Source organism: Macaca mulatta, chromosome 12, assembly GCF_049350105.2.
Source record: "Macaca mulatta isolate MMU2019108-1 chromosome 12, T2T-MMU8v2.0, whole genome shotgun sequence".
Taxonomy (NCBI): Eukaryota; Metazoa; Chordata; class Mammalia; order Primates; family Cercopithecidae; genus Macaca; species Macaca mulatta.
In genome coordinates, this window is record NC_133417.1 from 62382612 (window position 1) to 62526790 (window position 144179).

Consider the following 144179-nt stretch of genomic DNA (forward strand, 5'->3'; position numbering starts at 1 on the left):
AGAAATATAGAAATAAAGCACTTTAATCAGAAGGAGAGCCTTATAGAGTGAATGTTTGTGTCCTTAAAAAAAAAGAAAGAAAGAGAGAATGTATGACATTAAAGAAATATAGAAATAAAGCACTTTAATCAGAAGGAGAGCCTTATAGAGTGAATGTTTGTGTCCTTCCTAGATTCATAGGTTGAAGCTCTAACTCTGAATGTACTAGGAAGTGGGGCTTTTGAAAGGTAATTAAGTTTAGATGAGGTCATAAGGGTAGAGCCTGGTGATAGAATTAGTCCCCTTATAAGAAGAGAAAAAGACACCACAGCTTCCTTTCTCTGCAATGTGAATATACAGCAAGAAGACAGCTGTCTACAAACCAGGAAGAGGGCCCTCACCAAATATTGAATCTTCTAGTACCTTAATCTTGGACTTTCCAGGCTCTAGAGCTGTGAGAAATAAATTGTTGTTTAAGCCTCCTAGTCTATGGTATCTTATTACAGCAGCCCAAACTAACACAGAAGTATTCACCAACTTTTGTTATGGTAGGAAGTCAAATGAGATAAAAACTGAAGAATGTTGAAAGAGTATGCAGAGGCTAAGTTGTAGATGTCTTACATGCCAAACTAGGGATAACTGACTATATTTCTGAGGACTACAGGGATGATATGGATACAATTAACAATTAATGAACTTGAAAACAGTTACTGAACTTGAGAACCACATGTGTAAGGTATTATTTCAGAAAGATTAATCTGGCAAAGGCGTTCTTTGCCAGAGATGGAAGACAAGAGTCTAGTTGGAGACATCAGTTAACGGATAATCACAACAATCCAGGAAATGAAGATTTAGACTTGGATCTAGATGAAGATTAGACCACTGGATCAGTGGTCAAAGGGAACCAGATTGAGGCTAAAGAAAATGAGAAATTACTATGATAAAAATGGGAAGCAAAGAGTGGCAGAGTGAAGATTTAAAGTCAGTTTGCTGTAGTCACCACATAGAATGTAATAAATTGGTGAGGTGGGGAGAGAAAAGGACAATTATGTTGTTTCTTTAACTGTGGCAGAATGACTTTTCTCCAGTTTTTTAATGCTAAAACACAGAGTATGTCTCCGTGCTGTGCAGTGGAAGGTCATGAGGTAGAAATGGCAAAGAATAAAGTACATCACTGGAAGGTCTTCTGAATAGGCATTTGCTTCCCTCTTAAACAAATACACTCTTTAAGATATACTGAGAAGACCAAGATTAAGGTAGTAGAAGATTCAATATTATATTAGTTCATTCTCGCATTGCTACCTGAGACTGGCTAATTTACTAAAAAAAAAAAAAAAAAAAAAAAAAAGGTTTAATTGGCTCACAGTTCCACAGGCTGTATAAGAAGCATGATTGGGGAGGCCTCAGAAAACTCAAAATCATGGTGGAAGATGAAAAGGAAGAAGGCTCATCCTACATGGCTGGAGGAGGAGGAAGAGAGAGCAAAGGGGGAGGTGTCACACACTTCCATACAACCAGATCTCATGAGAATTCTGTCACAGGACAGCACTAGGGAGATGGTACTAAACCGTTAGAAACCACCCCAATGATCCAGTAGCCTCCCACCACGCCCCACCTCCAACGCTGAAGATTACAATTCAACATCAGATTTGGGTGATGACACTGAATCACACCGTATCAAGTATCTAGTGAAGACCCTCTTCCCGTTTGCAGATGGCTGTCTTCTTGCTGTATCTTGCTGTATGGCAGAGACAGGAAGCTCTGGTGTTTTTTTTCTCGGGTCATGGTAATGCGAAAGAAAAGGAAGGAACAGAAATGAAAGCATTATGGTAGGGTAGCTCTGGTTAGGCCTTAGAAGTTTTTTGTTGAGACGCAGTCTCGCTCTGTCGCCCAGGCTGGATGCTAGAGTGCGGTGGCGCGATCTCGGCTCACTGCAAGCTCCGCCTCCCGGGTTCCCGCCATTCTCCTACCTCAGCCTCCCGAGTAGCTGGACTACAGGCGCCCGCCACCTCGCCTGGCTAACTTTTTGTATTTTTAGTAGAGACGGGGTTTTACCGTGTTAGCCAGGATGGTCTCGATCTCCCAACCTTATGGTCCGCCCGCCTCGGCCTCCCAAAGTGCTGGGAAAACAGGTGTGAGCCACTGTGCCCGGCCGGGCTTTAGAAATTTTCAAGCTGCCCAGAAACTTCTGATACATAGTCAGACATGGTGAAAAGTTTGAGACTAGGGAGGTACTGGTACCACACGGTGACATTAATGAAGACATGACTCCTGGATAGAGGGCTCAGTGGTTAAAGGGAACCAGAAACTGGGAGGTTACTATGATAAAATCGTACGTGTTTAATTACTGTAAGATAGAACATTTGAACAAAATGAAAATTCAATGTAGTAAATCCAAAGAGAATGTAATAAATTAGACAACTCTGTATTGACTGGAAACGGAGCCAGAGATTCGGATGGGGGCTGTTAACATGGTTTAATACAAAATATGTTTATATCTTTATCAGGTTATAATGCTTTTCTTTTTTTGTTTTCTTTTTTTGAGACAGAGTCTCACTCTGTCATCCAGGCTAACGTGCAGTAGTGTGATCTTGGCTCACTGCAACCTCTGCTTCCCGGGTTCAGGCAATTCTTGTGCCTCAGCCTCCCGAGTAACTGGAATTACAAGCACACCCCAACACACCCAGCTAATTTTTGTATTTTTAGTTTCACCATGTTGGCTAGGCCGTTCTCGAACTCGTGGCTTCAAATGATCTGCCCACCTCAGCCTCCCAAAGTTCTGGGATTACAGGTGTGGGCCACTGCACCCAGCCCAGGTTATAATGCATTTTAAATTTTACCTCACGTATTTAGGGGACAGTATTAATGTATAAAAAAAAGTGATATAACACAAACTCTATCCACCTCTCTTCTCTTTCTTCGTATCACTCCTTATCCTGAACTGTGAAAATCTCTGTGTATTTCTTAAAGAGTGAAACAAACACCTTTTCAAAAGACCTTCCAGTGACATACTTTGTTCTACGCCATTTCTATCTCATGACCTTCCACTGCACAGCGTACAAAAATGCTTTGTGCTTCTGTGTCAAACAAACTGGATGGAAGTCACTCTGCCATAGTCAAAGGAACATCATAATTATCCTTTTCTCTCCCCTTTCCCTCCAGAAAGTATTCAAATAGTCACCAATAATGAATATATTTTCTAAAAGATCAAATCAGGCTAATCCAAAAAGTAAATACATCGACAATGGCATTAAATGGGAATTGCATAAAGTACTTGTCAAGATAGTCAATAAATGATAGCCTATCTACCAACACCACCATTCACCATTTGAGAAGGACAAAGGGTAGAAAAAAACAATTGTTACACTTTTAAAATAAAGTTCATTTATGTTTGCTGCTCACCTCAGTTCTCCCACAGGCAACAAATTCATTTCCATTAGGTCCTGTCAGAGTACAGTGTGTTTCCCAAAAGGGGTACAGAGAGGTTACAAAGTAACTTTCAGGAGTATTTTTTGCTTATTGTGGGAGGAGAGAGAGAGAGAGAGAGTAGGCAAAGAACTCTGGGAACAAAATTGTCTCTCCCACTAATTCTATCAATTAGAGATTCAACGTAGTTAATGAGCTGTTCTTTTAAAGTGTAAAGGTCTTGTAGGGTTATGCTTCATTTGCACCTGAATGTTATTAAACAAATAATCAAGATTAGCTAAATTTCAAGGCAGAAAAGCCTGTGGCAGGAGCAGGTGATTTGAGGAGCTTTATGGAGGACTAATGGAGGAGGCAGCCAGACTCCTGACAGCTGAAGACCCCTAGGGCAGTGAGTATCTGAAGGTAGGGAAGAAATGGCAAGTGGCAGCAGGATTTCAAAAAGGAAAAGGGCAGTGGCCAAGCTCAGTGTAGACATTTTTGTTCCAAAGTCAGAGAGCAATGGGTGTGTGCCACTCATATTCCAGCATGACTTTTAGATGACTACTTTAAGATATTCAGACATAAGAGTTTCCCTTATTTGCATACAAAATTATAATCCTTACAACTTGCAAGATAGATATTATATCCTCATTTCACAATTGAGGAAACTTGCACACAGAGAAATTATATAGCTTGATCAAAGTCCCGCTAAGTTTTGTAGATATAAGGGCAAAATTTGACCATAAAAATTTTTTACCACAAAACATGCTTTGCTTTAAAGGATAGCCTCTACACTTGCTAGTTACAAATCTCATTTTCATTCTACTGGGCTCAATCATCCTGGGCTAGAGCTGAATGGACTTTCTAGTTCAACTCAACGTCTTTCTAGTCAACCTATACCATCTTACAGGAGTGGGTCAAAAATTAGAAAGAACTCAAACTTTGGATTCCAACACACAGGTTCACAGCTCAGCACTGCCACTTACATGCTATATAGCTGTCAGCATATTTCCTTTTTGTAACACAGATGATTGTACTTAATTTACAGTACTCTTGGTGGATTATCTGCTCCTGCATTAGAAAATCACCTCATATTGTAATCACTTAGAAATGTATAAATGTAAAATTATGAGTATTTCACTCATAATTTTGTAATGTGATCAGGTATGTTAGAGATAGCTTATCTCTGCTCCACTCAGTGTCTGGGGCAGCTTGAAGGCTGAGAACAAGCATCATCTGAAGTCTCAGTTACTCAGAAGTCAGGCAATTGATTCCAGCTGTTGTTTGAGATCTTAGCGGGTACTCACAGCCAGAATATTTACACACGGCCTCTCCCTGTAGCTTGGGCTTCCTCACAACATGGGGCCCAGATTTCAAAGGCAAGCATTCCAAGACAAAGAGCAGTTAGGTGGCAGCTCTATTTCTTTTTATCACTTAGCCTCAGGAGTCACATAGCATCACTTTTGCAGCATATTTTCTTTGAAATAGTCACAAAGACCTACCCAGAATTCAGGGGGTGGGACATGTGTCCGTTAAAGGGGGAGTGGCAAGGTTCTGTAAGAACACTGAGATCAAAAGTATTATGGAGGTCATTACTGGAAACTAAAATCTACCACTATCCACTTTTAGGTGAAAACAATTCACATCTCTTCCACATGCAAATACACTTAACCCTTTCCCCAAGACTCCCTCCCAAGCCCATCAAGCTTGAGGTTCAGGATCCTGTCATCTAAATCAGATGAAGTTCCTTGAATGTGATTCCTTAAGTTTAGCCCTTTGAATGTCATTCCTCTTGAAATGGAGATCTGTGAACTAAAAGATGAGTCATCCACTCCACACACACCTGACATGCAATGTGATAGATTGAAGAAAACCATTAAGTGTATTCACATTCAGTAAGGAGAAAACAGATGAAGTACGGCAGGTACTGAATCATTCTGAAATACAGCCACGTACATATTTCCATTTCCTTAATTAGGAATCAGTCCTGCTACCTAGGAATTCTCCATAGCTCTTTGCTCTGCCTTTTGAGCTGTTTGACCCACTGACTTATCTTTCCCATTTCATAAAATGTAAGTTGTCTTTGTAGTTAAAGTTTTCTTGGTCTGCTTCCTGCACATAGAAATTTAGGAGTTAAAATCCTCTTTTAATTTTGTTCTGTCTCCATCCTTTTCAATACAAGATACTAAAATTCCTTTAAACACTTTGTGGGTTTCTTATGAATCAATTTATAATCCACTCCATTAGAGAAAAGCCACATGCCCAAATCCCACAGAGATAAGACTTTTTCTAACTTTGGCTCTTTTTAAGAATGCCTCCCTTAAAATTTTTAGAAACCCTATTGTTATATGGAAGTAGTCTGTGAAATACCCCTTAAGGTCATTAGTGGGCTTTTGTCTGTTCTAAATAGTCTAAAATACACTATCTCAAAACTTTATGAGGCCTTAACAAAAGGTTTTATCTTTAGACCATGTTTTCCTGACAGCACCCTGGATTTGATCTCTGCTCAGAAGCCACATCTTAATTTTAGCATCATTTGCCATCTGGAGAGGCTGGGAATGAGAAACAGTTTTCTTTTCCAACCCAGCAAGTCCTGGAGACTTTATATATAACAGTGCTTTCTTTAGCTCATCTCTCTTCCTTGCATTTTACTACAGGCAGCTAGGAAGCAGACAGAAGGCAAAGCACTTTCAACCCTCTTTCTGCAAAACTCTTTAGCTAGAATATAGGTATATTTCCTATTTTCCATTTTACTGCAGGAGACATTATTGCTAAGCTTTCTGCCACTACGTGAGTCCCCTTTCCTCCAGCTTCCAAAAACATTTTCCTCTCTTTTCTTCAAGTTCTCACCAACAGCCTTTTCAAGGTCACCAGGCTTCCTCTGATAGTCTCCTTGATCTCTTTTAAGTTTTCGGTAACACTCCCCTAAAGACATTTCCCATTTCCACCTGCCTCTGACCCTAAAGCTATTGCCAAATATATTATGTTTAGTTTTAGCTACACTTCAATTTCTGGAACCAAATGTGTTCCAGCTATCTACTGCTGCCAATAAAATCACCCTAAAACTTAATGAATTGAAAGCATGACACTTCTTTTGCTCAGAAACCTGCAGTTTGAGGAGTATTCTGTGTGGATTGCTCATCTCTGCTCCACTCAGACTTAGCAGGGGCAATTCCAAAGCTGAAGGCTAAATTCACATTTTGTCTCTGCTCCATGATATTTGAGACCTCAGTGGGTAGACTTAATGTCTATGGATAACTTGTAGGCTAGGACCTGAAATCCTCTGAAGGCTTGTGCACACTCATGTCTAATGGTTGATACTGGATGTTGGCTGAGTTTTTTTTTTTTTTTTTTTGAGACGGAATCTCACTCTGTTGCCCAGGCTAGAGTGCAGTGACATGATCTCGGCTCACTGCAACCACCACCTTCCAGGTTCAAGCGATTTTCTCTCTCAGCCTCCCAAGTAGCTGGGATTATAGGCACTTGCCACCACGCCTGGCTAATTTTTGTATTTTTAGCAGAAACGGGGTTTTACCATGTTGGCCAGGCTGGTCTCAAACTCCTGACCTCAGGTGATCTGCCCGCCTCGGCCTCCCAAAGTGCTGGGATTACAGGCGTGAGCCACCGTGCCCGGCCATTGGCTGAGATCTTACTGGGGCTGTTGGCCGGAACACCTACATATAAAGTCTATGTGTCCTGGGCTTCCAAACAACATGGGCGGCAGGTTTCCAAGAATGTGAGAGAAATAGCCAGGAAGAAGTACTGCCTTTTATGAATTAGCCTCAAAAGTCACGTATATGGACATAGAGTGTGGAATAATAGACACTGGAGACTCAGAAGGGTGAGAGGGTAAGGGCAGGGGTTAGGGATATGAAATAACTAAATGGGTACAATGTACATTATTTGGGTGATGGTTACACTAAAAGCCCAGACTTCACCACTACACAATAAACCCATGTAACAAAACTGCACTTGTACCCCTTAGATTTATATATTTTAAAGTCATGTATGGCACTTCTGAAACATTCTTTTTATTGAGACAGTGACATAGGACCCATAAGTTCAGGTGGTAGTATTTTAGAAGAGCATGTGAGACTAAAAATATTGTTTCTGCCATTTTTGGATAACACAATCCATGTCAAAAAGGTTAAATGAAATAATTTACATTAAGAAAGAGATGCTCAACTGGGCACAGTTGCAGATCCCTTGAGCCTAGGAGTTTGAGTCCAGCCTGTGTGACACAGCGAGACTCACCTGAAACTAGCCTGTGTGACACAGCAAGACTCACCTCATTTAAAAAAAAAAAAAAAAAAAGATACTTACCACGTGTCAGTTCCCTGCCTCAAGTAAAATATAGATTCCTCTTCCATCTTAATCCAAAGTATTGCCTTAACATGAAGTATATGGATGGTCTTTAAAGGCGTCTTAGATTGAATGTAAAATCTCTTGAGTATAAATGTGTGTATACTTTTTTTAAAATGTTGATCAAAATCATCAAGTTCTTAAAATATCAGTGACCAGGAAAAAGTAGTTATTTCTATGGTCTGTATCATTAAGAAGAGTATTTTTAAAATGTATTTTAGGAAAGTGACCTATTTTCTGTAATGCTGAAGGTCAACTTTACAGGTATTTCCTTCAGAAAAATTAGCAGGAGAAAAAAAGGCACATCAATACAAAAAAGGTTAAATTAAAAATTGTTTTTTCTAATCCAATAGATACAAATTGCATATACTTAAGCAAACACATATTCTCTCTTTGTTCCATCTTGCCCTTAAATAAGCTCTCTCAGCTGAAACAGAAATCAATTTGCAGTAATTCAGCATTCCTATTTCATTAGAGTGGGCATGAAAGACGGTACATTATGATGAAACTAAAAGCCACTGGTGATTGCGTCAACCTGCCCCTAGAGTGGTTCTTTCTCAAATTTCAATATACAAGCTCTGGTTTCATGAAGCTAGCCTCAAAAGAGCCTAAATGTAGCTTTATGCTAGATTTATATGAGTCATAATTCAGAGGTGACCAAGCCATGTGAAGGAGGAAGTAATGAAGCAAAATTCTTTTCCTTTTCTAAACCAGCCCTAAGCACTACTGTCCTCATTATCTACTGCTTCTTGAGTAACTAAGATTGGAAAATGGAAGAATACACAAACTCTGAAAGAAGAAGAAGAAAAAGTGGGAGTAAGAAAAGGAGGCATAGTGTCACATTAGGGGGCATATCAAGCACCTGCCCCTCCAGCCCCTAACATGCCAGAGGGGGGAAAAATGTATCTATCAGAAAGAAAATAGAAATGTTGAATGTGTATATAACTACCTACATTCACAGTGAATAAAAATCTATAATAATCTGTAAAAATTGCAAATTTCATAGATAACTAACCCTAAACATACAAGGAACATAGGCACTATAAAAAATATTATATTCCAGCCATTCCTACAATAAGATTGATCACTGCAGGGGTAATTGTGTAGATGTGTGAATGGCTTACAAGTAGTCCATCCTTGAAAATTTGTTATCATTCAGCACCTTGAACTATATGTTGAGGAGTTCCCTCAATATGAATAAATGATTGTGAAGCTCTTTTGATCTCTGTGCCTCTCACGCTCTTTCTCTGTCTGTCTCTGTCATATGAACACATTTTAATAAATTGGTCATGTCCAAAAATTGATTTTAGGCATTTATTATTCTGTTGCACTTGACTTGATTCAGTCTCAAAAGACTTAGTCCATAGAATACATAAGCTTTTAAATCAGTAATTGAATAAACAAATATAACGCATTAAAAATCTTACAAATTAAAACAGGGACTTCTGCTTCCATCCATGACAGACTATCTGGTACTAAAATTGCCCTCCTGCCATAAACAGCTAAAAATCAGGAGAAAAAAAGATATATACATATGAATGAAACATATATATATGTATAACATATGTGTGAAATATATGTGTGAAATATGTGTGAAATATATATATAACTATATATATATATATATAAAATAAAACTCAGGCATTTAACAACAGGTGGCAGCATAGGATTATAATCCCTAAAATAAGGGAAACACATGAACTGAGCCCCACTATTGCCCAGGGTCTTTCTTTTCCTGGAGGCACTTCTTGAAAGATTGTGAGGAGAAAGGCCGAACCAAGCTAAGCTATCACACGGCAGTCTTGCTGAGTTAAGGAGACAGATATTGAAGTTTGACAAGTCTAAGATAACTGGTATTTGCAGAACCAGAGGGAGCTTCACAAGGAAGCAACTTTAAAAGTCGGCAGCGAGGTAGCTTTGAGTCTTTTTCTAAATACTACATAGTACCTACTTAGGGGAATCTTCATGAAACAAGGCAAAGAACAATTTTTGAGAAGCAGTAAACAGAACAATCCCCAGAGTTCACAGAGAGCTTGGGAGATGTTTGTGTACTGACCAAGAAGAGTGTAGAGAGTTTACTGAAACCTGGGGCATTCAGTAGAAATCCAGGAGGGTTATACCTTTGTAGTAAGATTAAACTAGTCCTAGCAATAAAGCTACTCTAGACCTTTACAAAACTTAAAAACAAGACTTAAAAGGATCAGACTATTCTTCGATGCTCTTAGACATCTTCCAAATCAAACTTCAACTCTCCTGAAAGGATTACAGGAAGACCTAGACACTCAATAACGTAAGCTTTACAATGTCCAGCATCTAATAATAAATTACTGGATATGCAAAGGGAAAAAATATAATTCATAAATGAAGGAGCAGTTTTAAAAACAGACTCAGAGGAAGACAAAGATTTGAAAATAGCTATTATAAATATGGTCAAGCACTAAAGTAAACACAGAAATAGTAAACGGAAGCTATATAAAAGAGATAAGTGATACTTCTAGGACTCAGAAATACAGTATCTGAGATGAAAATTTCACTGGAAGGGTATATTAGGAGATTTTAAAATGCAAAATAAAGGAGTAATAAACTTTAATAAATAAGCAATAGAAATGAATCAAATTGAAGCACAGAGAAAAAAAGAAGCTACAGAAAAATAAGAACCTCAGTTACCTATGTAACAATATCAAGTTGTCTAATACACATGTATTTAAGCACCCTAGAATAGAGGAAATAGTGCATGGAATCAAAAAAAAAAAAATCTGAAGATATAGTGGAGCACAGAAATTTTGCAGATTTAATGAAAACCATAAACACACAAATCCAAGAAGTTCAGTGAAACAAAAGTAGGATAAAACCAAACAAAAACCACACCTAAGACCATTATAATAACATTGCTGAAAACCCACGAAAAAAGAAAAATCTTAAGATGGCAAAAAATAAAAATTAAAAAAAAGTTACAATGCAAACAGAGAAAGAGAATTACTCCTGACCTTGTCAGAAACAATGCAAATTAGAAGATAAAACAATGTATTTAATGTGCTAACAAAAATAAACCAGAAAACTCCCAAAACTGCTTAGAATTCTATGTCCACTGACAATATCTTTCAAAAATGAAGATATTTTTAAATTAACAAAAGTTGAGAGAATTTCATGCTCTATAAGGAACATTAAAAATAATCTTCTGACTGAAAAAAATAATATCAATCCAAACTCAGATCTATACAAAGAAGTTGTGAGCAATAGCTATAGTAAATATGAGGAAAAAAGTTCATATTAAAAATATTTTCAATGTAATTATTTAAAATGGACTGTTTAAAGCAAAAAGTTACATCACTATATTGTGAAATTTATAATACAGAAATAAAATGTATGACAACAAAAATAAAAAGGACAGGAGGGAGAAAACTAAAGATACTTCGTAAGATTGTTATTATATGTAATGTGGCATAACAGTTGTTGAAGGTAGATTATGATAAGTTAAAAACGTATATTGTAAATCATAGAACAAACCCTAAAACATTAAAGTGAAATCACTAATAAGTCATAGAGAAAATAAATTGGAATATTAAAAATAGTGAACTAATGAAAAACAAGAAAAAAAGTAAAAAAAAAAAAGGAGATGAGAAAAGTGGAAAAAAATAGTAAGGTAATAAAATTAAAATTAATTATGTTGATAATTATGTTAACTATAAATGGTATATACACTCCAATCTTTTTTATTTTACTTTAAGTTTCAGGGATACATGTGCAGAATGTGCAGGTTTGTTACATAGGTATATGTGTGCCATGGTGGTTTGCTGCACCTATCAACCCAGTATCCAGGTTTTAAGTCCCGCATGCATTAGCTATTTGTCCTGATGCTCTCCCTCCACTCGCCCCTCAAGCCATGAGAGACCCCAGTGTGTGTCGTTCCCCTCCCTGTGTCCATGTGTTCTCATTGTTCAACTCCCACTTCTGAATGAGAATATGTGGAGTTTGGTTTTCTATACTTGTAAACTCTAATTTTTAAAGGTAAAAAGTCGTCAGACTAGATAAAAATGTAAGACCCAACTGCACACTATCTGTAAGAAATCTACTCTAAATATAAGACCCATATATATTAAAGTATGCAAAAATATATACCATGCAAATACTAATCATAACAAAGCTTCAGTGGCTATATTAATATCAGATAAAGTAGCTTCATATCAAGGACTATTATCCAACATAAAATGGGATATTTCATAATAACAAGGGAATTCATTCATCACCAAGGTATAATAATCTAGGTGTGCATATGTACACACCTAAAAACAGTTTCAAAATACCAGAAATAAAAACTGATACAGTGCAAGAAGAAATCAGCAAATCTATAATTATAGTTGGGAGTATCAACACCTTTCTTTCAATAATTGGTAGAATAATTAGAAATCAGGATAAAAATATTTGAACAACACTGTCAAACAACTTGACTTTATATTTACAGAATGCTATACACAAAACTACAAATATATATTCTTTTTGAGTGCTCACAGAACACACACCAACACAAGCCATATTCTGGACCACAAAACAACTCAATAAATTGAAAAGGATAGAAACCATTCAGAATCTGAACAACTCAGGACAAAGCTATCAGTAAGTAAGTGAACTAGTTTTCAACTCAGAAGATTGATTCTAGTAGCCAGGTCCACTATAACATGCTATCGGGCAAAGGAAAAACACTGCCAATATCTGAGGTGGTGTCCCTTTTTTCTCCAGGGGCTTATTAGTCAAAATATATATGCAGCAGAATCCACACATGCAGAAATTACTTGTGCCTTTTTGACACGTAGAAAAAAAGGGAATGGAATATTACCTCCACCCACACTCTATTTTTATCCACTGAAGTTTTCCAGGTAGAATAGCCTCTCTTGTTTTCAAATTCATCTTTGGGTTCCTTGGCAATCTACAGCCAACAGCCAGTTGTGAAATTTAAACTGTAGCATGTCTCTTTTCTCTAAAGCATTCAGATTTCTGTGCTTATGACTACCACTACTACCATACATTGCGAGTTATTTAATATCTGTGTCTCAGTTTTCTCACCTGTAAATGAAAAGCTGTTATTGATTTACTTATTCCATAGTTTGTCAAAAAAGTCACCTTAGGATTATTATTATTATTATTTGAGATGGCGTCTCACTCTGTTGCCCAGGCTGGAGTGCAGTAGCATGATCTCGGCTTACTGCAACCTCCACCTCCCAGGTTCAAGCTATTCTTCTGCCTCAGCCTCCCCAGTAGAGTAGCTGGGACTTAAGGTGTGCGCCACCATGCCAGGCTAATTTTTGTATTTTTAGTAGAGACTGGATTTCACCATGTTGGCCAGGCTGGTCTCGAACTCCTGACCTCAAGTGATCCGCCTGCCTCAGCCTCCCAAAGTGCTGGGATTATAGGCGTGAGCCACCACGCCCGGCCACAAGATTTTTAAACTTTACGAAGAATATATGGCATCTCCATTTTTCTGGGGACTAAAACTTTAATGCTTCACTGATTGAACTTAGACTTTGAGCTAAAATAATTCTCAAGCATAAATTCATTACATTAAACATATATTTACCAATTGCTTCGTATGTCTAAGCCACAGTTCTCAGTACTGTGGATAAATGAAAAGTCGTTAAGGTGAAGCCTAAGCCCTGGGGGAACTGATCTAGTAACATCGATTGTGTTTCCAAACATTACCACAGTGGAAAAATTGAAAAAGGAAAATTTTAAAAACACCTTTAACAATATTATCTTAAAAGCAGGCAATACTCAGCGAGAAATTAAGCAAAATAAGTGCAATACAAATAGATGGGCAGCAAATATTCAAAACATTGCTTAAATAAATTAAAGAAGACATAAACACATGGAGAAATATATAATGTTTATGGATTGGAAGGCTCAATATTTTTTAAGGAAATCATTCTCTCCAGATTGATCTATGACATCAATGCAATCCCAATAAAAAAATCTCTCAGGGTTTTTTTTGTTTGTTTTTTGTTTTGTTTTGTTTTGTTTTTGGTCAAAAATGACAATCTGGCTCCAAAATTTATATGGAAATTAACAGAATTAGGATAGCACAAAACAATTTCAAAACAGAACAACAAAGTTGGAGGACTTATAACTGCTTCATTTCAAGACTTACTATAAAGTGACCGGGCGTGGTGGCTCATGCCTGTAATCCCAGCACTTTGGGAGGCCAAGGCGGGTGGATCACGAGGTCAGGAGATCGAGACCATCCTGGCTAACACGGTGAAACCCCATCTCTACTAAAAATATAGAAAATTAGCTGGGCATGGTGGCAGGCGCCTGTGGTCCCAGCTACTCGGGAGGCTGAGGCAGGAGAATGGCATGAACCCAGGAGGCGGAGCTTGCAGTGAGCCGAGGTCGTGCTGCTGCCCTCCAGTCTGGGTGACAGAGCGAGACTCCGTCTCAAAAAAAAAAAAAAAAAAAAAAGACTTACTATAAAGTGAGAATAATCCAGTGTACAACTGACACAGCAAAGACATACAGATAAAAGAAACAGATAGGAAATATAGAAACAGATCCACAAATACATGACCAACCGAACTTTGACAAAAGTGCCAATATATTTAAATATGAATTTTTTTCAACAAAAGATACTGGAACAATGAGACATCCATATGGATGTGACCTCTGTCTCACACCTTATACAAAACTTAAATCAAAATGTATCAGGGATAAAAAGTTAAAGCTAAAACTGTAAAACTTCTAGAAAAAAACATGGGCTAAGATTCTTCACATTTTTGAAGTAGGCAAAGATTTTTGGATAGAGCACAAAACAAAACCACAAAGAAAAAAATTAGTAAACTGGTCTTCATCAAATTTTAAATTTTCTCCTGGGGAGTGAGGGATAAAAGACTACGAATTGGGGTTCACTGTATACTGCTTGGGTGATGGATGCACCAAAATCTCACAAATCACCACTAAAGAACTTACTTATGTAGCCAAATACCATCTGCTCTGCAAAATCCTATGGAAATAAAAAAATAATAAAATAAAAATAAATAAAATAACATTTCTACACTTATTAAATGAAAAGACAAGTTACCAACTGCAAGAAAATATTTGCAATGCATACACTTGAGTACATACTGTATAATTCCATTCGTATTAAATTGATTTTTGCATATCAGTCTTATATCTTGTGGCCTCACTAAATTAAAGTATTAATTCTAGTAGCTTTGTGTTAGATTCATTAGGACTTTTTAATATACACCATCATGTCACCTAGCCCCATTTACTTCTTATTTTTCAACCTCTATTTTTTTTTTTTCTTTTTTAGAAACAGGATCTCACTCTGTTGCCTAGGCTGGAGTGCAGTGATGTGATTATAGCTCACTGTGGCCTTGAACTCGTGGGCTCAAGCGATCCTCTCATCTCAGCCTCCCAAGTAGCTGGGACTACAGGTGCATGCCACCATGCCTGGCTATTTTGTAAAAGCTTTTTGTAGAGACAGGGTCTCACTATGGTGCCCAGGTTGGTCTCTAACTCCTGACCTCAAGTGATCCTCCTGCCTCAACCTCCCAAAGTTCTGGGATTACAGGCGTGAGCCACCACACCCAGCCCCAATCTGTATTTCTTTTCTTCCTTTCTCTTACCTTATTTCACAAACTAGATCTCTAATACAATGTTGCATAGAAGTTGTGAAAATTAATATTAATTTATTTCTGGACTTAGGAGAAAGTATAGTCTTTAACCATAAGGTATAACTGTAGGTTTTTCATAGATTTGCTGTGATTTACAGAAAGCAATGTAAGATTCAAATATACACATGCTTATTTATTTATCCCAATTATTCATCTGAATTTAAGGGAAATGATCAAAGTGAAGGTCCTCATTTTGTCTGCACTAGCTTTGCACCTCCCAAGAAAACCATCAACACCTAGACCCTTCCTCGGACTCTCTTTCTAGAAAACTCTGATTAAGACAGGTGCCTCCATCAAGAATGAATGAGTGAGATAATATTCAAAAGAAGATCATGTTTAAACTGAGCCTGATCAGAAATAAAAGTGAATCATGTGAGTTAGACAGAGACAGGGAAATTCCAGAAAGGTGGAAAAATAATTACATGAAATCCTAGAATCATAGATACACATGCAGTGTTTATACCATTGCCAGTAGTTTTAGTTGACAGGTATATTAGAGAAAGAGGTGAGAGATTAGCTGAGGGAGGAGGAAAGGAAGGAAATTGAGTTGCTATGAAATTCTAATTTTGTCCAGAAATAAACAGTTTCAAATTGAGATTTAAAAATATTTTAAAGAGGAAAATAAGCTGATTATACTTCTAATTTAGAACAATCACTAGTAGTTATCTGAAAGAGAGTAAATTAATAGGAGTGGAAATGGAGACACAATATGAGAAAAGACCATGGCAGACACCAAAGTAACAACTGGTAGGGGCCTGAAGTGAGACAGTGGTATGGTGGTATACAGATGAAGAGGAAGGATAGCTATATTAAGGAAGAAGGGACAATAGGACTGGGTTGTTGGGTTGAACAAGAGGGATCACAGGCAGGGAAACAAGTTTGTCATGAAAAAAAAGACTTGATATTTGTCAAATATTTGTATCCAGAATCCATAAAGTCTACTTACAACTCAATAATAAGAAAACAAACAACCAGTAAAAAAAAAGGGGCAAAATATTTTGATGTACTCCAAATATACAAAGTCAGTATTTATAGGAAAAGAAGCTAAATATTATTAGTGATCACAGAAGTGCAATTTAAAATAACAATGAGATATTACTGCACTTCACCACAAAAGCTACAATGAAAAACTCTGGAGCAACTATTACTCTCATACACTGATAGTGAGTATAAAATGGTACAAACACTTTGCACCCCTCAGTATTTACCTAATTCTACTTGTAAGTATTCACACTCCAGCAATTATAGTGTTAGGTATTTACTCAAGAGAATTGAAAACACATATCCATAAGCACCTTAAACATCAGTGTTCACAGCAGATTTATTCACAACAGCCCCAACCCGGAAACAACCCAAATGTTCAACAAGTGAATGCGTAAACAAATTGTGGTATGTTAATAGAATAGAACCGTACCCAGCAATATAAAAGAACAAGCTGCTGATACATCTAACAACATGACTGAATGTCAAAAACAGTATGCTAAGCAAAAAGTCAGACACAAAAAATTACATTTTGACATTGGAATCAGAAGTGACTATGTTATAACCAAGTGGATACATAAAGAAGAGGCTGGACATTAGGGCCTGGATCTTAGAAGAGAAATCTGGAACAAATATGCAGGTTTGAACATCACCAGCCTTATTAGAGACAAAAGAGTAGATGAGATCACCAAGGAGGAGTGTTTAGGACAGCCAAAGCTAGACATAGGGAAATATTAGCATTGTAGGGACACAAAGAGAAGAAAATACCGTCCAGGCGCGGTGGCTCACACCTGTGATCCCAGGACTTTGGGAGGCCGAGGCAGGCAGGCGGATCGTTTGAGCCCAGGAGTTTGAGACCAGCCTGGGCAACACGGTGAAACCTTGTCTCTACAAATAATAGAAAAATTAGCCAGGTTTACTGGCACACGCCTGGTCCCAGCTACTGGGAAGGCTGAGGTGGGAGGATCACTTGAGCCTGGAAAAGTCGATGCTACAATGTTTGCCAGTTTGGATAACAGAGTGAGACCGTCTAAAAAAAAAAAGAAGAAGAAGTGCAGAATGCAGACAAAAAGAAGAAGTAGGGGGAGGATAATCAAGCAAAGGAAAATAATTGTGGGAGAGGACAGTCTGTTGCAAAGGCCAGAGAGGGACAAAGGAAGAAAAGGGTAAATATCCTTGCACTAGACTGCTACAAAATACTTAGCACAGAGGAGGCCATTTTACAGGAAGAGTCAAAAATTCTATTGTAGTGGGTGGAGGAGTGAATGGGCAGAGAAGATGGGGACAGAGAAAATACCCTACACCTACAAAAGTGTTTTGGAAAGGAAAGAACTACAAAGTCTATGTCTTTGCGAATGTCATATTTCTACCCAATTGTAAATTTTTGGTTATTTCACAAATACCTCACAGTGACTACATTCTCAGTAAGATGTTTACGGTATCACCCATGTATTTCTGATAAAGGAAAAGCTGACATAGAGAAAAGTGCATTTTATGAACTAGTTCATATATTATATAAAAGTAAAGAGCCAGATTGCAGTATAGAATTGAAATGTGTTTTGCAAATTCTTGCTTTTGCTCTATACAGAAATCCTAGGCTGTATTTCCCCTGTTCCGCTTCACTTATATCTTATGTGATTGTCACCTTGTGTTTCTCCATTTAAAAATAAAAGGCAAACTCAGCAGTTCCTTTTTCTTAAACTGCTTCAGTAACCAGCAGTTGCCACATTAAAAGCTTTAGCTGCAGGACTATAAAAATAGTCTAATGCTCCCTAGCAAGTAGCTACATTTCAGCCAGTTCTCTTTTCAGGGATGTAGCAAGGTCAAATCTAATGGCCAGGGAAGGACAGGCTATGAGAGAGAAGGGAAAGCCAGTCGACATTCACAGAGCAAAAGTGCATTGTGCTTGGAATTTTTTGTGTAAGTGTTAAACAGTGCCCACAGTTAACCACCTGCTTGTTGTTTAGAAGGGTTCAAATGAACAATTTCAAGCACAATTGAATAACACTCAAAAGAAAATCAAGTGTAATTTCCTAAGTTGCTGAAGCAAGGATTCTTCTATGAAACACCATTAGTATTTCTAAACCTGATTTGATTATGTTTGAAATTTAATGCACACAGTTTAGTGGCACTTAGAAATTTCTTTGTGCAAAGATGGAATTACAAGGTAGACCTTTATAAATGATTGTTTCTTTCTGTGTATGTATTTTTTTAATTCTTTGTGTCATGATTGTAATAAAACTAAATGATTAAAGATTAAATGTCATTTCTTTTTTGTCTTCCTTATGACAATATTTTGTTTTGCATTTAAGATACATTAAAAAGTAAGGAAAATATACCACATAAAAACACTCACATCACACCGCTTGTATAGCTCGTCTTGAAATTCTTCACCTGCGTACTATCTCTAAATATTTATCGTTAGGAAAGAAAGGGTATGTTGGAATCTTCTGGTTACTTTGATAAATCTCTTAAGAGGGTAATTCTTTTACTGCCTTTATTAAATGCCAACTTCACATATCACTGCTGCTTTAAAACCTTTTTCCCTCAATGACAGGATCAAGTTAATGCTGTAATCTAATCCTTACAGAATCCCTCAATCCCAGCTCTGTAGGTTACTCACTGCCATGAGCATCAGCCCTTGTTTTAGACACGTTTCCAACCAGGGACAACCTCTTCCTTGTATTCTACTTAAACGAATCTTTCCCATCCCACAAGCCTCAACACGTCAATTTTCTTGACTATTTCAACAGAATCAATATCTGATTTCTATGTCTCCATTCACATTTAATATTTGTACCCACACTAGGCCTTAATAATTTTCTTTCTTACAACCTCTCTTATATCACTATCTTCTAACCTTAGATAGCTTTCCATGTGCATCGTCTTCCTAAATAGATTATCTTCTTGAGTGCAAGAACTTAGTGTTTTCTTAACACTTAAATGACTGCTAAGATACTATACACTTAGCAGCAATGTTTGATAAGGATTTGCTAACTAATATTTGAAGGAAAAAAAGAATATTAACCTCTTTAAATATAAAAGTGATTGTAATTACAATTTTGTTACATACATCATTAAAAAGACAAACAAAAAAACGCACTCTGTGGGAAAATATTTCTAATAAATAGATTTTAAAGAAACTATTCAAATCAATGTTTTAATAACTCTCTACCAAAATATGTATATTTCTTCTAAAAGTCACAGAGCATTTCTTGAAAATCACTTCCAGAACACCTCATAAAACAGCCTGGATTCAGTAATCCCCTAATCTCCAGGAATTTATCCTGAGGCAAAAAAGTAACTATCCAATTTTATGTTCACACTGTAGGTTAACTATTGCATCAATGTGAACATTCACCAAAGTTTGCACATATTAATGTTTTAAAATTAAGATGCTGAAATTGCAGAATTACAACTGAGGGAAGAAAACGCTATGGCTAATGCCACTGAAACTAAAGCATTCGTTTTATTTCATGCATAGGTTTTACAATCTACATTGATATAAATATTTTGCCTTTCTCTGCAACTCCAAGCAGCAGCTAATAATGAAGCAGTTGAGAACCTGACTTAATGATTGCTAACCAATAGTATTTGGCTGGTGAAGCTGGTTAGCACTGACTTAATGCAAAATATTCAGGACACTTAACAAAACTGCCCCCAAAATGGAAAAAAAATAGATAAGCAAAAGAAGTTAAGAATCTATACCAAAAGTAAAACCAATTCAGTGTTGTGCCTCTCTTATGCTAAGTCTCAGAAAACATCAACTTTGTAGGGTTCAGAATATAAACCAAACAGCTAATCTTCTCATAATGTCATTCTGAAACAGCCATCATGAATTAGAAATCAAGCTGAACTATTCTTGATTGGGTAAGAAACCCAATCCGAAGGTTTATTGCAGATATTGGGGTGTGAATAATGAGTTTCATAGAGTTTTTTACGTCCCAAACAATACATTACTCTTAATATTTTAAAACTATATCTTCAAACAAAAGTGAAATGACCCCTAATTCCCTAATTCCAGTGCTCAAGGATTTAGTCATTTTGATCATACATACTAGCAGATATATAATTGAATGCCGATTAATGCTAAATGCTGTAAAGAAAAAGTTACACAGGGGAAATGGGTAGTGAATGACAAAGTGTGCTTCTTTTGAAAGGGTAGCAAGAAAGGTTAATTTGGTGTGATGGCATTCTTACAGAGACCTTTAACATTCCAGGAAGACCAAAGAGCAGGAGCAAAGCCCTGAGACAGACATGTGTTTGGCAAGTTCAGGGAACAGCATGAAGCCAGGGTCTGGAGAACAGTTGGGGATGAATGTGGGGATACTGGAAATGAAGGTAGAGCCGTTGTTTGGTTCCGTGTCCTGAAAAGGCTTGTAGACCACATGCTTGTGATTTTAAGTGTAATGGGAGCTATTTTAGGTTTGAGAGCAGGTCAACCCAGTAGTCATTTAGTAAATGTTTAAAAAGTGCAAAAAAACAGTTGCTTGGTAGAAAAAAAGAAACAAAATCTATTGTCCTAAGTGCCATGTAGAGAAATGGCTATTGAAGAAGTATCGCTTCCAGTTCTGAAATTCTGGAATTCTATAACTCCTTGGTTGAAAGGAACGAAGGAAGTAAAATTCCAGTGCCCATTGGAGCCAGCTTTTAAGTCTCCAACACCCTCTGCATACACTGCATACAAATAAAACACAATTTAAAAATAATCGAACATAATTATATAGAAACCAAACTACGACACATCTTCCTTTATTTAAAATAGAGTTCTATATGCTTCACAGAAACAAGTGCAAGTGCTTGATTTATTATCTTTCCCACTTTACAAAACAATACATTTTCAGAAAATGCATACATAAAAATATAACATTTAGGCAGATAATTATTTACATCTGAAGACAGATGAAAGTTACGCGATAATATTAAAAAGCTTTAAAATAAATACTTTTATGACTTGCTGTTGGTAAAGTTAAACATTTTGGTATAAAGGCTATCACTGAGTTTTTAATAAATTCTAAAACACTATTATTTCTAAATAAAATAAGTCTATACATTTACTATAAAATGCATATTTTCACAGACTAGAAATTAATGAAACATCTGAATATCATTCACTTCTCTTTGGAATTTGAAATTCTCTTCACCTTCGACATTTAAATTACAACTACTAAAATCCATCTACATATTTTCGATACAGTTTATTGCCCAATTCTTATTTTAAAACCTAATTTATTTTTTCATATTCCTTCCTTATATACATTCCTTTGGGCCTGTCGGCTGAAAGACAATCTTTTTACATACTTAAGAGTATCAGCTAGCTTACAAAAAGTCTTTACAACGGTGATTCTTTTCACAGTAGTTCAAGAGTTCAAGGCATGTTTTGCAATGTCAAACTGCAATGGTTTTGACATTTGTAATATGTTCTTAGGTATAAGAAGAGTCACGCTACCAAAAGAAAAGTATAATTAGTATTAGTACTTTGAAAGTCAATCCAAAATTCCTTTTTTGAGATCTGAATCTAATTTTCTGTTTTTAGGACATTTAAAAACCTGAAACACAGATCAAGTTTGAATAATCTTCTCCAGTCTAGAATTAGAAGAGTACATGAGCATGACACTAGTCATTGCAGAAATGAACTAGAATTTAATATTTTGGCTCAGATACTCTTATTTTGTATAAAGAGGAAAAAAAGGGCTGGGTCTTCAAAAATAGTTGCTATTATTTAGCCTATGGAAGAAATAGAAATATTAGTAAATTTCATTCTATGCTTGCATTTCCTAGACAAAATTTAGGCACACAATCCTCTCTTTACAGGCAAAGTCAGTAATTAGCTCCATGCATAGAATGAAAACTGTGTGTAAGATGTCAAAATTAGGGTCCATGTGCCTTGCTGCAGATTGTCTGGGTTGAAAAATTAAACCAACACGATAAACATACAATTTCTTTTCTCTCAGGAATGCCAGGATGAAAAGATAAAGTATTACTTCTTCTAAGTTCTATGTTCAATTTGCAGACGTCAAGAATTATTTTGGCTTTTAAATTCTCATTTTCTGAAGATGTATAAGCCAGACCATTCTTTAAACATATATAAGCCAATAAGATGCTTTTCTGTAAAATATAAAATTATGTCTGGGAGCCAATTGCAGTTGGATTTTAGCCCCCATCTGCCCCTCAGCTGGGAAGATTTGTATAGAGCACAACAGGCCCGACTGGATGTGATGGCAGTGGGTATAAGGGTAATCCCCTAAAGCACTCAGATTCTCAGTGGCCCTATTAAAATTCATATTAATGTAACCCACAGTAAACTCTTGCAGTTAAAACTGTTAGGTCTGGAGAGAAAAATTTCTTTTAGGATAACCTGGACCAATGATCAGGAAATACAGTCACATCTGAAAATATTGAAATCTAGGATGAAATAGAGCTCTTCTCTCAAATGTATTCATCTACAACTGAAAGAGAAAAGTATGCTGGCAGTTCTATTATTGTTAGGGGAATTTTAAAATAGAGATTGTTACCTAATTTTGCTGTAGTATTATATTCCAAACTAATAGCATAATGGCTTAGTTTTAAGAGATGTCAAAAGCAAAACAAAGCAATGGTATGGAACAGCAGAAATAAATTTAGCAACCACATTATGGGGCATATATTTCAAATTGTCTTTCCCAGTCACTATTTCTCAAGTGGGATTTAGCATTAAAGCAAAAGTAGACATTCTTTACATGTTAGCTAAAAGTTAGAATACAATTAACAGCTAGTCTTTTTAGGTTTTGGGGAAAAAAAATCATCTCTGCCATTAACAAATACTCTATAGTGCCAAATGAAGGATTACTGGAGAAGTTACGAGGTGAAACCTCTTACACATCAGTGGGGAACTTAAAATCTTGTTAAGAAGTTCATTGTGTAGCAGTTTGGACAGATTAAAAGATAACTAAAGAATTATAGGAATTATAGACTGACTTGGGATTGATGAGATCTGCCAAACATTTTTTAATGCACTAAAAGAAGATGAATGCCAAAGACAAACTAATGAGAAACTGACGGGGGAAAAAAAAAGAGAAAGAGAGAAAAGTCAGATAATATACCACTGGACATAGTCCCAAATTCAGCTATTAAATCACCTTTCACCCCCATTCCAAAGTACAAAGAGAAAGAACAATCCTTACAGAAAGGGTGGGGGATGTCAGGAAGCTTTTCTAATTATTACTGGCACTAAGAAATTCTATACTCTCTCTGTCCCTAAATTTTATCCATTAATTTTATCAGCACCCCAGTGGTTGCCTACTTAGCTTGACAACCATTCTACAACTCTCTCTTTGCCTAGTTTAGTTTTTCTCACTGACCCCACCCTGAGTGAGTAAATTATTTTAGTAGAAACACAAGAAGTGGGATTTTATCATCATCATTGAATGGCACATTACGTTAGTGTGCATTCAAGGTAGGTTTAGATGCATGCAAATTAATTTTTAATCAGTAAAAGTTGGGGATATGGCAAGGAACAGTGCTGGGTGTCACCACCTGGCTTTCATGAGAGTTCTGCTAATAACTAGTAGTCATTTAATCTCTGATCCTTGGTCTCATCATCGAAACAAAACTGGAATCAAGTTATATAATCTCTGAGAGTACTAAGGGATTCTCTTTCATTAGAAGGCTAAATTCCAGATGGTTAAGTTAAATAATAGTTATTTTTTAAATTAGAAACTAATGATAATGTTGAAAGATAGTGAGGGAATATTAAGAAAAAAAGTGAGAAAAATAATGAAATATAAAGCAAGGCTAGATGGAAAAATGAAAGTCAAATATCTATACATTTTCATTAAAATGTTTTGAAAAATGCCCATATTATAAAAATTCTACTTAATATTAATGTTTTTTAAAAACTTATATTCCAATTGACTTGTTATTTAGAAGCAGCTCTCAAGATAAAACAATTACTGTTTTCACTAAAATAGCAGAAAAACTCCATGTAGGTATTAGCACGCAGAGCTAGAACTAAGCATTGTCAAACAGAAATGGTATGTTTCACAAAAGATGCTTAAAATATCTTCGAAAACCACAATGGTGCCATTTTAAGATACTCATACTAAACATTCCTAAGTAGCTTGTAATAATGTGTTTGTGAATTTATTTAAAGGAATGATTATTGAAGACATCAACTGCCAGCTTTTATTCATTTAGTACTGTTATTTTCTTAATTTTCCAGTGGGAAACAAAATTTCTATATTTTAAATACATTTATTTAGCCAAATACACTCTCATACTTATTTCAATCAAAGACTATGCCCTAACAAGCAATTTTAAGTTGTTTACTCAAACTTTGTATAATGGCAAACATCAACTCCCTGTTTTCAGATGATTTGCTAAGCAGGTTCCTTGGTACTTTTGCGCAGACTCAAAGATAACCCTGAGTTTTCTCTGCCCCAATAAGTCACATGGTGGCAAAATTCCAGGAAAATAGAAGTAGTTTTGTTTTATTTTATTAATAATTCTACAATAGTAGCTGTAATAAAATAATAAATTACTGTGGAACTTCTAACCTAATGAATCTATTGTAGATTTTCATTTTTAAATAAAAGCTAATTTTAATTTTTTCAGATACTGCAACCAGGTTACTATTTTCATACAATCATGGAAATTTAAAATGCAAAGTTAATTGAAAGTATAAAGATGAAAAGCAAGTGCTATGCCTAAAATAGTGCACGACAGTCATGTTTCACTTAACTCTCAAGTCAGAACATAAATTAAGAATTCTAGATGTGACATGCCAAATATTTTAGACATAGAAGAAAGCATACAACAGAATCTGTACCAATTACAAACTTAAAGGCAAAATTTACAAGGCAACAAGTTCATGCTGAAATACTGACAACAAATAATGTTTCTCTTATTTTCAGAAAGTGATGCTGCATTTAAATCCCATCACCACTTTATACAGTACTAAAAATTCATAATAGCGTTTTCCCAAGTCTTGTATTATACCCCAAAGCCAAAATATCTGTAAGGAGTAAAGAACACTGATACTCTGAACCTAACCTAAGAAGAATTTTTTTTTTTTTTGCTTATAACAAAATTTAAATGAAATAAATATTACACAAAGGGACTCCATTAAAAACAATATAACATTTGACAGCATAAGTATATACAAGAAGCCTGCCTTATGCTCTATACTTCATCATCCTATTTTTGTAAGTGAGCATATTCTATATATAATCCTGTTAAGAGTAAAGGAAATATTATAACTTTTAACATTTTCCTCATCATTTTTGCTGCTCTATTCCCTTTCTTTAAAAATGTGTTTTGTAATTGAAATATAAGACTATTCAGCTAGGAGTCATAGTTAACCAACACAAGAACAAGAAAAATACCTCAAAATGTACTAACATACGGATTTCTTCAGAGTGAAAGTTGAACCAATAAAATATGAAATTATATTTAGACACCCTCAAATAAGCTACAAAACATAATGACAAGAAGAATGGAGATGTTAAAAAATCCTCTCTTAAAAATTCAATAAGCATATTTACCCAACATAAGTAAATAAAACAGGAAATATCATTCTTGTTTATTTGAGGCACGTACAACTATAGTAAATAAATAATTTCATTCTTATATATGCAGAACAACAATCTATGAGAAATTAGTAACAAGCATAAGCAAGATTACCCCTTTACATAGGCTCTTTTTAAAAAATCACTTCACATAGGCACTTTTAAAAACTGATGATATATTTAGATTGTCTGTAATATCCAAATAAAGCTACTTTCTAAATGCGTTGCAAATGAAAGCGATTTTCAGACCTATCCTAGAAACCCACTGTCATGCAGAACTCAAGACATCCCACTTCATATTTTATCTGTCAATTTATTTTCTTCCCCCACACACTCACATCCCTATTCACATTCCCAAATTAGACTTTAAAATCCCTGAGGGCAGGACCTATCTATCTTTGTATTCCCTCTTGTACCCGATATTGTGGCAAGCAAGATATGGGTACTCTATGATTATTTAATAAGTGGATGAGAGCATTAACAAGTATGGAAGTACACGCAAATTCCATAGCTGTCAGTGTTTTGCCTTCCTTATTTCAGCTCAGTAAAATGAAGATATATTCAGTAACATATTTTCATAGTGAAATGAAGCATAATCACTAAACTGTATTCTATGAGAAAATACAGAAGTATATCCTTCAGAACACTATTACCCAAGCTGTGCTTTGCTTTATAGAACAGTTAAATATGGGATAGTAAAAAGTTTCTCCTCCTCTTAATAAAAGGGTTCCACCACGATCAGGTAATCTGAGCAATCCAGTTTAAAAAAAAAATTCAAGTAGCATTTCTTTACTGGTATTAGTTTTGGTTTTTTTTTTTGTTTTGTTTTTTGTTTTTACTGTTATCAATAGCATTTATTTCATTCTTCAAAATACATTATATGCTAACATGTACTATCACTTTCTAAGCAATATCAAAGAACACTTTGGTCTTGGATCATCTCAGCAGAAGAAAGTTCTATGGAATGGAGTTTGACAAAAGATGTTTTAGGAGAATAAAAGACATCATGTTAAATTTCCTTTACCAAAATAGCATTATAGATTTGAAGGGCATATTTAACGTCCCATTAAATATTCATTACTCTGTGTCCACAGAAAGTAGAATGAAGGCGGAACTATCATGAGCATTCTTCTGTACTCACTCGCTCATTGTGAAAGGGTAGAGGAATATGTATTTGCTGTTTCTCATACCCTCTGTAGGGTTTGGTTGTTACACTTCATTGAAGAGTTTTCTTAATTCTTCTCAATATATTCTCAAAATATTTCCTTCTTTCCTCTTCCTCTTCTGTCTTTTCTTTCTAAGTGTATATGTACAAAGGAAATAGGGACCTCTGAATTGTATCTTAAAGATATTTTCAGACAATGAATATTTATGTTTGATTAATCTTTGGAAGTGTTCAGAAAACATTAATACTCATTAACGAATGGGATAACCATGATATTTCTATGAGAAAAAAATGTCAACAGATATGGTTCTGAGATTTCATGCAGGTCCATCATGATTCTGCAAAATAATATGCCTTCTGCATGACTAAACCACAAATATCATAATAAAAGATTGCATACGGAGAAAAGCACTATTCAAGGAAAAGTAGGAAGCTAGTTGACTCTACAGTGCTCATTATCACAAGATGTGGACCTAGTGCCAGTTCTGCCATTAGCTGTGTGACTTTGGGACATTTCTCAGCGTCTCAGGATATCAGGTATGTCTTTTGCAAAGGAAAGGAACAAGTTTAGTGGTTCAGCGACTGCTGCAGTAGTGGATTATGAAGGAGAACAGCAGAAGGGGAGACCAAGCACGTGGGACACCGATCTCACATCTTCCACTGAGCAGCTCCACTTTCACATGTTTGATATATTAAAATTTAGAGCAATATTTATTTTTAAAAAGTCCTGCTAACTTAAAAATGGGGAAACATAGATTGCATGACCTAAATTTCTATTTAAGATAGCATGGTCTAGTTTGCATGTTTAATTAATATGTTTTCGTCTCAGAAAAAAAAAAAAGTTTTAACATCTTTTCCTGTTCACTCATGTGCTCTTGGTTCAAGTAAAATAAAAACTTAATGACTATATCATTTTTATAGAGCTTATTTTATACTTTTGTAATATATTTCTTTCTTATTAAATAAAAAGATGAGTGGAGGTGTTGCTTTCAAAATAAAATTAAACATAACAGAGAGATTGGATGAAGTCAACTCCTGCCCATGCTTAACTTTAGAGTTATCTTTTCACGCGGCCTTATGGGCACTTAAATACTGTACTGTCTTATCTTTGAGGTAGAACAAAAAAAATGGCAAAAACATTCACATAAAGGGGAAAATGGAAAAGAAAGCTGTGAGAGATTTCTTTTTAACATAATTATCATCATTAGGCTTTGCAGTCTTCTTTGACACAAAGTTGAGATATAGTCTTCTTAATACGAAGAGCAGTTAGGCGGGCCGCTCCGTTGGCATACCAACACTCACGCATTATTCTCCCCATGACTCGGAGTGCCTTTAAGAGAGAAAAAAATATCAAAGACTTTAGCTACTCACGTAAAACAGAGCACAAAAGAAGTAAAGCCATAAACCCAGGAATTGATGCCAAGTTTCTTTATTTTTTTTTAAGAGATGGGGTCTTGCTATGTTCCCCAGGCTGGAGTGCAATGGCTATTCATAGGTGCAAGCATAGCACGCTACAGCCTCAAACTCTTGTGCTCAAGCGATACTCCTGCTTAATCTTCCAAGTAGCTGGGACACAGGCATGCACCACTGTATCTTCCATTGATGCTAACTAAGCTTTGATGAAGAAATAGTAAATGTAAAACAATATGAGAAGAAGATTAGGGTCAAACTCCTTCAAAAATTATATCAAAACTCAAATATTAACCTTGTAGAGACTAACTAAAAAATGTTTCAATCCACTGATTTCTGGGAATATGGGACATGAAAAACATCAAGGGATATGGGAAGGCTTGGAAATTCCCTGTATCTTGATGTTGGTGATGAGTACACAAATGTAGACATATGAAAAAAATTCATCAATCTGTATAAGATTTGTGAGTTTTACCAAATGTAAATTATACTACACAAGTATAAATATCAGAAATTCTGGACTTTAAAAACGAACTAGCAAAGAGATAAGATAAATACTAAGAGGGGAAAACAATGAAAATGCATGAAACCAGAGAAATAAAGGAAACTGCTGAAGCAAGTGGCTGCTGTAGGGGTATCTGCTACTCTCATGGTCTAGAACTTCAGAACTGGTGGATCGCATGTAATAGAGAGTACAGCCCACAGCACACAGAAAGTTTCAGATCAAGATGCCGGCCAGGCAGTGTCTCATGCCTGTAATTCCAGCACTTTGGTAGGCTGAGGTGAGAGAATTGCTTAAGCCCAGGAGTTCAAGACCAACCTGGGTAACACAGGGAGACCCTCTCTCTACAAAAAAATTTAAAAACTTAGCCAGGTGTGGTGGTCCCAGCTATGCAGGAGGCTGAGGTGAGAGGATTGCTTGGGCCCGGAAATTCAAGGCTGCAGTGCGCCATGATCACACCACTGCACTCTAGCCTGGGTGACAGTGCAAGACTCTGTCTCAAAAAAAAAAAAAGATGCTTAGAAAGCCCTCAATTTAAGGATGACTACTTCCCTGAAACCCTCTAAGGGAAGTTGCCTAAGTCTTGGCTCTTGGTGAAGAAAAAAACAATCAAGCCCATGCCTTTAAACATTGCAGTAAACCTCAGCTCATAATGAAAATTCACAAATACATAAGGAAAAAAGGTACCATAAGCAAGAGTCCGTTGTAAATAGTAGTTTTGGCCCATAAAAACATTAGATGCTAGAACTAAATGATATAAGTATATAAAATATGTTTTTAAAAGGAAAGAGAAATACAAAATATGAGTAAAAAATGACAATATTTTAAAATGTGAAAAAGTACCAATAAAACATCTTGATATCAAAAATATAACAATTGGCCAGGTGTGGTGGCTCACGCCTGTAATCCCAACACTTTGAGAGGCTGAGGCGGGTGGATCACCTGAAGTCATGAGTTCGAGACCAGTCTGGCCAATGTGGTGGCACGTGCCTGTAATGCCAGCTACTCCAGAGGCTGAGGGAGGAGAATCATTTGAACTCGGGAGGCGGAGGTAGCAGTAAGCTGAGATCATGCCACTGTACTCCAGCCTGGGCGACAGAGCAAGATTCTGTCTCAAAAAAATAAATAAATAAAGTAGAAAACTCAATGGATGAGTTAAATAGCAAATTAGACATATCTGAAGGCAGAATGAAAGAACTGAAAAATAAATCTTGAGAGATACATACCATAATGACACAAATACAGAAAATATGAGTTAATTTAAAAAGCAAATTATAATGAAGGGTCTAACATGCATCTAATGAGTTCTCCAAAACTGAGTAATAGAAACAATCAGAGAAAAAACTATTTGAAGAAATATGACTCCGAATTTTCCAGAACTGAGGAAAGTCACAAACCACTAGAATAAGATAGTCCAAATATTCCAAGCAAGATTAACCAAGAGATATCTATACTGAAGACATCATAGAGAAACTGCAGAATGCTGAAGACAGAAAAGTTCTTTAAAGTAGTCATAAAGAAAAGCTAAATTAACTAAAAATTTATTGATTGATTTTTGCTGACTTCTCAGTAGCAAACTGGAAAGTAGGTAATAGTGGGATAATAACTTTAAGGTGTTTAGAGAAAATAACTGTCAACCTAAATTTCTATGGTTAGACAAACTATTTGTTCAAGACTGAGGACAAAATAAAGACATTTTGGATATGACCAAACTGAAAAATCTTACAACCACTAGGCCTTCTCTAAAAAAACAAAATAAAATACTTTTAAAGGATTCATGTCAGGAAGTCAGAAAATGATTTGAGAGGTAAGCAGAAATGCTAAGCAAAGAAAATGGTAAACATGTGAATAAGTCTAAATAATGATGGCATAAAAAGAGGCCAATATCTATTATATGAGATTGACATAAAACAAGACAGAAACAAAGTACTGGACAAAAATTGCATATATCAGGAATGTACAAAATTGATCACACTAACATGACTATGTTGGGTCTATTCCAAGAATGTATATTTGGTTTAACACTGGAAAATCCATAAATGTAAGTCATTGCATTAAAAAACTAAAGCAGAATGCTATATCATCACCTCACAGATATAGCATATGCTTCCATTATATGGAATACTACACAGCAATGAAAATGGACAGATTATAGCTACACATATATAATGGAGAGTGAAAACATTTTGAAAATAATATCTACAGTAAGTTTCAATCACATAAGTTTCACAAATATGCAAAAGTAAACAACATATTGTTATTCTGGATATATGTATATATTCTGAAAAAATATACATAGAGTAAAATTCTAAAGCAAAGCAAGAAAATAGTAAAGAAATAATTGATTATAATACTAACCTCTCAGAGGGGTAAGGAATCTTCAAAGGTATTGAAAATGTTCTATTTTTCAAACCTGGTAGTGGATTCACTAGTTTTCATTCTATTATACTTTAAACATATATGTTTATATTGTTTCATGTACATAATTATTAGAAAATTTTAAATTTAATTTCAATTGTATTATAAATGCTTCAAAATTTGCTTCTCAAGTATGTAGGTAAGATATCTACACAAAATATAAAAATAACAAAACACAAATCTTGTGTTTTAAATTAGAAATTAGAAAAAGGGTTGAGAAACATGATTAAATTAGAAAAGGGTTGAGAAACATGAAGGAACAGAAAAATGAGACAAAAAGGCAACTATAGAAAATGTTCCCTAAAACAAAACCAGACTAAAAGACATCACCTAAAAAAGACCTCATTCATTACATTAAAATATGGCAAAAAATAGACAGCAATAACTGAAATGAGAGACATTAAAGTATCAGAATGGTTCTGAAACTAGTTAGATGGTTTAGACTCTTTTTCCCACCTTCTACTCTTTTTCCTTGTAAGAGCTAGAAAAAAATCTCTATCTTCACATAAGGCATAACAAGTATTGCAATAACCATTTACTGTTTGTCTAGTACATTACAGTTAAGTACTGGTTTGCTGGAGATGATGAGATAAATAACAATGGTCTCTGATGTGAGGGAGCTTTTCTAATGAGAGAATAAGTTCAAACTTCAGCAGGTTAGAGATGAGGTATAACTTATTGAATATAAAGATGATTGGATTGTAATATTCTGTGTGGCAGAGACATTAACTGCCCACTGAGTCTACCTGTGTTCCCTGCAGTTCCTAGCACCACTGCAGTTTGGGGGGACCATGTGACAAATTCTGGTAGGAGCCATGAGTGGAAGAGATGTGTGTCACCTGATGCCAAAGCATTAAAGAGCCAGTGTGTGATCCTCTAGCTCCTCTCTTCACCTGACCTAGAGATCTGGAAACTACGTGTCCAAGGATCAAAATCAGAGTGATTACTGAGTCACTGCAGTGAGAACAGGTGCCATGGGGAGTTGTCTAACCTGCAGAGCAGTTTCTGTAAGCAAGAAATAAAGTGAAAAGTCACTGAGATTTCAAGATTTGTTACTATCACATAACCTGGCATTATGCATGCATAGCACTAAAGGGAAAAAAAAACTCTTCTGAAGACTTATAAAAAGACATATGTCTACATATATGGAATGAATTGGATGCTTACATTAAAAAGGAAAAGCTATACGGTCTCTGAAAATTCTCCCTGGTACTCACCTCAAAAATATAATAAGAAAAATATAGATAAAAACATAGCCTTACTTCACAACTTTGCCACTGGTTTGGGATACTTGGTCGAAACTTCTGGTCACAAACAACCTTTCTCATTTCCTCTATCGAGGGATCTGAAGGCACCATGTCATAATAAGGCAATTGGTACTCCTCAACAATTCCTGTAAGAAATTTGCGTAATAAATTTCTATGTGCAAATAACAAACAAAGATGTCTATTTCAAATAATACCAATTAAGTTTTCTAGGCACAAGTGACACCCCAGGGCACTGGAAAGCCAAGTTTATTAAAATAATGTGTCACTATAAAATCAAGGATATAAATTTAAATCACCCAGTTGAATAAAGTTATAAAATGTTATAAATTTTTTCATAACTGTAAAATGTATACAAGATTATATAAAATTATAATATATAAAACATAATTTTATAATTATATAATATGTAAAATTTCTATTTTATAATTATATAAAATAAATTTTATATTTTTCTATTATTAAAATTATGTAAATTTTTATTCAATTAAAATGCCATTATACAATTTAAAAGTAATGCCTTTCTTTTGATTATGAAATTTGTAGCACAGCTTCATTGCTTTGTGAATGAAGTGCATATATTTTCTCATCAGATAACTTTTCCAAAACAAAACAGCTTTCTCTCTTTGAAAACTTTTAGGCAATCTTTTTAACGTTGGGTTTCTTACATTTAGACTTCAGAACTACTGAACCTGAGAACGTTCTGGAGAAGAAGCCAAAGGTAGTTGAAGATAGACCGTTCAACATGAAGGTTAATATTTAAAGAGTCTCAAAGACAAAGACAAAGATGACCTTAATTATTAGAATACTACTTAAATTCCAAGAAATCCCTTATAAAATCTTTTAAATTAACTGCAGTGCTTTTAAGTTAAAATATGTGAGACATGCTATAATACTAGACAACTAACTATAATTCACGTCTGCTAAATTACTATTTTTACAGTTGAAGAAAAGGTAAGGACAAAATCTAAAAGCAACTCTAGACTAATATCAATATGAAATTTTTACAAAAAATTATTAACATGTTTGAAATCTTGCTATTTGCCATGAATTGCCCTAATGCCTTTACAGGTTTTAACTAATCAGTCCTCAAAACTACTGACTAAACAAGGTACAGTATTATTTGTTTTATAGACGAGGAAACTGAGGCACAGAATGTTATGAATTTGTTCAGAGACATAGAGCTACTAAGTGGCAAATCTGTAATTCAAACACTAGTGTCCACTAGGGTTTTATAATGTTTTATAATATCATCTATGAATAAAAGAGAAAAAGTATATATGTTTGCTCATTCAGACATAGTTTTAACCTTAGAAGCTTTTCATAAAATCTGCAAGGTTTTTTTAAAAATGAGATTAATGTAATGCAAAATGACATCAATACAAAGTGCAAAAATATGACAATAGTTTAATAATGACAGCTCTTTAATCGAATGTTTACTGTGAACAGGCTCTGTACTAAAAGCTTCACATGAACTAATTCATTAAATCCTTAAAGCCCAAGGGATCAGTTTTTGTATTATCTTCATTTTACAGATGAGGAAATTACTACTAAGTAACTTGCCTGAAGTCGGACATTCAAGGAATTGCTAAACCATTGCTTAGTCCTAAGTCTGTCTCACTTGAAAGTGGAAACTCTAAACCATTTTCTACCAGCATTTAACTTTTTCTCTACTGATGCAACAATTTCATCAGACGTATTTACAGGGCTTCCCCCTCCCTAATTCTTTCTCTCATTATTAAGCACCTTTTTTTTTTTTTTTTTTTTTGAGATAGAGTTTTGCTCTTGTCGCCCAGGCTGGAGTGCAATGGCGCGATCTCAGCTCATGAGCCCCCACGCCTGGCTAATTTTGTATTTTCAGTAGAGATGGGGTTTCTCCACGTTGATCAGGTTGGTCTCAAACTCCTGACCTCAGTGATCCACCCGCCTTGGCCTCCCAAAGTGTTGGGATTACAGGCATGAGTCACCACGCCCAGGTGCATTATTAAGTTCTAAACTGCTGGGAGCAAGAAAGGTAGGAAGTTTGTCTTTGTCCGCCTCTTCCCACACCTTTATCCAACCCCACAACATTTATCCTATCACAGGGAAGAAAAAAAAAACAAGAAAAGCTTAAGAAACGGAACCCTTCAAGTCCTGTTGCCTCTGCAAATCATTTAACTTCTTTGGGATATAAGTTAGGAATACCAGCTTATGGCTTACAAACTCAAATAATTTTCAAGTACTTCATAAAGTGTCATATGGAAATAAAAATTATCAGGAGAACTGTCACCCCACTAAGCAGTAATCACAATATAAAATCTCCATTACATGCAAGATATCCCACTTTTGCCACTGGAAATATATCACCAAAAGGTATTCTCTTAAATACTAAAAAACTGATTCAATATAGTGCTTGGGGAAAAAAGATAGAATATCACATCTTGTATTCAGAGTATCAAGGAAAGGCAAACACAAAGGATATTTCCAAAATTTTACCTCCGACCGAACACCTCCGGGCTATTTCCCAGTAAACCAGACCAACAGAATAGATGTCCGCTCGTTTGAAGGACTCAAAGATACTCACATTCATTGTATCATCAAGCATTTCAGGAGCCATATACCTTCAAAAACATGCACACTTCAGATTCTGTGTATGACTTTATAGCACTCCAGTAAAACAATCTTAATAAATTAGGATAGCTTATGCCATTTTAAAAGGCAGATTTGAGGCATGAATAAAATTAAAAGAATACATTATTGACTCAACCATCAAGTGTGCTCAGCAGCACTCCACCCATACTTTCTCTCAGTGAACAATTTTATTATACAAAAAATATAGCCATGTTTGAACAAGAGTCAGTGTAAGAAATCTACAGTCCATGGACCTGACCGAGCCTCACTGTACTAGGGAGATTTTGGAGATTTCCCAGAATACTGAAGTGAGGATGCAACACCCTCCCAAGTTCTTGCAAGGGTGTTAGATCCTCTGAAGGAATCCAGCATCCAAGGCTTCCCTGAAGGTTCCTGATGTGGGGATAATCAGACGGGTGAGCTAAGGCTTTTCTTGCACAGGGAAAAGAAGTCCCTTAGGGCTACCTAGTGTGAATAAACTGCCCGGAAGTGCTCCTGGGGTTTCATTAAAGTCTCCCAGTGAATCATGAGAGGCATTCACAGGCACTGTCCTAGGAATCTCAAATATGGCTTGAAGGCCAGCTATAGCAGCTTAGAATTTCTGTACTCTCAAGGGCCTTTAACAACTCCAAAAAAATATTTTGGTTGTTTCTAATTTCAAGGTCAAGAACTCTGGAATTTTGCCAAAGTAATATAGAGCCTGAAATTCAAGTAAAAAGAATTGGAAGTAGGCTGGCCATATGGCCAAAGGCTGGCTATAACAAGAAAAACACCAGAAATCCCATTCCTAATGGGCCTGACCTGACACATGTGTGGTATATGTTGTTACTTCACACTCATTCTTAATCTTCAGATTCTGTTCCTTGAAAATGGGAACTGTATCCAAACTCATATTATCTTAATACATATCAATTTGGGAGACTTAATGATAAGTAAAAGTATAGGTAATACATAAATTGTGATTTAAAGAATAAGGCAATATAGTAGCACATAAGTGTATTCAGCATATAGAGTCCCTACCTATCTATTTCAACATATTGATTCTGTGTCTGTTGTGTAGAACCTGAATAGGTAGAACTAGTCCTGAGTTTCAGTTCATTTATGGGATATAAAGGCTTTGGAGGAGCTACATACTGCTGACGTTTTTTTTCTTATCTGTAGGAAAATGCATTCTCAGAAGATGGCACACTAAAAATAATACATCACTATCTCTTCCGCCGTTTCTCTCCACTGGACTCTGTAGCTAAATGGCTGCAATCCATGTGGCCCAAAATGCCAGCTCTCCTTGCTTTATAACCATTATGCCCACTAACTTCTCAGTGATCCAGAGAAGACTTCCGGATTTCTTGGGCCCAGTGGTTTCCCATTTGGACCTGAGCCTCCTCCACACACATGAGGACATTCATGCTTATTGGGCACTCTCACATCTTACTATGCTACCCAAGTCAGTCATCTTACCTCTTCGTTCCCACTTTAGGATTCTGAGGTATGTCGATAGTGTTCAGTATTGAATCATGCTTCACAGCCAACCCTAAGTCCGCTATGGCACAAGTTTCACATTTTTTCACTAAGATATTCTTTGATTTTATGTCTCGATGAGCAATAGCAGGTTTACCTATGAAGCATAAGAAGAACATATTCATTTTTTCTTTACCGAAGACTGTTCAAGAGAAATCATCCTGAAGACTTAGCTCTAAATGAGCTAATTCAAAAAGAGTGTTCTTCAAAGCTCCTGTCACTATCTAAATTATCTTGTTTATTTATGTACCTGCTGAATCATCTGTCTCTCCCAAGTAAACTGTAAACTGAATAAGGACAGTTACTATTTTGTTCAACAACATTCCTCTATTGCTTAGAGCACTAGATGACTAGATCAATAATAAACATTTTTTAATAGATGAAGAAAGAATTAGTACTGCTATGTTCTCATAAGAGCATAGCAAATATTGTTTTACAAAATAAGTCTGAAAACTTCTATTACCCCACACCAGCAGTTCTCAGTTGTGGCCAAAAGATCCCCAAGGTCCTTGCAACTCTTTTCTAACTATGCATCTGTGTGACACCACCTTTTCTTCACATATTTCAACTAAAACAACATATGAGAACAGACGGAATGAAGAACAGGTATGAAAATCCAGACATTAAAACAGACATTAAAGGGATTTGCAACAATGTAAAACAAAACCAATATTTTCACTTGATCAGTTTTTGTATTAGAAAAAAATGTTGTTATATTTAAAATGTTATTTATGTTAACATTTAATTGGTTATTATTTTAAGCAAATTAATAAGTACTTTTAAATTCCTCAATTTTAATTTCTAATATTGTAAACAGTAACAGATACAAGTTACATACACAAAAACCTTTGTAGTCCTCAATAATTTTAAGAGTGTAAAGAGATCATGAGTTCAAATGTGAGAACCACTGCCCTGTCTAGACTAATTGACTCTCTAGAGTCAACCTCTTAATAAATAGAAATGGCAGTAGGTACTATTTGGCTTCAAGTACATGATCTACAAATTTTTTTTTTCCAAAATCACGTTATACTTTCCAATTACTTTTTTAATTATCAAAAGTAAACATTTACATTATTTGTATTCTGTGAATATAGGACATTTGCCACTAAAGCAAGATCTCTGGGTACATATGCTAAATGGCAAAGATAGAACCACTAGGAATAATTTTTTAAAAATATTATTATGGATAAGATACAAAATAGTGAGTATATTGATGAGAGTTGGCTATATCATGACAACACCTTTAGCTTTAAAAATTACCTTTACTGTTTCTTTACTTTTTTTTTTTTTTTTTTTTTTTTTGAGATAGGGTTTCGCTCTGTCACCCAAACCAGAGTGCAGTGGTGCAATCGTAACTCACTGCAGCCTGGAGGTGATCCTCCCACCTCAGCCTCCCAAGTGGCTGGAACTAAAGGCACACGCCACCACAACCGAACTTTTTTTTTTTTTTTTTTTTTTGGTAAAGATGGAGATCTCACTATGTTGCCCAGGCTGGTCTCAAATTCCTGGCCTCAAGTGATCCTCTCACGTAGACTACCAAAATGCTGGGATTATGGGTGTAAGCCACCGTGCCCAGCCTAAAGAAATAATAATTAATTATTTCTAATAAATTAAAATATAACTAAGTACTTCTATCCTCATATTCAAAGTGGAAAAAAATGAAAAGGAAATACATACCTTGTGTCCCAACAATCTCCATATGAAGGTGTGCCAGACCACTAGCAATTGAGAGCGCCAGCTTGATCATTCCAGCCACCGTCACTATATTTCTATTCAAATAGTCATATAAGGAGCCCTGTTCATGATATTCAGATACCAGCCAAAGTTGAGTCCAGGTTCCATTATCTAACATGAAAATATAATTTTGTTGTTGTAAATACATATTGAGAAAGAAGCCAAAAGCTTTTGACAAATATCAGTGTTTAATCAGTGTTTAATCTGTATTGTTAACAAAGCAAAGTTAATTGCTTCAGTGGTAATGCTTACAGTCCAAGTTAGTAAAGAAAAAATTATCAATGAATTCCTGAAGATACTGATATGTTGGAACCATAAAAATAGAAAGTTGTGAGGTTGTGATTGATTCTAACAACTGAATAACTCCTTTCTCATTTCCTCTCTATCAATACCTGCTAGCAATAGTAACCACATTATAGGAGAAATCACTGAGAGATGCATTTAGGCTCAGTGTTGTGTTATAAATTACTCTGAGCTTTTAAGAAAAATTGTACCAATAAAGATCAGAAATATAACAAATGTATGCAAAGTATTATTTCTATCATAAAAGCTCTAACATTCTAAAAATGTTGATGTTATTCACCTTTCAAAATATAAAGTTGATGATTTTCCCCAAAAGCTTATAGTAAGAGCCAAACACAATTACTAGACATTTTCAAATAATTTACCTCATTTAGCCAACACCTAATCCAGCTTATAAAAGACGTGTAGAAAAGCAATCACCCTAAAACTTTTCTACATATTAGTAGAGTGAGCTTTAGTTTTTGAAATAAAATGTCTACAGTAACCCTGGGTGGTCCTGACCAGTTCTAACACTCAGGGAAAGGATCTATAATGAACATTTGCTAAGGACCTATCTGGCCAAATGCTTTATGTATAACAGCTCTTTGTTATCCAAATATTTAATTTCCAAATCTGGGTAGTGATAAAAATTTCCTACGAATTTAAAAGTCAACATAACATGGTAAAGCTCATTAACATACAACATATAAAAATAATCCTTACTCACACCTCTCTCCCTGATTGACACCAGTGGCTATCTTGTCCTCTAACATCAATGCTTTTGTCAGACAGTTGACTAAAGAGTGAAACTGTAAATGTTGCAAAAGGTAAAGGAATTAAAAAATCAAAGTGAAGTTAGAGATCATTTGGAATCATGCAAAAAGCCACTGACAAGTTAGGAGATGATAGAGGTAGACCAGTTAAACTCAAGAAGAGAAAACCAAGGATAATATCTCTAGTGCATATTATTATTTTATTTTTATGTATTCATTTTTTGAGACAGAATGTCACTCTGTCGCTCAGCTGGAGTGCAGTGGTGCAATCTCGGCTCACTGCAACCTCTGCCTCCTGGGTTCAAGCAATTCTTCTGCCCCGGCCTCCTGAGTAGCTGGGATTACAGGCATCTGCCACCAAGCCCATCTAATTTTTTTTTTTTTTTTTTTTGGTATTTTTAGTAGAAACGAGATTTCACCATGTTGGCCAGGCTAATCTTGGACTCCTGACCTCAGGTGATCCGCCCCCCTTGGCCTCCCAAAGTGATGGGATTACAGGTGTGAGCCACCATGCCTGGCCAATGCATATTATTTTATAATCCAATAAATATCATGATTAAACTAGCCCATAAAGATGATCCATGTACAGCCATAACTGCTTTGACAGCGTTGCTGCTTAATCCAACCAGCAGGCAGTTCAGCTCAAGATTAGGAGGGAAAAGAAAACATTCTTAACAGCTAAATGAGAAATGTTTCCTCAATGATCTGGATACAGTTTCAAAGTATATGTAGTTACAAATCTGGAAAGAACTTTTTTTGTTAGCCGTCTTGCCTTTACCCCGTTTCTCCTTAGCAAATCAGAAATGGCAAATCATCAACAAACATAATTATGGCCAAAATGTATGCTAAATGCTAAGCCTCTCTTTTTCCATCCAAGTAATAATGAATACTTTTATGATTAAGTTTATATTACATAAAATTGACTATAGGTTCTGAATTTTCACAGGCAATGGTGGATCCTTGACATTCATAGATAATTTGTCTTAACCCTTTTTTAGACTGGGGTTACAACCTCGACTCTACCAAAGTTCTTCCTGAGTATTACTAACCAGAGTTAAGGTTTAAAAGCCGACTGAATCAAGTTTTCCTCACTTTTGTTACCTATTGGGGCACTAATGAACAGTTAAATAACAATTGCGTAAAAAAGAAGAGTAAAAGCATAGATAATCAATGAATTTTATATCCAATCTGTGATTATATAAGCGTAGGTATTTTAAATATCAGAAAGCTGATGCTCTGACTTGCTCCATGAAACTCAAAAAATAACAAACACTACATGGCACCGTTAATGGTGGTCTCAAGACACAAATTGTGCACAAAGTAACGTTCACAGAAAAGTTCACTAAAAGTGTCTTGCTTGCCACCATTCCAATACAATCAAAAGAGAATATTTTCAGAAATTTTGAGTCTTGAAGATGAAGGCTGTTATACGGATGAAAAATACAGCCCTAACAAAGTTGAGCATTCAGCTAGTATTAATTGGTATGTCTGTATTGGTTATTAAAATATTGAAATATTTCTGTCCTGGTTGGTAAACAGCTGCTATTCAAAACTCCTGGGCTGGGCGCAGTGGCTCAAGCCTGCAAATCCAGCACTTTGGGAGGCCGAGGAGGGCGGATAACGAGGTCAGGAGTTCAAGACCAGACTGGCCAACATAGTGAAAACCCTGTCTCCACTAAAAATACAAAAATTAGCCAGGTGTGGTGGCAGGTGCCTGTAGTTCCAGCTACTTGGGACTACTTGGGAGGCTGAGGCAGGAGAATCACTTGAACCCAGGAGGCGGAGGTTCCAGTGAGGTGAGATCGTGCCACTGCACTCCAGCCTGGGCAACATAGCGAGACTCTGTCTCAAAAAAACAAAACAAAAACTCCCAATGATACTCCTTTGCCCTAGACATCCAGATGCCTCCATATCTCTTCATGACCAAGCAGCATCTAATGGGATAAAACCTAGCACGGCAGAGTTCTCCAGGATTCTGCTCCAGTTGAGGCTTCTGTTCTGATTAGTTGGTTCCTGCACCAAACAAGTCAGCAAACATTTTAAGCACCACCCTGGCTATCTGGACATCATGATTTCCTATCACTCATTTGCTCTGCTTCATTGTATGGTTATGTACATTTATCTGTGGGAAGGAGGAAAGGATTTTATACAAATTAGACTTTCATATAGACTTTATTAAAACAAAGAGATGAATTTAATTTCTTATCTGATACTAGACATTTTTTCACTTGTTGAACACAATTAGATTGGAAATACCTTTGTTGTCAGCAGCAATGAAACCAAGGATGTTTTCATGTCGCAGCATGACCGTCTGGTAAATTTCTGCCTCACGAAACCAAGATCTTTCATCTCTGGAGGAGAATATTTTCACAGCCACATCTTCCCCACACCATCTTCCATGCCACACCTCACCAAATCTACCTTTTCCTACTATTTCCTGAAGCACAATCGTCCTTGCAATTGTCCTTTGAACCAACAGAGGTAGACCTAACCAAAGAAAAGATGGAATTGATGATTAAACACAAATGCCAGAAAAGAACTCTCATAATAATCGCTGTTTTCAGATTTTAAAAAAGCAAATATTTAAGTGCTTTAATAATTTTGTCTATTTTGAAGGAATAAGTACCATTGTAGCAAACTTATTTAATGTCAAAGCATGCTGAAAAAAATACTTCAAATTATGAATATGAATTTGTCTTCTCGTATTCAAAGTAAAAATTTTTTGAACATAGCCTGCTGCTGCAGATATCTGATTTCCAAGAATTGCTGGAAATCTCCTTCATTTGCCCATCAAAGCCAGTCAGGTTACTAAGTACACAAGAGTAAAAGCAAAAAAAAAAAAAGAAAAAAAATGTGTTAGCCTCTAAAATAAAATGTATGGTTCCTGGTACAACTGGAAGTACAAAATAATTATTTGTGAGTTTTTTCAAAACCAAGCTGAAATTGGAAAGTGAAGAATCAAATGCAATGATGATGTGAGACAATTATATTACACTAAAAGCAAGATACAGTCAAATAAGATATCAAATAAATATTTTCTGCGGAACAAAAAAAAATTTTCAAAGAAAATATATCCTGAATGCATGTATGATGCTTCTATTCTTTGAACTACTAACTCCACCTCTAGAATTCTGTCGCAAATACCTAATGCAAAATGTAGAAAAATTTATGTCAAGATGTTTAATATCTTATTATTATTTATAGGAAAAAAATAAGTAAAAGTGTCAGGTAATGGAATAATTGTGAAATAAAGTGCAGAGATTCAGAGCACAGGTGGGTTCAAATTTCAGCTCTGCCACCTGATAATCACGCACAAGTTATTTCACCTGTCTGTGCTTCAGCTTCTTCATCTGAAAAACTGGGGATAATCAACATTACCCATCCCATAGAGATGATTTGAGAATTAATAAGCATGTTCAGCACCTAGCACAGTATCTGGCCTATTACATGCTCAATAATGGTTAACATTATGTTAATCTTAGGATGGCTTACTCAGAGCCAATAATAATGATGATGCTTATGAAGAGATATTTAATAACATAAAAAAAATTTGCTATAATATTAAATAAAAACAGCATAGTACATTTTATTCTTATAAATATAAGTGTACCTAGCTATTCAAAATATGCACAGAAAATAAGACTCAAGAGGAAATATACTAAATGTTAGGATGGTTATTTCTCTTGGTGAAACTGGGGTGAGTTATGATAGTCTTCTTTGTAATTTTCCACATTTTCTTTATTTCCACAATAGATATTTATTACTCTAAAATCAAAGGAAAAAATAGTTAAAGAGGTCACAGTCTACATGTATTCTGAAAAGTCACATTCAGTTACTGTTTTTGTACTCAGCTAGGGAGCCCTCATAGCAATGACCCTGTCTTGCGAGGGCTTTGGTCCCTGCACCTAAAACGGGTCACTGTTCGTTCACATGTTCTCATATGAACATATAAGCACAGGCTAAATAAGCACAGACTACAAATCTGTTGTTACAGATCTCAACAATTAGTCACAAAACCCTACAGGCAGAAAGTTTTTTTGAAATCATCTGGTTCAACCCTATCATTTTAGAGATGGCAAAACTGAGGTCCCTCGATAATCAAAGTCTTTCCCAGGATTATGCTGCTAGTGAGAGGCAGACCTAGAATTAAAACAGGGATCTTCAGTGCAAACTCTTCCTCTCTAGAAGCAAACTATAAGGACTGTTTTTGTTTTTTGAGATGCAGTCTTGCTCTGTCAGGCTGGAGTGCAGCAGCATGATCTCAGCTCACTACTATCTCCACCTCCCAGGTTCAAGCAATTCTCCCACATCAGCCTCCTGAGTAGCTGGGATTACAGGTGTGCACCACTATGCCTGGCTAATTTTTGTATTTTTAGTACAGAAGAAGTTTCATCATATTGGCCAGGCTGGTCTCAAACTCCTGACCTCAAGTGATCCACCTACCTCGGCCTCCCAAAGTGTGGGGATTACAGGCGTGAGCCACCGCGCCCGGCCTGGACTGTTTTTGCAGGCAACAATCAATTTTACTACTTGACCACACACTAAGAGTTGTACTAACAATTATTAGGTCAAATCTCAATCTCAGTCTCTCCCTTCCTCCTGCTACCCTATAGTCTTATCTGCATACACACACACATTCACAGAAACATCGCTACCAACAACCAGCACTACCCAAAACACAACAAATGGATAGAGAGCTAGATAAGCTTATGCTTTCAAACAGAAAATTAATCAAGTAAATAATCAGTGGTGCAGATCAGGAACAAAGTAAGACAACAACATATAAAGTACTCAAGACAGCAATTAAATTGAGACATTAAAACTCAATAAAACTTGCTTTGGTATCTTTCAAAGCAATCACCAAAATGAATCTAATTCTTCTGGTATGCACCTAGACATTTGATTTGAAGATACATGGATTTTTGCTTCTCCCTGTAGGTTCATTTCAATCTTTTAAGCAGGGGTTGTGGGTTAGCTTTCAATAATGTCACCATCAGTCAGAATTGTTACACTACAAGGGAAAAGCAGCAGCCTATCCAGTTTCTTGGAAGCCATCTGAGACACCATCCATCCTCATCAGTCCATTTTCCCCTCTTGCAGGCATTATATATGTCTTTGAAATTTGTCCCTGACCAGGTCAAGAATAAGCTTCCCAGTTTTTGTTCCTCAGCATCCGACAAAACTGTCTCACATGTAAAGTTATTGGCCAATTAAGAAAAGCAGAGGGAAGCAGACTCCCCCTTCCTCCAATCCCCTCCCTACGGGTGAGTTTTTAGGACTGAGGTCTCACTGCGGATACACCCATTCTCTGATCATGATAGGCAGGGAGGCCTTCTGTTACTTTCAGCTGCTGGTCACTGCCAAACATATGCAACTGGCTTTGGGGGAAAAAAATGCCTAACGCTCTTTCAGATCGGTATTTAAAGAAATCATCCATGCTTGGGTACATTTACTACTTTTTATTTTTTTTAAACGAGAGATCTTAGAATAATCTGAAAAGGAGAGAGTCCAGAATCAGTAATTCCAGATTTAGGTTTAAACATGCAAAAAACACCAGAAAATGTAATATTAATTTTTGATTTATGCCCAAGTCCATTACTACTTTCTCAAACTAAATCCCAATATCTAGTATTAAAATCTGAATTACTTTCATTTGAAAGGAAAATCTTTGGTTATCTTAAATGTTTTTAAGGAATAGCTCCAAAATACCTAACATCTTCAGATAAATTAAAATGTTTTTGGGGATGGGGATTAAGCAGAGAGTTATGTAACCTCTTGAACCTTATAAAGAAATCATGCAAGGTTTCAAGAAACTTGCCATAAATCAGAGGTCTTTGTGCCTAGAATGTTGTCAATATTCAAGAAATCAAGGCACAGTGGGCCTCAAAGTGTCAGAGTCAAATAAGGAAAGAGTATTGAATATCAAGTTTTAATTTTAAAGAAAAATCTGTCTGATGCATTGGCTCACACCTGTAATCCCAGCACTTTGGGTGACCGAGGCAGGCAGATCACTTGAGTTCAGGAGTTTGAGATGAGCCTGGACAACATGGTGAAACCCCATCTCTACTAAAAATGCAAAAATTAGCCAGGTGTAGTGGGGCACACCTATAATCCTAGCTACTTGGGAGGCTGAGGTAAGAGAATCACTGGAACCCAGGAGGGAGACGTAGCAGTGAGCCAAGATAGCACCACTGCACTCCAGCCTGGGTAACAGGGTGAGAATCTGGAAAAGAAAAGAGGAGAGGAGAGGGGAGGAGAGGAGAGGAGAGGAGAGGAGAGGAGAGGAGAGGAGAGGAGAGGAGAGGAGAGGAGAGGGGAGGGGAGGGGAGGGGAGGGGAGGGGAGGGGAGGGGAGGGGAGAGGGAAGGAAGGAAGGGAGGGGAGAGGGAAGGAAGGAAGGAAGGAAGGAAGGAAGGAAGGAAGGAAGGAAGGAAGGAAGGAAGGAAGGAAGGAAGGAAGGGAGGGAGGGAAGAAGGAAGGAAAGAAAGAGGGGAGAGAGAGAGAGAGAAGGAAGGAAGGGAGGGAGGGAGGGAAGAAGGAAGGAAAGAAAGAGGGGAGAGAGAGAGAGAGAAGGGAGGGAGGGAGGGAGGGAGGAAGGAAGGAAGGAAGGAAGGAAGGAAGGAAGGAAGGAACATGCCAGTCTTCTAGCCAATAATTTAATTTAATTTAATTTCCGGTTTTTAAAACTTTGCAGTTTGGGAGTTTTCTTACCAGTATTCTTCCCTTGAAAGATGCTACCTAATGTGTACAGTGATGGTGTAAACATTTAGACTTTGTCAGTGGGGGGCCAGGTGATTTTGCCCCAGAAGGAGCAAAGTCTCTGGGTTCGATTATGTTTTCTTTTCTGATGAATACAAAGCTGCTTCACGCTAAATATGGATGCACATAGAGATGTTATCACCCCTCTGTCCCCTACCTCTGTTAATTGTGTCTGCGTGGATTTTCCTGAAAGCCATTGGCAAGGGAGTTCTTCAAAATGTTGGGCTACAATCTTAATGATCCTTCCAAAACAAGAAGAGATGCAGGGGCCTCTGAAGTGGTTCACCTAGGGTTACTCTTGTTCCTATTTCCGTAAACCATGAGCTAGCAAGATTTCTGGATATATATATATATAGAATCCCCTACCATTTTATGGAGTTTGTTACTCTGGAAAAATTGTCTTCCCACTAACCCCAACCTCCTGGAAAAAAAACAAAAAAAAAAAAAAAAAAAAACAAAAACAAAAAAACTTCAAATGCTTTGTGTTGTGAGAGAGGCTCATTTAGGCTATAATACAGCCTGGTACTTTGAATGCTTTACCTGGGGTTCTGGAGTTCCATTAAAGAGGAAGAGAGTTATTAATATACAACTGTAGCCAGCAAAAGCCAGCACAGGAATGCTGCACTGCTGTCTTTAATCTTCTGTTTCTTTGCTTTAAGAACATATTCTTGATTTAATTTCAGGTATGTTCCCTGTTAGCTTCACACATATCCCAGGGGGTGTCTATAGACTCTGAAAATCCTCATAACCACAAGCAAAAGTGCTCAAAGAACACTACTTTGTATAACCAACATCGTTCCCTCAGAACTCAACACCATAAATACTACAACCCTAACTCTTTTGTGTCCATAAAACATTACCAAGAAAGCAACAGTGATTGTTAGTAACCATAATAGGGGGAGGTAGGGAGGAGAGAAAGGAAACTGCTTTCTTGCTTCAGAAATAAATTCTGAAGGAAAGTGAACATAAGAATCTGGACACCTAAAGTTATAAAAAGCAACTGAGAAGACTTAATTCTATAGGCCACAATGGTTTTTCTCTACCTCAGGTACTAAAAGGAGTTCCTATACCAGAGCTCACCATGTATCCTTTCAAGATGGAATTCATAGTATTTGGGCCCTTTTGTTAAAAAGTTTTTATTTACTTTTAAATAAAGAGTTTGCTTATGAAAAAATGGACCATGGTAACATACCAGAGCCAGATCCAGAGGCAGTTACATCATAAATCAGATCTTTCAGGGTTTTTCCAGCATTTACCAGATTGCACTCAGAGAGTGGTTCCTCCACATTCGGTCTCTTTTTCTTCCTGTAGGAGCACTGTCGACCCTGGCATGCCCATATTGTCAGCATCGCAGCTACGGACAGGAGGCAAACAGGCACAGTAATAATGATGGCCAGCTCCATGGGTCCAAGTTTTGGGGCATTTGGTGATGCTAAAGTTTAAAGAAGAAAGAACATGACCATAAATCAACCCATTTTAAGTATTTTTGGAATTGGAATTGCAATCACCAAAATTTCACATCCAGAATATGCAGCTACACAGTATGCACTTATGTTCATTGGTAAAGGCTCTCTGTGGTATAAGAAAAGATGGAGAAAAAGAAATGAGATTAGGCTGCAGCTAGGAATGGTTATGGCAGGTGACAATAAGAAATATGATTAGGATACTGGAAACTAGCACATGGGATCTGTTTTACGATCTCTGAAGCATTTCACTCTTTTCTATCTACTATTTTTCCTCCATTATTCAGCAGTACACTTTTTTTTTTTTCACTCTATCACCCAGGCTGGAGTGCAGGGGTGCAATCTGGGCTCACTGCAACCTCCACCTCCCAGGTTCAAGCCATTCTCCTGCCTCAGCCTCCTGAGTAGCTGAGACTACAGGCGCCCACCACCACACCCGGCTAATTTTTGTATTTTTATTAGAGACAGAGTTTCACCATGTTGGCCAGGCTGGTCTCAAACTCCTGACCTCAGGTGATCCACCCACCTCAGCCTCCCAAAGTGCTGAGATTACAGGCGTGAGCCACCATGCCTGGCCACAGTAGTCCACTTTTAAAGTATGTACATTCATTCTTTCATGCCGAAATAATTATTGGGCTCTTGCAATGTGTTGCTGCTATTCCAGGTGCTGGATATACAATGGTGAGCAAAGAGCCCAAATTCCTGTTCTTGAGTCATACATGTTCTCACTCATCTACTAAACAGATGTTTAACACAAAAGCAAGAAAGAATGGTGCTACAAAAAAAAAAAAAAAATGAAGCAGGGAAGAGACAGGGAATGATAGTGGGATGAAAAGGATTAAGAAAAGGACTGTGAATTTTATTCTAAAAAGTTGTTTCAGGGTTTTGGTAGGTGAGAAGCATGATCTAACTTTTATTCTGAGTGGCCGCTGTGTGAATAGACACTAGAGAAGCAAGAATAAATGTGAATAGGCCAATTAGAAACCTAATGCAAGAAGCCAGTTGGGAGACCGTGGTGTTGGCTGACAACCTTACCTAAAATAGCACTTCGTTCCCATTCCCTGTACACTCTCAAGACCCTTGTCCTGCTTGATTTTAAATCCTAGCTCTGATCACCACCTAACACATCACATACTCATTTATTGATTACCCAGTTCCCTCCAGAAGACATAAGCTTTGGGAGAGGAAGAAGTCTGCCTGCTTTGTTCCCAGCCATATGTCCAGTGTTTACAATGATGCCTGACACATAGTAGATGATCAGTAAATAGTTCTTCAATGACAGAATCACTAAAAGTTCTACTAGTGGTATTCCTATAAGAGACAAGACTTTTCATTTTAGAAAAATAAATGTGATCATTGAAACCAAGTAACATAAGGATATAATTAAATTTGTGATTCTAATTTTAAAAACACATGAAGCCAATTTTTTTTTTGCTTAAACTTCATCTTGCATTTAAGAAATCTTTTTTTAATTTAGAAAAAAAAGTGATACATGAAAAATCTATGATGACAGATAATTTCCTGTGTTTTTCAAAGAAGTTATTTTGACACTTGAAACTGACACATTGTTCATTTCCTTTTCATTGACTAAAGATAGCCTCTGCATCAATCCCATTTCATCCCTTTGTCCTACCACTGTGGTGTTGATTTTTGTGTTTAATAAATCTTACAGCATATTTGATAGACTATGGGAACAGAATTGAAGAGACTTAGGTTCTCAAACATCAAGGAGAAGGAGAGGAATCCAGGTTTTAGAGACAGAGACACCAGCTCCACCTGTGGGCTGCCATCTTCTTGCTGTGAACCTTTGGCAAACTGCCTCCCCAGCTGATTCCTCACAGACCAAAGAATGGGAGACTATGCTTGGAAATCAATAGCCTGACACCAGCACCAGGGCATCTAAACAAATGGCAATGATAATGGGCCTTGATAGTTTTGCCATTCCCCAGATGTCCTCCTTTGCACTGACAATGCTAAAGAGCTTAATATCTTAGATGTTCTTACACTTTACCTACAATGTGTCAAAAAATACATGACTATCACTGAAAACAAATATTATTTAATTCTGAAGGAAAAAGAATCAAATTCCTCACAAATGTGTTCATAGAAATTTCACTATAATGCCAAAGATAGTAGTTTATCTACTATCAGTAAGTAAAATATTTAAAATTGTTAAGTGAACTTCAGAAACGATCATAATCCATGCTGTTCTACTACTTTGCCTAGTGAATTTTAACTGATTACCAACTTTTCTTCCCTGAGTGTTTCAGAATTCCTCTGAAATCATTAGTAGTTATACAGGTGCATATGAGGAGAAATTGGCCTACAGTGTTCTTAGAATAGGTACTAAAAGAATTCTCTGACTTGACTTTGTTTTAGTAGTCATTAGCCACGGTACTTCCAACTTCTGAAGTTTGCTGTTCTAAAATTGTGTATTTCACAATGATCTTTCAAACTGTCTCTATATTTTTATGTCTGCACAAAGGTATTCCAGTTTTTCTAAAAAAGCCACAGAATGCATTTAATCTCCTGCATCTTACATAAACATCTACTTAAACATGTTTTTAAATACACAATTCCACTATTGAATACAATTACATGACTAAATTTTATTTTGATATGTGTTATTAGGAACCATCAATAAAACATTAGCATTAACAAGCTTATTGATCGTCATCATTTTTGTAAAGCTCTATTAAGCAGAGCTCAGATCATCACTATAGCAACTAATAAAAAAGCAAAAGGTCAGCAACCCTAAAAATAGAATAATCTCCATAAAAGTACACCACTCTAGCAATGGCTATGGCTCTCAGAGATGTTTATTATAGATGAACAATGTTTCTACTTTTGTGAACAAATTTATCAATATGAGTCAGTAAAGAAAAAAGATTACTCAGCTAGAAAAAGTCTAGCAACACCACTCTGGAAGAACTCCTTAAACACTGAGGAATTTTAAAAGCAAACATTTGTAAAACTATGCTTTAAACGTAATGCTGATGATAATCACTAGAGGAGATAAATGAAAAAAAAACCTGTAGTCTACATCCAGCGAATCATGGTACAAGAAAACAATCATGCAGCTGAGAATAGGTTTCAATAATAGCTAACTTTAATGAACATATTAATTTTTCTTATATTCTTGATCACAGGAAAACTCTTATTATTTATATGCTTTGCAATTTAGGGGATTTTCTGTGCCAAGTGAGATGCATTCTCCATGGAATTAGCAGCTCCATGGAGGGACATGTTAAATCCCAAAAGTGAGGTGGGAGGAGGGCTGCATTGTTAATTCAAGTCATTTCACTCCTTAGAAAATTAGATTGAAGAGGATGGGGAAAATGAGAAAAAAGCACTAACCCAGAAAGGGTGAGGGCCTAGCTGACAAATATTTCCCCAAAATAAGCCCTACAATATGTTAAACTGAGAAAATGCAAGGGAAGGAAGTATTAACAAGATAGCAGGAAGAGAAGGGGGAAGGGAGAGAAGGAGAGAGGGAAGGAAGGAAAGAGGAAGGAAGGAAGAAAGGAAGGAAAGGGGAAGGAAGGAAGGAGAGAGGGAAGCAAGAAGACAGGGAGGGAAGGAAGAAAAGAAGGACGGAGGGAGGGGAGGAGAGAGGGAGGGAAGGAAGGAAGGAAGGAAGGAAGGAAGGAAGGAAGGAAGGAAGGAAGGAAGGAGGGAAAGAAGCAAGAAGGCAGGGAGGGAAGGAAGAAAAGAAGGAGGGAGGGAGGGAAGGAGAGAGGGAGGGAGGGAAGGAAGGAAGAAGGAAGGAAGGAAATTTTTAATTTATCTTTGTGACTTTTGCAACTCTCCCTGGAGACTTGCGTGGAACTGGTGGTTGTGAAAGTCACCGCTGGTTGCCACTGTCCAAGTGAAGACTTAGTTTAGATGCAGCAGCTTCTCCCAGAACAGTTTACTATTCCCATTACCTCCTCACTACTTCCTATTTCTTGCTTTAAGGAACGCCTCAAGATGAAAAGAAAAAGATAAGACAATGTAGACATCATCCCCACATTTCCTTCCCTGCTCCTTCTTTATTGAAAGTATGAGAAAATATTGATGTTTATGAGATTTACATGACCTTCAACTTAATTAATTTACATTTCCTTAGCATATGCTATAAGCAGGAGATGGCTATGTGAACCTGAAAAAGTCAATCCCTCAAGATGAATCCTGAGTGGCAAACAGGACCTAAATTTAAAATAGAACCGAGTGGCCATTTGCTGACTAGAGGTTACACACATACTGTGAGTTCCCAGAAAAGCCATACATCTGCTTAACTTTGAAACTTTCATAATTAACTGTTCTTGCCCATGTTACCTGAATCAACCAATAGACTGTGGCCTGTATCAACCAATCAGAACTAAGCAACTTCTAATCTTTCATTTTCATAGGAGGACCTGACTGAAAACCTAAATGGGAACTTTCTCTATAAAAGCCAAACAAACCCTGCCTTTGTTCTCTGGAATGCACCTTCAGTTTATGCTGAGGGCTATTTCTACCCAGTTTGCAAACTGTTTACTAGAATAAAATCTCTTTCCTCTAAATTCCTTCTCAGAACTTTTGCTCACACTTAGAAGTGGAGGTGTGTACTTGATCAATTGCTTCAAATAATCATATGGACTACTGGCATGGAAATCTTCTAGTATAATAGCTACATTTCAAATTACAGACACATTTCCCCACTATATTAAAATGGCAATCAGCTGACTGAAAACCAAAGCATTACAATGGAGTGACATATTAGAAACCCTCTGAGAATAGAGGGAGTGAAGAGATATGTCCTGCTGGAAAATTGTTTAGAAACAAACAAACAAACAAACCAGAGACCTTCATCCAAATAAAGTCCATTCTTGTAAAACCTTTCAAGGTTAGTGCTTCCATCCCAAAAGTCACTGTCATTTTGCATTAAAACCACTCTCCCTGCCGGGCGCGGTGGCTCAAGCCTGTAATCCCAACACTTTGGGAGGCCGAGACGGGCGGATCACGAGGTTGGGAGCTCGAGACCATCCTGGCTAACACGGTGAAACCCCGTCTCTACTAAAAAATACAAAAAACTAGCCAGGCGCGGTGGCGGGCGCCTGTAGTCCCAGCTACTCGGGAGACTGAGGCAGGAGAATGGCGTGAACCCGGGAGGCGGAGCTTGCAGTGAGCTGAGATCGCGCCACTGCACTCCAGCCTGGGTGACAGAGCGAGACTCCGTCTCAAAAAAAAAAAAAAAAAAAAAAACCAAAAAAACAAAAAAAACACTCTCCCTCCTATTATTAATAGTTTTTCCCAAGTAAAAAGATAACATTTTGCAAGGTCCAATTCATGAAGGTATAACTATTAATATCAAGTCTTCAACTGCTTTCTCACTCCCCTTCACCCATAAAAAATAAAGCATTTCCTTCTCCAGCTTGTGACTTCGAAATGTTCTCAGGTAACACACGAACCAAAAGGGAATATTGCTGGAGATGCTTTGTCTCAAAAAAAAAAAAAAAAAAAAGTGTGTGTGTATATATATATACACACATACATTTTAAAAAGTGTATATATATATATATATGTGTATATATATACACACAAACACATACATACATACATGCAGAAAACTTTAAGATTGGGGGAGGAGGCCCAAGACTAAACCAGGAAGTTGAATCCCTGAATAGACCAATAACAAGTTGTGAAATTGAGTCAGTAATACAAAGCCTACCAACCAAAAAAAAAAAAAAAAAAAAAAGCCCAGGACCAGACGTACAGAGAGGAGCTGGTACCATTCCTTCTGAAACTATTCCAAACAATTGAAAAAGAGGGACTCCTCCCTAACTCATTTTATGATGCCAGCGTCATCCTGATACCAAAACCTGGCAGAGATACAACAAAAAAAGAAAACTTCAGGCCAATATCCCTGATGAACATCAATGCAAAAATCCTCAATAAAATACTGGCTAAGCAAACGGCAGCACATCAAAAAGTTTAACTATTACGATCAAGTCAGCTTCATCCCTGGGATGCAAGGTTAGTTCAACATACGCAAATCAATAAATGTAATCCATCACGTAAACAAAATCAATGACAAAAGCACATGATTATCTCAATAGATGCAGAAAAGGCCTTCTATAAAATCCAACATCCCTTGATGTTAAAAACCCTCAATAAAGTAGGTATACAGGGAAGATATGTTAAAATAATAAGAGCTATTTACGACAACCCCATGGCCAATGTCATACTGAATGGGCAAAGGCTGAAAGCATTCCCTTTGAAAACCAGCACAAAACAAGAATGCTCTCTCTCACCAGTCTTACTGAACATAGTATTGGAAGTTCTGGCCAGGGCAATCACAAGAGAAAGAAATAAAGCTACTCGAATAGGAAGAGAGGAAGTCAAACTGTCTGTCTGCAGATGACATAATTCTATACTTAGAAAACTCCATCATTTCAGCCCAAAAAACTTCTTAAGCTAATAAACAACCTCAGCAAAGTCTCAGGATACAAAATCAATGTGGAAAAATCACAAGCATTCCTACACACCAACAACAGACAAGCAGAGAGCCAAATTAAGAATACACTCCCATTCACAATTGCTACAAAGAGAATAAAATACCTAGGAATACAGCTAACAAAGAATGTGAAGGACCTTGAAGGAGAACTACAAACCACTGCTCAAGTAAATAAGAGAGGACACAAACAAATGTAAAAACATTCCATGCTCATGGATAGGAAGAATCAATATCATGAAAATGGCCATGCTGCCTAAATTAATCTATAGATTCAATGCTATTCCCATCAAACTACCATTGACATTCTTCACAGAGTTAGAAAAAAACTACTTTAAATTTCATATGGAACCAAAAAATAGCCTGTATGGCCAAGACAATCCAAAGCAAAAAGAACAAAGCTGGAGGCATCATGCTACCTGACTACAAACCATACTGCAAGGCTACAGTAACCAAAACAGCATGGTACTGGTACCAAAACAGACATATAGACCAATAGAACAGAACAGAGGTATCAGAAATAACACTACATATCTACAACCATCTGATCTTTGACAAACCTGACAAAAACAAGCAATGGGGAAAAGAGTCCCTATTTAACAATTGTGCTGGGAGAACTGGCTGGCCACATGCAGAAAACTAAAACTGGACCCCTTCCTTACACATTATACAAAAATTAACTCAAGATGGATTAAAGACTTAAATGTAAAACTGAAAACCATAAAAACCCTAGAGGAAAACCTGGGCAATACCATTCAGGACATAGGCATGGGCAAAGATTTCATGATGAAAATGCCAACAGTAATTGCAACAAAAGCCAAAATTGACAAATAAGATCTAATTAAACTAAGAGCTTCTGCACAGCAAAAGAAACTATCATCAGAGTGAACAGGCAACCTACAGAATGGGAGGAAATTTTTGCAATCCACCCATTGGACAAAGGTCCAGTATCCGGAATCTACAAGGAACCTAAACAAGTTTACAAGAAAAAACCAAACAATCCCATCAGAAAGTAGGCAAAGGATATGAACAGACACTTCTCAGAAGAAGACCTTCATGCAGGTAATAAGCATATGAAAAAAGGCTCAACATCATTAATCATTAGAGAAATGTAAATCAAAATCACAATGAGATACCATCTCATGCCAGTCAGAATGGTGATTATGAAGTCAAGAAACAACAGATGCTGGCAAGGCTATGGAGAAATAGGAATGCTTTTACACTGTTGGTGGGAATGTAAATTAGTTCAACCACTGTGGAAGACAGTGTGGCAATTCCTCAAGGATCTAGAACCTGGAATACCATTTGACCCAGCAATCCCCTTACTGGGTATATATCCAAAGGAATATAAACCATTCTACTATAAAGACACATGCACACATTATGTTTAATACAGCACTATTTACAATAGCAAAGACATGGCACCAACCCAAATGCCCATCAATGATAGAACAGATAAAGAAAATGTGGTACATATATACCATGGAACACTATGCAGCCATAAGAAGGAATGAGATCATGTCATTTGCAGGGAAATGGATGAAGCTGAAGGCCATCATCCTCAGCAAACTAATACAGGAACAGAAAATCAAACACCACATATTCTCACTTATTAAGTGGGAACTGAACAATGAGAACACATGGACACTGGGAGGGGAACACACACACCAGGACCTGTCAGAGGGTGGGGGGTAATGGGAGGGAGAGCATTAGGACAAATAGCCAATGCATGTGGGGCTTAAAACCTAGATAATGGGTTGATAGGTACAGCAAAGCACCATGGCTCACATATACCTATGTAACAAACCTGCCTGTTCTGCACATGTATCCCAGAATTAAAGTAAAATTCTTTTAAAAATAAAAAAAGAGTGGGGGAGGAGGGAAATAAGAAAAAGATTATGAGATATTTCATTCATGATGAATGGAACATTCATAAAAGAATATGTAACTGCACTTTGATAGGCATTTAAAGTAGAATGGGCTAAGAAACTAAGTCACAAACATCAATTTTTTTGTCTACTCCTCTCGTGTAAATCTGTACTTACTGGTTGCAGGCAGATACCCCCTTCACTCTCCCATCCTTGACTTCCATCCCTTACAATGGTCACTTCTTCACAGTGACCATTGTAAGTTTCATCAAGAATCATCCAAATACAAGTTAATTCGCTTAGATCCCTCCAACATGCTATGCTCCATTTGCCATGCAGCAAATGGCCTCCCTTTTGCAAACAGCAAACATGATTATGTCAGAGGGGTTATTTGGGATCAATATGAACCTTACATACTGAATAAGGGCAGAAGATTTTCTAATCCAGAGATCAAATCAAGCCATGACAGAGGCAGAAATAACATGATAATTATTTCTCCCTTTTAACTGAATCAAAAGAACTATTGATGGGCCATTCCATTGTTTGGTGCTCAGTCTATAAATGGCTATTTGCATAAACTATCTTCTTCTGGCTAGGTTTCATAATGGAGTGCCACACATAAAAATATTTCCTGTATGTGTTCTCCTTGTGCTGCTGGTTTTCTGGGAGTAGATGACAAACATCAAGAGGCTGCAAATCTTCTTTCATCCATTAGCACTGGAATTTAAGAAGAATAATATTTTTATGCTTTAAAGAAACAATCTTGGATTAAATAATATAATCGTTGTCATAAAAAGTATGAAGAACTTTCACTCAAGCGGAGGTAAGCTTAATAAAATGTAAACAGAATATAAATAGGTTCCATAATCAGTGTTCTTAATTTCAGGACACATACCTAGCAGAAATGATAGTCTCTTAATCTTTGTTATCAAAACACATATTCTCAAATAATGCATGTCTGTAAAGAACTTAGATAGTAATTATTCAAGAAATGTTTTAGGGTTCCTTTTTTCTTAAATCAACCCTTTACATAAAAAAAAAATTAAAGTCTTTGGAGCAGCATCCATATCTCAATCTCTCTGTTTCCCCAGCACATAATACAGAGTGTTATTCACAGAAGACACTTAAAATATTGATGACGGAAAGTTATACTTCTCTGTCCTAAAGTCTACGCTAGCATAACTTCTCCCACAGCTAATATATTCACACAAAGCAGCTTGTTCACTTCAAAAAAACTGATGTGAGATAATTACATTTTGGCCTAGCTCACATATAGCTTACATATAGCTCAATGTCCTATACGTAATAATCACCTCAAAAATATTTGAGTAAAAAACATCACACACCGGGGCCTATCATGGGGAGGGGGGAGGGGGGAGGGATTGCATTGGGAGTTATACCTGATGTAAATGACGAGTTGATGGGTGTTGACGAGTTGATGGGTGCAGCACACCAGCATGGCACAAGTATACATATGTAACAAACCTGCACGTTATGCACATGTACCCTAGAACTTAAAGTATAATAATAATAATAATAATAATAATAATAAAGTAATGGTATTTAAATAACTGAGAGAGTAAAGCCTTATATAATGTAAAATCCTCAATTTAGAATTAGCTATAAACTTTGCTTTCAATTTCCTATTACATCTCTATGAACAAAATTTCATAATGTAAATCAGTGTACTTGTTTCTGGAGACAAGAAATGCCTCCTATGTTAAACTTTAAAACACAAGTCTGACTTTTAGATGCTTATATTTCAGAGCACTTTCCAAACAATAAAAATCATAGCACCTTTCATTTTAGGGGGGAAAAAAGCCAGAGTCCCCAGAGAGTGAGCTATAAATGGATTTGTTCGTGTGATGGCAGAACAATTCCACAATGGGTCCCGTGAGTATTTCTCAGCATGCACATGTCACCTTTGCCTGACTAGAGCAATGAATTTATGTATCAAATAGAAAACCAGAAGAAAGTTAAGAAACAACGAGTCTTCTAAGAGGAATGAAAATAACAAGACTTTTAAACTCCCAAAAGAATAACACTCACTTTCTGAGTCTGCAATTCTTATAATTACAGCTTGCTTTAAAATTATTAGTTTTTTATAAATTTGATTTTAATGTTTTGGCAGCTTATCTTCTTTCAAATGCAAACTTTGGTTTGGTTTAAAAAGTCTAATTTAGACATGTGCCTAATCAATATGTATTATATACCTACCACAATTGATATAAATTATCAATTTTCCTTTTCCTCTTTATGCAATTGAGAACAGAACAGGAAGGCAGAAATTGTACTGAAGTTAATAAAGCACCCACATTTTAACGTTTTGTCATATTTTCTTTATTAAAGTAATTATTTGAATTAGTGAAAAATATAATGGCATTATTAAAGTAGTATACTGAAATCTGGAGGGAAAAATCAGAAATTATTACAACACTTACCCTTTTAAGCACTGTATGTTTTGGTAGCAAAATGGGAACAAAGATAACTGGAATTTGAAGGGGTTTTTTTGTTGAATAGTCTATTTCCATATGAAGGGCTGTAATTAGTGCAAGCATGAACTAAGTAGCAATTCTTATCAAAATTAACCCTAAAAAGTGCCAGCTTCTCTAGCCCAGTCTTCCTGATCTTATTCTGGATGAATTTTCACAGACAATTTTAAGGTGCTCTTGGTGCTATTTGACATCATCATGATTTCTCTGAGCATGTCTCTGCTATTACCCAGAGTCTACAGAAATCAGTTCTGTCACAAACCAAAATACAACCCAGCCATAGAGGAACCAAGCAACAAAATGGGATTCCTTCACATAGGAAAAAAATACTTGTCTAATATTAAGGAAGTAACATACAAAATTGTATTAAACAGAACAACTCAACTATGCTAAAATATAACTAAACTATTGATAGTGGGAACTCTAGGCCAGTGGATATAAGCACAATACATCATGAATGAATGAGTGAAATAAGAAAAGCCCATGCCCCACACAGAAGAGTCAGTCACTATTCAGCTTCGGCCAACTGATAGCATGAGACTTCAAGGATGTCGTATCTTCTGAATTTTCAAGACCAGCCAGGAATCTGGATTTTTATATTAAAACTTTATCTTCATCCATTCTGCAAAATAGCATACACTGGGTAACTTATAAAGAACAGAAATTTATTTATCATAGTTCTGGAGGCGGGAAGTCTGAGATCAACACGCCTGCAAGTTCCATGTTTGGTGAAGGGCTGCTTTCTGGTTCATAGATGGCACCTTCTCCCTGTGTCCTCTTATGGTGGAGGGAGCAAAGGAGCTCCCTTGGACCCATTTTATGAGGGTGCTAGTCTCATTCATGAGAGCTCCACCCTCCTGACCTAATCAAGTCAAAAGACTGCTACTTTCTAGTACTATCACCTTAGAGGTTAGAATTTCAACACACGAACTTACGGGGAACATATTCAGACCATAGCAGACTCTTAATGTTTAACATTATAAACAAACTCAATTTTCTTTCCCAGAAACCGTGTAGATCAAATAAAACCTGTCTACGAGCCTATCTCATAGACAGGTTTTATTTGATCTACAAACAAAAATTCTACCTTCTATGGGCAGGTAGGCTTGCTTTACTGCCTCTCTGGATGACTTGCTTTGCTGCTTTTATGTTAGTTAGAATTGAATTTAACTACAAATAACAGAGGAAACCAAATACATCAATTGTTTTTCTCCCTCATGGGAAAGAGATCTGAAGATGGGTAGTCCAATAGTAGCAGGATGGTTTTATAAAGTTTTCAGTCAGGCCCCTGTCAGTTCCCTTGTTGTGGTCCTACAGTGAAACCATCATCCTCATGATCCAAGGCAGCTGCTATAACTGCCATAACTCCAACCTTTGCATCCAGGCAGCATGATGATGGTGGTATACTCATATGCCAATTCTGTTTTGTTTTTTTTTTATTTAATTTTTTAAGAGACAGGGTCTTGCTCTATCACCCAGTCTAGAGTGTATTGGTGCAATCATAGCTCACTGCAGCCTTGGTCTTCTGGGCTTGAAGGATCCTCCTGCCTCAGCCTCCCAAGTAGCTGGGACTACAGGTGTGCACCACCATACCCAGCTAGTTCTTTTTTTTTTTTTTTTTTTTTTTTTTTTTTTTAAGGAGTTTTGCCCTTGTCACCTAGGCTGGATAGCTGTGGTGTGATCTCGCCTTACTGCAACCTCCGCCTTCCGGGTTCAAGCGATTCTCCTGTCTCAGCCTCCTTAGTGAGTAGCTGGGATTATAGGCATGTGCCACCATGCCCAGCAAATTTTTGTATTTTTAGTAGAGACAGGGTTTCACTGTGTTGGCCAGGCTGGTCTCAAACTCCTGACCTCAGGTGATCCACCCACCTTGACCTCCCAAAATGCTGGGATTACAGGCTTGAGCCACTGCACCCAGCCTAATTTCCTTTATTTTTTGTAGAGATGCAATTTCACCATCTGGCCAAGGCTGGTCTTGAACTCCTAGGCTAAACAGATCCTCCTGCCTGGGCTTCCCAAAGTGCTAGGATTACAGGTGTGAAACATTATGCCTGGCCACCAGTGCTGTTTTAATGAGTCTTCTCCAAAGTCCTCCCAAACACTGCCATTTATCTAATTAGCCAGAGCTTAGTTACATTACCACATTTAGCTGCAAGAGTAGCTGAAAATATTATCTGTTAGGGAGACAGCCACATAACCAGCTAAAAAGTCTAAGTTCTCCTGTGAAATGGGTATGGAAGAAAACCAGATGTCTTGGATACACTTATTTATAGTCATATTAACTTTTGACTCATTAGGCTTTTTTATTAGAAAAAGAATATATGTGCAACAAAACAAGCCAGACACTATACAAATTGACAAGGGAAGAGTTAAAGAACATCCCTTGCCTGTCAGCTGTCTCCAATACCTACTCTGGATATTAACAGAATGTGTAACCTTCCATAGATTTACCTATACTCACACATTACTTTGAAACTTGATGTTTTATTCTTCTTTTGTTGTGAAATATAATGAACATACAGAAAATTATGTACAATATATAGGTAGAATATAACAAATAATTATAAATGTCCATGTAAATCCCCTCTCTGCTCAACACTGGCACCCCCACTCTGAGAAACTCCCACATGATTACAACCTTATCCCTTCCCCCAGGACAACCATTATGTTGGCTTGAGGAATAATCATTTCCTTTTTTTTTTTTTTTTTTTTTTTTTTTTGAGACGGAGTCTCACTCTGTGGCCAGGTTGGAGTGCAATGGCTCAATCTCGGCTCACTGCAACCTCCACCTCCCGGGTTCAAGCAATTCTCCTGCCTCAGCCTCCTAAGTAGCTGGGAATACAGGCATGCACCACCATGCCCTGCTAATTTTTGTATTTTTAGTAGAGACGGGATTTCACCATGTTGGCCAGTCTGGTCTCCATCTTTTGACCTTGGATTCCACCCGCCTCAGCCTCCCAAAGTGCTGGGATTACAGGCATGAGCCACCATGCCCGGCCTGGAATAATCATTTCTTTGCCTTAAAAAAATAGGTCTATCATTGTGCTTGATCATTTTCTTGTTAACTCGGGTAAACTTGAACTATGGCTCCCAGAGTCTCATTTCCTATATGGTTCCAGGTCAAAGTTAGGATGCTTGCATACACGTTCATGAATGAGAATGGCTTGTACTTTTCCTTTTCTATACTTCGTTTGGTTTTGATATCAAATTTATGCATAAAATGAGATTCCTCCTTGTCTTTGCTTTGGAAGAGTTTGTGTAAGAATTACCTGTTCCTTGAAGTTTAGCACAACTTTCTGGTAGAGCCTTCTGGGCTTTGAAATTTTCTTAATGAAAATACATATATTACTGCCCATTTTATAAATGATTCAAGTTCTTTAACGTCACAGGACTGTTCAGGTTCAGTAAATTATAATTTTTGAAAAAGTAGGTTGTTCATAAATCATATTGTTTCAACTCTGTATATTCTCCTAATTTAAAAAAAATCTACTGTAATATCAATTACCAAGACAGTGGTTATGTTGAAATCTCCCTCTGAGATTGTGGACTTTTCTATTTATCCTTATAGATCTGTAAATATTTTCTTTATTTTTGAGACTTCATTCTTAAGTACATAGAAATTTAGCTTTCTTTAAAAATCCCTGGTAAACTGAAACTTCAGCTGTGAAAAAGTGACATTTTTAAACTCTAGTAATTTTTTTGCATTACATTCTGTTTTGTCTTCTATTAATTTAAGTAAACTAACACTTTTGTTTGTTTAATATATGTACAGTATATATTTACCATCACAATAATTTCAACATTTCTGTAAACTTTCATTTTAGATGCGTATTTTAAACATTTAATTGAATTTGTTTTCCACACTTTGATAATCATTGTTTTTTAACTGGAATGCTGAGTCTATTTACATTAAACTATTTACATTTAATTATTACTGACATATTTGGGTGCTCTCTCTTTGTCACATCTTCTGTGTGCTTCCTTTTCTCTTTTCTTGACTTCTTTTGGTTTTTCTGTCAGTTTGTTTTGTTTTGTTTTTGTTTTTGTTTTGGAGACAGGGTCTCATGCTCCTGCCCAGGCTGCAGTGCAGCGGCACCCAGGTTGGAGTGCAATGGTGGGAGCATGGCTTACTGCATCCTTGACCTCCGGGCTCAAGCAAGCTTCCTGCCTCAGCTTCTCAAGTAGCTGGGACGGCAGGCACACGCCACCACACCTGACTACTTTTTTAAAAAAATTTTTGTAGAAACAGGGTCTTGCCATGTTGCCCAGGCTGATCTCAAACTCTTGAGCTCAAGCAATACTCCCACCTCGGCCTCTCAAAGCATTGGGATTACAGGCGTGAGCCACCGTGCCCAGACCTCTTGACATTTTTTGGATTGTTTTTATTATTCCATTTTTCCCTACCAAAGATTAGAAAGAATATACTCACGTTCTATTCTTTTAAAAGTAACATAGAAATGACAACAGGCACATTTTAAAGCATTAATGCTTAAAAATATCTTTTACCCTTCTCCTAGACGAATAAGGTCTTTAGAACATTTTAACTCCATTGGCCCCTCTCCTGACACATCCAGTATGCCATTATTACACTGAATGGTTTATATTAATATTTTTAAAGCCCTATCTGATTATTGCTGTTATTGTCAATAATATTCTTGAGAATTAGTCACATATTCTCACTTTCTTTGCTTTTCGTTCCTCCTTGCGTGTCAGAACTTTGGTGTTACTTTCTTTCTGCCTGAAGTACATCCTTCAGAATTTCCTTTATCAAGGTGTCACTAATAGCAAACTCACTCTATTTCTGTTACTTTACAAGGGCCTCTTCCTTACCCTCCTTCTTTAAAGATATTTTTGCTGGACATAGAATTCTGTTACTAGCTATTTTCTTTCAAAACATTGCATATATAATTGCACTGTTTCTCTTTTCACTTCTTGCTATTGAGAAGACAATGTTAATTCTACCTGGGTTAACATGTAATAAATGTTCATTGATTAACATTTAATTCAAATTAATTGAATTTAATTAAGACAATTCAAAGGAGCTGAATTTAATGTTAATCTATTTACTCGAATTTAATGTTAAATTGAGTTTGAATTTAACGTCAAATTCAATGTTAAATTGAACTTAATATTATATTCAATTAAACTGATGAACATTAAATTAAATTCTGCTCTAATTAACTTTTTTTCTCTGTCAACTTTTAGGACTTCCCTTTGTCTTTGGCGTTCTGTAGTTTTACTATAATGTGTTAAGCTTTGGAAGTCTTTTTATTTGTCCTATTGATATTCATTGACTTTCTTGGGGTTGGGGACCAGTGTTCTCCATGCTGGAAATGTGTGAGCTGTTATCTTTGCAGGTACCGCTTTTGCCCCATTTTCTCTCCCCTCTCTTTTGGACTCCTATGTGAAAGCATGTGTTAGCTCTTCTTTCACTTTCCTTTGTTTGTCATCCCCTCTTCCATACATCCCATTTCTATTCTCCGTGTACTGCATACAAAATTATTTCTTCTGACCTGTATTTAAGACCCCTATTTCTCTCCTCAATCATTCTTATGCTAACTGTTCTTAAACCCATCCCTAAGTTTGGTAAATGAGTTATTGTATTTTTCATTTTTAAGAGTTTTCTTCTGTGCTTCTTTAAATCTGCCAGTTCACTTTTTAATGGCTTCCTATTCTCTAAAAATATTTTCAAGTTTGCCTTTTGTTTCTTTACATTTGGAAAACAGACATAATTTTTGTCTGTTAATTCCAATATATGACGCCATCGTCGGTTTCTGGTATATGCTCTTTTCTGCTGTCCTTATTCATACTGCCTTGCATCCTTGTATGCTTGGTTGTCGGAAGTACTGAAATACGGAAGTAGGCTGGTGACATTGTCAAGCCTCTTTATTAACAAACAATAGACCCTGACTACTTCCAGATTTCTTGCCATGTGAGCCACTGAATTTCCTTATTAAGATATTATTATCTAAGTTTTGGATACTTTTATTTAAAAATGTTCTGGCTGATACAACTTTTTTTTAACTTTTGCCCATCTAATAGGTGGGAAAAATGGAATCCCAGCTAATAGTGAGGTTAAACATCTTTTCGGTATTTGACCATTTAGATTTTCTCCTCTGTAAAATTTGTTTATGCCCTCTCATTTTTTGTTCATTTAGCATTTTCCCTTCCTCAGTCTCTCTCATGTACCCTCTCTCTTCCCCCAACCCATCTTGCAATTAACACATACACAGACACACACACACACATACACACACACGCCCTCTTTATCTTTTAAATAGTTATCTTTTTCCAGTCATATATACTACAAATATTTCTACATTTCCACCCAATATTTAAATTGTTTTCTGGTTTTATTTATGTTATCTTTTGTCATTCATTTTTATTTTAGTTTTCATCAAGTCAATTATATCTTTCTTCTCCTTTTATAGCAGCTGGGTTTCCTGTCTTATTTAAGAACAGCTTCCATACTATAAAGTCATAAAAAATCTTTTTTTCTAAATTTTTCTCTGACATTTAAATTGTTTTATATTTCACAATTAGATATTTAATCAAGCTGTAATTTATTTTTGTATATGGTATGACACTGTGGTACAGTCTTGTTTTCTTCCAGATGGATAGATAATTATGCCAGCATCATTTCAAAAATAAACTATCTTAGAATTTCCATTTTTGCCAAGTTACACTTTAGATGTCCACAGAAACCCTTCTTGCTACAGTACACATAAAAATGCTGAATAAAATATCAATAATTTTTTTCTATTTTATGATAAAGCTGGTGCAAAAATAAATGAATTGCTCGACAGCCAAGAATAAAGTACAAATCCAGAAAGGGGATTGAGCACTGTGGCTGCCTTGACCCTGGAGGCATCTGCCAGCTCTTGGTGGTGAAGTGCTTAGTTTACCACACTGTATCATGAGGCTGGGAAATAAAGCATGGTTCCTGAAACAGTAAAAGGTCAGATCAGCGATTCTTGCATAAATCAGACAACTAAGAATGGCACTGCCATGAAAACAAAACAAAACAACAAAACAAAAAGTTCTACAGAGAGAGATAGGGTATATGCTTGTGTGTCTCAAGTCTGACTTTGGGTAAAGCAGAAAAAAGACAAAAGAAAAAAAATCTGAGATTTCCTCACTACCAGTGCGTATCCCTTACAGGGAGGCTTAGAGTCAGAATTCACTCCATTACATTGCCCCAAAAAACCTAATCAAAACACTGAATGGTTTTGGGTTGGTAACACCCCCTGAAGCAGCTGGCAGAAGCTAATATAAATCTTCTTTGGAGGAACAAATTTTAAATACAGGCTTCAAAACTTTCCTCCAGATAAGGTTTCCCAAGACCATGAGCTCACAATAAAATAAATCATTAAAAAACACAAGGAAAGAAGTCACCAAAACAGCAGAACCAAAAACAGCAGAACCAAAAACAGCAGAACCAAACCCACAGAGACTATAGATACTGAAATCATCAAAGATTCAAAAATTAGAAAATATGAAAAAACGGTTTAAGAGACATGTTGAATAGAGACAGGAGGCCGAAATTACACGAAATCAGGAAGGAATTGTGAGAACTGAGGGGGATGGATTAGGGGCCTCACAGACAGAAACCACTGTAAGGATACACACCTACTAGGGGAAGAGGGGAGGGGAGTCATGAGCTCTAGTCAGGAGAAAAATTTTGTCACACACACACAAAAATAAAGCAAAGTCCCCACCATAACAAATAGGATCTAAGTACAGAAGAGAGGACCAGTTGAAGCATGAGACTGAGTTACTGCACTTACATCAAGTCAGCTACCCTTAGAAATGACCCCACCATCTGGGGTGACTGATGAAAGAGTCAGAGAGGCAAGAATCCACTTGGCTTTCAGGTGAAACTGTAAAGGGAAGTCCGAGATTTTGTCCAACCTCTTCTGGTCACCTCCTGACCTTTCTTCTACTGCACATGGACATGATGCAGACTATCAAGTACTGTAGAAATATCACACTGTCTACTTTTCAGAGTACATTTCTGTATTTCCTGTTTTGTGATCACTTCGAAATTGACAAATCCCTACAGGCAGAGGGGGAGATGTCAATCACACTCACTGATGACACAGAAATGGTGGAGTTGTTGGCACTAGCTTCATCATCCAGTACTCAGCCTGAAAGTCCCCAACTTTTTCAAATAAAAAGGTTTGCATCTGGCCAGGTGCAGTGGCTCATACCTCTAATCCCAGCACTTCGGGAAGCTGAAGCAGCAGATTGCTTAAGGCCATGAGTTTAAGATAAGCCTGGGCAACACTGTAGGACCACATCTCAAAAAAAATTTTTTGTTTTGAAATGAGCCAGGTGTGGTGGCATGTACCTGTAGTCCCACCTACTCAAGAGGCTAAGGTAGAAAGATCACTTGAGCCCAGGAGTTCAAGGCTGCAGTGAGTCATGGAGCAAGACACTGTCTTAAAAATTTTTTTAATTAAAAAGAAGCTTAAATTCAATTAAATGTTACATAGCATTTCTTGTGGACATTAATTAGTGGCCAGACAACACATATCTTCCCTATTATAGATAACATTTGAAAACCAATTAATGCAATCCATCATACGAACAGACTAAAGAAGAAAAATCACATGATAATCTCAATAAACTCATGAAGCTACTTTTTAAAAATGTAATATTCATTCATGATTTTAAAGAGAAACTTTCACCAAACTAGGAATACAAGGAAATTCCCTCAATTGATAATAGGAATCTACAAAAAGCCCACAGTTAACAACATACTTAAGGGTAAAAGAATGAATGCTCTCCTCCTAGAATCAGGAAAAAGGCAAGGATCTTCACTCTCACCACTCCTATTCATCAGTATATTGGCAGTCCCATTCAGTTCAAAAACTCAAGGAAAACAAATAAAATTCTGTATCTTCTATATGTCAGAACGGAAGACATAAAATGGTCTATATTCATTGATAAGATGATTATGTATGCAGAAAATGCCAAAGAATCTAGAAAAAAAAAAAGCTACTAGAACTAATATAAGTTCTTTTCCTTCCTTTCTTTTTCTTTCTTTCTTTCTTTCTTTTCTTTCTTTCCTTCTCTCTCTCTCTCTCTCTCTCTCTCTCTTTCTTTCCTTCCTTATTTTTTTTTTTTACCAGTGTCTCACTCTGTCACCCAGACTGGAGTGCAGTGTGGCACGACCTCGGCTCACTGCAACCTCTGCCTCCTGGGTTCCAGCGATTCTCCCGCCTCAGCCTCCCGAGTAGCTGGGACTACAGGCATGTGCCACCACGCCTGGCTAATTTTTAATAGAGATAGAGTTTCGCCATGTTGGCCAGGCTGGTCTCACACTTCCAACCTCAAGTGATCTGCCCGCCTCAGCCTCCCAAAGTGCTGGGACTACAGGTGTGAGCCACCGCACCAAGTCTATAAGTTATTTTCACAAGCTTTCAGGAAATCATAAATAAGATAAAAGGAAAATTAATTTTATTATCATATACTAGCAGTTAACATTTAGAAATTGAGATATTTAAAATACCATTCACAATAGCATCAAAAACATGCACTAGAGATAAAGTCAACAAAATATTTATAAGACCTGTTCTCTGATAACTACAAAGCACTGCTAAGAGTAACCAGAGAACTAAATAGGTGAAGAAAAAAAAATACTAGGTTCATGGATTAAAAGTTCAATATTGTGAACATGATTATTTTCTGCAAATTAATCTATATATTCAACTCAGTTTAATCAAAATCTCAGCAGGTATTCTTGTAGAAATTGTCAAGTGGATTCTAAAATTTAGATAAAAGTGCAAAGGATAATAGGCAAATTAATCTGGAAAAACAAAGTTGGAGAATTCACAAAACCTGATTTCAATACTTACTATAAAACTACAATAATCAAAACAGTTTGGTGATAGTATAAGGCATATAGAACAATTGAACAGAAGAAAGAGGCCAGAAATATACCCACATATATAAAGTAACTTTATTTTCAACCAAAGTGCAACCATCACTCAATGAGTAAAGCATAGACTTTCAATAAATGATGCTAGAACAACTTCAAATCCATATGGAAAAAATAAAATTCCACCTTAACCTCACATAATAACACAAATTAAGTTGAAACTGAATGTAAAAATTGAAACTAATTGTAAAAACTGAAATATTAAAACTTCTGGAAGAAAACATAAAAATATATATGAATTTTGGGTAGACAAAAACTCAGGACATGAAACTAGTAAACTATCATAATTATTTAAAAAAAATAAATCAGACTTCATCAAAATTTCAGCCTTGTGCTCTGTAAAAAATAGCTTCAAGAAAACAAAATGGCAAACCACAGAATGGAAGAAAATAGTCACAATTTATCTATGTGATAAAGGACTTGTATTCAGAATATATAAAGAACTCTTCCAATTCAACCAGAAAAAGATTTAAAAAAAAAAAACCCGCCTCCCAGGTTCATGGCATTCTCCTGCCTCAGCCTTCCGAGTAGCTGGGACTACAGGCGCCCGCCACCACACCCAGCTAATTTTTTTTTTTTTTTTTGTATTTTTAGTAGAGACGGGGTTTCACTGTGTTAGCCAGGATGGTCTTGATCTCCTGACGTTGTGATCTGCCCGCCTTGGCCTCCCAAAGTGCTGGGATTACAGGCATGAGCCACCACACCTGGCCAAAAAAACTCCATTTTTAATAAACACTCAAATACACACTACACAGAGGAAGATACATAAATGATGACTAATATGCACATGAAAAAATAATTTAACATTATTAATTATTGGGAAATGCAAATTAAAACCACAATAAAATACCAACACAAAACCCTTGAATAACTAAAATTAAAGACTGATTATATCAAGTGTTGGCAACAATACGTACTAACTGAAACTATCACACATTTCTGTTAGAGATATAAAATATTATAAGCGGTCTGAAAACTATTTGGGAGACTATAAAGTTAAACATATACTTATCATGTGACCCTGCAGTTCCACCCTTAGGTATTTTCAAAGAGAAATAAAAGCACATATCCAAAGACTTGTACGTGAATGCTCATAACAGCTTTGCGAATAATAGCCTCCACATGGAAACAATCTGAATGCACATCAATGGACGAATGGATTTTTTAAAATTGTAATATATATGTAGAGTGGGACATTATTCAGCAATAAAAGGAGTAAACTACTGATAAACTCAGCAACATGAATGAATCTCAAAAACATTATTCTGACTGAAGAAAGCCAATTCCTCCCCCCTCAAAAAAAAGTTTCATAATGACTCCTTTCATGGGAAACTCTAGGAAAAATAAATTCAATCTACAATGATAGAAAATAGATCAGTGGTCTAGCCCTGGTGGAAGTGGGACTGAGAACATTTTGAGGTAATGGAGATGTGGTGGTGGTTACAAGGGCATATGTATGTGTCTAAGCTCATCAAACTATATAGTTAAAATCTGTGCATTTTAAATGATAAAGGTTTGAGATGATGAATATACTAATTACCCAGATCTAATCACCCACTGTCCTCCCACTGTTCATCACACACATTCTCGATAAAGAAACTATTTTTTGTAAATAAATAAATAATAAAACATGGGCATTTTATTATGCCTAAATTAGGCCTTAATAAAGTTGATTTTTGAAAAAGAAAGACTGGTTACTGATTAACTTAAGGGCAGAACATATAGACCTGTCAGTACTTTGGCAGAGCTTACAGTTAGGTTGGGAAGGACCTACATTCTAGCTGCATTGAGTACGTTTGATTTGCCCAATTGCATATGAGACATCTTGCCCTCTAATACCTTTTGTTGTAGTTAAAGAATATAGTCTTGAGGATCATTCACTATTGGCAAGACACATTACAAGTCACTGCCACAGCTAATGAGGAGACTCTTTTTTACCCCTAAAATCCTTTGTATTTGGCTATGGAGAAGACCATCAAACATAAGGAACCTTCACTTTAGGGTGTCTCTGGTGCACAGATAAAAACTGGGAGATAAAACGTAAGGAAACAAGTGCCCATAATAGATCCCAGATCACTACCAAAGCAAGGAAGTCTATGGAATCTGAGATAGAAAGAATAAACATGGTCTAAAATCCATGACTGCAAGTAGCATTCAGGGATGAAATATGCCAAGTATAACTTTTGAGGTTGCAATATACATGATAATGCCTTACAACAGTGTTTCCAAGGATTGGGATAAGTACTAGTGGTGGTACGTGGAATTACTTTAAGAGTTTTTCTGAGATGAACTGGGATGGCAAACAAACATGATATTAAATAACACTGAGTCATACTATGATTCCTTCTCTTATTCTCTTAGTTTTTTTGGATTTTGTAACAAAAAGTCTCATTTCCTGCTAATATGTCTTATTCTTCTGTCTTCTCTCTTTTAAAAAGGAGAAAATGCAAATACCTAACTGAAATGCAGGAGCATTTTTTGTTTGTTTACATAGTTATCTTCTATTTAGGGCAAGTTTTTACATTTGTGATAGTGATACTATATTTTATACAATAAATGTTTTTCAATTAAAAGGTGGTTAGCTTATTTTAAAAATAGGTAAAAAGTACGTGAGTGGTATACTGATATGATGACATATGAACACCTGAGCTTGGATAACATTGCCTTAAAATGTTAATTTGTAAGGAAGTATATGTATCTCTGTATAGATACATCAATATTGATAATCATTAAATTATTGTTATATTAAAAATATTAAAGAAGTTCAATAGCAGGATTATTTTCACATCGTAAACTAGTTTTAAAGTCAGAATTACATGCCCCTTAATGTCTCCCAAAGTTTCAGATCCCAGTTACTGATAAAGGGCCAGATCAGGATTTTTAGCATCTTATAAATTGGGGTAAAGCACTGTATAATTGGACGAAAGGCAGAAAAATATCTGAACAATGATGAAGGGTCAAATTCCACTCTGCCTCTATCTCTCTGAGGTGTGCTCTCACTTGAATGTGGGTAGATGGAGAAGATATGCAGAGGATGCCCCTGAAAAAAAGATTCTGTCCCCAGAAAAGTTGGCAATCTGCTATTTTTAGTTATGCTCTTTTTCTTCTCAGTATATTTCTCAATGTCTTTTACACGTGATCTCAGCCAAAAGGCCGAGAAGCGATCTCAATTTCTTTTTTAAAAATCCAAAAAAATTTACATTTGACTTTAGGTCCATTAATCATTTCAAAAATACATCACGTGGACAAATTTCTTCAAAATTGTTACGTTGTTGTCAATGTTTTGACAATGATGTGCAATTTTTTAAAAACTCAACCTCAGTAGACTCTAGAGAATTTTACCAGCCAAAATCAAAAACAGAACTGTAAAACAGATTTTCTTATTTAAAGAAACATAAGACAGTTTGATTCCTACCATTTCTTATAGTTTTCCAAGAGTAAAATTAAATTTGGAATGAAGAAAGATAAACCCCTTACCTGTTGGAAGGTGCAGTGTTATGTTGTTGCAAAAATCTGTGAAGCAGCATTCGGTTTTGGTAACATTGTTGGAACTATGACAGAACACTTGAGCATTCAGTTCTGGAAGGGAGACACAGGATTTGATCACCTGTTCTTTTCCATTGGTTAGCATGACTGATGCCCAACATGCTCCTTCTGTTTGGCAGGTAAAGTTTGAAGAATCACACAAAAGACATACACACTTCAGTCCTGGAAAGAGTAAGGCAAAAAGATTTAAAATACAAAAGACATCATGCTACTTTACTTGATAATACCTCAGAATATAAATTCAATCTTAATGAAAATGGAAAAGGGGTTTAAATAAAAACACTTGCTAAACACATGCTAAGCTCTTACTCCCGCTCCATCATGTATTTCACTAAACATCCTGTCCAATTATCATTTACTATTGCTAATATTTTTGTGATTTATTCAGTTGCTACTATATTTAAAGCATTTTTCCCATCCATGCTCTAAATACCCCCTTATTAAGTTCAATCAGCTCATTCCTAAATCAATAGCTCCTAGGAAATGCTAGGAAACAGTATCACAGCAACCAAGAGGGGCTGTCCAGCAACACTCACAGAACATTAAAGTGGGGTTATGGCAGCTGTGTAACCAAACAATTCAGTGTGTTCTGTTCATTTGCCCTCCTTCCTTTAAACTTTTAAGCAAATGTGCTAAACGCAAAGCTAACCATAGACATTTATGTCTCTAAAAAATAGTTGTGACACTTTATATTTATTTTCTGTGATACTTTAACACAATTGTTATTGTCATAGTTCCTTTAAGACATTGGTGAGCCACTATATTTCCCCTCTTCACTAAAGAACATATATTAGAATGAATCATTTGAACAGACACCATGACCTTCAGGTAATTTTCTTTAATTCACACATCCAGTCCATAAAGTAAGGCACACCAATAATAGAATTTAGAATATCGATACCAATACAACTGTGAAAAATTACACTTTGTTAAACTAATCTGTTCACTATCCACACCTCTCCAACATTCTCCACTTATTACACACACACACACACACACACAGAGTCACCACTAAGTCACATGTCCAAAGCAGTGCCTATTTATGTTTTGATGTAAAATATTCATCAGCATGAAGCATCTAGTGGTTGTGAGTTATTTATTCAAATTTTATTTAAATATATTGTTTCTAAATAGCATAATACTAAATAAGCTTTGTATTACTGTTTTAAAATTCTTTAAATTTCAATAGCTTTAGGAGTACAAGTTGTTTTGGGTTACATGGGTGAACTGTATAATAATGAAGTCTCAGCTTTCAGTGTACCCATCACCTGAATAGTGTACATTGTACTCAATAGATAATTTTTCATTCCTAACCTCCCTCCCACCCTCTCCCACCTCCTGAGTCTCCAATATCCTTTACATCTCCCTGTTTGCCTTTGCATACTCATAGCTTAGCTCCCTCTTATTAGTGAGGACATACAGTATTTTGTTTTCTGCTTTTGAGTTACTTCACTTAGGATAATGGCCTCCATTTCCATCAAAAGTTGCTGCAAAAGACATTATTTCCTTCTTTTTTATGGCTGAGTTGTAGTCTATGGTATATACACACACACACACACAAACATACACACCATATATATACGTGTGTGTATATATACGTGTGTGTATATATACGTGTGTGCATATATATATACATGTGTGCATATATATATATGCACATACACATACACACATGTTTTTATTCATTTATCGGTTGATGGGCACTTATGTTGATGCTGCATCTTTGCAATGTGAACTGTGCTGACATAAACATACATGTGCAGGTATCTTTTTGATAACCCAATAGTGGGATTGCTGGATCAAATGGCAGTTCCATTTTTAGTTCTTTGAGAACTCTCCATACTGTTTTCCATAGACATTGTAATAATTTAAATTCCCATCAGCAGGGTATAAGCATTTGCTTTTCACCATATCCACACCAACATCTATTGTTTTTTGACTTTTTAATGGTGACCATTCTGGCTGGGGTAAGCTGATATCTCACTGTTATTTTAATTTGCATTTCCCTGGTGATTAGCGGTGTTGAACATTTTTTCATATATTTGTTAGCCATTTGTATGTCTTCTTTTGAGAAGTGTTTGTTCATGTCATTTGCCCACTTTTTAATGGGATTATTTGCTTTTTTCTTGCTGATTCTCTTGAGTTCCTTGTAGATTCTGGATACATCCTTTTTTGGATGTATACTTTGCAAATATTTTCTGCCATTCTATAGGTTATCTGTTTATGCTATTATTTCTTTGTGCAGAGATATAGATGACACAAACATATGGAAAAACATCCATGCTCATAGATTGGAAGAATCAATATTGTGAAAATGACCATGCTGCCCAAAGCATTCTACAGATTCAGTGCAATTCCTATCAAAATACATCATTTTTCACAGAATTAGAAAAAAAATCCTAAAATTTTTATGGAATCAAAAAAGAGCCTGAATAGCCAAAGTAATCCTAAGCAAAAAGCACAAATCTGGAAGCATCACATTACCCAACTTCAAATTATTCTATAAATACAGGGCTACAGTAACCAAAATGGCATGGTACTGGTATAAAAGTAGACACATAGACCAATGAAACAGATTAGAGAATCCAGAAATAAAGCTACATATTTACAACCAACTGATCTCCGACAAGGCACACAAAAACACACACTGGGGTAAGGATACTCTATTCAATAAATGGTGCTTGGAAAAGTGGATAGCTATGCGTAGAAGAAACTGGATCCTCCTCTCACATTATACAAAAATTAACTCAAGATGAATTAAAGACTTAACTCTAAGCCCTAAAACAAGAAAAATTCTAGAAGAAAACCTACAAAGACAAACTATTCTCAACATTCCCTAGGTAAAACATTTATGACTAAGACCCCAAAAGCAAATGCAACAAAAACAAAAATAAATAAATATATTATTAATGTTACGAACTTTTCGTTAAATCACAACTGTCCTCCCATAATTATCTAAATGTGCAAATTTTTACCATATAATCATTGTCAGTAAAACTAAAGTTTTAAATTGCTAATCGTTCAAATGGAAGTTGATTTTATACTTGTAAAATATTTGATACATAAATGACAACTTTTACTTAACTTCAAATACAGATATGGGAGCAAAAATGGGTACTATTCCTATATAACTGAATATTTAACAAAGAACAAATTCTATATCAATCATATAGAAATTATTCTCTTCTATCAATAATTTTTCTTAACTGATGAAGCATCATTTCTAAAAACATTTTTAATACTGGTATCCTAAGGGAAATACAATCTTAAAATAAAATACTGTTTTGTTATCAACACTGAACCAAGCATAACAGCTCACTTTCCTATTTATTCCAGTGGTGATCAACATTAATAAATATACTTTGTCATCAATATCTATGTGATACAGAAGAGCCACATATTCTAACTTGATGGGGATTCTATAGAGCTATATAGATAAAATCTAGTGCTTTAGAACATGTTTCAAGGCACTTTCCTTGCAAGGTCACCAGATACTACCTGCTGTGTGACCATCTAGAATCTAGTCTGGGTCATTAAAAGAAGGAGAGCAGTCAAATCACTCTTGACAGAGCAGAAAGAGATGCATTTCTTTATTATGGCTTTTAAATGGTCTCTGCACCCTAGTTCATTTGGCTATTCCTTTATGGGTTACAAATGTATTTTGATTGTTTTGCTTGTTTGCATAAGGCAACTGGCTTTACCTCCTTCAGTAGTAGGAGAGATAGTCCCTAAGTCTTTATATAGTATTTCCTATGTGCCAGAGATTTGTCTAAGGGCTTTACACAGGTTAACTAATTTATGCTCCAGCCAAAGAATTCAGGAAAAGACAAAAGTTCCAGCCCTCACTCTGTCACTAACTTGCTGATTGACTTTGGAGAAGACATTTAACCTTACAGAGTCTCAATATTGTTCTCTGAAAATAGAAAATGAATAGCATAGGGAAAGTGGGTCTAAAAATCTTAAACTCTTATATAACACCAATATTTTATGACCGTACTTATTTACACCTTATGGAAATCTACAATTACAAAATAGGAAAACTCATTTAATGTTAACTCAATTGCCGAACTATGGTTATTCTTCACTTTCATATTTTAAGGGGCTAAAGGTAGGAAAAAGAGTAACTCTTCCAACACACAATCTCAAACCATTTGTCACTAGACATTTCATCAGAATCTCCTTGGACACTCTATTTCCAAGAGAAGCTTAGCAACTGACACAACCAACTAAAGAACATGAATCTGCTGAGTGAAGACAAACATAAAGCACTCAACAATTAAATATATGTTAGTTTCACATGCATTCATCATCTCATATAATCCCACTGCAACTGTGGGAGTTAGTTGTCACTATCTCCATTTCATATATAACAAAATGAGGCTGAAAAAGATAAAGTGACTGACTTATGTAACAGTCTCTGGACTAGTCAAGCAAAGGTACCATTTTTAATGGCACCTTACTCATGAAAGGTGCCATAAAAAAAAATGGGTATGTGAACAATTCTCCCACCCCACAAATTTCTAGCAATTGTGAAAAAAACAGAATTCTAATACAGCAGAAAGAAGCTGTTAATGAATTAATAATTGAAAACTAGGATTCTGATCGGTATTATCCTAATAGCCTTTAAAACACAGTTGGTGTTTTTGAAACGAATTCTACCTACCTATTTTCTGAGGGGACATGTAGTCAAATAAAATTCAGTATCATGTGCCTTGCATCTAAAATAAATAATCTCACCTTACAGCTTTATCTAAATTCTGTATTAAGTAAGGCTTTGAGTACATAATCTGATACTTTCTTTTTGAAGCACTACTGGCTCCTTATAAAAATGATTACATAATAGTTCTTAGCAAGGAATTATGCAGATATTCACTAAATGTTTAACAAGCTATAAAAATTTACTTTGGTTAAAAGTAAAAGGTACAAATCATAATAATAATATATACCTAGGTGATATAGTTAAGACACAAAGTGACACCTTACTTCAAATCTTGCATGATGAAAAACACTGGCAAAATTGAGGATTTGTTAATGATAATGGCTTCAAACATCTGCTAAATGTTCCCATTTATTCCAGTTCAGCTGGCAGTACGATAGGACTGACAGCGAACAAACAGCAAACTAAATAGGACCTAAGATGAATAAGTAACATACAACATACTCAGACTCTCATATTTCATTTCGCACCAGTCCACTATATCACTGCATTTGACATATAATTCAACTATATTTATATTAACCATCCTCAACATAGAACCTTTGTGCTGCCAATTACAATATAAGTTGCCATTAGTGATTAGACATGATTTCATATTTTGTCTTTTTCAAAAAAAACTGATGTTCATTGAGTTAATTATACTACAATATTCTGTGACAGAACAAATCTGGTTGTTAGCAGGCAGTAGTCTTGTCTCATGTTTATTTTATACTTTCCCATTACAATGTACTTGAGTCCTATGGAAAGGGGCAGCAAATGAGGTTGAAGAAGGAAAACAATTACCCATAATAAGGAGGTTTATTAGATTTTTCACCACAAGGAAGATTGTACTTTGCTTTTGTCTCCTCCTACCCCTTTAATTATCCCCTTTTATCCACTCTGCCAATTCGTCTCTAAAAGGCAAGACATCTGTTACCCACAAGACATCTGTTACCCACATCAACTAAAGGATGTGCACATTCCTAACCAACCAGAAAATAAATATTCATCCATATTTACATGTGATGGCTAGCACACCCTGGTGTCCAGAAATATAAAAACCATCTGACTACAAAAAAGAACCAAATTCGTTGATCTGCATTTATGTGCTATTCTTATTAGAAAGCCAAATATTTATTTGGCAAATATTAGGTGCTTTGAATTAGACAGTATTTTCAACATGTTGGTTACATATTACTATGTTCCCTATGTTTGGGGTCTATATGCTAAAATTAACCAGTGCTTAACATAAACATCTGACATAAACTCTTTCTTCTTTTCCAGACATCAGTTTATTCAGTTTCTCTAGTTTTAGACCAGGCTATGAAACGCAAAATATTTTTTTTAATTCAGAAAACCGTCTCGGATTTGACCTGCTGAATATGTAATCTTTTCATCATTTGCAGGCTTCTGAGTTAACAAAGGGAACAATTCAAGCTTTTCAGTGTGCTGAATATGAAAAGTACAGCAGCAGGAAAGAAGCCAGGAAAACTAGCACTAGTAAATCTGAAGGAAAGCCAGACAGGGTCAAAGAAAATCAGGCAAAGATCTAGCTTCCTTTTCTATTCCTTGTCAAAATTTTATTTTCTTGCCATGTGGTCATTTCAAAGCATTCGCCTTTCTTAATGGTAAGGAAAAATAGAACAAAGAATGAAAATAGCATTAATAAAATATGGTCAATATAAATGTAAACTTTTAGGTCAAATGAGCTTTCAATAAAGATTCAGCTGGTAGAAATACTCCTTCTCAGGCTGCAACCAAAAATTTCAGAACTCCACAAATAAGGGAAGACACCCATCACAAAGAAAAACTTTGCACAAAGTAGCAATTACGTTCCCCATTAAAGAAGGTTCAGAGCTGAGAAGGAATGAAACCAGCAGGGATTCTGTCCAGGAGAACTGCTTAAACTTTCAGCTGTACTGCTCAATTTAGTTAGAGTTCAGCACATTGTAAATTATTCGTACTAACCATTTGGAATTTTCTCAGTCCAAAGGCAACATTGATTGAAACTCGAGGTTTTAGCTCACCTGACCACCAGCCACCTGAGACTTTAGACAAGTTCCCCAATCTCTCCAGATCTTATCTTCCTCACCTGTAAAATGAGGAGGTCAAGAAGCAGGCTAGAAGACTTCTAAAGACCCCTCCAGTTCTCTAGTCCTCTGCTACTCTGAACTTGTGTCACAGTTCTCAATATAAGTGACTTAAGGATTACCTATGATAGATGAAAAGAGAGAGCTGGGGTTAGGGATGTGAACAGGATTGGTCTGTGCCCCCAAATTCACACGCTGCTGTTTCAGAGGGTGAGAGAATTCTACTGGTTTCTAAATCAGCAAAACTTCTCCAATTAATGTTATTGTTTATCTTGTACTATATGTACTACACGAGAATTGAATGTTCTTTCCAATATCAGCATGAAATTTGGGGGCGATGGGGGGAATGTGATGGAGGCCTGAAAATGTTCATAGCCTCTCTGAGTTATGTGAGACATCTAGAGACTGTTGCTGAGTCCCTCAATCTTAGTATCCACAGGATCACAGAAACGGTATGCAAGACCAAAAGCAACTCAAAAGAGCACCACACTTCAGCAATCTGAATACTCTACATTCTACTAAGTAGATATGAAAACGTTTCCCAAAAATATTTCAATGGCTGACAGCAATTAGAGCTTAAAACTGACTAGAATGATGTTATTTATTTACTTATTGCCTCAAAACTTTGAATACATATGGAAAGGACACATATGATGGCACAATGTCACAAAGCTTTTACTGCAATTTTAAAACTTAACGGGAAAATTTCTATTTAGCATTTTTGCTTATCAGCGTGGTGATTAACTCAAAGTTTCACCTTTCAAAGAAGGCTTTTTCCAGAAATACCATTAATAACCTTTGCTGCTAAGCTCCTCCAGTGTGGGACAATTAGTAATCAACCATAAAGGGATACAATATAACCAAAATGGTTCGTGACAAAATTATTTGTGTGGATTCTCTTAAAACATCCCTTTGAAGGGATGAAAATGCAGGATTCTTAGATAGGAAGATGGCAGCCTTCTCCTTCCTGCCTTTGGAAGTCAAGGCATGAGTGCGCAACAGGCTAGCAGGGGTGGCAGTTGGTGATAACTGCTCTTGGGTATATAGCAGTGTTTCCACGGCTTAATCTTTGTTTCCTTAAGGAGGATACAGCCTATCTGGAGTCCTCTGGCCCAGTTTAGACTTTGCAGCCATGTAGGGGAAAAAACAGACCCTATTTGAAGGGTCAAAGAAAAGAGTATTCCCAATCACAGGACACGTTTCCTCTGCCACTCCTCACATACAATTCTTGCTTGGTTTGAAAGGTTATTTTCTTACCCTGGCAGCCTAAATGGTTCCTCATCAAACTGTTCCCCAGTAGTTGGGGTTTCTTAATCTACTGTCTTCTGCTTTGGAGAATATTGGTGTTTAATGGATTCCAATTACATTTAGAATAAAGCAAAATCCACAATCATTATCATGACCTGATAGGCTAATAGTCTGGGTTCATCCCACTCATCCAACCTCATCTCTCATAACTCAGCCTTCCGGAGCACTTGTCTCCTTTTCGCAGCTGTGATATAACAAGTTTCCCACCTCATGGCCTTTACTCATCTTGTTCCCTTTACCTGTAGTGCTCTCCCCTTTCTTCTCATTCTCCAGGTCTTAGCTCAAATGTCACCACCTCAGAGAAATCTTCAGTGACTACCCTTGCTCAAGGATCTGCTCCCCATCCTTCCTGCTACGTATCACAATCCATAATTCGCTTTTTAAAATTGTATTAGCCCCACTAGAATGAAAATTTCATGAGGGCAGGGCCTTTCTCCTATCTACTATCACTTCCCCAACATTTAGAATAGGGTCTGGCAGTGTGGTAAAATTCAATAAAGATGTATTGAATTACAAATTGTAGAAAACTGCAAAGTACAGAAGAAATTTTTGTCCATGCTATTTATCTCTTGGATGAATTTTAAAGTTCATTCTCAGTTTGCAAGAGGTTTTTATAAAGATAGAATAGAATAGAATAGAATAGAATAGAATAGAATAGAATAGAACAGAATAGAAATATAGAATAGATATAGAAATCCTTTGTCATATGTGTTACATATAGCTTTTCCCACTTTCATATTTATTTGCTTTTTCCCTAACACATTACCTTCATTATTTGGGGGGTAGGGGGCGGAAAGATACTTACCCCTTGTCAAAAAGAAGTCAGGTAATACACATAAAGAAGGAAGTAAAATAAAATACATCACCCTTAATCCCAAATCCCCCAAACCACTACTGTATACAACCTCTCCAAATATTACTTTGTGGACAGTTTCACACTAGATATGCATAGTGATGTTCTCATTAAAATCCTAATAACATGATAGACATAAACTGTGTCTATCAATATTTTACTCTGCAATTTATTTTGCTTTAAAGCTTAGAAAATCTCCCATCCAGATATTTTCTAGTCAATATTTTCTTCCAGTTTCTGATCTGTTTCTTAGACACTTAAATATATATGCAATTTTGACATGGATCATCCAAATCATAGATAATATACAAATCTCCTTGACAGTAGTAAGTGAATTACTTTATGGCAAGTCTTTAGATAAATTTTTTAAATCATTTTTTAAAGAGTACTTTACTATATGCCAAACTCTTTGGCAAAGAGTCAAGGCAGGGAGGGAGGGAGAGAGGAGAGAGAAAAGGTATGTACTAAAGCAACTTGACCGTGTAGGTTAAAGGATGTTAGGACAGTGTGGTAAACTGAGCCAGGGACACATGTAGGAGCTGTGAGCTGCGTTGGGACACAGAAGTGAAGCACTACTGAATCCGGCTGGTGCTGAGGGTAAGAGATACGGGCAGGGGCGGGAAGGTTTCTTGGAGGTGAATCTTGAGAAGCATACCTGTTCACCCTTCCTGCCGTTTGGAGGACGAGTCCCAGCCCATCCTCTCAGTAGTCCTCCAAGACGGTCCAGAGAGCACCCACCAGCCTGAGGAAACCGCGGCAGTCCTCCCCCACCAGGCAGCGTGGAAATACCTCCTGCTGCGAGGCGGCACCGCATGGACACTAACTGCCCCCACTTTGTCAACGGGTTTGGTAACACTCACTGCCCCAATGGAACTCCATTCCCGGTCCCCAGGCCGCTCCCCACCCCAACAATGACCTTGGCACCCCGACCCACCCCCGTGGAGCTCCCCTTGCCTGGACTTGCAGGTTGGAGCTCGGAGCCCTACCCCAGAGCAGCGGTCAGCGGCTTCCGCCTCCCCTTCGTCTGATGAATTTGCGAACGGGCACCCTGGGGTCGCCGGGACGCCCTAGCTGTCCGCTGGACCTTAGTGCAGTGAATTCGGCCCCAACGACAGCTCCCGCGGGGCTCAGCCACCTGCCCGAGGGCAGCGCAACGTCCTCCGACGGCTTCCCGGCGCACCAGGGTACCATCTAGTGGCAGCAGAGGCAGGACGCAGGCTATTTTTTACAGAATGACCTCCACTCAGGATTAGCATTTCTCAAGCATTTTTAAAACCTGTGTGTCTTTAAAATAACCATAAAATGTCACACTCTCAATTTTGTTATTTGAAATTTTAAAATAAAATGCCTTGTCTAGAAGCAAATCAATGCGGTGATGATTTGATGACGCTTTTTCATTTGGAAATAGTGGCCCTCCACTCTCCAGCACCCTTGAAGATCACCATTTTAGCCTGGGAGGACTTGCTAGACCGATATTTATTGAGAGAAATCTCTTGTTTGAACCAAAAGATTCCACCTATCCATATACTGCCAGTGAAGTCTTTCCAAATTGTAAGAAGAAATGAGAAACTGATAAGCCCTTAATGTGTATTATAATTTGCATATTCTTGGGAGGCCGAGACGGGCGGATCACGAGGTCAGGGGATCGAGACCATCCTGGCTAACACGGTGAAACACTGTCTAAAAATACAAACCCTACTAAAAATACAAAAAATTAGCCGGGCATGGCGGCGGGCGCCTGTAGTCCCAGCTACTCGGGAGGCTGAGGCAGGAGAATGGCGTGAACCCGGTAGGCGGAGCTTGCAGTGAGCCGAGATTGCGCCACTGAACTTCAGCCTGGGCGACAGAGCGAGCCTCTGTCTCAAAATAATAATAATAATTATTATTATTATTTTATAATTATTTGCATATTCACGTAAGTCCTGTTGGTCTTATAGCTGTTATATTTACGCTCACATAAAATCATACCTGATAATGGTGGTTACCAGATTTGGAAATTACACTGACCAGTAAAATTTCAAAAATAATTTGGGGACCCAACCAAGGGTTACATCAAATTTTTGTGTTGTCAAGGAAGAACATTGAAAAAAAAAAAATCGGTGGCTCATGCCTGTAATCCCAGCACTCTGGGAGGCCGAAGCGGGCAGATCATGAGGTCAGGAGATCCAGACCATCCTGGCTAACATGGTGAAACCCCATCTCTACTAAAAATACAAAAAATTAGCCGGGCGAGGTGGCGGGCGCCTGTAGTCCCAGCTACTCGGGAGGCTGAGGCAGGAGAATGGCGTGAACCCAAGAGGCAGAGCTTGCAGTGAGCCAATACTGCACCACTGCACTCCAGCCTGGGCAACAGAGTGAGACTCCATCTTAAAAAAAAAAAAAAAAAAGCATCCTCTATTACCATCATTTCAAAAAAGAAGTCAATTCACATGATTTAATCATTTCACACTGTATACATATCAAAACAACACATTATACCTCACAAATATATACAATTATGATTTGTTAATTAAAATATTTATTAAAAGAAAACAATAAAATAGCTCACATTAAAAAAAGAAAAAAGAGCATTATAATACCAATTAAGAAAGTAAAGACATAAATCCCAGAATTAAGGTCTGACTTTACCAAACTCAAGGATATCTTTTAAAAAATTTCAAATGTGGATAAATATAATTGCATTTTATAATGTTACATTTCTTTTATTTCTTTTAATGGTTGTTTTTTTTTTTTTTTTTTTTTTTTTAATGAAGTCTCACTCTGTCGCCCATACTGGAGTACAGTGGCACAACCTCGCCTCACTGCAAACTCCACCTCCTGGTTTCAAGTGATTCTCCTGCCTCAGCCTTCCGAGTAGCTGGGATTACAGGCGCTCACCACCAAGCTCGGCTAATTTTGTATTTTTAGTAGAGGTAGGGTTTCCACCATGTTGGCCAGGCTGGTCTCGAACTCCTGACCTCAAATGATCCATCAATCTCGGCCTCCCAAAGTGCTGGGACTGCAGGCGTGAGTCACCCGCCCAGCTTTAACAGCCTTTTTCTAATAAAAATTATTAATCTAGGGGTTGACTGCATCAGAAAGTGGAGCTGAGTGTCCAACCTGTTATTATTCCAACCTATTGTGTTCACAATGAATGGCCATACTCCACATGGAAATGCTGTCTCAAGTGGAAGGGGCAATTTTCTGTAGTGCTAATTTTACTCAATATGGAATATTCTGGAAACTGAAAAAAGCTGAATAGTCCGGGCACAGTGGCTCACGCCTGTAATCCCAGCACTTTGGGAGGCCAAGGCAGGCGGATCATGAGATCAGGAGACTGAGACCATCCTGGCTAACACAGTGAAACCCCGTCTCTACTAAAAATACAAAAAATTAGCTGGGCGTGGTGGTGGGCGCCTGTAGTTCCGGCTACTCGGGAGGCTAAGGCAGGAGAAGGGCGTGAACCCGAGAGGCGAAGCTTGCAGTGAGCCGAGATGGCGCCAATGCACTCCAGCCTGAGTTCAAAAACAAACAAAAAAAAGCTGAATAATAATAGCCACCCACTCCAAGCAACAGAGAAAGCTAATAATGGCCGACCAGGTGTCTAGCTAACAAGGCACATCTCTGCCCAGGGAACAGAGCTGCTGAGCTTTCCTGGCTCAACAAACTCACTCTAGATAGATGTTCACCTACCAGAAATTCACTTGGCAATGCCTCCATCAGTACTGGAGCACAAATCTTAACAGTGTATTTGATCAGCCTGCACACGTTGGTCTATTTTACAGAACTTGGAAGATAGTATGCATTTTCTAAATTAGTACAGTCTTGTGTTCAATATATTGCTTGTCAAGTCTATGATTTACTTGATGATTAACTCCTGATCAAGAATACACCATACACTTTTAACACTGTTTCTACAGGAAATGATTACCAATTATAATCAACTCCTGAAGGATACTATTTCCAGCAATATCTTGCAGTGGTAAGCAGGGATTGCTACTCTGTAGCATGGAGAAGTGAACCTGTGTAAAGAAAAAACACCACAGGATCCCTAATCCAGTCCAGGGCATTTAGGGAACAAGTTAGGAGACTTGGGGTTCTAATCCTAGTTCTAGTAATATGGCCTCTGGGTCTTATGTGTTCAACTGATCTGTTTAAGAAAGAATTCAATTAAATGATCTCTAATGTGCCTTTCAGTTGTAACATTCTATAACCCTAAAAGCAGAAGGCATCAATGGCCACCATCCAGTATCAGAAAGAGCATCAGGAGTGACAGCATACCCAGAAAACCAAGTTGTTGCCCTAGAATCACAGTTAGGGAAGAAAACTGTTCAGAAGAATAATGTATTCTGATAAAGACTGACATGAATAATCAGAGTTCATATTTTGAAGGTCTGTTCATCAGTGAGATCTAGTTTTGTGTTTTCAAACTCTATTAAAGTAGAGAACATAGAAACCAAATGAGAGAAGAGCAGAGTTCAGTGATGAAAGGAGTATATGGCATAATAAATCTATTTGGGAAATATGCCATGAAATGCAAAAAAACAATTAACCACAAAAAATATTAAGTTCCAAACTAAAAGCTAAGAAAGCTCTGACTTGTTAAGCAGAAGCAATTAAAAGTAACTAGTAAGTAATCAACAATTAATAGTCATATATGCAGTTACAGGATTGAAGAGATACAAAAACAGAACTGTCTGTCTCAAGTTTAGAATGAAAGTAGCAAAGAAAATTGAAAAGGTAAAGTCCTCAAGGGTTCTCAGGGGCTCACTCGTCAGAAATTTTTACCACAATCCACAGCTGCATATTTATATATGATCAGATATGGTAAAGAATAGATAATTCTCAATCTAGAAATAAAAGGAAACTATCCTAAGAAGCTGATCTAGCTAAAAAATAGAGTGGCAAGCTCAGAGTTGAAAAGGGAAGAGGAGGACAAGTGATTTGGAAGGATCTTTTTGTTTCATTAAGGCTGATCCTAGCTGAGCATCTTTCCAACATTGACCATGAGGCTCAAAAGTTTAGCCTGGATAATATGAAGAACTCATATACTGTGCAAACATAAAAAAGGCAGCATCACCTACCACTCCCTTCAAAGAAGATGGGTGGGAAAGGGAGCTGATGAATGGGGAGCACATTTTAAAAATCCACAATGCTTTTTTAAAATATAATTCTTAGACTTCTAGGAATTATCATAACTATTTCAGAAGGTACGTTACTGGCCAGGCGCAGTGGCTTGCACCTGTAATTCCAGCACTTTGGGAGGCTGAGGTGGGTGGATCACTTGAGGTCAGGAGTTCGAGACCAGCCTAGCCAACATGGTGAAACCCCATCTCTACTAAAAATATAAAATTAGCCAGGCATGGTGGCAGGCTTCTGTAATCCCAGTTACTCAGGAGGCTGAGGCACGAGAATCACTTGAACCTGGGAGGCAGAGGTTGCAGTGAGCCGAGATTGCACCACTGCACTCCAGCCTGGGTGATAAAAAAAGACAGTCTCAAAAAATAAAAATAAAAATAAACTTAAAAAAGAAGGTAGGTTACCTGGCTTCTCCTGGTTCCTTTTATCTATCAAGATACTGTTAAGTAACGTAATTGCCTGTTTCTTTTTTGCAGCTGCCCAAATATATTTCAAGACATAAAAGTATAAAAGTAAGGAAACATAAGAAAGAAGTTATAGGACCTCCAAAAAGTCTCAAAGAATTCATATTAGCCAGAAGAAAAGGAAAGTCTAAGGTAGGTCGTCTAAGTCTTATTGCTTCTTTAATAGTGATATAAAACAAAACAAAATAAAACAAAAATATAGTAAAGAAACAAACGAAAACCTTGTGTTTAGCTGTGTCTGAGTTTAACATTGTTGGAATTCAGCAAGGTGCAGTAAAAAAGATCCTGCACTTTGGAAGATGCCTATCTGTAGTTCTAATCCTGAGTCACCCCTAACCCTGCTGTGCAGCCTGAGAGGTTACCACACCTCTCTAAATCTGTCCATGCACTGATGAAGTAGGGATAATAATTCCTATCTCACAGGATTATTATGAAAATTTTAAAAACAGATATTCTAGATAACACATTTAACACACAACAGATGTTAAAAAAAAAAAAAAAAAGGAAAAAAAAGAACACCCAAAAATTAAGCTCCTGCTATTACAAGTTATGGGCTATTCAGAGCTCAACATTTAAGGCACAAACCACATTCCTTAAAAATAGCTTTCAGTGTTTCTCACAACTTTCTGGTTCTGATTAACGTTTTCCTTGGTAGTGACACTGCCACACTAAGGTGATAAAATCAGCAGCTCCAAATCAAGATAGACATTTTTGTTAAAATAAAAAAATGGTATCCATACATGAACGGGTAGATGTATCTGGAACATTAACTCCCATATTGGTTACTACACTAATTTTTCCTTTTCAATCAATTATTTCTTGGGCCTGATAATTTCAACAGAAAAATGAACAAAGTAGATGAACAGAGAAAGAAAAGCTGTCAATAAACATGAAAAGTTTAAATCTCACTAATAATCAAAACAGAAAATTAATGCAAAGACATAACTTTCACTTGCCAAATTAGAAATGATGTTGTAAGTTATAACACCCAGAAATGGTTGGGGGGTTGGTCAATGAAATTTCATCTTCATACACAGTTGGTGGAGTATCAGTTGGTACAAACTCTTAGATGTACAATCTGAAATATTTATCTCAAGTCGTAAAAATATTTATGATATTTGTGGTTGTATTTCTACTTCTACATGAAATAAACACAAAAGTTTCTTTAAAACTTCCATTACAGAGTTATTATTCACTAAAGTAAAAAACAGAAATAGACTAAACACTCCCAAATCAAGTAATATCCTCCTTTTTAGTAATATTTAGATTGGAACTTGCTCACTATAAATATGAAAAGTAAAATAATTAAACATACAGGATATGTCCTCAATTTTTATACATGCATTGAAATAAATAGGATGAAACACATTCAAATATTAATAGTGGTTATCTCTGAGGTATGGGAATAAAGATGATTTTTACATTTTTCAACACCTTTTCCTAATTTCCAATAAAGACTATGTTAGTATTCTGTAATCAGGGATATTATTTATGAATATTATTTTGTTAAAGTTCACTTCTTGTTCTGTCAAAGTATTTAGTTCACAGGGAGTAGCTAAACATATCATAGAGACAGCTTCAGTCAGTTTTTCAGCAAAGGCCTCTAACATAATCCTGATGGTGGGATCTGGGTAAACACCCCCAGGTTCGACTGCCATACTATACACCATAGCTAAAGCAAATCTGTTTTCAAGTCCAAAAATTGGAATTTGTGGTCTGAAACAGGCGAGCATACTTGAAAGCAGGGCTGTCCCTGGAAATTCAAATACATCGTCATCATAAAATGACTCCTACTCTACATGGAAACTTACCTGATCTCTGGGACATAAATAAGACTAGCCTAGTTTGATGATCTTTCCATAACTTTTCCTCTTACCTTTTAATTGTTGAGAGAGGGTTACAACAGACACAGTGACTTTCCCTGACTGAAGAAGATAATCAAGAAAATGCTGACTGCCCACTATGTGCATGGCACTGTACTCAACAAGGGGTACCTCTAATCTGACTCAGCAAAGTAGGTTTGTTAACACATTAATGAGCCTCTGTAGAAACTGCAGATGCAAGCAAAATTCTCCATAAGCAAGCTTAATTCTATAGTAAAGAGAGAAAAGGAGCCCAAGTAGCCCATAAGTGTTCTCCTGTAGGTGATAAATGACCTTTCAAGTCTAACCAAGTGCTTTCACCTAAAAGAACAGGTGAGCAAATGTTGCATTTACAATGAGCTTTATCTGTGTATGGACAATGTCCCTGACTGCAATTTCCTTTGCTAAGAGAAGAAATCACTATTCCATGTTAACAAATTAAACATAACCTAATTTATCCTAACTTGATTTCATTTCTATCTACTTAATACCATTTTGCAGAATGAAGATTATACAGACAAAAAACATTTTAATATGTACAGAAATTCCTTACTTTCAAAGAAGTTATAAAACATGGGTAAATTTTAATTATTTATAATTTTAAAATATTTCTATTTAATTAATGTTATAAGTGCACATGGCAAAAAAAAAAATAGTATAGGAAGAATTTAAAAGAAAAGCATCCATCTAGTGACCCACATCTCCCCACTCTCACTTCCCAGAGGTACCCACTTTTAACTATTGTTGTTATTATTTAGGACATTATGTTAGGACATTAATTCAAAAAATATATCTGATTAACCAATTTGAAACATAATCTGTTGACTTCCTGATCTGTATGACTTCTTAGTTTATCTATAGGCTCTCCAATTTGGGGAGGAAAGCCGGGTTTATTGAACTGTAATTTACATATAGCAATTATTACAGTAACTATTTTAATGTAGTTATATGAGTTTTGACAACTACAATTCCATAATCCCTCCTGCCAAACTTATACTACTTTTCAGACAATTTCTCTCTCTGTCCCAACTGCTGGCAAGCACTGATATTTTCTGTTCCTATACTTTTGCCTTCTTCAGAATGTCAAACAAAGGCAGTCTTCTGAGTCTGGCTTTTTGCATTTGGTTTAAGGCATTTGAGATTTATTCACCATGTTGCATACATCAGTAGCTTTTTTGAATGCATATACAACCGTTTGTTTATCCATTCATCAGTTAAAGGACATTTGGATTTTTCCCGTTTTTCTGGATTAGAAATAAATCTGTAATAAGCATTAATATACTGTTTTTATGTAAAGTAAGTTTTATTTCTCTTTGCTAAATATCTAGGAGTGGGATTACTATTTTGTATAGAAGGTGTATATTTAACTTTACATAGAATTGCCAAAGTGTTTTCCAAAGGGCTTGTATCATTTTACATTTCCACCAGTAATGTATGAGAGTTCCAGTTACTTACATATTTCATCCACTTCTTACTGAGTTGTTTCCTTATTATCGAGTTCTGAGTATTCTTTATATTTTTTGAAGACAAGTGCTTTATAAGATATGTGCTTTGAAAACATTATCTCCTGGCCTGCATCTTGTCTTCTCATTCTCTTAACGGCATCTTTCAAGGAACAGAAGTTTGTAATTTTGATGAAGTCTAATTTATTCAGTATTTTTCTTTTACAGATCATGCTTTTAGAACCCTCATCTAAGAAATGTTGCCTAACCTAAGATCAAAATGTTTTCTATGTTTTCTTTTAGAAGTTTTCATAGTTTTAGATTTTATTCTTAGGTCCATTTTAGTTAATACTTGTAAACATGCAAGGGATTTTGATTTTTTATTTATTTATTTATTTATTTATTTTTGCTTATGAATGTATCCAGTGTAATTTGTTGAAAAGGCTATTCTTTCTCCATTAAATTGCCTTTATAATTTTGTCAAAAAAATCAATTGACATATATATGTATGTAGGTCTATTTCTGGTTTCTCTATTCTATTCTGTTGATCAATGTGCCTCTCCTTTTGTCAATACCACACTGTCTTAATTATTGTAGATTTATAATGAATCTTGAAATAGGTACTACGAGGATTCCAACTTTGTTCTTATTTTACAAAATTGACTTGGGTATTCTCATTCCTTTGCCTTTCCCTATAAATTTTAGAATCACCTTGGTGAATTCTACATAAACTCCTGCTGAGATTTTGACTGAAACTTTGCAATCTATAGACCAATTTAGAGAAAATTAATAAACTGACAACACTGAGCAATTGATTCTGTGAATATAGTACAATACGCCCTCAATATCCGCAGGGAATTTGTTCCATGTCTCCTGAGGATATTGAAATCCATGGATGTTCAAGTCTCTTATATAAAATGGCATAACATTTGCTTATAACCTATGGACATCCTCCCCTACACTTCATTTTACTTTTATTTAAATATTTATTGATACATAATGTCTTATAAGGCACATATCAGCGTTGGTTACACAAACAGAATGTGTAATAGTCAAGTCGGGGTATCTACTACCTTGAGATTTATCATTTCTACGTGTTGGTAACATTTCAAGTCCCCTCTTCTAGTTACTTTGAAATATACAATATATTGTTGGAAAGTACAGTACCCCTAATCTGCTATCAAACATTAGAACTTATTTCTTCTAAATAATTATATGTTTGCACCCATTAACAAACCCCTCTTCAGCACCCCCTCCCACTTTCCCTCCTTCCCAGCTTTTGAATGAGAACATATGGTATTTGTCTTTCCGTACCTGGCTTATTTCACTTGACAAAATGACCTCCAGTTCCATCATGTTGTTGCAAATAACATGGTTACATTCTGTTTTATGGCTGAACATATTCCATCATGTATGTATATCACATTTTCTTTATCCATTCATCCACTGATGGACACTTACGCTGATTCCACAATGTAGGTTTTGAGTAGTGCTGTGATAAACATGTGAGTGCAGGTATCCCTTTGATATAGTGATTCATTTCCTTTGGATAAATACCCAGTAGTGGGATTGCTGGATTGAAGAGTAGTTCTAATTTTAGTTTTTTAAGGAAACTCCATGCTGTTTTCCATAGTGATTGTACTTGTTTACATTCCCACCCACAGTGTATAAGAGTTCACTTTTCTCTAGATACTTCGCCAATATCTGTTGTTTTTTGTCTTTTTACTAATAGCCATTCTAACTGGGATGAGATGATATTTCATGGTGGTTTTGATTTGCATTTCTCTGATGATTAGTGATGTTGAGTATTTTTTTCATATACCTGTTGGCCATTTGTACGTCTTCTTTTGAGAAATGTCTATTCATAATCTTTCCCCGTTTTTAATAGGATTATTTGTTTGTTTGTTTTTACTGTTGAGTTTGGGTTCATTTTATATTCTGGATATTAGTCTCCTGTCAAATAAGAAATTACTAATATTTTCTTTCATTCAACAGGTTGTCTCTTCACTCTGTTGATTGCTTCTTTTGCTATACAGAAGCTTTTTTTAGTTTAATATAGTCCCATTTGTCTATTTTTCTTTTTGTTGCTTTTTCTTTCACAGTCTTAGCCATAAAATCCTTGCCAAGACCAATGTCATAAAGTGTTTCCCCTGTGTTTTCTTCTAGTAGTTTTATAGTTTCTGGCTTTACACTTAAATCTGTAATCCATCTTGAGTTGATTTTGTATGTAGTGAGGACTAGGGGTCCAGTTTCATTCTTCTGCATATAATTATCCACTTTTCCCAGCATCATTCATTAAAAAGGGTGTCTTTTCCCCCAATGTGTATTCACGGCAGCTTTTTTGAAGATCAGTTGCTGTAAATACTTGGATTTATTTCTGAGTTCTCTCTTCTGTTTCATTGGTCTATGCATCTATTTTTATACCAATACCATGCTGCTTGGTCACTATAGCCTTCCAATATGTTTTGAAGTCAGTTAGGATGATGTCTCCAGCTTTGCTCTTTTTTGCTTAGAATTGTTTTGGTTATCTGGGCTCTTTTTTGGTTCCATATGAATTTTAGGATTCTTTTTTTATATTTCTGTGAAAAATGACATTTGGTCACTATAGCCTTCCAATATGTTTTGAAGTCAGTCAGGATAATGTCTCCAGCTTTGCTCTTTTTGCTTAGAATTGTTTTGGTTATCTAGGCTCTTTTTTGATTCCATATGAATTTTAGGATTTTTTTTCTGTGAAAAATGATATTAGTATTTTGATAGAAATTGCATTGAATCTATAGATACCTTTAGGTAGTACGGTCATTTTAACAATACTAACTCTTCAGATCTATGAGCATGGAATGTCTTTTCATTTGTTCGTGTCCTTTTCAATTTTTTTCATCATTGTTTTCTGGTTTTTCTTGTATAGATGTGTCACATTCTTAGTTAAGTTTGTGTATGTATTTTTGTAGCTATTTTAAATGAGATTGCTTTCCTGATTTTTGCTTAGCTAATTCATTACTGATGTATATAAATGCTACATATTTTTGAATGTCAGTTTTGTATCTTGCACCTTTACTGAATTGAACAGTTCTAGGAGTTTTTTTGGTGGAGGCTTTTGATTTTTCTAAATATAAGATCATGTCCCCTGCAAAGAGGGATGATTTTTTTCCTCATTTCCAATTTAAATGCCTTTTACTTCTTTCTCTGGTCTGACTGCTCTGGCTGGGTCTTCCAGTGCTATGTTGAAAAGGAGTGGTGAGAGTCAGCATTCTTGTCTTGTTCCAGTTCTTAGAGGAAAGGCTTTCAATTTTTCCCCATTTAGTATGATATTAGCTGTCGGTTTGTCACATATTACTTTTATTATTTTGAGGTATATGCCTTCTATGCCTAGATTATTGAGAGTTTTTTTTTATCAAAATGAGTTGCTAAATTTTATCAAATACTTTTTCTGCATCTATTGAAATAATCATATGATCTTTGTTCTTCATTCTGTTGATGTGAAGTATAACATTTATCAATTTGTGTATGTTGAACCATACTTGCATCCTTGACATAAATCCCACCTGATCATTATATGTTATCTTTTTGATGTGCTGTTAGATTCAGTTTGTTAGTATTTTGTGAAGGATTTTTGCATCTTTGTCCATCAGAGATATTGGCGTGTAGATTTCTTTTTTGGTTGTGTCATTGTCTAGGACTATCAGGGTATTGCTGGCCTTAAAAAATGAGTTTAGGAGAATTTCCTGCTCTTCAATTTTTTCTAATAGTTTTAGGGTAATTGGTATTAGATCTTCTTTATATGTTTGGTAGAATTCCACAGTGAATACATCTAGTCCTGAGCTTTTTCTCACTAGAAGACTTGTCATTACGACTCAGTCTCACTACTAGTTATTGGTCTGTTCAGGTTTTCTATTTCTTTCTGATTCAATCTTGGTAGGCTGTATGTTTCCAGGAATTTATCCGTTTCCTCTATGTTTTTCAATTTGTTACTTTATAGTTGTTCATAACAGTCTCTGATGGTCTTTTGTATTTTTGTGGTATCAATTATAGTATCTCCTTTTTCACTTCTGATTTTGTGTCTTCTCTTTTTTTTTTAGTCTAGTTAACAGTTTATCACTTTTGTTTATCTTTTCAAAGAGCCAATTTTTCATCTCATTGATTCTTTGAATTTTTTGTTGTTGTTATTTAGTTCATTTAGTTCTGCTGTGATCTTTATTATTTCTTTTCTTCTGGTAATCTGGGGTATGGTTTGTTTTTGAGGTTCATTGAGGTGCCTTGTTAAGTTATTTGAAATCGGGTGTGGTTTTTTTAGTGTGGGAATTTATTGCTATTTAGTGTGGGTATATAGTGCTAACTTCTCTATTAGCACTGCTTTTGCTATATCCCACAGGTTTTGATATGCTGTGTTTCCATTTTCATTGGTTTCAAAACTTTTTTTAAAATTTCCATCTTTATTTCTTCCTTGACTCAATGGTTGTTTAGGGGCATGTTGTTTAATTCCCATGAATTTGTATAGTTTCCAAATTTCCTCTTGGTATTGATTTCTAGTTTTATTCCACTGTGATCTGAGAAGATATTTGATATAATTTTAATTTTATAAAATTTGTTGAGACTTGTTTTGCAACCTAACACATGATCTCTCCTGAAGAATGTTGCATATGTTGATGCAGAGGATGAATATTCTGCAGTTGTTGGATAGAATGCTCTGTATATGTTTGTTAGGTCCATTTGGCCTAAGGTCCAGTTTAAATCCAATGTTGCTTTGTTCATTTTCTGTCTAGATAAACTGTCTAATGCTGAAAGTGGGATGTTGAAGTCTCTCACTATTATTGCATTGCAGTCTCATTCTTTCTCTAGAACTAGTAATACCTGCTTCATGAATCAAGGTACATACGTACTTAGAATTGTTATCTCTGCTTGCTATATAACAACATTCTTTATCTTCCTTTTTACTGTTCTTGATTTAAGGTCTCTATTATCTGATACAAGTATAACGACTCCTGTTCACTTTTGGTTTCTATTTGTGTGAAATATCTTTTTTCATCCCTTTACTTTCAGTGTATGTGTCTTTACCGGTAAAGTGCATTTCTTGTAGGCAGTGTATAGTTGGATAATTTTTTGTATCTATTCAGCCAGTCTATATGTTTCAAGTAGAGAATTTAATCCATTTCTATTCAAGGTCATTATTGATATGTGAGGTTTTGTTCCTGTCATATCGTTAATTGTTTTCTAGTTGTTTATAAATTCTTTGTTCCTTCCTTTTTCTCTTAATATTTGTCCTTGTGGTTTAGTGGTTCTGTAGTGGTCCTATTTGAGTTATTTCTCTTCCAAATATGTGTGTGTTTGTCATGTCAGTGAGTTTTATACTTTCATGTGTTTTCATGATGGTAATCTTTTTCATGATGGTTGTCTTTTTGCTTCCAGGTTTAGGACTCCCTTGAGCATTTCTTATAGTGGCGATCAATTCCCTCAGCATTTGCTTGTCTAAGAAACACGTTATTTCTCCTTCATTTATGAAGGATATTCTCACTGGATATAGTTTTCTTGTGTATCAGTTTTCTTCTTTCAGCATTTTAAATATATCATTCCATTCTCTTATGGCCTATAAGGTTTTTGTTGAGAATTCAGCCTTTAAAAAGATGGGAGTTCCTTTATAGGTTATGACATACTTTTGCTGTTTCTAGAATTCTCTTTTCTCTTTGACTTTAGACAGCTTGATTATAATGTACCATGAAGAAGACGTTTTTGAATTGTATCTGTTTGGGGATCATTGGGCCCTGTATTTGAATGTCTAAATCTCTTGCTAGAGTTGGGAAAGTTTTCATCTATTACTTCACTAGATAGGTTTTTAAACCCTTTTGGTGTCTCTTTGCCTTCTGGGATACTAATAATTTGTATATTTGGTCCCTTTATTGTGTCCCATATATTATGAAGATTTCATTCATTCTTTTTTATTATTTTATATTTGTTTCTTTCTGACCAGACTTTTTTGAAAGACCTGTATTCAAGTTCTGAGATTATTTTTTCTGCTTGATCTAGTCTTTTGCTGAAGCTTTCAAATGTATGTTGTACTTCATTCAGTAAATTCCTCAGTTCCAGGATTTATTATTATATCTTTGGTAAATTTCTCATTCATATCCTGAATTGTTTTACTGATTTCTTTGCACTATTTTTCAAAGTTCTGTTGTATCTCACTGAGATTCTTTAAACTCAACAATTTGATTTCTTTATCTGGGATCTGTAGAATTCCTTTTAGATTGGGATATATTGCTAGATAATTATTATGTTCCCTTGAAGGCGTCATATGTCCTTGCCTTTTAATGTTTCTTGTGTTCTTACATTGATATCTGCACATCTGATTTAACAGTTACTTCTTCCAATTTTTCAAATTTCCTTTTGTAGGAGAGGACTTTTTCCTAAAGATGTATCTATGGCATTGGTTGGGTAGGGCCCTTCCTCTTTGATTTTGGGTGCATGCAGTAGTGTAGTCTCTGTATGACTTTTTTGTGGTAAATAGCATCAGTGGTATCTATGATTTCCTCAGTGAGTTACAGTATGGTTATGAGTGGAGGCTGTGGTGAAGTTGTGCTGATGACAGGAATTCCAGGTGGGCCAGTCTTTAGGCACGAGTGGTGGCAGCAGTGGGCTGAGCGTGCCTGTTGTTAGACTCCAGGGTGGCATATGTTGACTGTGATGTGAGTGGGTCCAGATGGGTCCATTCCTGGGCCTCCGGTAGCTGCTTGGGATGCTAGCAGGTGGGTGGGTGGGTTCTTGGGCCCCTGGGCAATAGGCTTGTTGTGGGCAATGGCAATAGCAGTTGTGGGACAACTTTCTGGATCCTGAGCAGTGTGTGCTGGTGTTGGCAGTATCTGTGATGGGCTAGGTAGGCCAGTCCCCAGGCTCCTAGGTGGCATGTGTGGGTGTATTTTGTCAGGGGTGTTGACAGCAAGCTGGGTGGGCCAGCTCTTCAACTTCCTGAGGGAAGTGCACACATGCCAGAGGTGGTGAAATGGGCAGGGTGATCTCCAGGTTCTCAGGCAGAATGCTTGGGCTCTGTGGATGCAGTGCCAGGGTAGACAGGTCTGACCTTGGTCCCCTGGTGATATGCAGGGCATGGGCTGTAGTAGACAAGGTGAGGTAATCTGTGGTGAAGGGTGTGGAGAACACGACTCCAGGACTCATTCTAGAGCACAGCATTCATGCTATTGGGATACATGGAGCTGCTTTTAGCAGTCCCCTGTGGTTAGCTCTCGGGGTCTGAGAAGTGCACACTTTGTCTCTGGCAATAGCAGTGGCCAGAGAAATGTGTGGGGAGCCTGTATTCAGGCCACACACTGGAGTGCAGAGGCTGTGCTCCTGGTGTGGGCAGAGTTGGTGACCACAATCCCAAACACGGAGCTCTTAGGTTCTAGGTAGCACTTACTTCAGCTCCTGGCTGCAGGAGTGACTGCAATGTTTTGGGGGTTAGTGGGAGGGATCCTGCCCTCCTTGCATGGGCCCCAAAACAGAGGCTACATTGAGAGTGGGGGCTCAGTCACCACTCACAGCCCCAGATAGGCAGCTCCAGACAGGCAGCCCACTCCAGCCTCTGGCAGCACAAGGGCAGCTGTGGTGCAGTGGTGTGAGTGAGGGACAGGATCCCACTTTTCTATGTGCTAGCCTGAGCACAAGGGCTACACTGCCAGCGGGAACAGGGTTGCTACTCCCAGTCCATCAGCGCTCAGGCTCACCCACCTCAGGTCCCGGTGGCAGCAACTGCTGCAGAAGTGTGTGGAGTTGGGAACGGGTCCCACTCTCTGATTGCAAGCCCAACAACAGAGTCCATGCCACTGCTGGGGACAGGGTTACTTCTCACTGCCCCAGACAGGGAACTTTCAGGCTCTGGAAAGTATACACTCCGGTTTCCTTTGTCTCAGGAGCCACCTCCTTGGTGTGCTGCACAGTTCCTTCCCCAGAGAGTAGTACTCCATGTGGACTAGAGTACTAAGGACCACACAACACCTTTGGGTCCAGCCAGCACTGTGCCACTGTAGCCCTCTAGCTAGACACTGGGGAATGTCAGTGGAGGCTTCCAGAATGTAGAACTATAGGGCCTATGGTTACCAGGGCAGGATGAATCCAACTGACAGCAGAAATCTCACAATTATGCTGTTTTGCAGCTGCTTAGGTCTCAGGGAGGTGCGTGACCCAGTACAAGTTCCCTGTCTAGTGTAATGTCCCCGCAGAGTCTCTAGATCATTGTCCATGTTAGTCTAAGGGTTCATACAGGTAGAGGAGCTCTCCCATGGCAACAGTCTAGTGGGAATGTGGACTGCTAAGGTTCTCTCACTTACCCATTCCCTGCAATAGGAAGCCCCTCTGGGGTCCCAGCCAATCTCAGCCACTGGCTGCTCACTTCCTTTTTCTTCCTTGTCTCGGTTGTTTCCTATGACTTTTCTGTTGATCTCTAGTGATCTCTCCTAGATGTTCTATTCAAGATGTGATTATCTCTTTGCAATTTTGGTTCTTCTTTCTGGGGAGGGTGAGTGTCTAATGTCCCTAGTCAGCCATCTTAACACCTCTATACTTTAAATAATCTCTAGATTACTTGTAATACCTAATGCTACATAAATAGTTTTAATACTGTATTGGGTTTTTACTTGCATTATTTTTATTGCTGTATTGTTAATTTTTGTTGGTTTTTTTCCCCAAATATTTTCAATCTGCAGTTGATTGAATCTGCAGATTTGAAACCCACAGATATGGAGGGCCAACTGTATAGGATTTCATTCATTTAGGTTTACTTTAAATTATTTCAACTGTGTTTTATAGTTGAGTGTTGTCATCTTGTTTTAAATGCATCAGCTGATATTGTCATATGGTTTTTCTTTAGTCTGCTGAAATGGTAAATGGAAATATCAGATTTTTGAATATTGAACTAGCCTTGCATTCCTAGGACAAACTCCACAAGAAAATAATGTATTATCCTGTTGTTATATTTTTGTTCAATTTGATAACATTTTGTTGAGGATTTTTGCATCTCTATGAGAGATACTGGTCTGTAGTTTTCTTTCATTGTGATGTCTTTACCTAGTTTAGCTTTCAGTGTATACTGGTTCCATAAAATGAACTGAAAGATGTTCCCTCCACTTGCACATTCTGGAAGTTTATGTAGAATAGACATTATTTCTTCCTAAAAATTTTGATATAATTCACCAGTGAAGTCATGTGAGATGAGAGACTTTTTTGTTGGAAGTTTTCAAGCTTTGCTGCAAAATGAACATCTTTAATCTCTTTAGGACTATTCAGGTTATCTATTATTTCTTGATTAGTCTTTGGAAGTTTATATCTTTCAAGGAATTTGCTCATTTTACCTAAATATTTTAATTGTGAATAAAATGCAATATTCTTTTATTTTTAGTTTTATGTCTGTAGGGTGGAGAGCAATGTCCTTCTTTCATTTATAACATCAGTAATTTGTGTATTCCCTCTATTTTCTTTGTAAATCTAGCTAAGGTGAACCACTTTGACCTATGAGTATTTAGAAGTTTGTTGCTTAATAAGTTCCTGTTGTTGATTTCTAGTTTGTTTCCATTATATTCAGAGAACATATTCTGCATACTTTAATTTTTAAAAAATTTATTAGGTTTGTTCTATGCACCCACAATATGGTCTATCTTGGCTAATATTCTACATGCACTTTAAAATATGTGTATTCTGCTGTTAGTTGGAATGTTACGTAAATGTCAATTAGACCAAGTTAGTTAAAATTATTTTTTAGATTTTGTATATCCTTACTAAAGTTTGGTTTACTTATTCTATCAGATATGAGAGAGGAGTTTGAAGACTCAAAATATAATTAAAGATGTGTCTATTTCCCTTTCAGTTCTATCTGTTGTTGTTTCATGCATTTTGAAGCTCTTTGGCTAGAAGCATACACAACATTATGATATCTTGTCAGTGAAGTGATATCTCTATTACTATGGAATATCCCTGGCAGCATCTTATCTTTTGATGTCTATTTTGTTTGTTATTAATATAGCCACCCCAGCTTTCTTATAATTAGTGTTTGTATAATTTTTTCCATAGTTTTACTTTCAATCTATTTGTCTCTTTATATTTAAAGTGCATTTCATATATTAAAGTGGATTTCTTATGATAGCATATAGATCTTGCTTTTTTACCCAGTCTGACAATCTCAGTCTTCTCATCAATATACTTAAACCATTTACATTTAATGCAACTATTGGTATAACTGAATTGAAATCTACCATATTGTTCATTGTTTTCTCTTCATTGTTTTTGATCCCTTGGATATTTTATCCCCATGCTTTTGGATTAATTGAATGTTTTTATTCCATTTTATTTACATTATTAGCTTATTATTTTTACCATTTTAGAAATATTTTTGAGAGATGTCCTTGAAGCTGGGCACAGTGGTTCATACCTATAATACTTTAGGAGGCGAAGGCAGGAGGATCACTTGAGGCCAGGAGTTTAAGACCAGCCTGAGCACTGTAGTGACACCCTGTCTCTACAAGTAACAATCACACGAAAAAAAATACACAAAAAAGTAGCCAGGCGAGGTGAATGCTTCTGAGTTTTTGTGGGTTTTGTCTGTTTGTTTTGAGACAGGATTTCACTTTGTCAGCCAGGTTGGAGTGCAGTGACATGATCATAGCTCACTGCAGCCTTGACCTCCAGAGCTTAAGCAATCCCTCCCACCTCAGCCTCCCCAGTATCTGCGACTACAGGTGTCTACAACCATACGTGGCTAATGTTTTTCATTTTTTGTAAAGACGGGGTCTTGCTATGTTGCCTAGGTTGGTCTCAAACTCCTAGGCACAAGTAATCCTTCCACCTTGGTCTCCTAAAGTGCTGGGATTATATAAGTTCTTATTTATTGGAAAATGCATATTTCTCTTTCAGTAAAAAAACAAAAAAAAAACTTCATGTAGTATGGAATATTGGGTTGGCAATTTTTTACTCACTGCATTTAAAGTTGTCACTTTATTGCATTATGGCTGTTCTTGTAAAAATACTAAAAATTTAAAAAATAAAATCACTTCATTGGTTTGTGTTTTGCAGTTTCTGCTAAGAAGTCTGCTGCAATTCTTAACTTTGTTCCTCTTTATGTAAGAGGTATTTTTTAATGCAAGCTGCCTTCAAGATTTTCTATTCATCTTTGAATGTCATCAGTTAGAATGTGATGGATGTTGTCTATTGATGTAAGGTTTGGAAGTAGAGCAATTTGTCTGGATTGGGCTCTCCAAGTTTCTGTCCTTGGTGGTTTGATGTCTTTCATTATATCTGGAAATTATTAACCAACATCTCTTCAACTATTTCTTTTGTCCCATTCTCCCTTTTTTTTCTTCTAGCATTCCATTTACACATATGTTAATATATTACTTGATATTACCATATACCTCTTGGATGCTCTATTGAGTCTTTTTGCTCCTCCCTCTTTATTACCTTTGGACACTTCCCTCTTTTGTGTAATGGCTTTAAACAAGTATAAGTACACCATTAAAAGGTAATTTCTAGTGAACCATTTTCAAATTTATGATTCTTTCTTTGGCTGTCTCAGGTCAATTGATGAGCACACCAAAGGCATTCTTCATTTGTTTTTCATATTTAGCCTTTCCTTTTGACATTTTCTTACACTCTCTACCCTTCTAATGAAATGCTACATCTGTTCAGGCATATTTTCCACCTTTTCCACTACAGCTTTTAGTCATAGTTATTTTAAATTTCTTGCCTAATAGTTCTAAAATCTGCATCATATCTAAATCAGGTTCTATTGAGTGCTCTGCCACTTGTGAGTAGGGTTTTTTCTTAAGTATCTCCTCATTATTATTGGTTGATATAAATATAATTATACTATTGGTAAATTTAATCATACTATCATAAGGTCTTTACACTAAACCTGGAGGTGTCAGGGTAAAGAGAGAAGCATGAAGTAAGAAGATTGAAGTGTCAGATATGAAGAGTAATGAATGAAATGACACAGTATTGATTCAAAAGGAACATTAAGAAAGAATACAGTTAAACATAGAGCAACCACTTATAAATAATAATTAGAAGAGAGAGTTAAGAAAGTCAAAGTAAAATGAAATACTCAAAAAATTACTAGTCAAACAGAGGGCAAAAAAAGAGGAACAGCAGAATGATAAAAAGAAAAATAAATAGGCTTCAAATTACTATACTAATTGTTAATGAACTAAACACCTTAATAACTGTCCAAGTGTTAAAAGGTAAAAGTTAAGAACTAACTATATGCTGTGTACAAAGGCTGCACTTTTGTTATAAAGAAGCTGATAGAAAGTAAAGGAAAGGGAAAAAATACACGCAAATACTAAACATAAGAAAACTGGCATGGTTATATTACTATTAGAGAAGATTTCAAGACAAACAGTATTACTGAGATAAAGAGGGACATCTTTTATTAATGAAATAGTCATTGCATCAGGAAGGCATGGAAATTGTAAATGTGTACGTGCCTAAGTGTTTCAAAATATATAAAATAGAAACTAATGAAACTAAAGGGAGAAACAAATACATGAGTATAGCTGCACACTTATCTCAGTAAGAAATACAGATGATGAGAACAACACTATCAACAAACCTCATCTAACTGGCATCTACAAAACAATACACCCAAGAGCCAAAACTAATCTATGGTGGAATAAAGAACAGCAGATGCCTTTGGGTGGACCGCATTGAGATACCACTAGGTAGACATGAGGGAGCTCACTGTGATGATGCTTATCTTTAATATCTTGAAAAAGATTAGGTGAATGTATTTCTCAAAATTTCATGAGTACACACAACAGACTTGTGAATGTCATTATATATAAATATTTTATCCAAAGAGAAAAGTGTTGAACTCTGTGTAATAATAGGCATGCTGAAGTATTTCAAATGAAGTATACTGCTATCTGTAATTTACTTGAAGTTGCATCAGAAAATAACATATATTAATGGACAGAAGGATAGATAAATGGATACATATGTGATAAGGCAAATATGATAAAATAATGATGGTATAATACAATTGGTCAGTATATGGGTGATAACTAAAATTCTTTTAATTCTGGTGTATATTTGAAGTTTAAAAATAAAACTTGGGAGGAAAAGTAAAGCAAAATCAAACTTTCCCCAAACAAAAATGAATTAGAATGTGTTGCTATCAGAACTGAACTACAAAAATTGAAGGAAGATCTTCAGGCTGAAAGAAAATGACAACAGATATAAACTTGGATTTATACCAAGTAATGAAGAGTACTAAAAGTGATAAATAGGTGGGTAAATGTAAAATAATACATTCATTTTTAAAACTTCTTTAAAGGTAACTAAATACTTAAAGCCAAAATAATAACTCTAAGTTTCAAGGTTTATAAAATATTTAGAAGTAAAACATGAGATTAATAGCACAAAAGACAAAGAGAGGGAAATGGAGGCATGTGATGGTAAGGTTCTTAAATAAACTATGGTAATCAAAGGTATTATAAATTTTGGAACAATCACCAAAAATAAAGAGGCATAGCTTAGAAACTAACAGTGAAAATAATATATAAAGCTAATATTTGGTCAATTTAACCAAATGAAGGCAAAAGGAGGAAATGAAAGAGGATATATAAAAATAAGATGACAGATTTATTACATACAACCATATTGGTAAATACATTAAGTGTATATGTTGTAAATGCTCCAGTTAAAAGACAAGTATGCAAGACAGGATTAAAAAAAGCAGGACCCAAACATATGCTCTCTATATAAGAAACACAATTTAAATATAAAGATATATATGAGTTAAGCATAAGAGAATGGAAAATTTATAACATAGACATTCAGCACAAGAAAACTGGAATAACAGAGTAACTATATCAATAGTTTAAAAAAGTAGATATATAAATATTAATCATAAGAAAGGTGGGATAGTTATATTAATATCAACAGAGTGGACCTCAAGGCAAAGCATATTGCCAGTAATAAAGATAAGCATGTCATAAAAACACATATTACCAAGGATAAAGTAGGAGTTTTCCCAATCATAAGTATGAATCAAGAGGACATAATAATTCTAATTGTGTATGTACCTAAAAACAAAATTTTCAAATATAGGAAGCAACAATTAGAAAAAAACAAAAAAAAAGGAAATACATAAATCCACAAGTAAATTAGAGATGTCAACAATCCTTTCTCAATAGCTGGTGAAACAAGAAGACAGAATTAGTAAAGATAGAAAAGACTTCAATAACACTGTCTAGCAACTTGACCTAAATGACACTTACAGAACACTCCACTCATCCAAAGGGAATACATAGTATTTTCAAGTACATATGGAGTATTCACAAGGTCAGACATATGCCAGGCTATAAAACAAACACAAATGAATTCAAAATAAATGAAATCATACAGATTACGTTATTTCATCCCAAATGGATTTAAAGTAGAATTCTATACGAAAAAAAACTCTGAAAAGTACTAAAATATTTGGCAGTTAAATAACAGACATCCAAATAACACACAGGCGGCTCCAAAAAATTACAAAGGAAACTAGGAAGTACTTTTAATTCAGTATGAATAAAAACACAATATCACAATTTCTGGATGAGCTGAAGCAGTTGCTGAGAAGGAAACTTAGAAGTTAAATACTTATATTAGAAAAGAAGAGCGGTCTTAAATTAATAATTTAATATGGTTCAGCAAACTGTGGCCCACTGACTATAAATAAGGTTTTATTGAAATGCAGCAACACCTATCTGTTTATATATTGTCCATGGCTGCTTTCATACTACAAAGGCAGGGTTAAGTGGATGCAACAGTGACTATTCGTTTTACAAGCCTAAAATAGGATAAACTTTGACCCTTTGAGAAAATGTTGCCAACACTTGGTATAATGTACCCGCTAAAGAACTTGGAATAAAAAGCAATAAATTAAACCTAAAGAAAGTAGAGGAAGAAAATAATGAAGAGAAGAAAATAACTGAAAACAAATAGAGAAAATAAATAAAACTAAAAGCTATTTATTTGCAAGAAATCAATAAAATTGATAAACCTCCAGCTAGACTCATCACGGTAAAAGGAGAGAAAATTCAAATTCCCTATGTCAGAAATATTAAAGGGGCCATCACTACAAATCTTATAAATATTAAAAGGATAATAAGGAAATATGGCAAAAAAAAAAAACCTTCATGGTAATGGCAATATCCAAAACATAGTTGAGTAAAAGCCATTCTGGGGAACATCATCTTGATTTGGCACAATAACTCTCTATACTTCTAAAGGAGTCCAGTTGTTTTAATAAAGTCAATTTTCTTCTCTCTACAAAAGGGAATGCCTTTTAATATAACATAGCTAAAGAGTAGCTGCAGGAAATAAATATTTTCAAAAAGAGTTTCATTCAGTTACACATTTATTATTCTATAAGGAATCTTCTGCTAATTATATAATTATTCTGTATTCAACCTGTCAAGTTTTGTGTAATGTCTATTTTCTGGAAATACAAATGACAGATTGCAAGTAGAATTTAAGTGAGAATGCAATCTCACCATGACTATCAGAGCAGGCAAATGTCCACAGAGTAGAATTTTTACTCTTGGAGAATGAAAATGGGGATGATAGAGAAAAAAAAATACACTTCCAGGGGAGTAGGCCAGGAAAATGTCATCAGATAAAGTTGTGAGACGTGATTAGTTAATACTGTTAAATATATTTTGGCTGTGTTGTAAAACAATCTTGTTTTTTTAAAGCTGAATTAATCTGGATTACCAGTTTCTGAATTAACATCGCTTGGATATGTATGCATTTTAAAAAAACTAAATATTTGTTGTTTTTAATTATTATTTTTAATTGACACATAATTGTATATATTTATGGGATACAATGTGATGTTTTGATACATGTATACAATGTCCAATGATAACATCAGGAGAATTAGCATATCCACCACTTCAAACATTTATCATTTCTTTATGTTGAGAACATTCAAAATCTGGTCTTCTAGCTATTTGAACACATCCACATCCTGAAGAGTTAGATTTTTTTCTAGTCCTGTTTTTGATCATAGAGTCTTTATTTCAGTCAATTATGGAGTTGCACAAAAAAAGGTATAAGGTGCTTAATCAACATGCAGAGATGTAGCATCCATCCCTGTCTTTTTACTAACCATGAGATAAGAAAGACAAAATAGATTGGGAGAAAATGTGTGTTTCACTTTCAAAATGGGAGCATCCTAATGATTTTCTTGAAGTGAAAAGTTTAATGAAAAAGTGGATTGATCTAATTTGGGATGTTTAAGTCATTGGCAAATTTAAATTGTTTTAAAAAAATAATAATAAGCCAAGCTCTTGAGTCATACTGAGTGATTCACCCATGAATTCTTGAGATTAATTTAAAACAGCTCCAAAGAAACAGTATCTTTGCATGCCTACTCTCTAAAAGACAGAAGAGAACAACAGAAAGAAGAAGTTATTCCAGAGGAAAAAAAGTGAAGAATCAGGACAGAGCAGGGCCGTGTTAGCCTGGCTGGCCAATCAGAGTAGTGAATTCAAGGGACACAGGATGAGGCAACGGTAGGCCCTGAGAAGTAGCCAAGTGCTGGCTTCTATGGAAATAAGGTCTTCCTTATCTGTTTCATACTCCCACTCACCTCCTCCATCCTTTTACTTTCTACTGGATCCCTAAGTAGGAGGAGTAGTGATTTGTATTGTTCGGGTTTCAGGGAACCAAGTGGCCCACATGCTTTAGGGATCCAACTTTCAAATAACAAGAAAAACACAGGGCTCATGGTCATGGCCATGTCTCCCATCTTTTCCACAGCAAGTGTGGGAAAGGTACAACCTGCTTCCTTGGTAGAAGAGATCCCGCCACCTCTTTCTAGACTTTCTACTTTTTCCCTCACTTAACAGTTGCCCCTGAAATTATTGCCTGGAACTCCTGCTCGAGTGTCCATGAGAGCTGAACTAATGTGAGGTATTGTAAATAGAGGTCCCTTTCTCCACAACCTCTATGGCTTCATTTTGCCAGGACTGAATAGCCTTTCAGTGGTTTCCTGGAGTTAGGATCCAGGGTTCGGGTTTATCACAGCTCCCCTGCCTTTATGCTTGGGCTCTTTAGTTGTTGAAAAGAAGAGTGTATTCAAGTTTGCCATGCTACTGGGTGCAAAAGCTCCAGGTAATAAGAAAAAGTTACTTTGCCTTGTTTCACCTCCTTTTTCTAGATGTCACCTCTTAAATGAAGATGAGACTCAGAAGATAGTGTTTGGGTATTCCTAGGTCCCATTAGCAAAAGAGTCATTTCTGTATCATTTATGAACATACCGCAATTTCTTAAACATACTACCCCAATTTCTTAAACAATGTAAGGATAAATCTTGAGATTTTGACTATTGACTGTGAAAAATGTATGACCTAGAAGACCAAAGCAATGGAAAACCAAGAAGAAACCTCACAGATACAAATGATAAGGTGTAACTAATGACATTCTTCACAGAAATAGGAAAAAAAATCCTAAAATATATATGGAACCACAAGAGGCCCAGCATAGCCAAAGCTATCCTAAGGAAAAAGGACAAAACTGGAAGAATCACATTATCTGACTTCAAATTATACTAGAGAGCTACAGTAACCAAAACAGCATGATACTGACATAAAAACAGACACATAGACCAATGGAACAGAATAGAGAACCCGGAAACAAATCCACCTACCTATAGTGAACTCATCTTTGACACAGGTGCCAAGAACATACACTGGGGAAAGGATAGTCTCTTCAATAAATGGTCCTGGGAAAACTGGATGTCCATATGCAGAAGAATGTAACTAGACCCCTATCTCTTACAATATACAAAAAAAATCAAATCAAAATGAATTAAAGACCTCAAACTATGAAACTACTACAAGAAAACATTGGGGAAAATCTCCAGGACATTGGTTTGTGCAAAAATTTCCTGAGTAATATCCCACAAGCACAGACACCCAAAGGAAACATGGACAAATGGGATCATATCAACTTAAAAAGCTTCTGCACAGTAAAGGATACAATCAACAAAGTGAAAAGACAATCCACAGAATGGGAGAAAATATTTGCAAACTACCTCTCTCATAAGGAATTAATATCCAGAATATATAAGGAGTTAAAACAACTCTGTAGGGAAAAAAATCTAATAATCCAATTTTTAAAAAGGGCAAAAGATTTGAGTAGTCATTTCTCAAAAGATGACATACAAATGGCAAACAGCACATGAAAAGGTGCTCAACATCACTGATCATCAAAGAAATGCAAATAAAAACTACAAAGATATCATCTCGCCCCAGTTAAAATGGCTTACATTCCAAAGACAGGCAATAATGAATGCTGGCAAGGATGTGGAGAAAAGGGAACACTTGGGGGGCGGAGCAAGATGGCCGAATAGGAACAGCTCCAGTCTCCAACTCCCAGCGCGAGCGACACAGAAGACCGGTGATTTCTGCATTTTCAACTGAGGTACTGGGTTCATCTCACTGGGGAGTGCCGGACGATCGGTGCTGGTCAGCTGCTGCAGCCCGACCAGCGAGAGCTGAAGCAGGGTGAGGCATTGCCTCACCTGGGAAGCACAAGGGGGAAGGGAATCCCTTTTCCTAGCCAGGGGAACTGAGACACACAACACCTGGAAAATCGGGTAACTCCCACCCCAATACTGCGCTTTAAGCAAACAGGCACACCAGGAGATCATATCCCACACCTGGCCGGGAGGGTCCCACACCCACAGAGCCTCCCTCATTGCTAGCACAGCAGTCTGTGATCTACCGGCAAGGCATCAGCGAGGCTGGGGGAGGGGCGCCCGCCATTGCTGAGGCTTACGTAGGTAAACAAAGCTGCTGGGAAGCTCCAACTGGGTGGAGCTCACAGCAGCTCAAGGAAACCTGCCTGTCTCTGTAGACTCCACCTCTGGGGACAGGGCAATAACAAACACAGCCGAAACCTCTGCAGACGCAAACGACTCTGTCTGACAGCTTTGAAGAGAGCAGTGGATCTCCCAACACGGAGGTTGAGATCTGAGAAGGGACAGACTCCCTGCTCAAGTGGGTCCCTGACCCCTGAGTAGCCTAACTGGGAGACATCCCCCACTAGGGGCAGTCTGACACCCCACACCTCACAGGGTGGAGTACACCCCTGAGAGGAAGCTTCCAAAGCAAGAATCAGACAGGTACACTCGCTGTTCAGAAATATTCTATCTTCTGCAGCCTCTGCTGCCGATACCCAGGCAAACAGGGTCTGGAGTGGACCTCAAGCAATCTCCAACAGACCTACAGCTGAGGGTCCTGACTGTTAGAAGGAAAACTATCAAACAGAAAGGACACCTACACCAAAACCCCATCAGTACATCACCATCATCAAAGACCAGAGGCAGATAAAACCACAAAGATGGGGAAAAAGCAGGGCAGAAAAGCTGGAAATTCAAAAAATAAGAGCGCATCTCCCCCGGCAAAGGAGCGCAGCTCATCGCCAGCAACGGATCAAAGCTGGACGGAGAATGACTTTGACGAGATGAGAGAAGAAGGCTTCAGTCCATCAAATTTCTCAGAGCTAAAGGAGGAATTACGTACCCAGCGCAAAGAAACTAAAAATCTTGAAAAAAAAGTGGAAGAATTGATGGCTAGAGTAATTAATGCAGAGAAGGTCATAAACGAAATGAAAGAGATGAAAACCATGACACGAGAAATACGTGACAAATGCACAAGCTTCAGCAACCGACTCGATCAACTGGAAGAAAGAGTATCTGCGATTGAGGATCAAATGAATGAAATGAAGCGAGAAGAGAAACCAAAAGAAAAAAGAAGAAAAAGAAATGAACAAAGCCTGCAAGAAGTATGGGATTATGTAAAAAGACCAAATCTACGTCTGATTGGGGTGCCTGAAAGTGAGGGGGAAAATGGAACCAAGTTGGAAAACACTCTTCAGGATATCATCCAGGAGAACTTCCCCAACCTAGTAGGGCAGGCCAACATTCAAATCCAGGAAATACAGAGAACGCCACAAAGATATTCCTCGAGAAGAGCAACTCCAAGACACATAATTGCCAGATTCACCAAAGTTGAAATGAAGGAAAAAATCTTAAGGGCAGCCAGAGAGAAAGGTCGGGTTACCCACAAAGGGAAGCCCATCAGACTAACAGCAGATCTCTCGGCAGAAACTCTCCAAGCCAGAAGAGAGTGGGGGCCAATATTCAACATTCTTAAAGAAAAGAATTTTAAACCCAGAATTTCATATCCAGCCAAACTAAGTTTCATAAGTGAAGGAGAAATAAAATCCTTTACAGATGAGCAAATGCTTAGAGATTTTGTCACCACTAGGCCTGCCTTACAAGAGAACCTGAAGGAAGCACTCAACATGGAAAGGAACAACTGGTACCAGCCATTGCAAAAACATGCCAAAATGTAAAGACCATCGAGGCTAGGAAGAAACTGCATCAACTAACGAGCAAAATAACCAGTTAATATCATAATGGCAGGATCAAGTTCACACATAACAATCTTAACCTTAAATGTAAATGGACTAAATGCTCCAATTAAAAGACACAGACTGGCAAACTGGATAAAGAGTCAAGACCCATCAGTCTGCTGTATTCAGGAGACCCATCTCACACGCAGAGACATACATAGGCTCAAAATAAAGGGATGGAGGAAGATTTACCAAGCAAATGGAGAACAAAAAAAAGCAGGGGTTGCAATACTAGTCTCTGATAAAACAGACTTTAAACCATCAAAGATCAAAAGAGACAAAGAAGGCCATTACATAATGGTAAAGGGATCAATTCAACAGGAAGAGCTAACTATCCTAAATATATATGCGCCCAATACAGGAGCATCCAGATTCATAAAGCAAGCCCTTAGAGACTTACAAAGAGACTTAGACTCCCATACAATAATAATGGGAGACTTCAACACTCCACTGTCAACATTAGACAGATCAACGAGACAGAAAGTTAACAAGGATATCCAGGAATTGAACTCATCTCTGCAGCAAGCAGACCTAATAGACATCTATAGAACTCTCCACCCCAAATCAACAGAATATACATTCTTCTCAGCACCACATCGTACTTACTCCAAAATCGACCACGTAATTGGAAGTAAAGCACTCCTCAGCAAATGTACAAGAACAGAAATTATAACAAACTGTCTCTCAGACCACAGTGCAATCAAACTAGAACTCAGGACTAAGAAACTCAATCAAAACCGCTCAACTACATGGAAACTGAACAACCTGCTCCTGAATGACTACTGGGTACATAACGAAATGAAGGCAGAAATAAAGATGTTCTTTGAAACCAATGAGAACAAAGATACAACATACCAGAATCTCTGGGACACATTTAAAGCAGTGTGTAGAGGGAAATTTATAGCACTAAATGCCCACAAGAGAAAGCAGGAAAGATCTAAAATTGACACTCTAACATCGCAATTAAAAGAACTAGAGAAGCAAGAGCAAACACATTCGAAAGCTAGCAGAAGGCAAGAAATAACTAAGATCAGAGCAGAACTGAAGGAGATAGAGACACAAAAAACTCTCCAAAAAATCAACGAATCCAGGAGTTGGTTTTTTGAAAAGATCAACAAAATTGACAGACCACTAGCAAGACTAATAAAGAAGAAAAGAGAGAAGAATCAAATCTACGCAATTAAAAATGATAAAGGGGATATCACCACCGACCCCACAGAAATACAAACTACCATCAGAGAATACTATAAACACCTCTACGCAAATAAACTGGAGAATCTAGAAGAAATGGATAATTTCCTGGACACTTACACTCTTCCAAGACTAAACCAGGAAGAAGTTGAATCCCTGAATAGACCAATAGCAGGCTCCGAAATTGAGGCAATAATTAATAGCCTACCAACCAAAAAAAGTCCAGGACCAGATGGATTCACAGCTGAATTCTACCAGAGGTACAAGGAGGAGTTGGTACCATTCCTTCTGAAACTATTCCAATCAATAGAAAAAGAGGGAATCCTCCCTAACTCATTTTATGAGGCCAACATCATCCTGATACCAAAGCCTGGCAGAGACACAACAAAAAAAGAGAATTTTAGACCAATATCCCTGATGAACATCGATGCAAAAATCCTCAATAAAATACTGGCAAACCGGATTCAGCAACACATCAAAAAGCTTATCCACCATGATCAAGTGGGCTTCATCCCTGGGATGCAAGGCTGGTTCAACATTCGCAAATCAATAAACATAATCCAGCATATAAACAGAACCAAAGACAAGAACCACATGATTATCTCAATAGATGCAGAAAAGGCTTTTGACAAAATTCAACAGCCCTTCATGCTAAAAACGCTCAATAAATTCGGTATTGATGGAACATACCTCAAAATAATAAGAGCTATTTATGACAAACCCACAGCCAATATCATACTGAATGGGCAAAAACTGGAAAAATTCCCTTTGAAAACTGGCACAAGACAGGGATGCCCTCTCTCACCACTCCTATTCAACATAGTGTTGGAAGTTCTGGCTAGGGCAATTAGGCAAGAGAAAGAAATCAAGGGTATTCAGTTAGGAAAAGAAGAAGTCAAATTGTCCCTGTTTGCAGATGACATGATTGTATATTTAGAAAACCCCATTGTCTCAGCCCAAAATCTCCTTAAGCTGATAAGAAACTTCAGCAAAGTCTCAGGATACAAAATTAATGTGCAAAAATCACAAGCATTCTTATACACCAGTAACAGACAAACAGAGAGCCAAATCAGGAATGAACTTCCATTCACAATTGCTTCAAAGAGAATAAAATACCTAGGAATCCAACTGACAAGGGATGTAAAGGACCTCTTCAAGGAGAACTACAAACCACTGCTCAGTGAAATAAAAGAGGACACAAACAAATGGAAGAACATACCATGCTCATGGATAGGAAGAATCAATATCGTGAAAATGGCCATACTGCCCAAGGTAATTTATAGATTCAATGCCATCCCCATCAAGCTACCAATGAGTTTCTTCACAGAATTGGAAAAAACTGCTTTAAAGTTCATATGGAACCAAAAAAGAGCCCGCATCTCCAAGACAATCCTAAGTCAAAAGAACAAAACTGGAGGCATCACGCTACCTGACTTCAAACTATACTACAAGGCTACAGTAACCAAAACAGCATGGTACTGGTACCAAAACAGAGATATAGACCAATGGAACAGAACAGAGTCCTCAGAAATAATACCACACATCTACAGCCATCTGATCTTTGACAAACCTGAGAGAAACAAGAAATGGGGAAAGGATTCCCTATTTAATAAATGGTGCTGGGAAAATTGGCTAGCCATAAGTAGAAAGCTGAAACTGGATCCTTTCCTTACTCCTTATATGAAAATTAATTCAAGATGGATTAGAGACTTAAACGTTAGACCTAATACCATAAAAATCCTAGAGGAAAACATAGGTAGTACCATTCAGGACATAGGCATGGGCAAAGACTTCATGTCTAAAACACCAAAAGCAACGGCAGCAAAAGCCAAAATTGACAAATGGGATCTCATTAAACTAAAGAGCTTCTGCACAGCAAAAGAAACTACCATCAGAGTGAACAGGCAACCTACAGAATGGGAGAAAATTTTTGCAATCTACTCATCTGACAAAGGGCTAATATCCAGAACCTACAAAGAACTCAAACAAGTTTACAAGAAAAAAACAAACAACCCCATCAAAAAGTGGGCAAAGGATATGAACAGACATTTCTCAAAAGAAGACATACATACAGCCAACAGACACATGAAAAAATGCTCATCATCACTGGCCATCAGAGAAATGCAAATCAAAACCACAATGAGATACCATCTCACACCAGTTAGAATGGCGATCATTAAAAAGTCAGGAAACAACAGGTGCTGGAGAGGATGTGGAGAAATAGGAACACTTTTACACTGTTGGTGGGATTGTAAACTAGTTCAACCATTATGGAAAACAGTATGGCGATTCCTCAAGGATCTAGAACTAGATGTACCATATGACCCAGCCATCCCATTACTGGGTATATACCCAAAGGATTATAAATTATGCTGCTATAAAGACACATGCACACGTATGTTTATTGCAGCACTATTCACAATAGCAAAGACTTGGAATCAACCCAAATGTCCATCAGTGACAGATTGGATTAAGAAAATGTGGCACATATACACCATGGAATACTATGCAGCCATCAAAAAGGATGAGTTTGTGTCCTTTGTAGGGACATGGATGCAGCTGGAAACCATCATTCTTAGCAAACTATCACAAGAACAGAAAACCAAACACCGCATGTTCTCACTCATAGGTGGGAACTGAACAATGAGATCACTCGGACTCAGGAAGGGGGACATCACACACCGGGGCCTATCATGGGGAGGGGGGCGGGGGGAGGGATTGCATTGGGAGTTATACCTGATGTAAATGACGAGTTGATGGGTGCAGCACACCAACATGGCACAAGTATACATATGTAACAAACCTGCACGTTATGCACATGTACCCTACAACTTAAAGTATAATAATAATAAATAAATAAATAAATAAAAAGAAAAGGGAACACTTGTACACTGTTGGCAGGATTGTAAATTAGTACAAACACTAAGAAGAACCCTTTGGAGGTTCCTCAGAAAATTAAAACTTGAGCTACCATATGATCCAGCAATCCCACTGATGGATATAACCCAAAAGAAAGAAAATCAGTATATGGAAGAGATCTGCACTTCCATGTTTGTTGCAGCACTGTTTACAATAGCCAAGATTTGGAAGCAACCTGAGTGTCCATCAACAGATGAATGCATAATGAAAATGTGGTACATATACACAATGGAGAACTATTCAGCCATAAAAAGAATGAGATCCAGTCATTTGCAACAACATGGATGGAAGTGGAGATCATTATGTTAACTGAAATAAGCCAAGAACAGAACGATAAGCATCACCTGTTCTCACTTACTTGTGGGATCTTAAAATCAAGAAAATTAGACTCATGGTCAGAGAGTAGAAGAACTGTTATCAGAGGCTGGGAAGGGTAGCAGGGGGTTGGCATGGAGGTGGGGACAGTTAATGGTACAAAAATAAAGAAAAAATGAATAGGACCTGCTACTTGATAGCACAATACGGTGGCTATAGTCAGTAATAACTTAATTGCATATTTTAAAATAAAGCATGTAATTGGATTGTTTGTAAGTCAAAGGATAAAATGTTTGAGGGGATGGATACCCTATTTTCCATGACGTGCTTATTTCACACTGCATGCCTGTATCAAAATATGTCATGTACCCCATACATATATGTATCTACGATGTACCCACAAAAATTTTTAAAATAATTTAAAATTGTTTAATGATAAGGTATAATACATAGTACACTCCTTATGCTTAGAATTTTTCCTTTGTTTTGTTCTGTTTACGAATTATACTTGAAAATTCTCTTGTTCTATTATTTATTAAAATAAACTCTTCATATACATGTTGACATAATCTGTTTGAGCTTTGTAATGATCCATGCCTGCAGTTGTCCATTTAGAGGACACTACAGATCTCAAATTGAAGATAACATTAATCATTTGGTAGCCACATTTACAGGTCAAGACTAAGCTAGAGCAGGAACTAAACAGCTTCAGGATGATATTTATGTATCCAAGCCCCTTCCCCCAAAAACATGTCATTGCTCTCTTAGAAACATGCTCTAAAACTTCAAACTACATTGGAGTAACAGGTCCCATAGGGCTCAGCAGCCTCCCTATTCCTGCCTCTATCCAATCTCCTCTCCTCTTAACCTTATTTATGGCAAGAGATGCAAGTACTGCCAAGAAAAGTACAACAAAGTGGGTCTTGGCCATTGCCTGAAAGCATTTCCCCTAAAAGAGAAACATGAAAGTTTATTCAAAAGGAAACTACTCCAAAACTGCATCTGAAAATAACCAGTTTCAAAATACAGCAAACTTGGGAAAAACCAACTGCTTTCATGCAACAATCAAGGGAATCAAGAGTTATTCTTGTTTTTTTCACCCATATTTTCATGTCTAGATACTCATGTAGGATTAGGAAAAGCTAGGCAGCCTTTCAGGTTCACACAGAAGAGACATATCCTGTGCAAAGAGTTGGGAGTGACACATCCAGAGACGCATATGAAGACAGTAACAGAGCTAGAACAGGAGAGGTTTTTAGAGATGAGGGCTAGAAAATAGGTCTTCACTTCTCTTTTTAATAAAAGAGACAGAAATATATGCATCAGCAACAGTTTATCTCACAACAGGATTTCATTTATGTTGGTTTGCAAGATAAAAGTACAGAACACCCAGTTAAATTGGAATTAAACAGCAATTAATTTTTAATATATTTGTGTTCCATGTCATACTTGTGACACACTTACACTAAAGAGGTATTCATTGTTTATCTCAAATTCAATCTAACAAGGTATTCTCTGCCTTATTTGCTAAGTCTGTGGCTCTATTTAATGCGTCTTTGAAAAGTTATCGGTAAATGCCCTTGGCTCTCAATTTTTTATCATCAGTCCAGATTTATCCCCTGAACTTCAGACCCAGAAAACCAGCTGCTTACTTGACATCTCCATTTCAGCATCTTAGAGGTATTTTAAACTCAACATATCCAAAACAGAGCTCCTGTATCTGTCACCACCAACCCTTCTCTCCCCACACCAGCTTTTCCTGCAGTCTGTCCCACCCCAATTAAGGGTCCATTCTTCCATTGCTTGGGTAAGTCATCCTTAGCTACTCACTTTCACAGCTCAAAGTCCTTTATTTTTTGTATGAGTTTACCAATTCAGAGGAAATCTCTAATCATAGCTTCTCCTGGGCCAGAGATGTCTTCCTTGGAACCAGGGAGCCTCTTGCCACACCTGTGTCAATCAACCAATAAATGACTATGCTTAAAGAAGGGCAAAGGTGGCAACATCTTTTGCATTTATAAACTCAGTCAGCCCTGAGCTTTCACTTTCACTTCCAGCAACACTGTGGAAAACTCTTAGTGGAAACTGCTAACTATTGTTTGCGGTGGTGGTGCAGGGGTGCAGGGGGATGGGGGGATGAATTTCATTACTTGAAACCTTCACTCTCACCCTGGTTATTAAGGAGATACTTATTCCATTTTTAGAGTAACAACATACAGCTTTCTGGACTATAATGCTTTCTGGACCAGAGGACAAAGGAGTTTCAAGAAATTAGAAGAGAATGCACAATATGTAAATCCATGAAACATCTAAATCATAGCTTCAAAGTAGAGAACTCCAGGACATTTTCTGCCACTTCTTTTTTGGGTACACATGATGAATGTTGTGAAGCCATGTCAGGTCTCTCTTATCAGACATCAAGGCATCCAGTACCTACATAATCAGAGCAACTCAGAGCAGCCTGATTTTTTCGTTTCTTTTGTTTTTAGAGATGGTGCCTCACTGTCACCCAGGCTGGAGTGTAGTGGTGCGATCATGGCTCACTGCAATCTTGAACTCCTCATCTCAAGCAATCCTCCTGTCTCAGCCTCCCAAGCAGCTAGGACCACAGGTGTGTGCCACCAGACCTGGCTAGTTGTTCTTAAATTTTTTGTAGAGACGGCGTCTCACTGTGTTGCCTAAGCTGGTCTTGAACTTGCTGGCCTCAAGCAATCCTCATGCCTTGGCCTCCCAAAGTACTGGGATTAGAGGCGTGAGCTACTGCACCTGGCTAGCCTGATTTTTTAAAATTCCAGTCTAGACCAATAAATAGTTTTTCTAAGTCTCCACCAGCTGTTATCTTCTGAGATTCTCAAAAAGGAGCAATGGACATCCCTAAGGTGACAACAATGTGGGGAATGAGCAACCAAAGTAAAAAAGGTTTCCTGGTTTATCATGTGTTCAGATATTTAAAGTTCTAGGCCTGCTCTGCAGAGTCAAATGAAAGGTGGTGCCTTCTGTCACACCGTTTCACTAACTATGTCATTACATCAAGAACGACTTCTCATGTAACATTCCAACAATGGCAAGTACATGTCATAAATGGCCAATATGATTAACAGTGTAATTTGTAAAAGTGACCAGGTAAAAATACAGTTGGCTAAGCATGTGATAAAACAAATTGAAAAAATGAAAAGCAAAACAAAACTACCTTGAATCTTTCTACCAATAGCCAGAGATTTTTATAAAGTTAAGAATAAATACTGTAAGTAGCAATATACATTGTTAATGTGGGACACAGAGGGGTAAAAATTTCTTAAGAAGATTTGAAAATGATTGCACCTGACATAGAAAAGGTTTTTGTAAAAGTTCAACTTCAATAAATACGTCTCTACTATATTATTCCATATCATGCATTTTCCTTAGACTTCAAATTTTAAGTGAGCGACTTTGAATGGATTATCTTTTTTTATTTTTTGCATATTTCAATGTCAAAAGTTTCCACGCCTTTTCAAGAACATGAGGCATGTTGCTATGCTCAAGGTCTCTGAAATTTTCTAAAGATTCTGGATATACAACAAAATATACCCTTGAAGCTACATTAAAAAAAAATTGAATCTGTTTTTAAAATGTGTGCAGCCAAGTTATCAGCTCCTCCAAATAAAAAGAGTTGTACAGACAGCCTGCAGAGGCAGTTTCACCCCATCAAAACTGTGATATCTTAAAGACTTTTCTATGTAAATTCTATTAAATTGTCAAGAGCACTTTCAGTATCCCAAGTTAGCAGAGTTTTCACCCATTTTTTAAAGACTTTCCCATAGTTGGTTTTCTCCCACTTATAAATTTATTAACTCTAAACGCAAATATTTCACTTTATCCCATTATCTTTCTGACAGTCTTGGGCTGTTTTCCTAAAAGATAACTGAAATGCTTTAATCCTCAGATTTTGTCAATAATCAAATTTGTATTTGAATATTGTATTTAGTGATTCTCTCAGGCCATCTGAAACACTGAAATCTGCACATGACAGCAATCACATCATTCAAATCATTCTGTTGCACATGTCACTAAGAGGAAAACGACCCACCATGAATATAGCTATTAATGTCAAACAGATTGTCATCTGGGAAAACAAAATGCATCAAAATCAGCTTCGGACAAAACACAGCTCTATGGGAAAACACCATATTTTTATGTGCAAATGACTTCAATGTCTGATAGAAATTTTAAAAGAATGAGTTAGCAAAGAATCTGTTCCTCCTCTGCATAATCCAGGACAATGTAATGAAAACAGTTTTCTAGGTAAAGGGCTTTTAGTCACAGCATATTATGATTTTATCAAAGATGCATTTGCCCCACTTTCTAGTAAACATTATAAAGAAACGTCTGGCTTCTAGATTGGGTAGAGGGCTCTATTTAGCCTATCAAGGCACAGACCTGTTATAAACTCTGGGGCGCTTGCCAGAATTTTTTTCCCCAGGAACTCTGAGTAAAGATCGTACCTCGAAAGCAATGTGCGTTGCAAACCACACAGATTCAAGCTCCCACTCTCGCCTCCATAGCTTGGCATCTGCGGCTTTTGGGGTATTCCCCGCCTCCTAAAACTCAGACTAAATCACCACCTCCCACCACCACCATGCCACCATCCTTCAGCAGCTCTCAGGGGCTTAGCACAGAGCGCGTCCGACGCACACCTGCAGCCCTCCCGGTCCCTGCAGGGTGAACCCAGCTCCCAGCCATGCGCGCACCCACAAACGCTCTCCTATTTTCTCCGCTGCAAACTGCCCACAAATTAGTCACCCACCTCACCCCTACTACTTATTCCCCCACGTCCCTGCCGCCTTTTCCCTCTTCCGGTGGCTTCGTCCCCAACACACCTGTCTACCCCTACGGCTGCCAGACGTCAGGTGCCCACGCTGCACCCTATCCCGCGCCCCCTCAATCCGACTGGCTCTTCCCGGTCCGCCCCGAAGGTCAGTTTGCTCGGAGTACCCGCTGTCCCCCCCGCCCCGTGCCCACTCGCAGACCTCCCCCCAGCTCCCACCGTCGCGGACGCCGGGAGAGAAACCAGCAACGTACCTGCCGAGAGCTCGGCGGCCGCGGCGAGCAGCAGGAGAGCCTGGCGGAGCGCTGAGCGGAGCGCCCGGGTCATCGCCACCAGGCGGCCGCGCCGGGGCTGCGAGGCCCCAGAGCAGAGCGAGGCAGCCGGGGCAGCACGGCCCGCTTTGAAGTTCCCGGGCCGCGGGAGGGGAGCGCGGCACCGACACCCTTTTGAAGTGCGCGGTTGGCTCTAGTCAGTGTGGGCGCCCCCCTCCCCGGCCGCCCCCATCCCACGCCCCCCGCGGCTGGCGGTGCGCGGCGCTCCTGCCACTGGCCCCGCAGCCGGGCGGGGAGGGGGTGGTGGGGCGAGCGGCAGAGCCCGCCCCTGCCGCGCCTCCGCCCCCTGCGCCCTCTCGCAGCCGCCCGGGCCTGCTGCTGCAGGGCAGGCGGGCAAAGGCGGCCCTGTACCCAGCGGTGAGAGCCCAGAGCTGGGGCGAAGAAAGAGGGGAGGTGGGGAAGCGTCGCGGAACCTCCGGGACTAGATACTCCGGAAGGGGGCTCCGCACGAGAGGGAAAGCCCCACTGAGACTTTAGGGAAACTTCAACTACGCGGCGATTGCACCCTGGTGATCCGCTCTATAGCCTCCCGCAGAAGAGCCAGCCCCCTAGCTCTCCTGACGTTTATTGTCCAGGGTCCTTAAGTCCAACCAGGCTGCGCTGTGAGAGCCCCGCGGGCTTTCTACTCGCTTGTCCCACCACTACGTCCTAGCCGTTTGCGCCTCTGGGGAAGGGCGCCCTCTCTGTTCATCCCTGGAAATGACCAGTTGTCCGACTGCCTTCTGGACCTATAAGCTTTGGTTTAACAAACTTCATCTCTTCTCGGGTGCCTTTTGGGAACTCTCCCCTCTATGAATGGCGACCAAACTTGGACCACCTGCGCCAGGTGATGTGGCCATCTACAATGCGTGACCCAGGTCTGGTAGTAAAAGACCTCACTTATGGAAGATATTTCGGCAGCTACAATTTCAGCAATTGAAGAACTAGGGGAACATACACACACACACACACACACACACACACACACACACACACACACACACACACGGATTAAGGGAAAGGGAAGAATTGTTTAAAGTAATATATGAGAAATTTGTTTGAGTATTGTTTAATCCCCAGAGGCTGTCAAATAGGTATGTTTCCCATGTGGATTGTGCCTAAGGACAACGGCAACATTACCAATTAACAGAAATTAACCTAAATTCAATTCACCTGTGGAGTCAGAACATTAGAGTGAATGGGATTATTTCAACCTGAACAACGCGAAAAAGCAAAAATACAGTACTGGTATTATTACTACTGTTGGGGGTTCCTTGAGAAGTGATAGCATCATAAAAATTGCTTTAGAGTAAAACATTGCTTGCTTCTTCATCTAGCTCAGCACTAAATTATATGCTAGGTGTTCTTTCTAAGTTCTATGAAAGACTTATGGTGAAATGTTGTATATAATTGACTTTATTATCAAAGGATCACAATATTGGAAGTGAGATGGTCATTGGACTTTGAGATGTGGGTGGCATCCTGAGGATCCCTTCTGCCACCACCTTGGATAAGTCAAAATATTCCTAAGCACAAAAAAACTTTGTTCTCATTTTATCCTGGATCCAAACAAACAAAAAACTGGAGATGTGGGACAAATCTGAGCCCTTTCAGACACCCACAAAACAGATGCTTTTTTAAAAAGGCAAGAAAATGCTAGGACACATTATATTTTGTCTGGTTTGGCTTGCTCATTATTTGATAACTGCACCTTAAATTGTGATCTGCCAATAGATCATGATACAAGGAGCCTAAGAGCATAATGTAGTGAACTTTCTGGGTCTGCTTCCTCAAAAGTAAATGGAACTTAATTCCTCCCTATTTCCTAGAATTTTGACCAGGATCAAAAAGGGAAGTGTATGAGAGAGCATTGTTAAACCATACACATTACAACAATGGCAGGGATTTACTCCCCACATACTTATTTTGTCTCAAATTTAGTAAGCAACATCCTCTGCAAGTTGTAAAGCTCTCATTTGCAAAAAAAAAATAAAAAATAATAATAAAAAAGCTTCTTATTCCAAGAAGTCGAATTTTGAATAATTTCAATATTCTACACAAACTCAATGCTTAGTCTAATGGTGCATTATCAGCACGGTAGCCACTAGCCACATGTGGGTGGATATTGAGCCCTTGAAATGTTGTCTAGACTGAATCGACATATGCTGTAAATAAAAAATACATGCTAGGTCCAAAGATTTAGTACAAAAATAAGAATGTATCAAATACATTACTAATAATTTTATGTTGCTTAAATGTTGCAATGATAGTATTTTGGACATATTGAGTTGAATAAAATATGTTATTAAATCAATATTACCTATTTCTTTTTACTTTTTAGTGTGACTACTAGAAAATTTTAAATTACACACGTGGCCCACATTACATCTCTACTGGACAGTACTGGTCTAAAGAATCCTCATCAGATGGCAAGGATCCTTACCTTGTCTTAAGAACAGTATGTGTATGTGTGTATGTGTGTGTGTGTATATATATATATATATATATATATATATATATATATATATATATGTAGTTACGTATCTTGTCAGTCAGCATATGGTCAGCCAATAAAGGAATCAGGATCTTTTAAATTCTTGGTTGAAAGTTCTGTAAAACATCAAGAAAGGTTAGTACATCAAAAACCTAAGTACTTTATTTGTAGGAATATTTTAAACTAGGTCTTTAAATACCATTTTCCCCATCCACTTGTGCATGTTCCAATGTCAGTACTATGAAAGCTTTGCAGTAAGGTGTTAACTACTCTCAGTGTATTGAATCCTAATAGCTAGCAAACTATACTCTTAGGAAATTATAAATATTCCTTATATGCTTGAGTTCTTAATGCCACATTCATGGCAACAAAGAAAATATCTTAATCCTTATAATGTGTCCCAATTATACTTTATTTACACACACACACACACACACTGTGGAAATTAATCCAGTCTTAATCCAGTATCTTTTAAAATGAACCATTAATAAAAAATACTCTTTGGATCATATTTAGTTGTTCATGTTATTTAATATAAACAATATAAATGCATTATTCAAGATGTGATATAACACATCTTTCTTTCATATTTTTGCACATAACAGAAAAAGATTTACATGCAAGATTCTTTTATTTCACTGGAAAGAATTTACATGCAAATGTGTTTTTCAAGATTTAACACCCCCCCGCCACCTTAATCATCTATTTGTACATATTCATTGCCATAGCAACATTACATCATGACTCCTGTATTCTCGTAAACCAAAAGAAAACAACAACAAATAATTTAGGGGTTCATAGCCCATCAGTAAAACAGATTTTGTCTGAGTAAATCTTATATAAGCAAGGAATCCAGGTATAGGAAATGTAAATTGTAAAGATTTGATACATTGCAGAATAACACCCAAGTTAATAAGGCAGAGAAATGTGTGTAATAATTGAACTTTGAAAAAGACTATCTGTTGGGTGTGGTTTTTTGTTTGGGATTTTTTTTATCATGCAGGTTCCTTTTATTATTACGCTTTCCAGAATCTCCAAACCCATGCATCTTAATTTCTCATTTCATCTTGGAACATGAATTTATCATGGAATGAGCATATGGTGAGGAGGCATGCTACAATAATTTGCTATGCACTATCAAGGCCTAATCTTTTCTCATTTTACTGCATTTTTCCTTCCCCAAACTCATATTACCCCTAAAGAAGTGCATGGCACACTCAGCTCCACTCATCTCATCTCATCTCTTAATCCCAGAAATCTTTGCTTTGGGAAATCTTGGTTTCACTTCTATTCTTTTTTTCTTTTCTTTTTTTTTTTTTTTTTTCAATTCTTAATTTCCATTCCATGAAAATACTCATGTGTTTCAGGACCTTTATTGAACATTTGCAATATGTGTCCTCAATGCATCTACCTCATGAGGCAGCTCTGGTTTCATAAAGAAGAAAAATATGGAGCCCTCTGTGGACATGGTTAACGAGGAGATATCAAACTGTTTCTTAGCTCAACTGATGCTGCTAAATCTTAAAGTCTATTTTCAGTACTTACATTATCTGTTTTCACCACCTTCCAAAGTGGTTACACTCCTTCACTAATTTTCTTTTCTTTATTTTTAAATTATTTTTATAGATTCAAGGGATGTAAGTGCAGTTTCGTTACATGCATATAATACATAGTGGTCAAGTCTGTGGTTTTAGTGTATCCAGCACCTGAACAGTGAATACTGTACCCAATGGTACTTTTTCAACCCTTACCACCTGGCTCCTTCATCTGCCCCTCTTTTGGAGTCTCCAGTGTCTATTTTTCCTATCTTCATGTCCATGTGTACCCTTTGTTTAGTTCCTACTTACATGGGAAGACATGCAGTATTTGATTATCTGTTTCTGAGTTATTTCACTTAAGATAATGACCTCCAGCTCCATCCATGTTGCTGCAAAGGATATAATTTCATCCTTTTTATGGCTGATTAGTATTCCCTGATGTATATATACCACATTTTCTTTATCCAACCATCTGTTGATGGACACTTAGACTGAATCCATGACTTTGCTATTGTTAATAGTGCTGTGATAAATATACAAGTTCAGGTATCTTTTTGAAATAATGATTTGTCCTCCTTTGGGTACATACCCAGTAGTGAGATTGCTGGGTTGAATGGTAGTTCTATTTTTAGTTCTTTCAGAAACCTTCATATTGCTTTCCATATAAATTTACATTCCCACCAACAGTGTATAAGTGTTCCCCTTTCTCCACATCTTTACCAACATCTGTTGATTTTGACTTTTTAATAATGGCCATTCTGACTGGTATAAAATGGTATCTCATTGCTTACTGATTTTCATAGCCTTTTAATACTATTGATAGGGTATTTTCCCATAACTCAAATTTTGTCTGTTTTTTCTTTCACTGATCAATGTCAGTATGCTGGGATGATAAGCTATATTCTATACAGGCCCTATAAAAGGCAGGTCAGAGATTCAGTTCCAAGTAAGCAAGTCACACCACTTGGATGATTTTCTTAGAATGGTCCCATAATTACACCCTACCCGAATGAGGTCACAAGGATGTAAGAGAATTAGATGGCAGAGTATAAGTCTATTACTTCCTGGGAAGACTCAAAGAAGATAGTTATTAAAAACCCCAGACAAAAACGTGAGGGTTCTGATGATCTTGACTGAAGTAAATGAGTAGTTTAAAGCTGCTGTGTCAAAGGTGGCAGCCACTAGCCACTTGTGGCTATTGAGTACTTGAATGTCACTTGTCTAATTTGATGTATACTGTGAGTATGAAATACAAACTAGATTTCAAAGACTTAATACCAACAAAAAGAAACTTAAGTTATCTCAATAATGTTTATATTAATTACATGTTGAAATGATATTTTTGATATATTGGGTCAAATAGAATATATTATTATTAAAATTAATTTTACTTTTTTACTTTTTAATACAGCTATTAGATCATATGTGTTGCTTTCATTATATTATATTTCTACTGGATAATGCTCATCTAATGAATCCTTATTCAATATTAAGGATTATTTTTCCTGTACTTGAAATGTACCAGCAGCAAGACTATATGAGTCCATTCTCACATTGTTGTAAAGAAAATTACCCAAGACTGGGTAATTTATAAAGAAAAGAGGTTTAATTGACTCACAGCTCTTCATGGCTAGGGAGGCCTCAGGAAACTTATAATCATAGCAAGGCCAGGCGCAGTGGCTCACGCCTGTAATCCCAGGACTTCGGGAGGCCGAAGTGGGCGGATCACGAGGTCAGTAGATCAAGACCAGCCTGGCCAACACAGTGAAACCCTGTCTCTGCTAAAAATACAAAAAATTAGTTGGGCATGGTGGCAGGCGCCTGTAATCCCAGCTACTCTGGAGGCTGAGGCAGGAGGATCACTTAAACCCAGGAGTCAGAGGTTGCAATGAGCCGAGATCACGCCATTGCCAGGGTGGCAGTGCAAAACTCTGTCTCAAAAAAAAAAAAAAAAAAAAAAAAATTCATGGCAGAAGGCACCTCTTCACAGGGTGGCAGGAGAGAGAATGAGTGCCAGCAGGGGAAATGCCAGACACTTATAAAACCATCAGATCTTGTGAGACTCACTCACTATCAAGAAAACAACATGGGGGAAACTGCCCCCATGATTCAATTATCTCCCACCAAGTCCCTCCCGCAATGTATGAGGATTATGGGATTACAATTCAAGATGAGATTTCAGTGGGGACATGATGCCAAGCCATATCAAAGGTCTTTCTTCCAATCACATTGCTCCAAATGCAGTTATCTGTTACTCTTTTCATTTCTTCAATAGTAATTCATATTCTGTCAATAATCAAGTCACATTTATTTTTGTTTTATGTTGTCTATTATCACGTTAGCTGTTATTACCATAGTTGGAGCCAGAATAATTTCATACCTGAATTGTCGTAATTACCAACTAAATCAACTCTGTATCTTCATGTTATCCCAATCTTAATGTATCCTCGAGGTTGCCATGAGGACAACTTTCTATTAGCATGACTCTTACTATGTTATTCCTTGCTCTCCAGTCTTTGATGATCACCCTTGCCTATGGAATCAAGGCAAAATTTTCTAGCACAAAGGTTCTCAAATTTTGTATATCATTATCCCTTTTCACACTTCAGAAATTTTAAGGATCCCAAAGAGTTTATGTTTAAGTGGGCTACATCTATCAATATTTGCTATATTAGAAACTAAAACTGAGAAATTTTTAAAACACAGGAATATATGCAAAGACATATTTCATTGACCTTCAGAGCAATGACATGATTATACATCATGCAGCCTCTGAAAAATTTCAGTGTATACTTGTGTGAGACCAAGAGAGGAAAAGGCAAATAACATCTCGGTATTACTTACAGAAGTAGTTTTCACTTTGTGGACCCCGAAAAGGTCTTGAGCACCCTCAGGTGTATCTGGGCCACATCTTGTGAACCACTGCCCTAGCTCATTTCCATACATTCTTCCTAGATGATATCCTCCACTCCCACAACTACAGCTTTGATTTCTGTTATGTGCTTAAGACACCCAAATCTCTGTCTCTAGCCTCGATCTTTCTTCTCAACTGCAAATCTGTATATCCTATCATCTTTACCTAAATAGCCCAAAAGTAGTCAAACCGAACATGTGTCAAGCAGAACCCTGATCCCCAAACCTGCTCCTCCTCCTGTCTCTTTTATTTCAGTAATTGTCACTACTGAAGCCAATTACCTTATTTTTCTCCTTATCACTTTCCTCTCCCTCATCCCTCATATCCAGTTAATCAGCAGTTTCTATGGATTCTAGTCTCTATAAAAGTCTCTCCAGTTTTTTCACTTCTCTCCACCTCACAGCCACCAGCCTAGTTCCACAAAGGAGCCTTGCTCTATTACCCAGGCTGGAGTGCAGTGGCACTATCCAGCCTAGTTCCATGAAACAGTCTTGCTCTATTGCCCAGGCTGGAGTGCAGTGGCACCCTCAGGGCTCACTGCCTTGACCTCCCGGGCTCAAGCGATGCCCCTGCCTCAGCCTCCCAATTAGCTGGGATCAGAGGCGTGCAACACCACACCCAGCTAATTCTCCCTTTCCTGAGGCTCGCTCCCTTCTGACCCATTCCAGAGCCATAAGCCAGAGAGATCTTCTTTTAGCACAAATGTGAGCATATCACTAAAAACCATCTAAAATATAATGCCTGATCTAACACTGGCATTATTTATTATTTAACCTCTCTAAACTCTAGTTTCCTTATCTGTCAAATGAAGGTAATATTTGTAGCTGCTTCCTCTGCTTGACGTTAAGATTAAATGGCATAGCATGGAGATGCCAAGGAGCATCTGGCACATGATGAGCATCAATCCACTTTAGCATGTTGAGTTATGAGGGTGGTATTCATGATCCTGAGGCCACTAAAGATCAACTTAAAAAAAAAAACCCTTGTACCCCAACTCCCAACTTGATCATTACATATTCTACACATGTAACAAACACTCATACGCAACCCATAAATATGTAAAATATCATGTCTCAATAAAATAAAAACAATAACAAAAACATAAAACCTTCCATGGCTTCAGGTAAAATTGCAAACCTCCTTTTCTGGCTTAAAGGTACTTTAACATCCAGCAAAATGGGAAAAATCATATTTTCCCACACAAAAAACATTTGATAATGAGGTGAGATTATGGGGAATCCTTTTGGAATTAAAAAAAAATTGGACAAATACAAGAAACAGGTTCTTAATTACTTACATGAGAAAAAAGAGTAGAATACTAAATATAATTAAAATTTACAAGTATTTACTTAGGTGGTTGATAAATGTCTTTGAAAAATACTAGAATCTCTGTTTTCCTTTTCTGATGATAAGAGTTTATGTACAGATATTGGTTTCCACAAATGACCCATTTCCAAATGAAAGGGACCACAATAATTGTGTTTGTTCTCTTCTATTTACCTGTTTCTGTTTTGTCCAGCAGAAACTTGGTTCCCCATGTTTTTCAAAACAAAATGTAAAAACTGAAACACATTATACATATGAAACCTAGTAGGAAAAGAAACTGAAAAAAAAACCCAACAATAATAGAAAACACTACCACCTGAGGTTCCAGTGGTGCAAATTTGAGAATGAGGAGGAAGATGCTAAAAGATCTCAATACAAATTCAAATCTAATAGTATGCTGTTGGATTATCATGTGACCCAATAGCTTTTCCCATTCTACTGCCAAAAAGGATACCTTTCTTCTAATGAGAGCCCCAAAATGTGTCTCTGCTCTTAGGAATTAATAAGTTTATAATAAGTCATTATCAAACCACCCATTTTTATTTAGATGAGTCCTACATTAAAACGATGAACTACTATAGACAGCACACTCTGACATTTTGGAAGATGAGTATGTTATTTACTTGCTCCCCTGTCTTTATCTATTGTGTAGAGATGTAAAATAACTCTGATACCTATCGGCATTAATTCTCTGAGAATCAAGTTTTTCTTAAGAAACTCTGCTGTGTTTGGGAGAAAACATCACCCAATACTTGATCCATCACTCAAAGCCAAGTTAGCTCAAAGTTTATCATCCCCTATACCTCAGCTACACAGGGCCAAAGGACTTGGGGCAAATCTAGTTAAAAGAAAATATGCCTCACCCTATGCAAAAAAGTTAAGTAACCCTAGCCCATCTTTGATTCTTTCCAGCCTTTCTTATTTCGTATTTTTTTACTCCTTCCTCCCACACAATGGCCTCCTAATCTCTCACACATTCCTCCCATTCGAACAAGAAATGTTCAGAAATCATATATTTGTTGACTATTTATATTTCACAGTAAACAAGATTCTGTCAGACTATTACTATAGCCAGCTATTTGTACATTGTGTCTATAAGCTTGTTTTGAAGAAGGAAAATTTATTCTTAAAAGACTTTCAGGAAATAGCAATCCCATTAGAGAGAAATCTGAGGTCTATGGAGAAACTTGAAATCTCACTGTCAAGAAGACTCCAAAGGCATTCCTATAAGAAGACCAGAATCTGCCTTAATCGAGTATAATATCTTCTGAGGTTTCAATGCAGAGAATATTGTCCTGTGGGGGAGTGGTAGATAAATAGACTTCTCAATAATTCATTCTGCCACCAGTACATGAGCCCAGAGTGGGGACGTGAGAGACCACAAGTAGAAGAAAATGTTCACCCTCTAATACTCCAGCTCCAATGTGGTACAAAATTGTTTTCTAAATTCCTAGTATTAGAGTTAACACGGGGCTGGAACATGTCAACAAACTCCGTTTAAAGCTCACAGATAATAAAGAGGGAAACAAAACCAGATAGGAACACATAACCAGGAAATATAGTTCATAAAATATAATTTTCTCATGTTTTATCTTGTGTTCTCCTAGACAGGCATCTCCTCCACTGCTCCAGGCTCATTCTCCTGTGGCCCAGGCAGCAGAGGCGGCCTCTAACATGAATTGGAGGCAAATTCCTGAGAGCAACAGGCATTCCCTCTTGCCTCCTTAAAGCCCACCTTCTAAATGCTCATCCTTTTCCAAGAATCTACCTCTTCACCACATGATTGGGCCCAAAAATATCCAACTCTCTCAAGTGAGACCCCTCACTCTCCATCACCCAACGTGTGTGGCCTTACCACTTCATAGAAGAACCATATCAGAATAAAAGAAAAGAGCACAAAAAGAGGCTCAGGCATACATACTCCGCGGCCCCCACTACGACACTCCCCATCCCCACTGTAGCAAAGAACTCAATCCATTGCAGCACTAGATTTATGTCTTTGTTGATGACTGACAGTCAAGTTTGCATGCAAAAGCACCAGAGATGAGTTGCCCCTTAAGAAGGTGGCCTGTTCCATCACCCTGCTGCAGCTGTCCCTTAAGAGTCCAAACCTAGAAAACAAGGTAGGAGCTGAGAATTGGACAACCGGCTGTCATCTGCTTCTTCAAAGTCCTGGAACATATGCTATAGCAATGATACACCTGTCAAACTCTTATGTCTTTAGGAAAAATGAAACGGAGAAAGAGGATTTTCCATATTCTTTTATAAACTTCAGAAGTCAAATTATTTGACAAGCCATATTTGACCCCATGTCAAATTATTTGACAGAGGCAGAGAGAAAAATTATGGTTTTCTGTATTGATTTGATTAAGATTATTTCCATAAAGTCTCAAAGTCTTACATAAGTTTTCAGGGTCTTTATACATCTTTAGAGTATATTGAAACTGTATTGCTAATATCTTTCTTTTCTTCATTAATTCCATAAATGAAGAAATATTACTGTGTGAAGAGAATGGTTTCTTGACACACACATCAAACAGATTTAGGTCGTAGTGTCCCCTTTTGTCAACAAAATTTTTAAAAATTGACATAATTTTTCAGACATAGTTCTTGAATGTCTTCCACATGGAATGTGTTATCATAGCCCTGTCATCTACAAGGAGAAATGTCTGGTCCTGTTTCAAGGGAGTGGGCTTATTTTTCTTAATATATTGAATTATTGCCATCTCTACCATGTGATAACTGTGTAACTATGGTCAGTTTACTCCTTGGATCTTTTTACTTTCCCATGAATTTACAGTGAATAATTATAAGAATTACATTAGAATTAGTATTCCTTGAATTACTTAAAGGCCTTGTAAATTGCAAGCTCTCAATAAATATAAATGCTCATCCTCTTACTTCTTGGTTTTTACTAAAATTTGTGCTTAGAATTAATTTTCCTATAATTAAATAATAGGTAAAAGTTAACTTTTAATAATTTCCACAAGGTAAAATCATATAACTATTTAGAGTGAGATTTTCTAACTAATTCAAATGGGTCATCTTTTATTACCTAATTTGTTTATTAATTTTTTCAACACCTACTATGTGAAATGCAATATGCCAGGCACTGGGTATATAGAGTGAAAAAGAGATGCCATTCACTGTTCATGGAATTTAGGTCAAACAAAAAAGAAATATCTTAAACAAGTAGTTACATGATTTATTAAATTACAATAAGTATTACCAAGAGCAAATACAAGGTACTATAAAAACCATAATGGACTGAATCTGTCAGAGATGGCGTGAAAGATTTTTCTTAGGAAGTGAGTCAAATATATCTTGACAGTAGAACAGACATTAGTTAGGCATCAGGAGTGTGTGTGTGTGTGTGTGTGTGTGTGTGTGTGTGTGTGTGTAAATGAGTCAAGGAAAGAAGGCAGTTGGTTCTAGAGGAAGCTAAATAAGGCCAATGTGGCAAGATATGAAAAGTGCTAGAGATGACTCCAAAGAAGTATTCAGATCAGGCAGGCAGCTTTTAGGCCATGTTAAGGATTTGAGTCTTAATTTTTAAAGTAATGGGAAGTCATTGAAGAATTTCAAGCAAGGAAATGATATAATTAGATGGAAATGTTAAAAATGTCACTCTAGCTTCTGTATGGAGAGTGGGCTGTGGCTAGGCAAGAGTGAAATCTAGGCCACTAGCTGGGAGGATTATGCAGTCATCTGGGGAAAAAAAGATGTTAACAGAAACCAGTATGAGCAGGGGTGATGGAGAAAATAGAATTATGTTAAGGGAGGAGGAGGAGGTAGGAATAGAGTAGAATGATTCAAGGTATCCCCCAGGATTCTAATGTCTGCACTAGGTGGACAAAGATGCCATTCACTCAAGAGGGAACACTGAGACGGGTCAGGTTGGATGCGTACAAATTCCTTTTCCAACCTTAAGTTTGAAAGGACTGTAGATGCCAAGTAGAGTTAAGTCAGTAGGTAGCTATATAGATCTAGGGCTTAGAGGATTGGTTGTGGCTGGAAGTAAAACTTTGAGAGTCCTCTTATACAGAAGGTAATTAAAGCCAAGATTATGGGTAAGATTTTCTGGATACATGTTTTTAGACTAGATATTCAATGAAACTGTCTTGAAGTGCTCCCTGATTTTTCAGTCTTCTAGCAAAGCTCACAATTGGTTCAACCTGACTTAAAACATTACCAAGATTCTTGCTATGGCACCAAGGTTTAGACTCTTAACCAATTACTTATGGTAACTGCATAAGACAATTTAAAACTCTTTCCTAAGAAAAATATTGACTGTATGTGTAGATACCACTGTATTGGCCAACACCTGTGCCAGCGTGTTGATTTTTTCACTAAGAGAGACTTCAATTTCATGTACTCAAGGGTACATAACTGAAAGAGAACTCTATCCCTTTAATGCTGGAGTTTAAACCTTATTACTTTCATTCTATTCACAACACAAAATAGCTACAATACAGCTACTTCCTAGAAAATCCAATCATGAAAGAAATAAATCTATTTTTGCTTGAGAATAGTATTTGTCTGGGAGGAGGGAAGCAAGATACATTCCTCTATTAGTTAAATAATCAGCAAGAAAAGTGGCGGTGATTGAAGATATTATTTTAGTCTATTATGTTGCCCTAACTGGGGATTGTTTCCTTGCATCATTGAAGGTTAAGTTATTAAAGAACAAACTTCTGCAAATTTCAAAAGCTCTGCCTCTTTTGAAGCATGGCATGGTAGAAGAGAAAGAGGAAGAAAAAGTTAAAATTTTAATTTGTATTTCTATTTGTTCCACAAATAATTTGAGATGCTTTATAAGAATACATGGAATAAAATATATGTATGTATATTCAGAACAAAAGAAAATACAAATTGGAGTAGATGACTATGACTGAGGGGGAAGTGAAAATGCAACACGTAGGCCAAAGACTCCTACATAGGTACTAAAGTTGGATTGCAGATTTGAGTCTGAAATTTTGGCCTTTGAGTAAAGAGAAACACCATTGTATTCTTTATTATGTATAAGGATTTTTTTTCTTCTAAACACAATTTATTACTTGGAATTTTGTTTTGAAGACACTGAAAGATACGATAAGAAACATACTCAAAAACTTCCTAAAGTAAATACAGTAGTAGATTTTGTATACCTTTTTCTGGTAGAGTTTCTTAATTCCAGACTCAAACTTGATTCCATAACAACTTAATAATAACAATTCTGTGAGGTGAGCGGAGTAGAAAGAAGAGGCTCAGTGTGACCCAATGATGTGACTCTGTAATAGACTAACTTAATTCTGAGCTAAACCCCAGAAGAGCTAGATGACTGATTCTTTGTTGTTTTAGATGAGATCTTCTAAGGAATCTGATGAAAGCTGTGGACCCCCAGAAACACACTCATATACACATATAGAACATAGCATATAATGCAGATGATTCACAAATCCCTTAGAGCCCAGGTTGAAACATGTGATGTCAAGTGTCTATAAAAAGTAATTTAGAAGTAGTATAAGGGAGTACTTAAGAGTATATGCTAGGCATCCAACAGATCTCAGTCTGATTTTGGGTTTTGCCATTTGCTAACTGTAGAGCTTTAAGCAAGCTATTGAACTTCCCTAAGCCTCAGTTTTCTCATCCTTAAAATGAGGGTCAGTAATATTGTTTATCTCATTGGGTAGAAGTGAGTATTAAATGAGATAATGCCTATGAAGTGCTTTGCATAATGTCTTTAACATAGTAAGGACTTAATAGTAGCTATTAGTTATTGTTAGCTTTATGCATTCATAATTAATTGAAGCTATTGTTACTGGCTATTAGTTACGCTGTCTCCATTTCCCTACATGACCAAGAACATTAGAGAAGGGGTTATCAATTCACAAAACACTGTGCATATACATATATGTAAATGTAAACTACTTCTCTAGGAAGAATATGTATAATCTCTTTCTGATTTTCAATGAGGCCCATGATTTAAAAATGTAATGACACAATGGAAAGAGGCAAACGTAAGTTGGCTGTGTTCTTCATGAAGGTACTGACTCATAGCCACTGTTCCCCACTCTCAATTTAGAGAGAACATTCATGTGCTCAGGGCACCCATTTATCTTCTATGTTGTTCCCCTAAGAAATAATAGTGGCCTCATTGGTTGTTAATGGCCCTAAGCGTTTATTGTTCTGATTCCATTTCTGGACACTCCGTTGTTGACTTTAATGCTCCTGACTCACCCCTTAAGTCCTTGGTTGAGTCAAAGATATGTTAATATTAGAAATGATAGAAAATCTCCCAGGTAAGTTACTGAGCTATGCAAAATTACTTTAAAATCCCTCCCAAAATGCCAGTAGTCACCAATGCTTCCTCTGTTTTTGTCTGCTATCTCTCTTCTCCTATTCCCTGAGTTATTTTTTCCCCACACCTTTATTGACCTTATTTTGGCCTAACCTCAACTCCCCATTTTTGTCCTTTTTAAAGCTGGCATTTGCAATAAGAATATTCCTTTTTGTTGTAGTTCACCAGACAACCAATCAGAGTAAATCTTCAAATCTTTACTCTTCTTTACAGTGTTCATTGCATCATAAAGATTCTATTTGGTTTGTTATTGAACATACAGCATGGATTCTTTTACTCTTTTCCCAATTCAGAACCATTTTGGACACCTATATGAGTCTCCCTGCACAGAGCCAAGAAGGTACTCTTTTGACATAAACATCATAAAGCTTTAGGAATTGAAAACTTTTCAAAAGCCTTACAAAACTAGGGTTAGAATCAAGATGAGAACTGAGGATCTAGAGGTCAGTGAGCTTTATTTACTGGAGCTTTGCTTTGCTAATGTGTTTACATATTACGTGGCTCCAATAAAAGCCATCTCAGGATAACACCATTGCTATTTTTTTCTTTGTTTCAGTGTCATAATTTCTGTTTTTAACATTTAATGTAAATATAGCCATTAATTTTTCAGCTCAAGTAATCTAATTAAAATAATCAAATAATGTAATTAAAATAAACCAAATAATTTAATTAAATATAAATTTAATATTTGGACAATATCCTCACAGCAAATAAATCAAACCCCTTATGAGTGCCTATGGTAAAGAATAAATATAGCACACACCATATGCTAGCGGCACTCTATGATGCTGTCATACATTATCTCATTTTACCTCAATCACATTCTCCTGAGGATAGTTATCCTTCCCGTCTTGCAGGTGATATAAACTAAGGGCCAGAGGATTTGGGTGACTTGCCCTTGCTCAGTGAGTGCAAAGTTTTAATTTTTAACTCAAGTTTGTCTGACTATAAAGCCCTTGCTTCTCTGACTAATCAAGAAGGAGCCAATTAATTTCATCAGAAACAATGAAGGAACTTTACAAAATTATGTATTCTGAGCTCTTCAAGCTTCTAGTTCAGTAGATCTGGGTGGAACCTGGACCTGGAATACTTGTAAGAGCTCAATTAATAGTATCTATTGTTAGTTATTAGTTATGCTGCTTTAGTTTTTCTAATAGGACAAAGAACATTAGAGAAGAAGTTATTAATATTCAAAGCATGTTGTAAATATGCAAATGTGCATCTCTCTGGGAAGCATTCCATAACCTTGTTCAAATTCTTAGTGAGGCTTTTAAACCCAGAAGGTTAAAAACCACTGGATAGAGGTAAACACAAGTTGGTTTGCTCTATTTTTTAATGAAGGTTTCTACTTACATCTGACCACACCTCATTCACCATTTGAGAACAGCAATGTGCTTAGGGCAGGCATGTTTATTTTATATATTGTACTCTAAGCTGTATAGGTCACTAAATGTCTCTTAGCTTTTTTACTGCTCAAATTACAAATACCTTGGGCCATTCTATTTTTCACATTTGTGCTATTCATCCATCCGTAGCCCCTTGGAATTTCTAAAGCCCATGTGACTCAGAGTCATAGCCAGGTTTGAGAAGAACTAGAATTTATTTAATATCTTGGTATAATAATAATCCTACTTATTAACTAAAATCTCTTTATTAACTGGCACCAGTTAATGGCCTGAAATAATGGAAATTTTTCAAAATACATCCCATTTGTGCACAGATACTAGAGCCGTCTTTAAATAGAATATGTCTTAACACCACAACTGAATTCATAGTAGTTATCACTCCTGTGCATCTTCTATGCTCCAAGTTGTTTATGAACATGAATCTCTAATCTTTAGAAATGCCATCTTTGGTGTGAGATGGCACTCAACATCCTAGCACTAGGACCTGTTCTTTGAATTGATTTCTAGATATGATGTAGCACACACTATTGGTTATTTCCTCAACACTCACTACCCTCTCCTTTCTGATGTGTTGGTTACAATGCATTCAGCTCCATGGAATAAACTGCCTTTGGTCCAATTCATTCCCTTTTGCCAATGGTTAGGCTTACGACACAGTTTTGTCCAATGATATATAAAGGGAGGGCAGCTAAGGCTTCAGGGTTAGTCTTAGGTCCCTGATATGAGACTAATGCTCAAGGAGAAAGGTTCTCTTTGCCCCCACTCTCTGCCTTCCTGCCAGGGACATTCTCAGGAGGAAGTAATATTTAGAGCAAGGCAGCCATTCTGAGACCATAAGAATAGGCAATGCTGACCCACTGAGCATGGCAGAAGAAAAAGAAAAGAAAAAGCTTCGTTCTTTATGACAGTGTTGATCTACCAAACCAACACTGAGAGTGCCCACTTCTAGTTTTCTGCAATAAATAATACGTAACTATATAGGTTAATCTGCTTGCTTTCAATCAAAAGCATCTTAATTGATGCAAATAATGACAAACTATTTTGAAATATGCACATAGCTATTCACAGACATGCCACTTCTCCCCAAAATTGTGACCAACAAGACAGGCTGAATGAGGAATGTAGAATAGCCAGTGGACATATCGGAATAAAAAGGTCTTCTTAGAAATGGGATTGACAGCCCAGGAAAGAAAGTATTTTTCTTCCTAGCCCAATGCTTTAATTAGACCAACACCTACTAGATGAAAATTTACATTATTCAAGTCTCAAAACCTTTCCAGAAATCCAAGTTTAGAAACCTAGAAGTAATGGTTCAGAGTCCTGATTCCAAACATCCTTTTTTCATGTGTGCTCTCTCTTTCTCTTTCTACCTTCTCTCTCTCTCTCTACCTTCTCTCTCTCTCTCTCTCTCTCACACACACACACACACACACACACACACACACACACACACACCACACACAAACTTCTTAGGGAAGACGGTGGGACCATATCTTGGTGGGACCCAAATATTATTTGAGCATAGATCCTACGCTATGGGTCATGATCAGAACAGAAACTGCACATGTGTCACCTCTATCCACTTGCCTGTGCCCAAGATAGACATTACTAAAAGATCACCAACTGCTTTTTCCCCTCCACCTGGGGAACAGTCTGACACTCCTCCTCAAATCAGTGTTCCAGGCAACCACCATTAAAGGATGGGAATTTGCCTTTCGGATAGATCGCATCTACCATCCCAATAATAGCTGATTGAAAGCTAGCCAGAAGCTATGGTTGAGTTCTGTACACAGACATTGGGGAAGCTTGTTAAAAATACTGTTTTGAATTTAGTACATTTGAGTGGGGCCTGAGATTCTATATTTTTAATAACATTTATAGGTTGCAAAATGGTGCCCACCATTGGTTTTCACATACGTTTTATAGGATTGACTAAGTTATTTTTATATTTTATATTTACACTATCCAATATCTAAAAATTGAGGGGAAATTATATAAAATCAAAAAATTTTTAATGTGCCGCTCTTTAAAAATTAGAAAATCTACAACACTGGGCTGTGTTCCAACATGATAACAACCAACTGGAGCGAAACAGAGCTGCCTTCTTCGGTTGGGGCATGCACTTACCGTTTTGTCTTAGTCCTCTTCCTTCCCTGATGCCTCCCTGACACTGCAGATGAATATCACTGAGGTTTACCATCGTGTTTGCTCTGTTGTTTCCTTATACAAATAGTTGTTAAAAACAGGAAAACAAATGACAGACCCAAAGGGTCAGTCTAAAAGACAGAAAATTTAGTGATATTAGAGCATCAATCTCTTTCTCATGAAATTTCAAGAAGGAAGATTAACAAGGTCCTAGAGCAAGGGCTTTGCCAAACAACTGTAAGTCCGTTTCACAATTTCAGTGACAGCAGGGAAACTTTATACTGCCACTGTTTTTCTTACGTGTTAAAGAGCAAAAGCTCTGTAGGATTACAGCAGAGAAAGTCCATTCCAGACTGTGGCACTACTTGCTGCATAGCAGAATTTAGTATGATGGGGTCAGGTGCAGTTTATCAGCAAAAATCACCTCATTATAACTTATGTCCCACTCTAATGAGGAGCTAGGCATTATCTTAAAACATGCTGCAGCAAAGCCAGCACCTATATTTGGTGGTTTGTGAACAATCCTGTTATATGCCCTGAATATTTGTAATTTCACAATTGATTCTCCAATTGTATTCTGAAAATATAAATTATCCTCGGCTAAATTTTAGAAGCAATCACTCCATTACACATCACAGCAAACAGTATTATGTAAGGTTAACCACGGTATCTTTTTTCCAGTTTATTTACGGAAGCACACATGAATACACTCTAGTTATAAACGTTTTTAACAACAAAGAGGTACAGAGAATAAAAAGTGAAAATCTCTCATATTCTTTTACCTCCCCACTGCCCTGCCCTCCTCGCTCCTCTACTCTCCTTATTAGAAGCATTCTAAATTAACACTTAGTTGTGTGTTTTTCCAGACATTTTTCTATGTTTATATATATATATGACATGTACTTTTATCTGGAGGATTTCTCATCACTTATGACACTGTTACACTATACATTTCTCATCACATACATTTTGTTTTGTGACTTGCTTTTTTAAATAATAATATGCTTGGGAAATCTTGCCATATCAGAATTTACCACATGCTTTTTAACCATTATATAGCATTCCAAATCAACCATTCTTCTATGGATGAATATTTAGATTGTTTCTTCTTCTTTATGAAGTTGCAATTAATTCCCTCAATCATATATCTTACTGTAAACACAGGAGTATATAGAAGAGGTATCTAGGAGTAACATCTGTCTGTTCAAAGTATACATATATTATTAACTTTTTACCTACTCCCAAATTGTATTCTACCTGCAATGTATGAATACCTAATTCCCCATGCTCTTGGTTATTGTAAATATTTAAAATATTTGCCTATCTGAAGGCCAAAAATATATCTCTGTTTTAATTTGCATTTAAACATTTTCACATTATTTATTAGCCATTTGTAATTCTTTGAATTTCTATTAGGCTGTCTTTTTCTTCTTAATTTGCATGAAATCCTTAGATATTAAGGTTGTTATCTTTTTATGTATATATGTTGCAAAATTTTTTACCAGGTTGACAATTGTCTTTTAACTTTGTTCTTTGACATGAATTGCACAGAAATATTCTGAATTTTTAAATATTAAAATCTGTTGAGGCTTTCTTTTATAACTTCAGAATTTTTTAATTCCCAGGAAGGTTTTACCTACTTCTTGGTTATAAATATATTCTCCTTTATTTTCTATACCTGTTACCCACCAGGCCTGCTGGCCTGGATTTGGATCTCACAATTAGATGAATGTGAGTCTGCAGGCTTCTTGAAAAGCTTGGTGGACACTGGGCATAAGCAGGACCCTTCAAAGTCAAATGATAATGTGCAATGCACAATTAGCGAACAAGTCCTAATCAGCTCTAAAATTTTGTGGCTTTTGTAGTATGGCATGACTAGAGACAACACCTTAGACAATAACATTCCCATTAAGTGCACCGTTTTTTGTTCGTTTGTTTTGTTTTGTTTTGTTTTTTAAGATAGCATTTTGCCATATTGTCCAGGCTGGTCTTGAACTCCTGGGCTCAAGAGATCCAGCCCCCGAGGAGGCGACCTCCCAACGTGCTAAGATTACAGGTGTGAACCACAATGCCTTGGCACTAACTGCACCTTTGACATCACTGAAATCCTCTCCAGATCAGCAGAGAAAGCTATCTTATTGAGACTCTGCTGGCAATTAATAACAATTATTATCAAAAACAACATTAATAATAATGGTGATAAAGATAACAGCTAATATTACCACGTACTTACTATATACCAGGCATTTAGCATGTATCATCTCACTTAATCCTCACAGCAACCTTACAATAGCAACATTACCACTACTATGGCCATTAGCTTCTACTGAGATTTCCTGAAGGTGCCTCAGCTAGTAAACAGAGTTATAATTGAAATCAAAGTCTATCTGACTTCAGAAGTCACAATTATAACCAAGGAATTATTCTGTCTCATACTAGACAGTTTGTGAAATAACCCTTTGGGAGTATCAAAAAAAACAACCAAGGGAGACTAATCGAATGGCTGATATAATCGAATCCGGTAAATAGGAGTTTGTGTAATGTAAGTTGATCATTAAATCAGTATAAGTAGATTTAAAACTTGGTATGTAAAAATAAACCAAATAGTTTTCAGATGCATGTGAGAATTAACGGAGAAAAAAATTAGCTATAGAAGTACTAAAAAGATTAAGTGATTTTAAAAAACAATTTGGAAGAGGAAATAAACTTTCAATATCAAATAAAACTCAGAAAGCACTAAAAATAGATGATAAATTCTACTAGGTAAAAATGAAAACTTTTTTCATTGCAAAATAATTACAAAGCCAAATGATAAATGATAAATTTTGCTTGAAGGGGGCGGGGTAGGTGAATTTGCAATTAATATCACCAATAAAAGGTTATATGTGAAGAGTTTACATGACTCTTCAATGTCCAAGAAATGTCCAAGAATCAAATTTGGAAGAAAAGGAAAAAAAAAAAATATATATATATATATAGAAAAGATAATACAAATAGTTCTTAAACACATGAATTATTTTTCAGCCTCACTGATAATTTTAAAATATAGAAAACAAAATCATAATGAGGTATCATTTTTTAATCTATCAATTTGGACATGATAAAAAGAGAGGGGGAGAGAGAAAGAGAAAAATTGTGCTGGACAATTGTAGGGAAAATGCTTTTATATATTCCTAGTGCAAGAGTATACTGTTATAACTTCTCCATACAAAAGGTTTAAAATCTGAAATTTTCCAAAACAAAATTGCATATAGGTTTTGATCCGCCAATTCCACATACATCTGATGCTACAGACATATGTTCATCTGTGAAAATGGCATATGTATAAGGTAATAGAGAAGATGGAAAACAAATTACTAAGGAGCTATTTAATATTTAATGGGTTAAATAAATTACACTATATCCATATAATAGAATACTTCATAATAGAAAGAAAAAAGGGATAGGCAGTTTAAACCAATTGATCTGTTATTAAGTAAAAGAGCAAGGCACATAGGAGTGTATAAATTATGGTAGCCTATGTGCAGAGACATTTTGCATACATATATATACACACTAAATAATCCCCAGAAGAACCCTTTAAAGGCTGAGTGGTTAGGAAATAGGAGTAGGAGGGAGATTCATTTCTTAACATATATGTGCGTATCTTGAATTTTGAGTCAAGTATGGATTTCATCAAGTATAAAAATCAGTATTAACGTTATTGGGAGATCTACAGGAATCTTTTCACCAGGAATCATTTTATAGAAAATAATTTAGAAGATGATTTCAATATCTATAAACAAGGAAATTATTTTTTAAAAGATGATAGATGGAATAATATTTAGCTGTTAAAAATTTAATTTAATCTTTATATGTGGCTAAATTTAAGATTTAAAAAAACAGGTTACCATACAGAAAGTATAATCTGATCTCAATGTTTATAAAACAAAATTAAAAATGTGTCTGTAGATGCATATACACAGATAAGTTTGTGAAAGAGAGCATGGAATTTTCTACACTATGGATATGTAAGAAATAGGGAGTGGAGGTGGGCAATCACTTTTTTTTATTCACTTCTGTGTTGTTTGATTTTTACAAAGTAATGTGTTACATTCATGGTTAAAAATGTATGTTATTCATAATTTAAGTCATGGAGACACTATTTGTATTCAGAGGATGGATAAGTTAGGGATCCAGTGATTATATAATATTATTATTTTTGTCTGAGTTTCCATGGTATTTTCTACTTGATATACTCAATATACTCAAACATTAGGAAATACATATCAAATAACTGAAAAATATTTACTTGCTTACCATATGTTAAAGTTTATATGCTGAAATCAACCTATAGTCAACATTTAGACCTCAATGAAAAAGAGCTTAAAATAAAAGACACTTGATTTGGTCTCAAAACAACAACTGGGATTTCAAATTAAGTTAAGAAAACAGCCTCAATTCTAACTCTGAATTTTTTAGTATGTATTTATTCTTTTGAAGCTCTATGTCAGGCCAATTTACAGATGGTCTGGTGAGCCACAGGAAAATAACCCTGTTTAGCTCATGAATCATAAAGAGTTACTCTAAATAGTTATTAATGCAACTTCTCAAGGCATCTGCCTTAACGCAAGGGAATATTTTACCCATAAGTTTAAATCTTGCTCAAAAGCAAATAGGTAGATTGATGCTCTGCTTATAAGTGAAACTGTCTCATAATGAAGCCCTTTGGGTACTCCATAATCTAAATTCCTCACCACAAAGAAGGATTAAAATTAGTTCATTAAAACCAGATTCTGTTCTGTAATTAATAGAACTTATAAGAAGAAACATGTTCTTTAGTTTTCACAATTGAATACTATTGAGTACCCTAAAATACTAGGAGACCTTCCCTTCCATATTTTTTAGAATGTCAGCTATTAAGATGAAGAAAGCTTATTTTCCACATATTCTTTAGTGTACTTGAATCTTTTTTTTTTTTTTTTTTTTTTTTTTTTTTTTTTTTTTTTTTGAGAAAGAGTCTCTTCTGTCGCCGGGCTGGAGTGCAGTGGTGCAATCTTGGCTCACTGCAATCTCTGCCTCCCGGGTTCAAGTGATTCTCCTGCCTCAGCCTGCCGAGTAGCTGGGATTACAGGTGCACGCCACCACACTCAGCTAATTTTTATTATTATTATTATTTTTAGTAGAGACGGGGTTTCACCATGTTGGCAAGGATGGTCTTGATCTCCTGACCTTGTGGTCCGCCTGCCTCGGCCTCCCAAAGTGCTGGGATTACAGGAGTGAGCCACCACGCCCAGCCTACTTGAATCTTTAGTTGTATTCAACACATATTAACCAATAGCAATGTTTCAGTTTTCAAAACAAGCAACTTATTTGTCTTGTATATACCTAAGGAACTAATCATGAACTGGAATGGAATGGTGCAAGGATTGAAAAAGGCAAGCCAAGTCTCATTCAAAGTTACTCAAGCACTGTTCAACTTTGTTCTAGGGCTGTGAATATTTAAATTTATTGTTATTACATACTAGAAAGGTACACTATGATTTCGTGATATAACTCAATATTACTCAGTTATGAATGATATGAAGACAATAGGTATAAAAATACTGGACTACAACCCTTCAGAATTAAGGATGCTGGAGACAAAATGGCTTCCCTAAAAGGCTAAAAACGAATCATTATTCTACGCCATTTATGAAATATCTTGGTTAACAGGGCCTCACAGGTAGTAATGAATATAAAAATAGCCCTAGAATGCAATTTCATCAATAGACTGAGTCTCTACTCCTACCAAACATTATATTTGTGAAAGAGTGTAAAGCTTTGGTTTCTACCTATTTTCCCTTATGAAGTGGACATTCTGGTGGAGATTAGAATACCTAGACAATAGGGGATAAAGTATAATATTAGATCACTGGACTAAAAGTCAAAAAATGTGAATTCTAATCAAAATTCTATCAAGAATTGGTTGACTGTCAAAGGAAAGCCAGTTCTTTTCAATGGGCCTCAGTTTGCTCATTTTGCAAAATGAAGGACTAAAATTAAAATTGCCTAACGTCTC

General features: G+C 36.7%; 1 protein-coding gene across 4 annotated transcripts; it reads right to left on the bottom strand.

The window, feature by feature from the left end:
- Window positions 1-21129: 21129 nt before the first annotated feature.
- ACVR1C (activin A receptor type 1C) lies at window positions 21130-120212 on the bottom strand. 4 transcript variants are annotated; one of them, XM_077956170.1, is made up of 10 exons: window positions 119920-120212; window positions 116692-116811; window positions 72090-72320; window positions 47564-47803; window positions 41870-42100; window positions 38502-38669; window positions 36765-36921; window positions 35172-35296; window positions 32694-32824; window positions 21130-28431 (listed from the first exon to the last, which is right to left on the bottom strand). In XM_077956170.1, the coding sequence occupies exons 3-10, from the start codon at window positions 72241-72243 to the stop codon at window positions 28306-28308; spliced, it is 1332 nt and encodes a 443-aa protein (XP_077812296.1). In that variant the 5' UTR covers window positions 72244-72320; window positions 116692-116811; window positions 119920-120212; the 3' UTR covers window positions 21130-28305.
- Between the last annotated feature and the right edge of the window lie 23967 nt (window positions 120213-144179).

What these genes read in the sequence shown, in the direction of transcription:
- ACVR1C (XM_077956168.1), bottom strand. Translation starts at nt 119,992, where the DNA reads ATGACCCGGGCGCTCCGCTCAGCGCTCCGCCAGGCTCTCCTGCTGCTC. An exon ending in CATTGCTGCTGACAACAAAG is followed by an intron (nt 38,670 to 41,869) that starts GTATTTCCAATC and finishes TTTTCATGTTAG; the next exon opens with ATAATGGAACCTGGACTCAA. An exon ending in ACCAGTGGCAAAGTTGTGAA is followed by an intron (nt 30,122 to 32,693) that starts GTAAGGCTATGT and finishes TTTTTGAGACAG; the next exon opens with AATCTTGCTCTGTCGCCCAG.